The 144,179-nt window shown below is 42.2% G+C and overlaps 3 protein-coding genes across 4 annotated transcripts; 2 read left to right on the top strand and 1 right to left on the bottom strand.

The window, feature by feature from the left end:
• Window positions 1-46,288: 46,288 nt before the first annotated feature.
• Window positions 46,289-75,036, top strand: cdk18 (cyclin dependent kinase 18). Of its 2 annotated transcripts, XM_056273998.1 has the most exons (16): window positions 46,289-46,406; window positions 52,696-52,710; window positions 55,023-55,159; window positions 56,152-56,283; window positions 57,049-57,105; window positions 61,364-61,478; window positions 62,213-62,307; window positions 62,411-62,473; window positions 62,876-62,999; window positions 63,394-63,514; window positions 69,645-69,742; window positions 70,318-70,423; window positions 72,187-72,229; window positions 72,340-72,430; window positions 74,235-74,312; window positions 74,994-75,036. In XM_056273998.1, the coding sequence occupies exons 1-16, from the start codon at window positions 46,289-46,291 to the stop codon at window positions 75,026-75,028; spliced, it is 1,428 nt and encodes a 475-aa protein (XP_056129973.1). In that variant the 3' UTR covers window positions 75,029-75,036. The 2 variants fall into 2 exon arrangements, with proteins under 2 accessions (XP_056129973.1, XP_056129972.1); XM_056273997.1 differs by lacking the exon at window positions 52,696-52,710.
• Window positions 75,037-80,940: 5,904 nt separating this feature from the next.
• Window positions 80,941-107,790, top strand: mfsd4aa (major facilitator superfamily domain containing 4Aa). The gene is made up of 10 exons (XM_056275030.1): window positions 80,941-81,170; window positions 83,679-83,877; window positions 89,733-89,990; window positions 103,706-103,841; window positions 103,947-104,062; window positions 104,151-104,324; window positions 105,713-105,860; window positions 105,978-106,048; window positions 106,904-107,024; window positions 107,454-107,790. The coding sequence occupies exons 1-10, from the start codon at window positions 80,941-80,943 to the stop codon at window positions 107,504-107,506; spliced, it is 1,506 nt and encodes a 501-aa protein (XP_056131005.1). The 3' UTR covers window positions 107,507-107,790.
• A 4,884-nt stretch (window positions 107,791-112,674) lies between these two features.
• Window positions 112,675-143,835, bottom strand: elk4 (ETS transcription factor ELK4). The gene is made up of 6 exons (XM_056274287.1): window positions 143,750-143,835; window positions 135,794-136,008; window positions 133,901-134,653; window positions 132,843-133,079; window positions 113,378-113,497; window positions 112,675-113,271 (listed from the first exon to the last, which is right to left on the bottom strand). Exons 2-6 carry the CDS (start codon window positions 135,998-136,000, stop codon window positions 113,173-113,175), a joined length of 1,416 nt encoding a protein of 471 aa, XP_056130262.1. The 5' UTR covers window positions 136,001-136,008; window positions 143,750-143,835; the 3' UTR covers window positions 112,675-113,172.
• Window positions 143,836-144,179: the final 344 nt, after the last annotated feature.

Below are 144,179 nucleotides of genomic sequence, written 5' to 3'. Positions count from 1 at the left end.
ATTATTAATGCAACCCTCGACTTGTCTCCCCTCATTTGTTACTTCCCTTGAGCCAGGGTCGTAACAGATGCAACGAAAATATAGTAGAAACACATAGCCGGAGAAGGTACAAATCTGGTGTTCAACACCGCATAATCCACCAGCACTGAAAAATTACTGGCCCAGTCCAATGACTGGGCCAGTAAGTTTAGAGAGAATACTCAGGTCACGCTCGCTAAACTGAAAGCCATCCAGAACCTGGAGGAGTTTCTGCTGGTAAATAGAGTGAACGGTGAGCCGTCATTAAAATACAAGAGTAGTATAAGACAGTAGTAATCGTATTTCCATCAAATTTAAGAATACATTTCAAGTGAATCAAACGTTGCAAAAAAACAACACACACACACTTTGATTAGCATGATTAATTAGGCAAATAGATACAAATGATTAATCATTAATTGATTCATTAATGAATAACATTTTTAATCAAAATAAATAAATCGATAAAATTAACTAAGCAACTCAATTAAATTATTAATTAAGGGAATAAATCCCACAGGTGTCCAATGGGTCCAAAAACAATATGTCCATACTTCCACACTCATGAGAAGGGTGGACCAGTTAAGATTAATCCTTGGCCATTTGAACAGAACTATGAACCTTAAACTCGGTGAATGTTTACGCATATAGAAGTGTCTGTGGCAAAAATGTTAACTTCAAACCAACTGCAGTGGGTAAAACTAAATGGCTAATGACTTGGCATGGAATGTGTAAAACAATAATTTACAGAAGCAAAAGAAGGCTAAAAATCTTTAGATGGTAAAGTGGATTTTGAAGCGGGGTTAGGCTGTGTGTGAAAACTGAGAATTTAGTTGCAGAATGGTTTCATAGGAGTTATGATTTTTACATTTGGGGAATAACAAAGGGACTTGAATGAATGAATGAATTATTTCATCATACATTTGTGTTCATATGTGACAGACAGTAAAAAAAAAGAAAAAGAAAAACATCATCCTACATATTCGTTAAACCGAGGTCCTTGACTCACTGTGGTCATTAAAGATCCCATGGCACTTATCGCAAAGAGTAGGGGGTTCCCCGGTGTCCTGGCAAAAATTCTCAACCTGGATCTCTCCATCTGGCCACCTAATTATCCCCCCATGTAACTGGCTCAATGGTTCCTCCCTCTCCACCTCAAGCTGATGTGTGGTGAGCGTTCTGGCACAAAATGGCTGCCATGCATCACCCAGGTGGGTGCTACACATTAGTGGTGTTTAAAGTGACTTTCCCCCTTCAATGTGAAGCACTTTAGGTGTCTAGAAAAGTGCTATAAAAATGTAATGATTATTATTATTATTATAACAAAACTCAATCAATCAATGACCGAAAAAGGAATAGGCTGAAGCCCAAGGCTTATTGTTGCATATCCATACAGTCCTTAAGTTAACCTAGAATATCAGATTCATAAAAGGAGGGGAAAAAAATAAAAAAATTATACTAAGTTGTAATCCTTAATTATTTTACATTTTAAAGATTTTCTGAAACTCGACAGCGATTTCAACTCATTAAGACCACTCCATAGCTTGACTCCCAAAGCTGAAACACATATGTATTTGACATTGGTTCCCACTTTACATGTTTCAAAAATACACAACCCTGTTGAATTATAACTTCAACTTAATGGTCTTTATTTGATGCATCTGACCATGTGTGATGTTGGTATTTGTGATTCATTTGGTTCCGTTTTTCTAACCGTCACTTTTCACCCACATATTTTGATTTTATTAAATTTCAGACCTTGAGGGAAGGTGAGTGGATGAGTGGGAGAGGATTAAACGGAGAAAGGAGAGTTAGAAAATAGAGTGAAAAAGGTGGGCGGAGGTAAGCATAGATAGAGGGGTGTAGGGGGCTCTATCATTCCTTCTAAGAGAGAGCTGTTGTGATAATAAATGTAAACACTTACACTTGGTGTGTACATACATACAAACACACACATATAGAGTTGTTTTTCTTATTTTTGAAAAATAACAGGAAAAAAGTTTCTTGACTAAAAAGGAATTTGATGCTTTTAAGACGTGTCAGTGCTTTAGGGGTGTGAAATTACAAGTTAGATTTGGAGCATCAGAGAAGAAATTAAGTTAAAGAGGGCCATTGTCTCTATCTGTTTATCAAAGGGTTTGGCCTCCTTTGCCTCACACAGAATCTCTTTTAGGCAACTGTGAATAGCACTTATCAGATCTAGCTGTGAAAAGATGGAGTGTTTTTATAACATCACTTTTAGTAGACTAGTGCTTTTAAATAGGTGGTACATTGTTACATTAAAGTATTTGAATTGCTTGGCACATACATTTTCTCTGCATTCGTAATGCCCATTGGTATGGCCTTATTAAGACAACTGTATCCCCTATTTCTGTCTCCACTCATTCCACCTTTCCAGCCTCTTCCTCCTTGCCCTCCATCGTGGTGCCATTCCATTATTTACCCTCTCTCTCCTCACTGACCTCACCAACCCCTCTCTGTTACTTGTTCTCACATCAGGGAACCAAACTACATCTGTCTTGTAGGGGCCCAGGTCTAGGACGTAGCCCGCCAGACATCCAAAGAATTCTATTATACTGCAGTGGATGGTAGTAATTAGTGTCAGCTAGCCTAATTAATGTGAACTTCTCTAGACCAGATAGCCCTCAGGAAACCGCAAAGCCTGTGACTGCTGCACAGCCCTGCACCAAAACTAGCATATGGAAAGGTTTCTTCTGGTCTCAGGGTACACAAGTCAGTGGACAAAAACTGATGCAAAATTGAGTGTATCTCATGATCAGCACAAGCATAATGTAAAAGACCTGGATGGCACTGTGTGTGCATAGCCTGCTCACTGAAGCATGTCTAACATTGTTGCATAACAGCAAGACATGGCCAATATAAATTTGCAGCATGTTTTTCCATTTAATGCCTTGGCTACACAACACATCTGATTCAGTGTTGCATTCTAGCAGTTCCACATACAGTTGTTTACATCCACATCAAACAGCTTCAATCTGTAATTGTATGTTTGACTGTTGTGCCTTATTCCAGTGTAGTGTCATAGCTAGTTGTGTGTGAGAGCAAAAGAGAGAAAAAGTGAGAGCAGGAGAGGGGATACAAAGGCTAATTATATGTGCTGCATATACTGCCTGCCAGTGTGACGACCATGGAGGGGTTCTATAATAAACCTCAACTCACTTTCAAATCAGGGAGAACCACTGCAGCCCATCTGGCCTCTACCTGTCCCTGTTCGCTTTTCTCACCCTCCCATAAATGATATATCATTAAATAAAACACAACTATGTTTATGTTTTTTGTCATTTCAAAGTAATTAGCTCTGTGGATACACTGTAGTCCTCCAACCATAGCCACATAATACACATGGCTGCTTGGAAAATTTGTCTCTAGCTATCTTTTATTGTATGCCTTCCTTTTTACTTAAGCTACATTTCTGCTCAAACATCCACACCTTTGCATGCCTGTGTGTTGCATTGATGCTGAAGGCCGGGACTTGCCTCTACATAGGTAAACATAAATGTCTCTGCGAAGCATCACAGAGAAGTGGTTCCTGGGTGACCACGGCTTGCAAAGGCACACTGAGTTGTGCACATCTACATATGTGCACAGCTCCAAAATTTCAACAGAACATTGACCATGTCTGCAAGGTCACACATTATTTGAGCAAGGAAGGATATCTGGTGTAGCACGGCAGCATCACAAAACCAAAACAGTAGCGGGGACAAAGGAGCTTCCACCATATGCACACAGACACAACACAGAACCAAAGAATGTGCATATTGTGTCAGCTCCTGTCTGCTGTTGAGATGTTGAAGGAGTGCACATTTGTGTGTCTACGAGCCTTTGCAAGCCACCATGATGCCCCCCCCCCAAAAAAAAATGACTCACTTGTCCTGGCCTTTACCAACCTCAGTTTGTTTGTGCAGCATTCTGAGGATACACTCAGATGGCTTATTCAGTACCATCACCTCACAAACCCACTGTAAGAGGGTTATTAAAACTGCATTTATTTCAGCATTACAAATGGCTTTCTTTTTGCAATTCGCTTGCTGTTCTTTTGTTCTCCCACAGCCCGATTGAGCCCCCCCCCTTTCGGTACCCACTCCCCTTTCATCTTTGTGTTTCTAAAGCAGCTCTGGATTGCATTATTCAAAGGCCTGCTCAATGAAAGTTGAATAAGTGTCAATGGACAGGCTGTCTATAACACATACACAGGCTCTCTCTCTCTCTTTCACTCACTCGCTCACTCACTCACTCAAAGTCAAAGTGCTGATCTATTCACTCACTCACTCACTCACTCACTCTCTCTCATACACACACACATATACACACACACACACACACACACACACACACACACACACACACACACACAAAGTCACGAAATAGCACTGAATTTGAGAAAATGGAGAGGGTGACATTTGTCTTTTTTTATATAAATTAGTATAATTGAACGAGAGTAATGCTCCAGGTTTCTATTATTTGGACACTTCAAGCACGACTGAAATATCACATTTATAACAATATTTAAGCCTGTCAACTGTAGTTACATCATCTTTGAATTCGGTACCATTTGCCGTTGACAACTATTTGGTTAAATCCCCGTGATGTGCCATTAGCTATCAAGGCCCCCAGGCTCTGAAATGACCTGTCAGATGACCGTACATACAGTTTTATAATCGCTTTTTAAATCTTTTTTTACACTTACTGGGGCGATGTGAAATGTCTTTTATCCTTTTGTTCATTATACTGCTTTTACCCTCTAGTCTTATTATCTTTTTTATCTTTTGGTGCGGCATTGTTTTACGTGTATCAATGTGGTTTTGAGTATGTGCTTTGCTTTTTTACAGCTGTTAAGCACACACTGAACTTTTATTTTTCTAAATGCTGTGCAATGATTAAAGCATTTAAATTCATCATGTCTTAATAATATAATTACCAAGTATGTAGTCAAATACACAGTATGAATTTATCATTATTTACAATCAGTTTTTCCCCTCTTCTTCAGTCTGACTATTATCAGTCTTATCTTACTACTGTATTCCTGCTGTCTGCAGCAGTAGCCTGTTTGGCTATTGAGGCAGAATGGAGGTCTTTGGAGGGAGAAAGAGGGAGATGCATTTATTTTCCTGCCAAGACTCGTGCAACTTGGCAATGTTTTCATCTCTCCTGCGCTGCTTTATCAGAGAAACTCCCCCTCTGTTCCTTTGAGGAGAGAATCTAATTCATCTAAACCAGAGAACCTCAGAGCTCCTAGCCTGTGAGCTTCATGTGATGTTAGCCAGTGTGTGTGTGTGTGTGTTTGTGTGTGTGTGTGTGTGTGTGTGTGTGTGTGTTCTGTGTACACAAAGGGAGGGTAGTGTTATAATTTGTAGATGCAACTAAGTGAACTTTTGAACACACTGAACATGTACAGGATCAGTACACACTGTATGTATATAGCACCAAGGTGATGGGAATGCTCTGTTTTTGGGTGTTAATAACTGAAAGGCAAAATATGAATTTTCTGCCGCCTTGTCTTTGTGCATAATAATGAGTGGCTTTGTGCTCGTTGTAAACATGTACATGTTCTTGTGAGTGTCATCGTGTTGGTTTTCCCCCGGTAGAGTGCTGTGAGGACTTTGACCACGTGTTGCCATACTTTTTTTGGGCGGGGGGGGGGGGGGGTTGTATCCGGCCAATTACACCACTCTTCTGAGCCATCCCGGTCGCTGCTCCACCCCCTCTGCTGATCCGGGGAGGGCTGCAGACTACCATATGCCTCCTTCGATACATGTTGAGTCGCCCACCGCTTCTTTTTACCTGACAGTGAGGTTTGTACTTGCGCATTACAGTGCAAACATGTAATATCTGTTTGCTTTGAGGTTTCTTAAATAAAGCTATTCAGAGTAAATATATATATACTTACATCAGCACTAAGAATGTTTTTGTTTGGCTCACATTTCTCTGAAATATTCCCTATCACCGTCTGTGCATGTAAATGTTTTCCATACCTGTCACTGTAAAGAGTGACAAGTATGGAACAGTTGAGGGATTTAGGACAGCACCACAGAGAGAAAATGTGAAAAAAGGCCAGATCAGACAGAAAGACGGACAAAGTCACTCAGCTCTGTGTTTGCTGATCAAATATGAAACAGCTTCTTCGGTGTCAACAGCTGCCTGGAATAGATTCAGTTTCTGTAATACTACGAGTGAGAGTGTGTGTGTGTGTGTGTGTGTGTGTGTGTGTGTGTGTGTGTGTGTGTGTGTGTGTGTGTGTGTGTGTGTGTGTGTGTGTGTGTGTGTGTGTGTGTGTGTGTGTGTGAGTGAGTGAGTGAGTGAGTGAGTACTTACCCCAATGAAGGACAAGGACATTCTAATCATGCTGAAGAATGTTCCAGGCCAGGCTCCTGCCAAAGGGCCTTCCTAACTAACTGTTGTTCTGCATTAAGGGGTGCGAGAGAGAGAGAGACAGAGAAAGTGAGAGAGACAGAGAAAGTGAGAGAGAGAGAGAGAGAGAGAGAGAGAGAGAGAGAGAGAGAGAGAGAGAGAGAGAGAGACGGCATGAAATTACAGCATGTTATATTGTTATACTGTCATGGAAGCCACTTTATTTTGTCATGGTATTGTTACAACAAGTTTTATTCTTACAATGAATTTGTCTTCTGCATTTAAGCCATCATATTGTATAGGAGCAGTGGGCAGCTGCTGTGCTCGGGGACCAACTCCAGTTCTTCTTTCCATTGCCTTGGTCAGGGGCACAGGCAGGAGAATTAACCCTATCATGTATGTCTTTTTGATGGTGGGAGGAAATGAGAGCACCCAGAGAAAACCCACGCAGACACAGGGAGAACATGCAAATTCCACACAGAAAGGACCTGGGACAGCCTGGGGTTCGAACCCAGGACCTCCTTGCTGTGAGGCAACAGCGCTAACCACTGTGCCACCATGCCCATAATAAGCATTTAGAAAAAATATTTAGTAATTGGAGTAAATTCCTCCAACACACACATGCACACCATCATCATCATCATCGGCAGTCACTCGGGGTCGAGTATGACCATCCTCCTTCTTGGTGCTTGTGAGTCTTCAGGTGGGCAAAGAGGCCGATACTGGAGCTGCGTATTTTGGTGCAGTGTGGGCAGGGGTGGGTGGTGGTAGTCGCAGGATTGGTTTGGGACTTTTTGGAGGAAACTCCCTCCTTTCTGAGTCTGTGCTTGTCTTCTGCAGCACAGCAGAGATCGTTATTATATAGTGCAGCTCCTTCCCAGACAAGTTTTCTCCAGGTCGCCCTATCGGTTGCTGTGTCCTCCCAGGTCTTAGGGCCTATGTGGCATTTTTTAATGTTCGCTTTGATGTTATCCTTATACCTTTTCTTTTGACCTCCTGGGGCACGTTGTCCTGTGAGAAGCTGGGAGTATAGGACTTGTTTTGGAAGGCGAGAGTCAGGCATACGGATGACATGGCCAGTCCATCTGAGCTGGTGTTGGGCAATAGTGGCAGTGATAGCGGGAATGTTAGCCTCCTCCAGGACGCTGGTGTTGGTGCGTCTATCTTCCCAGGTGATCTTGAGGATTTTTCGGAGTCACCTCTGATGATGTGCCTCTAGTGCCTTCAGGTGCCTGCTGTATGTGGTCCAGGATTCTGATCCATATGGTAGGGTGGGCAACACTACCGCTCTGTAGACTAGAATTTTCGCCCTGGCCTGGAGGTCGCGGTTTTCAAAGACCCTTTTTCTCAGTCTTGAGAAAACCCCACTGGCACAACTGAGGCGGTGGTGTATTTTCTCATCAGTGTTAGCTTTGGAGGATAGGAGGCTTCCGAGATACGTAAAGAGGTCCACATTTTCCAGTTTGGTTTTGTCAACAGAGATAGTTGGGGGTGGAGCAGGGTTATTTGTGTTGGGTGGTGGCTGGTAGAGGATCTGGGTCTTTTTTATGTTAAGGGCCAGACCAAGCTGCTTGTATGCCTTGACAAAAGCATCCAGAATGCACTGTATGTCCTCTTCTGAATGGGCCATGAGGGCATTGTCATCAGCATACTGCAGCTCCATGATGGCTATGGTGGTGGTTCTGCTTTTAGCCCTGTATTTGTTGATGTTCAGGAGTTGCCCGTCGGTTCTGTTGGAGTTCATGTTGCCAACTCCTTCCTTCCCTATTGTGCCTCTCCATAGATTGTGGTTTTGTCCCACCCTGGCATTGAAATCTCCAAGCAGGATTAGTTTGACCTCCTTGGGGACTTTGGTTAAGATGTTGCCCAGGTCAGCATAGAAGGCCTCCTTCACTTCATCCTGTGCATCAAGTGTTGGAGCGTAGGCACTAACAACAGTGGCCTTTTGACCGCCTGCAAGCGTCAGGCGTATGGACATTAGACATTCATTGATGCCCACAGGGAATTCAGAGAGGTGGTTGATGAGGCTGTTCTTAATAGCAAAACCCACGCCATGAATCCTTGGCTCATCAGCAGGTTTTCCTTTCCAGAAGAAAGTGTATCCACCTTTTTCCTCCTTCAGCTGCCCTTCATCAGCCAGTCGGGTTTTGGAGAGTGCTGCAATATCAATCCGGAATCTCCTTAGCTCCCTGGCGATGATGGCAGTTCGACTTTCGGGTCGATCACTGTATTTATTGTCCATGAGGGTCCGCACGTTCCAGGTTCCAATATAAGTTTGCTTCCGTTTATGTTTCTGACCCCTTAGTGGTGATCCCTCTGGGTGTGGTAGCCCAGACAGGAGTTTTCGAAGAAGGCTATGTTTAGGGCACTTTTTCCAGCCCCTTCCCCTACTAGGATGAGCAGAATGGATCCTAAATAGGGCTGCTCAGTCGTGGGTGCAGCTGCTGAAAACCTCTTCCTGCCTCAGCCCAAGAGCTTAGCGACTGAATCAGAAACCCACCGTCACCACGTCCTGTTCGCCACAGGACTTTGTCCGGGATGTTAAACGGTGTGATTCCCTTTTGGGAGGACGCCTGTGCGTGGAATCTTTTAATGTGGGGAGGCTGGTGCACAGGCAGCCTCCACACAGTCCTTGGCATAGAAAGGCTGGGATCCAGTGGCGTGGAGACCAAGACAATTGACCTTTCGCAAAGTCCCGCCCCCCTTAGTTACTGTTGCTATGCCCGTCAAGCATTTCAGAACTATCCAGGAAGTAGCCGGAAAACACCAAAACATGAAAGAAGAAATCAGCGCATTGTGTGGGTAAAAGTAACAGTAATAATAAGTTAGCTGTATTAGCTATTAATAATAGCTAGTAGCAAGCTTAGCTTGGAGCAGACAGGTATTTTTGTTGATTTTGGATGGATTAAGCTGGCCATGGGGTCTGCTATACTGCGAAATCTATTGCCGACATTGCGCTTCTTGCGTTTTGGGTTTCGGGAAAGGAAAGAAAATTACACCCCCTCCAAACTTTTCAGATATCTAGTATCCGATTTGCAGATCCCATAGGCACACCGTTTCAGCATTTTGCTGTGTGTTTGAAAGCTTGACGGACCGTTGCTAAGGTAGGATTGTACAAGCACCGTTCTGGGATAGTACTTTGCGAAAAGTCAATTAGGGTCCCTTCTTTGCTGCAGCCTTCTTCCGCCTTTGCGGCCTTTGTGGTGCTCCTCTTAGCCACCATACACACACACACACACACACACACACACATATGCACATGCACATGCACACACACACAAACACACATTAAAGAGTATCTAAGGACATGAACTACACATTTCAGTAACATTTATTGTTAAACATATTGCTTGTTTAATGTACTGATATTGTACCTTGTGCTTAATTGCATATGGTAGTGTATGCATGGTATGTGTGTTAATGTATATTTGACAAATTATTTTCCCAAACAATGCTATTTCATAATAAGCCCCCTATTTTTGCCTTTAACCAGTGATAAGGACATTGAACAACTTCTGTTGATCATGTACTTATGAGTCACAAAATTATTTTGTGAGTTATGATAATAAGTTTGGGGGAAATGCTAGCCGAAAGTGGTTGAAAACTAAAGAGACATGAAGTAGATACAGTATGAACAAAACTGCCTTCCTCTGATGTAAATGGCAGCACGGTTGCCCAGTGGTTAGCACAGTCGCCTCACAGCAAGAAAGTCCTGGGTTCGAACCCCGGGATTGTCCAACCCAGGGGGTCATCCAAGGTCATCCTCTTTGTGGAGTTTGTATGTTCTCCCCATATCTGCGGTGGGTTTTCTCCAGGTGCTCCGGTTTCCTCCCACCATCAAAAAGACATGCATGTTAGGGTTAGTACTCCTGTCTGCCCCTGACCAAGGCAATGGGAAGAAGAACTGGAGTCGGTCCCCGGGCGCTGCACGGCAGCTGCCCACTGCTCGTAGATACACAGCTAGGATGGGTTAAATGCAGAGAAAGAATTGCCCCACATGGCTTAATAAAGCAGTAAAAATACAACAATAAATAAAGGAATAGTGAAGTTGTGGTTTGGCAACATAAAATAAGTGACATAGTAGAAGAAAGAAAATAGAGAAGTAAAGTAAGAAGGCAGAGGAAGAGAGGGGGGATAGAGGAGAGGAAATTCAGAAAACCTGGCTTAGCAGCAGCCAAAATGCCTCAGCCAGAGGAATCCTCCTAATTCTACTGTAAACCGGTTAACCCACTGAAAATAATTCAGGTTCACTGTTGACATACTTCCTCTTCCTTGTGTTGTTTCTAGGACCAGTTTGACTGCTGGCATCAGACAACATGGATTACATAAACATTTGATATTTTATTTTCGGCTGGTTTTTTTATTTTTATTTTTATCAAGCACCTTTCACTGACTGGGATAGGATCCAAAGATGGGTTGCAAGAAATTAAATGGTGCCTTTAAACATGCCACATGGTAGCTTGTGGAATAGATTTTGTAAGTATCTTGCAGCTCCTGCAAATCCAGTTTTGGGTTAAAAGGAAAATGATGTGGTCTTTCAGTGGAGAACCTCTCAGTGCTGTTGAGCTGGAAGGTTAATCAAGGTCATAAACAAAAACGATGTATTCTTCTACTTGTCATCCTCTGCAGCAAAAGGAAATTCTGCCTACAGACAGTAAACCACAAGGATCCATTTCTGAAGACTGAACTGTCTGTAAACAACTAGTTTTACTAGGGGAGACCTCACAATGTAGTTTTCGGAGAGATAATTCAGCAGTTTTAATCCAGTGTGGATCAACATTATAAAGAAGCCATCCTTACTGTGTGACATTTGGCTTGGAATAACATGCTCCTTCACACATTTTTGAGAAGAGGAGTGATTATCAAAAGTCATGCAGAATATTTATTGTCCACTGAAAGTACATCATGTCAAATAGACTTAAGTCAGATTTATTTGTTTACCCCTTAATCCCAGATATGTCCCAGAGGGCAGTCTGCAATCACATCACATTTCCAGCAGATGTAAATAGAATGAATGATAATGTAATCAGCCATGTTCCCCCACTATGCCTTACCCATCTGGATGGGGCTTTACACGGCCCTTAGCAAGGTCATCTCTGTGAGCGGGTTTAGATATTAAGTCTAGTTGACGATGGTGTTTGTGGCAGAAGAGTACAATAGGATCATGAGCCCTATCGGACCAGTGGCACAAACATCAGATGGCATGCAGAGGAACCACTCTGTTGGTCAATGGATGGCATCACTTGACAAGTAAGCCGTCACTGTGGGGCACCCTCTTTATCTACTGAGCCCGTTGCACTACAGTGTACTGCTTAGGAATGGGTTCTGAGGTCCAAAGAGACAGTTCAGCGGGGGCACGACACCGACTGTCTTAACTTCTGTGCAAGGCGTGATATGAGGAGAGCTCGATGGGAAAAGCACTTGCAAGGAGACAACATAGCTGTTCTCCCGTCTCTACTATACTCCGCTGAATGCGTGACCCTGTATCGCAAGCACAAAGCTGTATGCTGGTGAGCATACAGCTTCGTCTTCTGCAAAAGCTGCTGCGAATCAGATGGGAAGACAAGGTGCCCAACATGGAAGTATTGAGACGTGCTGGTACTGTCAGTGTTGAAGCGCTAATAACAGCCTCCCAGCTCAGATTGGCGAGCCATGTGACAAGAATGCCAGACAACCGCCTACCAAAAGAAGTTTTCTACAGGGAGCTGTGCCAAGGAAAAAGGAAGCAGGGAGGCCAGAAGCTACACTTCTAAGATGTGCTCAAGTGCCACATGAAGATCTGTGGCATAGATGACTCCAGCTGAGAGACAGTGGCCCTGGACAGACAGAGATGGCACTCCGCAGTATGGCAATCAAGAACAGCTGTTGAAAAAAAGAGACAAGAAGCCTATGATGAGGCCCACCATGCAAGACATAACAGACCAACTCAAACAACATTCGTCTGTGACAAATGTGGACGACGTTGTCGCTCTAATGCTGGCCTAATGGCCCATAGGCGTGCTTGCTGAGCTTAAACTGCATCACAGTCATCATCGTTTTGATGGACTGCTGAAGAAAACGAAGTTGACATGACATCTCAGGCCATCTTTTCTTTGCCAGCTGAATGCAGATTGGCCAGATTATTAACAGGACTTTTACTAAATTCCACTTCTGTGGCTGTTGCGTGTGTGGTGTGTGTGTGTGTGTGTGGGTGTGTGGGTGTGTGTGTGTGCGCGCGTGCTTAAAACCACAAGAGGCCTAAGGTCAGGGCCTATGGGTTCATGTTCTCAAGTAGAGTTGCCATTAATCATCATTTTGCTGCAGAGTTTCCTGCCACAACTTCTTTTACATAATCTTTCAAATACCTGATAATGGACTGTGATGGCTGTTGACACAACCACTGCCAAAATGGCTTTCCCACTCCTCCCATTCATTTCGTGTGTGTGTGTGTGTGTCTGTGTCTGTGTCTGTGTCTGTGTGTGTGACAGAGGAAGAAAGAAAGATTTAGTATGATACCATCAAAAAAGTAAAGAACTTGAAAACTAAAAACACCTGTCAAGCAAGATTTACACAGAAGTTGAATGACTTTGGTGAGAGAAAACTGAAAGGGAAATTATAAACAAAGAGGCTGACTGCAGGAAGACAGCACAAGAGTATGGAAGATTTTTGTGCATCTCATAGCTATGGAAATCATTGCACTTAACAACCGGTCAATCTGAAAAGCGATAACACGGATTCATTGCCCGTAAGCGCCGATTTAACTCTGTTTCCCATGCACTGCCGTTCCAGCGTTATCCTTAAGTATTATATCAATGACTCTGATGCCAGTTACACCAGTGATGCCCCACATTAGCAGTGACATACACAATGGTGTCAAAATAGACGTAAACACGGAGCTGAGGAAGATATGCTACTGTATTTTGATAAATGCAAAACCCTCCACAAAACAAACTCTCACGCACACACACACACACACACACACACACACACACACACACACACACACACACACACACACACACATGCAAATAACTAAGATACACACACCACTCACACACACGCTCTCACGGCTATTACTGCTTTGTGAGAATCAAGTCAACGCACCACAAACTGAGTGAGGAAGGGGGCGGGGTAGGGGGGGCACGTTTGTGTTATGCTTGGCCGCAATTGGTCGTTGCCATAACAATGAGGGCGGGAGCAAAGAAGGGGAGGAGACGCAGGTTGATTATAAAACCGTTCTGTTGAGCACTCACTCATCGCCTCCTCCTCTGTATATCTCACCCCTCCTCTCCGTCCTTTACTCAGCCGTGCTTTATTAACCTGCTCAGTGAAGCCATCGCGGGGGACAGTGGTGGAGTGGAGAGCTGTCAGACGGACCGATAGTGAGGCTGGCATCTTCTCCACGGCCGACCTGCCATCTCCAGCTTCTGTCCATCACAACGTCAAGTGGACGCAGCTGTGGATTATCTGGCTGAAACTCAGGAAGCCTAGGGACACCCTGGGCAAGAGCAGAGCGAGAGTGACAGACAAGGCAGAGAGAGAGAGAGACAGACAGACAGACAGACAGACTGGAGCCTGCCTCCCCTTGTTTGGATGACCTCTTCACTGCTGTAAGTAGCACCACTCACTGCCCCACATCGCTGTCTGTTGTTTGTTTTTTTTGTGAAGTTACATGGAAGACATTTGTCTACCTTGAAAAAGGAGGCTGCAAAGGGTGGCTGCTCTGGGAAATAACTTTGTTTTGAAGCTGTCTAGCTCACCTCGGTGTTTCATTTGTGTCATCGCTTTGTGGTTTGGAAAAAAATACATGTACTTTGGCTTTTAATATCCGTTTTATAGTCACACTGTGGTGTCAATAATATGTTGACATTTATAAGCCACCCACTCTGTCTCACTCTGTCTGTCTCTCTGATAAGCGTTACGCATCAGTGAAGGTGGGAAGGGCAAACTAACATGGCAGTCTGTCCACTACTATCCCCTAAGCACTGCTACCATATCAAGTCTTGAATGTAATGTATCTGTCTACTTGTGTGTGTGTGTGTGCGCGCGCGTGCACGCATGCACGCGTGTGCATGTACTAGCATATTTTGACATATGCCTGTTTAGTGAAATATTAGGTGGTTTATAGACTGTGACGTTTTCTCAGTAAAGCAGTGTACTCACTAAAGTGTATTGAGGAGAACAGTAAATGCAGGAAAAAAGTGTTACCTTTTTATGAACCATCCTATATTGATTGTCCAACAGTTTAATCATTCGGTCTTAGTTCAGCCTTATCCTTGTTTAGGGCCATCACAGAGGCTCCTGTGAGAGCACATTAGTAACAAATAACAGTTGCACCAAGGACATCAAACACACAACACATTGGTAATGTGCCAGCGATTCAGAACTATGTATGACGTGTAAATCTAATGAAGTTAGACGGCAAACAAAACTAACAAAAATTTGCTTTCGATGTTGCTCAGGGTGGTAGCTGTTATATTTTCAAATCTACTGTAGCATTTGCTGAGCTCCTTCCTTGCTCTATTTAAATGAGCTGGTTTTGTCACGTTTAGGCCGCTCTCATACTAACACTCGCATAATGGCTGCAACACCAACAGAAAATGTTCACATAAGCAGCTTATTATTGGCCCCTTGATTAATTGAACAACCCAAAAACCCACTCAGCCATAGTAATGTGAAATACAGCAGTGGGCACATTGAGCAACAATAACCCGGGCACTTGTACCGAACATCACCCCACACACACACACACACAATTGTTTGGTCACGAACACTCCAAATGGACAGCACTTTGGTTTTCGCACTCTGCACCAGGCCAACCCACCAACCAACTCCAGTGTGCACACATGAGAGTGTGTGTGTATTTGTTTGTGTACACGTGCAGGCTTACCCGAGGGCTTTCTAGAGAGGAGCTTGAGTCGAATGTCTAAATTGTAACTGTGAACTTGTGTGTGTGTGTGTGTGTGTGTGTTTGATATGTGGCGACTGTGTACACTTGTCTGACAAAGTGGAGGTCACCTGCCTATTGATCAACTTAAAAATACAACTTTCAGCCTTCTTAATAAATCCTAATAGACAGCACCTATTAAATTCAAGCTTTCATGTTGGGCCAGTGGACAACCATCATCATTGTTCTGAATCTACCTTTTGTATAAAAACCTAGCTAATCTGTGTACTGCTAAAGGAATCATGTCAACACTTGTTCCTTCTGTCACTCTTGTTTTTCTCCAGGTACTTCTGTCTAAATCACAAACGCATCAAATAATGTTTAAAATCCATTTGTAAGGGCATCCAGGTATCGTAGCCATCTATTCCGTTGCCCACCAACACGGGAATCACCAGTTCGAATCCCCGTGTTACCTCCGGCTTGGTCAGGCGTCCCTACAGACACAATTGGCTGTGTCTGCGGGTGGGAAGCCAGATGTGGGTATATGTCCTGGTCACTGGTCTAGCGCCTCCTCTGGTCAGTCAGGGCGCCTGTTCAGGAGGAAGGGGAAACTGGGGGGAAAAGCATGATCCTCCCACGCGCTATGTCCCCCTGGCGAAACTCCTCACTGTCAGGTGAAAGAAGCGGCTGGCAACTCCACATGTATCAGAGGATGCATGTGGTAGTCTGCAGCCCTACCCGGATCAGCAGAGGGGGTGGAGCAGCAATGGGTTGGCTCAGAAGGGTGGGGTAATTGGCCAAGTGCAATTGGGGAGAAAAAGGGGGGAAAATCAACAACAACAAAAATCCCATTTGTAAGTTTAGTTTTCAATAGTCTTATTCCACGGAAGGAGTCTAGCTATACAAAAAACTGCTAGAGCGCCATGAAAATGTCTTCATTTACATGGTGTCTATAAACATTATGTGGGCAAATGCAATGTGTAAAAAGCACTCAAGAAAACACTCATTGCACTCTTACATTGCTTAATAATGCACGTTTCCTGCTGTTTTTTGTTTTTTTCTAGAGTTATGTTGTGACTCATGGGGCTCTGATTGAATATATGTGCTGATGTGTTATACAAAGTACTTGCACTGCGTTGTTGCTCCTTGGCAAGTGAATGAAGAATGAATGAAGATTTTAAGGCGGTATCAATACTGCTTCATGCACTCTGTTAATGTAGAGTATTGCACAATATCCAAGCGTTGTTGTTTTTCATAGAATGACGTTTTAACATCTGTCGGGGAAAAAAATGTTAATGCACGTGTGGCTTTACAACAATGCCCATCACAGAATACAATGCTGTCATGTCTCCCTACTCATTCACACAATCGGCTTCAAAAGATCTATTCAAGTGGGCAGCGTGTGCACTCCCAATTATTCTATCTACCTTATCTGAAGAGTAGTGTGACACAGCCCATGCATTTTTAAACCGCTATCTTGGTTTGTTTGAACCCTTTGCAAACACAAATGCAGTGACAGGGTGACGTGACTGTGATATGGAGGGTCGTGGACGTGGACTCAGAGGTTTTCCAAGGTTGCTGTGTATTTACATCTAAGTGCTAGGTTAAGGAATATGTGGAGGTGCTTTAAATAATTGCTGGCTTCTCTCTCCCTAGAAGCCACTCTGCTGTGATAGCTTATTAGAGACTGGATGCCAGACTGAGGGAGAAGGTGTGGGTGTGTGGGGGGGGGGCTAAGCTGTAAGCCACTAAATTGTTCTGATTGAGAACACGACAGTAGGCTGAAATCAGGAGAAAATTCCCAAGGTGCATGCAAGATGACATATTGACGCATACATACTACTATTTTCAGCTGCTCCCGTTAGGGGTCGCCACAGCAGACCATCTATTTCCATTTCTTCCTGTCCTCTGCATCTTCTTCGGTCACACCAGCCACTTGCATGTCCTTCCTCACCACATCCCTAAACCTCCTCTTTGGCCCTTCTTCTTTTCCTCTTCCCTGGCAGCTCCATATTCAGCATCCTTCTCCCAATATACCCAGCATCTCTCCTCCACACATGTCCAAGCCATCTCAATCTTGCCTCTCTTGCTTTCTCTCCAAACCGTCCAACTTGAGCAGTCCCTCTAATATAATAATTCCTTATCCTGTTCTTCTTCGTCACTCCCAGTGAAAGTCTTAACATCTTCAACTCTGCCACCTCCAGCTCTGCCTCCTGTCTTTTCGTCAGTGCCACTGTCTCCAAACCATATAACATAGCGGATCTCACAACCATCTTGTAAACCTTCCCTTTATCTCTTGCTGGCACCCTTCTGTCGCAAATCACTCCTGACACACCTCTCCACCCACTCCACCCTGCCTGCACTCTGTTTTTCACCTCTCTTCTGCACTCCCCGTTACTTTGGACAGTTGACCCCAAGTATTTAAACTCATACGCCTTCATCACCTCTACTCCTTCTATCCTTACCATTCCACTGTCCTCCCTCTCATTCACATATAGGTATTTCGTCTTGCTCCTACTGACTTTCATTCCTCTTCTCTGAAGTGCATACCTTCACCTCTCCAAGCTCTCCTCAACCTGCACCCTACTCTTGCTACAGATCACAATGTCATCCGCAAACATCATAGTCCACGGAGACTCCTGCTTGATCTCGTGCATCAACCTGTCCATCACCATTGCAAACAAGAAAGGGCTCAGAGCCGATCCTTGATGTAATCCCACCTCCACCTTGAACCCATCTGTCATTCCAACTGCACACCTCATCACTGTCACACTTCCCTCATACATATCCTGTACCACTCTTACATACTTTTCTGCAACTCCCGATTTCCTCATACAATACCACATCTTCTCTCTCGGCACCCTGTCATATGCTTTCTCTCAATCCGAAAGGACACAATATAACTCCTTCTGGCCTTCTCTGTACTTCTCAGTCAACATTCTCAAAGCAAACATTGCATCTGTAGTGCTCTTTCGTGACATAAAACCTTATTGCTGTTTGCTAATCGTCACCTCTCCTCTTAACCTAGCTTCTATTACTCTTTCCCATATCTTCATGCTGTGGCTGGTAAACTGTGTACCTGTGTAGTTTCTGCAGTTCTGCACATCACCCTTGTTCTTGAAAATTGGTACCAGTTTGCTTCTTCTTCACTCCTCAGGCATCCTCTCACTTTCCAAGGTTGTGTTAAACAATCTAGTTAAAAACTCCACTGCCATCTCTCCTAAACATCTCCATGCCTCCACAGGTATGTCATCAGGACCAACTGCCTTTCCACTCTTCATCCTCTTCATAGCTGTCCTCACTTCCTCCTTGCCAATCCACTGCACTTCCTGATTCACTATCCCCACATCATCCAGCCTTCTCTCTCTCTCATTTTCTTCATTCATCAGCTCCTGAAAGTGCTCCTTCCACCTTCTCAGCACACTCTCCTCGCTTGTCAGCACATTTCCATCTCTATCCTTGATCGCTCTAACCTGCTGCACATCCTTCCCAACTCAGTCCCTCTGTCTAGCCAATTGGTACAAGTCCTTTTCTCCTTCCTTAGTGTCTAACATCTCATACAACTCACCATACCCCTTTTCCTTTGCCTTTGCAACCTCTCTCTTCGCTTTATGCTGCATCTCCTTGTACTCTTGTCTACTTTCTTCATCTCTCTGATTATTCCACTTCTTGTTTGCCAACCTATTCCCCTGTATGCTTTGCTGTACTTCCTCATCCCACCACCAAGTCTCGTTTTCTTCCGTCCTCTGTCCTGAGACACGCCAAGTACCTTCCTAGCTGTCTCCCTCACTATTTTTGCAGTGCTTGTCCATTCACCCAGCAACTTTTCACTACCACCCAGTGCCCGTCTTAACTCCTCCCTGAACTCCACACAACAGTCTTCTTTCTTCAACTTCCTCCATTTGATCTTTGGCTCTGCTTTCACTCGCTCCCTCTTCTTGGTCTCCAAAGTCAGCTCTGTTCTCTTCACCAACATGCCCACTGAAGTCCACTCCAATCACCTCTCTCCTCCTTGGGTACACTCTCCACCACTTCATCCAACTCGCTCCACAATTATTCTTTCTTTTCCACCTCACACCCAACTTGTAGGGTATATGTGCTGATGACATTCATCAATACACCTTCGATTTCCAGCTTCACACTCCTCACTCTGTCTGACATTCTCTCCACCTCCAGCACGCTCTTGACATACTGTTCCCTCATGATTACTCCTACACCATTTCTCCTCCCATTCACACCATGGTAGAAGAGTTTGAAACCACCTCCAAATGCTCCTGGCCTTACTCCCCTTCCACCTGGTCTCTTGCACACACAGTATACCTACCTTTTTTCTTTCCATCATATCAGCCAGGTCTCTTCCTTTACCAGTCATAGTGCCAACATTCAAAGTTCCGACTCTCACCTCCACACTCCTACCCTTCCTCCTCTCTCGCTGCCTCTGGGCATGCCTACCCCCCTCTCCTTCTCCTTTGCCCAACAGTAGCATAGTTTCCACTGGCACCCAGCTGGCTAACAGTACTGGCACCGGTCGTTGGTAACCCTGGCCTCGACCGATCTGATATAGAAATCTTATTTATGTTTCGCATATTTGATTTGGTAAAGATTTTACGCAGGATGCCCCTCCTGACACAACCCTTCCCATTTATCCAGGCTTGGGACCGACACTAAGAATGCACTGGCCTGTGCATCCTCGGTGGCAGAAGCGTACATCCATACTACCATGGCACAATTTGTACTGATGGGTATTAACATCTAATTTTGCCATTATACCAGAACACATGTACATCTTCACCGTATAATTAACCAGCTTAATAAGTGTACACTTTTTGTTTAGCCTGTGTTGCTGAAATATAACCGATGCAAGTACCAAAATAAGATTGCCAAGACAGTAGATGAAGTTCTACTGAACTACCTAATATGCCTGATTCTGAACTATCACTAATATGCCTTATGAAAAAGAAAGAACAGGTGCTGAAATAAGATTGACATATGCATGTGAGAAATGCATACCCTGCACGCTCACAGGTCACTTTATTCAGTACAACTAGCACCAGGTGGCATTCCCTACTGGCTTATTAGTGCTGGAAAAAAATTGTCACTTAATTGAATATTCAGTTGACAGCAAATTAATCAGTTTGAGTTTTGGTAATCAGTAAACTGTTTTTAGTTATTTATGAAGTAGAAATACCAAAAATGTAGTACTTACAGCGTCATGATTTGTTTGCCTTATGTACTTCAGATTCATATTGGAAAATTAACACTTCATGTGTTATTAAGTAAACAGTTTTAAGACATCATTTTGGACTCTGGGAACTTGTGATGGGCATTTGCCACTATTTTCACCATAGACTATGTAATTAATCAATTGATTAGAAATAATGGAGAGATTAATTGATAATGAAAATCACTGGTAGCTTCAGCCCTACTTCTTAATTAACTCTATTTTTTGAAGCATGGACATGGTTGCATCTGATCTTACTCCATGTTGACTTGACGAGCCATTGGAGTTAACTATGGCAACTGGAAAGGTTCGAACTAACTTCACTATCATGACTTTCTGAAACCATAATGGAGATAATGGATTGTCTCTCTAGATGTCCTGTCCATGTGCTCTCAATGGCACACTGTCTGTATTGGCCAAGCGCTCCAGTATGTTGCTAAACTAAGCCTAAGCAAAGTAAAAGGCCTCCTTTGATAAGGACTACAGCACTAAGTCAAGCTGTTGCACCTAACCTCTCTTTCTGTGATTTATTCTTTTACTTTCACTGACGATCAACAATCTGTACAGTGTAGCATAGCACTTATATATATGTGTGTGTGTATGTATGTATGTGTATATATATATAAATTGTGTGTGTGTGTGTACATACAAGAGGGTTTACAAAACTACCAACTTCACCTCTTGACTGCAAAAATTTGCAGTCAACCGTTTGCTCTCCACTTTACATCTTTATATGTGATGTATTTTTTCAATTTCTGACTGCTTGTTCAGGGTGTCCTTTTCAACAGAGCCTATGGTTGAGTTCAGAAACAATGCTGAACTTTAAAATATCTATTTCGTATATAGATATGCTCTACATTCAATGCAGTTAGATTAGAAGTATGTGTCAAAATGTGGTCTCTGGCATCATCAAAATGCAGATCAAGATAGTTTCCCCAGATACATGCCCATGGTATTTCTGGCACATCCCATGTTATTTGCATTTGTGTGCACATCACCCTCTCTTCCCTATGGAGATATAAAGAGTAAGTGACTCGACATCACCAGTGCCAGACATCTAAAAATGTACATTGTACATTATGATATAAAGAGATGTCATTGCCATATGAGCAATCTGGGCATGTGCTCAGGAGCTTCTGAATGCAAAAGGGCCATCCATGATGGGAGAAAAAAAATGTATGCATTATTTATTTATTCATTTATTTTATGTTGAGTTCTGCAGAAATATGACACGAAGCTTGACCCATTCTCTTGAACTTGATATCCAATCATAATGAAATAAAAGTTGTATCCAAGCAAATTAAGTCTCCTAATCATGATTTTTTTTGTTGGTGAGATGGCTGAGCAAATGGCGACTGGTGAGCAAGCGGCACTGCACTGTATAGATTGGCTAATGGTCAGGGTGGGCATAGAGAGCAGGTGCCTAACATTGCAATGATTCAGGATCAGTTTTTCTCAAGCCAAGTCAAGGTTAAAACTGGAATTAAATTTTACTTGACCCACTATCAGTTAGGTTGTATCAGTGAGAAGTGTGTGAGAACATTTGCCAAGCAGCAGAAAATGGACGGCGTTAACCAAAAGCCCAACGGGGCTGCCAAAAGAAAGAAAAGGAAGTGAAAGCAGCAGCCACAATTAAAAAGTGTCCCACTAATAAGTAGTTTTTTCAAAAAAGCTAAACAAAGTAAAGAAAAGGGCATTCCGGTGGAAGACATCAAGCTAGCAAGCAGTAACGATAGCCTGGAAGTGTCTACCATCAGTTGCAGTAATTAACATCTGGGTTTTGAGAACTTGATCACAGAGTTTGCAAAGAAGAACTTACGAAGGTAAGAACCATTTGATTATGCTGTCTGTGCATTGAGCATTATTATCTGTCGTGATTGTGTGTTTCTGTATATTTTGTGGATGAGTGTATTTGATATGCCATTTGCACAACGCGTATTGCATCACTGGGGTGTGATGCTATATTGTATTGGATTCGGTTTATCAAGTTGTCTGTGAATGTTCTCATTCATCCAGGTCATGGTTATCCAAAGGAGTTGAATCAAGTGCAATTGGACTTGGTATATATCCGTGAAGATGTTTCGACTCTGATCCAAGAGGCTTCCTCAGTTCGTGCCTTTCTGACTAGACCAAGCTAGTCTGACTGGCTGGTGATGAGACTCAGAATGTATCCTCTAGGAGTCGTTGTCAGAGCTATTGATATGCGTGGCTCTTTGTGATCCGATGTTTACCAACCTCCGTCGCTAACAGAGCCATAGATATGACTGGCTCTTTTGTGTACCGATGTTATGGCCGCGCCCATCGTTATCAAGTTAACTATATGTTTGCTTTTGCAGTTCTGTGTGAGGTTGCCTAGCTCACTTAGTGAGCCTTATTTTGAGTCCTGCATTCAGCTGTGCTGTGTGATTACCTTACCAGCAACCTTACGTTGTTGTAAGCCTATTCCTAGTCAGTCACATTATTATGTATTGGCAATAACTGGTGTGTTGTTTGCCTGGGTTGGTTTTCAGTGAACAAAAATATTGCCATAGTCTAGAGTCATACAGTGCCTTGGGGTGATTTAATCTGTTGTTTCCTTGTCTTGTGATTTGTGAGTGAAATGTCATACTTGGTCTTTTGAGCTGTATAGACATACCTGCTCAGCTGGACTGGTTGGTTGTTCAGCCTTTGACCAATAGGTGTGATTATGTTCTGGTGGATTTTACATAACAGCTTGAGTGGAAGCTCAAAATATTTAAGATGGGGTTTAATGGCTGTGGTGTTAGAGGTGTGTGTGTTGGGGGCGGGGCTATGAGCTTCAGTGCTCAGGGGCCCTTGGGATCACTAATCCAGCCTTGTTGAAAACGCTTGCATTAACAGCTCAGGCAGATCACAGAATAACGGCATCAACCTGTGGAGGGTTGCATGTTGTATCTGTATGCTGCGGTTTCTCCTAAATGCAGAAAGCTTGCAACTCTAATTGCAGTGTGTCCTCTTTGATTTTGAGACATTTGATGCTTTCAGTCACAACAAATGGGCAGACCTCAGACCGTGCCTGTCTAAGGCTGATAACATTTCGGTTGCTCCTAATTCCCCAAAAAGTCTCTCTTTCTCTCCTACTGCTCCTCTATGGTCTTTATCTGTTTCATTCTCTCTCCCACTCTTTTCCACTAAATTATCCCTCTTCCTTATCCCCAGATGAACATTTTAGTGTTTTTAGGGCTGAGTCATCAATGGTGACATTTCTAATTGGAGATGTGCAGCTCACAAAATTATATCCTACTGTGCACGACCTCGTTATCTTCTTGTATCACACTGGATAGCGTCTAACCACTAACTTTTTCTGACGGTTTGCTTATTTGGCTGCGCTTATGTCTCTGTGTGTATTTGCTTTAGGGGAGAGATATATAAGACACCGAGAGAGAAAGAAAGAGGCGATTAGGTAGGCAGACAAGCAGTGAAAGGTGTCTGTGTTCATTAAAGTGGAAGTAGGCAAATTTTCAACCTTCTCCCCCCAGCATTTCCAAGGGGTGTTATTGTTGGTGCCGCTACTGAAAAGACAATCCACTGTCACAAACAAAATCGATTCCGGTTTTCCTTAAAGCCTAGCAACTTCCAACAAAGGACACATGTGCACTGACACTGTGAGATCCCCTTAGGTCTGTGTGATGATAAACGCAGCAGAAAGACGACAATAAAACACATGATCCGGTGGCAGGGAGACAACAGCCAACTGATCTCCTCATTACTTTGTCCCTACCTCCAGGACATTCTGAATACCTTTGCCAAGGCATACAGAGCCCTGTGTCTAGCATTAAACATCAAGAAGACCCACTTCCTATATCAACCTCCACCCAACCAGCCATACACCCAGTCTGCCATAAAAGTGGACAACAAAATTCTTGAAAATGTTGATCACTTCCCCTACCTCAGCAGCCTTTTCTCCTCAAAAGCTGCCATCAACTCTGAGGTCAACCATTGCCTGAGTTGTGCCAGTGGCTCTTATGCCAGACTCAGTGTTACGGCCACGGGTGTGTCCGTATAGTTTTGTGTTGCCTCCTGTATCAATCTGACTCTACATTCAGGTATCTGCCAGGTGCTCCTCATCACCTAATCAACCGGTCAACAATCATCCAATTTTCATCAGCTGTGTAGTCTCCCATTTAAACCCCCACATGTGTTCAGTTCACCGGCCAGCTAGTTTAGTTTGTGTGTTGTAGCTACTTTGTGTTTGTAACGTCTGGCCCGTTTTTGGTTTAGTTTGCATTTTGACTATTTTGAGTTATGTTTAGTTGTTTAACTCTTTTGGGCAAGGGGATCAAGGTAAGATGCCCATGGGCAAACACCCCATCACGTAGCTTACCTCTGTTAGACACACTAGGTTAGCAGCAGTTGCCACTTTTTGTCTTTAGGTTTGGTGCTTTTCAGCACTGTCAAGGGTGGGTTACTTTTGTTAATAGTTTGTTTTGGCAACCGTTCGGTTCCCTTGTCCTGTCATTGTTAATAAATATATTTATTTTATTATATCTATACATTTATGTCTCACTGTGTTGCACCCTCACCTCACTGTTACTCAGTACACTAATAGTTGCACCCTCTCCAGACCGAGGGTCGTAACACTCAGGAAAAGCGTCTTGGAAGGCCGAGACCTAAAGGCCCAAACAAAACGCCTGGTCTACAGGTTCTCCCCACCCTGCTGTATGGCGCAGAGTCATGGACCATTTGAAGACCGAGACCTAAAGGCCCAAACAAAACGCCTGGTCTACAGGTTCTCCCCACCCTGCTGTATGGCGCAGAGTCATGGACCACCTATAGCAGGTACCTGAGAGCCCTGGAACAATACCATCAAAGATCCTTACAAAAGATCCTGAGGATCAGCTGGAAGGACAGAGCACCAACATCAGCGTTCTGGAAGAAGCCAACATGATTAGCATCACCACCACAATAATGCGGTACCAACTCTGATGGACAGGCCATGTCATCCACATGTCCAACACGTCTCCCCAAACAGATCCTCTACTCCCAGCTGAATGAAGGTCAGTGAGCTCCCTGTGGGCAAAAGAAACATTTCAAGGACAATATCAAGATCTGTCTGAAGAAATTCAGCATCACAACGAGCAACTAGGAACACATTGCACTGGATATGCGCTCCTGGAAGAAATCCGTGCAGGAAGGAACGGCACGTCACAAAATGGAACTTCACTGTGCCGCAGAGAAAAAGCAACAGCAAAGCAAGGAGAGAGAGAAAAAGGCTCAACCACCACCACCTGTCCACACTGCACCAAAGTATGTGGATCGCGGATTGGCCTCGGCAGCCTTCTGAAGATCCACAAGTAGGCAACCCAACAGAGAGGACAGTCATACTCGCTTCAAGTGACTGATGATGATGATGACTTTTTCCCTAAATGAGTAATATAATTGTTATATCAATACAATAGGGATTTTATAATTTACCATGCTCAATAAAAAAAGGAAACGTAAATCTGAAAAATTGAAATTTGGACTCTGTTGAAAAGGCCTAAATAAAACATAGTTTTTTAAACGATGTGTTTAAAAGTAGTTCACAATTTGCACGTTATGATTTCTTCTCTACTATATGAATCTCTTGCTTTAACATCCGTTCGTCACACTCATACAACACAGTGGTAGAGAATTGAAGATGACATTTTGAAATTATCATTGGACCAACGTGATGTCAATATTGCATCTGGTTGTTGATTGGTTAGGTAGGAGTCCTCTTTTGGAGCATCATTTTACGTATTTTGACCAATAACAGATGAACCCGTCCCTCAAACTCTGATTGGGTGTTCACCAACGCTGCCAGCTCCGCTGATTGATTCACTAATGTTAGGCACTAAATCCAGATCCTCCAGCAAAACCCGCCTAAAGGGAGGTTCATCTTCCCTTACTGCCATTCACCCCCATGTTAAAAGCCAGAACTCATGAGCCTCTGGGGTAACAACCATTTATAATGGACATCAATGGGAGGTTTGGGGAGGTCAGACCTCTGTACAGTTATTTTCAATTGCGGTAGCGGGTGCTGTTGGTATTTTGACATGGGGAGACAGATTTTGTGACTTCAAAAGTGTTGAAATAGTAATATCAGCATTTTAGTCTGTTAAATTTACTTGCATTTATTTTTATGTTTGAAGTTTATTGTTCTCTGAAATTTTAGGGAGGATGGTCCTCCCTTTCCTCAATGGACAAGCCTCCTGTGCACCAATGTACACACATTAGCAAACACAAAATGCATGTGACCAAGCACATGGAAATAAGAGCAAGTGTGCAAATCAAAAGGCTGTAAATGTATCTGGTATTATAATTTTTAAAGAAAAATCAAAATCTCCAAACAAGAACACAACCATGACATGAATGGCTTATTACATAAAGTAGCATGACCCGGAAGACAATAGGCCAGTCTTGCTGTGCATCCAACAGTGTGAGATGTTTGGTATTGGCTCAAGGCCTGTGGTTTACAGTACTATGGGTCTACTGTTTACACACATGGATGGGCAAGAGAGAGAGAGAGAGGGGGGGTTCTTTCATTCATTGTTCATACCGTTAACATAAATGTTGACTGTGCTTTGGCAATACAAATATATAATTTTTATCACCAACAAAGCTAATAAAATTGAATTGAAATCTAGAGAGATAGGGAGATAGAGGGAGAAAATAAGGCAAAGAAAAATTGCTGTTAACATTGGTATAAACATTGCTACTGTCAGCTTTTAAAATGGGACTATCATTACATTTTGTTATCAAGACATCCTGATAAAACAGTCTGTTTTATCAGGATGGAAAAAAGGCAAAGGACAGAGAGAGTCAAACCACGTCAGAAAAAGAGAAAAAGAAAACGCAATGACAGACTCAGACAGTGAAAGAAAGAGAGATTAAGTCTGATGTACAGCCATATATCTGAGCAAAGAAAGCAGTGTTTGTTGTCTCACAAAACATCTCTCCACAGCTGGAATGGCAGAAAACAAAAGGCCATCTTCACAGCTGTAGTCCAGAGACAGGGAGGGTGGTGTTGACTGATGAGGGAGGGAGATGAGTCCAAAATACAGCATCATGCGTTTAAGCCCATCGCCTGCATGGGGGTGTCAATCTATTTCTTTATTTCAGATCCCCATTAATCACTGCCTCAGCAGCAACTATTCTTCCTGGGGTCTAACAGTTAATTTAAAAGTCAAGCATAAAACAGAACATATGTCAATATAACAGCAATAACCAGAAACTTCATACAGAACTAAACTTATCAAACAGCTTTGAGCACTACACAAAATTCTATATACCCATCATATCCAATTAGACAACAACAAAAACAATTACCATAAATGAGAAAAAAGATTAATTAATTAAAATAAATCAGACGTAACTCATAACAGAATACAGTAAACAGATGTAAAAATAGACCTAATCGAAAACAATCTCTTTCTGCATTACATATTCTCTCAGCCACTTCTTAAATCCAGCTCTGCTGGTAATTGAAACCAAATGTTGCGGAAGTCCGTTCCAGTAGGTAAATTGCCCTGTACATTACAGTCTTTTTTAAGGCATCAGTTCTGGGTTTAGGCAAGGTGAAATGACCCCTCAAGGCATGTCTAGTGCCATAGTTATGACTATCGCTAGTGAGCAACAGCTGAGAGGAGAGGCAAGCAGGTTTACATAGCGTATAAATGTTTTTCATAAATAGAATCAGGCTATAAGCTAGTCTCTCATTGACTCTCATCCATGACAATTCTTAATGCATTTTTTAAACACTTTTTCTAATTGAGCAATGCAGAGTGAGTCTCACAGTTCTATTTTGGGTAAACTGGATTTTATTTAGTTATTGTTTAGATGCATTTGACCAGATTGCTGGGCAGTAGTCAAGATATGACAAGACTGGATTGTATGACTTGCTTAGTAGTTGTGTTAGTTAGAAAGTAGGCACTCCTTCTAATAAATACCTCCTCATTTTTGTTACAATATTATTAATGTGAGTAGCGCAAGAGAGTGTTTCATCCATTGTAACCCCCAGCAGTCTGGCCTCCTTAACTTGTTCAATATCAGCACCTTGCAAAGAAATGCATAGTATGTATTCTTATCTTTTAGCATGCTTTGAGCAAATAATGAGACATTTCATTTTGGCTATATTCAGTTTCAGCTTATTTTCAGTGACCCAATTAGAAATCTGCATTAACTCATCTTGAAGTAGACTGCTTATGTCTGTGGCATTCTTTGCAGAAGCATATATTGTAGTGTCATCTGTGTAAATTGCCATGTGAGCATTTTTTAAAATATGTGGCATATTGTTTACAAATATTGAGTATAGTAGAAGTCCAAGACAACTTCCTTGAGTAATGCCACATTGTAGTTTCTTAATACTTGACAAAGTTCCATTAAACATGACACATTGTTGTCTGTTGGATAGGTAGTTTTCCTCCAGTCAATAGCTGAGGATTTAAAGCCATAAGCTGCTAGTTTTATAAGTAGCAGTTCATGTTCGATGATATCAAAAGCTGTGCTAAAATTCACAGCACTGTTCCAACTAATAATTGACTGTCAATTTGTTTTAGCCAATCATCTGTCAATTGTGTAGGAGCTGTGCATGTTGAATAGCCAGTTTTATAAGCATGTTGAAGGTCAGAACTGATGTCATTAATAGAGAAGTAATTTTGAATTTGCTTAAATATTATTGTTTCCATAAGTTTACTCAATACAGGCAAAAAACTGTTTGGTCTAGTGAATGATTCTTTTCCATTTTTCGGTAGAGGAGTGACCTTAGCTACCTTCCATACTTGAGGATAAGTTCCTTCATTAAAACTCAAATTGAAATGAAAATATGACATATAGGACTAGCCACAATTCCAACTGACAGCTTAAAGAGTCTACTGTCTAGATTGTTATGACCACAGGGTTTGTCACATTTTATTTCAGACAATAGCTTTTCAATTTCCAAGATATTGGTGGCCAAAAATTCAAATTCACATTCTTTGTCCTGCATGATGTTTTTTTTTTTAATAATTGAAACAGATAATTTACCATTTACCTTTTTGTCATCATTATACTATTTAGGTGAACGTGTATACTAGTATGAACATATGACCATTCAAAAAAAACAAATCAGATTATGTCAGCACGGTGGCTCAGTGGTTAACATTGTTGCCTCACAGCAAGAATGTCTTGGGTTCGAACCCCAGGCCGTCCCAGGTTCTGTGTGGAGTTTGCATGTTCTCCCTGTGTCTGCGTGGGTTTCCTCCGGGTGCTCCAGTTTCCTCCCACCATCAAAAAGACATGCATGTTAGAGTTAATACTCCTGTCTGTGCCCCTGAGCAAGGCAATGGAAAGAAAAACTGGAGTTGATCCCCAGGCCCTGCAGCTGCCCACTGCTGCTATACAATAGGATGGCTTAAATGCAGAGAACAAATTCGTTGTAACAAAATAAAGTGGCTTTATTTCTTTCTTTCTTTCTTTCTTTCTTTCTTTCTTTCTTTCTTTCTTATCATGATACTGCCATGCTGTAGATTAGTTACCTCTGTTGTGGACACTTTTTTGAGAGCAGAAGGGGAAAACCAAATCTTATGTGGTATTTCTGACCCATTAGAGGAACAAATAAGCACATTGTGGGAGATGTTTATTTTCCAGAGCTTTAAAATGGTGCATTGCATACTTTTATGTTCAGTTAGAAGTTATTGCATGAAAAAGTGGCTTTTAATTGGAGTTTGTGAACTAAAGTGGATGTCGCATATTTAATGAGAATAGGTTTTTGACACATTTTTTCATATTTCTGTTTATTTTATATAACATACTTTGTACAAAATGGTATCTATTGTGCCCGTATAATGAGGCCGTATGAATTTAAGCCCTGTTTTTTGTTTTTTGTTTTTGTTTTTTTGTAAAAAAAAAAATATGTTGTATTACTTTATTGATCCCCGTGGGGAAATTCTTCCTCTGCATTTAACCCATCCTGGCTGTGTAGCTGGGAGCAGTGTTTTCTGTTTATACCAGGTGCTGCAAATACACAGAATGTGATGTAACAATCCTTTGCGTTGTAATCCAAAAGAGCCATTTTTGAGCCTTATAATGAAGGTAAAACAGCCTATTAAGTCTAAATTAGCCTATCAACATTACTAATAGGTCTAAATGAGTATTCATCAATGTTTTTTTAACCACCTGTGGCTACTCTGCAGTGGGTTATTTATGATTATTTGGTACTTTAACGTTGCATTTCCATTACTATAATGTCATGTTTTATTGCATTTATGAAATTATAGAACTAAAATAAAGAAAACAGTTTACATTTTTTTGTTATTTTTATTGGGGGATGCTATTGCCAACAAAACACAAAACTGAACAAAAATCCAGTTCAGTGCGAGGTAATCGTCTTCTGTTTTCCTCAGCCACGTATCAACCCTCGGGCCTGAGCATAAAACACAACAGCTAAGAGTTATTCAATTCACTGACAAATCAGAACTTGCTAAAACAGATACTTTGTTGGAAAATAATAGCATATTAAAGTATAGTGTTCTCACTCGATTAATGCTATTTCTGGTTCTGAACGTCACTGCAGGTCTTCTCTATATCAGGCTGTCCTGCAGCCTCTCATCTGTGAGGCGGGAGCCATTTTCGATTATGCAGTTCATGCTTGAGGTAGGGAAACAAGACAGGCAACCGCTATTGAGGTTCAGCAAAATTTAGAGGGAAAGGCACCAGGCCATAGATGTAAGCTATGACGCACATTTTAGTTGACGAAACAAAACTGCTTTTGTTTTTTATTCGGTGTATAGGCTACACATTTTTACAATTGGAGAATGTAAGAATCACTTTAGGCCTACAATGATGATTAATGAAAATTAAATGTTAAAAAGTAACCGTTATTGCATCCGGGTGGTATAGCGCTCTACTCCGTTGCCTACCAACACAGGGATCGCTAGTTCAAATCCCTGTGTTACCTCTGGCTTGGTCAGGCGTTCCTACAAACACAACTGGCTATGTATGCAGGTGGGAAGCCGGGTGTAGGTATGTGCCCTGGTCGCTGCACTAGCGCCTCCTCTGGTCTGTCGAGGTGCCTGTTCAGGGGGAAGGGGGAACTGGGGGGATAACGTGATCCTCCCATGCATTATGTCCCCCTGGCAAAACTCCTCACTGTCAGGTGAAAAGAAGTGGCTGGTGACTCCACATGTATCGGTGGAAGCATGTGGTAGTCTGCAGCCCTGGATCGGCAGAGGGTGTGGCGCAGCAACCAGCACGGCTCGGAAGAGTAGGGTAATTGGCCAAGTACAATTGGGGAGAAAAAGGGTGGGGAAAAAAAAAACCATTATTCATTTCCATATAATTTTTGGTTGAAGCTACCGGAGAGGGGCGTAAGAGCCGCAGGTTGCCGACCCCCAATCTAGCTGAGCATTTCCCTAGGAGCTTCAGTCAGATGTTAAAATCCAGCCACCTGCAAATGGTTACCGTGGAAAGACATCAGGCAACATAATATACATACAAATTGTGTTGTGAAAACAAATCAAATGTAGTCAACCATTTAAGAGGAAAGCCGGTGCCACATGCTTACCACCTAATCAGGAGGTTGAAATGATAAATCTGTGAATGTGAACATGTTAGAGTAATTGCATAACAACCTTCCTTCAATGATGTTTTATTGAGTTAGTGTCGGCCCATGGCTTAAGAATGTTCAGTGGCCATTTCTGGTGTGCCAGCACTGCCGCTCTCAAAGCTCATCAGAAAACTATTTACCCAAACAATAATTTTCCTTAAGATATGTTTTCAGTTAGTACACAATATGATGTCCATTTATTCTTAACTTTGAGCTCATCGGCAAGAGGCTAATAGGATACCTGACTTAGCTAGCTAAAAAAATGTTGCACAGCAGCTCAGACACCATTTCGTACCAGCAATCACAGCTGATTCTTCTTGTTGGAAAGGTCACACCGAAGATCTGAAACTGTATTGTGTCAACAAACCGTAAGGTGACTTAAGAACGTGAACTTGAACCTTTTTGTTCATTGTTGTGTAATGTGTGCCCGTATTCTATTTTAGGTAAGCACAAAACTCTAATACATACTACACTGACGCAAAGGCTCCTAGTATTCTTGGTTGCATTAGTGTATTGTCTGGCAGATAATGGGGGGCCAAGGCTGCATTAGTGCGGTGAAAACCAAACACCAGCTATTTAACATTTATTATTTTACTCATTCTGCTATCTCCAAAGCCCACGATGTCACTATAACTTATACAAAAAGGGTGTGTGTGTGTGCACAAGTGTATGGTTCTGTAGACATCACTTGAATGAGCAGTGTTTCAGTGCATGCAAACTATTGGGGCAAACAGTAATGTGACCACAGCGCAAGGGTTGCGTTGATTGCACATGACCCCCTCTCATCTACATACACACACACACAGATGCATGCATGCACATATACAGATGTGCTTGTCACTCATTCTTTCCCTCTGGAGAAAGAAATGTGCTCTTTAGAAAACAGTTAAAGAAAACCGAACGGACAAGCCAGGTACTAGAATGGTAGCTCTTTGTTCTTCACAGCTTCTTGTTTCTCCAGTAGTGAACAAATGTATTTTAATGCAGAACTGTTGCCAAAGCACCTTTAGTAGACCCAGTGCAGCTGAAGGAGTTTTCGTCTGTGCAAGGCATTTGTTAGGAGGTTTGAATTTACAGAAGTGGACTTGTTATAAATGACTCCTCAGTGACTGTACACATTTACCCTGTGCCAAAACCAAACGGGTTGTCCAAACCCACAGTTCTAAGCCTTACCCAGTTGTTAAGCTGTTCCCGAAACAAGCTATGGGAGGCTTAACGTAAAACAAGTATGAGTCTGGCCACTACAAAAAGTGGAGATGGGGACATCCTTTTTCCCAGTTATTGAATATATTATGTACAAGGCCTAAGAAAAATCTAGGACTGTATCCTTGGTCTTATATTTGCTGTTTTATACTTTTAAAATTATGTCTTTAAATCATGTGCTCTGTAACACCTTTTTTATTATTATTTCTATACGGCTGCAATGCATGATGGACTGAGCACTATTTTTATTTTTTTATTTTTTTTCCCCCTTTTTCTCACCAGTTGAATCTGGACAATTACCCCACTCTTCCAAGCTGTCCCGATCGCTGCTCCACCCCCTCTGCTGATCAGGGAGGGCTGCAGACTACCACATGCCTCCTCCGATACATGTGGAGTCACCAGCCACTTCTTTTCACCTGACAGTGACAAGTTTCGCCAGGGGGGCGTAGCGTGTGGGAGGATCACTCTATTCCCTCCAGTTCCCCCTCCCACCTAAAAAGGCACCTCAACCAAGAGGAGGTGCGAGTGCAGCGACCAGGACACATACCACATCCGGCTTCCCATCTTCAGACACAGCCAATTGTGTCTGTAGGGACACCCAACTAAGCCGGAGGCAACACAGGGATTTGAACTGGCGATCCTCTTGTTGATAGGCAACGGAATAGACCAGTATGCTACCCGGATACCTGAGCACGACTTTTTTTTTATCAATGTGGCCCATTAGCTGTATAATTGGCTGCTGCCTGTCCATTGCTGCTGTCTCCTGAATGACCCTCCCTGTGATCACAGTTTATGTTGGCAGCCCTGCTTCCAGTGAGAGGTACTCATGTCAGATTTCACAATACAAACATTGCAGTCACATGAAGCCAAAGTCCCAACAGTTAGTGTGCTAATGGACTGTCCTGCCACTCCGCCTGAAACACTTTTCACTAGCTTTTTGGGGTCATCCATTCATTCAATTGCAATAAACACTAAAGGAGAGAGTGGGCAAGCAAGTGAGAGAGGGAGAGAGAGGTAGCCCAAGGGTTGAAGTGTGTGTGTGTGTGTGTGTGTGTGTCCACACACATGCCACCATCTGTATGTGTGTGCTGCTGCATGTGTATTAGGATAATATGATGAATATATGTGTCCTATTTCTTATGATCCCTCCTACTAGCCAGCGTAAAGCCAGAAGCCCAACTAAACAAGTCCCACTTTTTTTCTTCTTTTTTTTCCCCCATCATCTGGCCAGTTTCTGAATACACATGCACACATGAGGACAGTGGCTCATTCATGTTTCTGGAGCTGTCGTAGGTCACTAGAAAACCAAAAATATTGAAGGAAAACTACAAAAAAACTGGAAACTTAGTCTCATTGAAAGATATATCAATGAATGAATGTACACCTACAAGCTCGTGCACACTGAAAGTGGTAATTGATGCGTCATTCGACCCGCCATATTTGACATTTCTATGGTACTGCAGGCCTCCAAACTGTTCATTAATGGCAGCGGAAACCCACCAAAGGTGGGTTTGGCGACATAGTGGCGCAGTGGTTGGCATTGTCGCCTCACAGCAAGAAGGTCCTGAGTTTGAACCCCGGGGTTGTCCAACCTTGGGGGTAATTTCCCTCTGGGTATCATTAAATTGTATAAAAAAAACACCTGTGATTTGGTCATTGGGTCCTCTCTTGAAGCTTCGCACATGTAAAGAACTTAACACGTTTAAAACAGTTGGTGCACTTCAAAAGTTGTGCAACAGATGATTCCAATGTGTTTTTGCCTTTAGAGAGAGGAAGGGAAAAAAAACAACAAGGAGGCTGCTCATCATTTCTCCCAACCTTGAAATCTCTTGAAATGCGACAAAAACACCTATCCAAAACTACAAGAACTTAAAGAACACACATACTAACACATATATGCAAACTACAAAAATAAAAAAGTCACTGTCCAAGGGAATGAATGCCAGCCAAGATGACTGTCAGAACTGCCAGTCTGCATGGGCTAATAGTTACCTTAGCCTGCCCCGCCTCTGCGTCGTGTCAGACCGCCTTCGGTGCTTCCTTCTTGGGCACAGCTCCAGGCAAGGGCCTGGTCCTTGGGCCTACCGGACACAGCAGACCAGGCTCCCCCTACCGATCCAATGCCAGCTCTCCCAGCCAGACACTCTCGACACACCTCCCCGCACTCCACACAATGACACCAAAAACACCACAGTCAATGCCAGGCGAGGCCGCTGCCAGACCACCCTCGGTGTTATCGGAACTGCCAGTCTGCATGGGCTAGCAGTTAGCTTAGCCTGCCCTGCTTCCGCGTCCTGCCAGACCACCCTCAGTGTTACCCCCTCGGTCACAGCTCCAGGCAGGGCCATTGTCCCTGGGCCCACAGGACACAGCAGACCAAGCTCTCCCAGCCAATCCAGAGCTAGCTCTCCCAGCTATCAAACAAAGACAAAATTAAATGCAGATGTGGACAAAGACCCTGCATGGATGGTTCATGGACAGCATAAGACCATTCAGTACACTAAGTCCTAGATACAGTGATAAGACAACATTCAAACATTGTTGACATTATGCTGGCCCAATCTCCTCCAAACACCCTGGAACCTTGCGCAATAGTCTCAAATGTGTCTCTGTTCATCCAACTTGACATCATGCTTTTGCAGCTTATCAGTTGCCAATGCTAACAAAGGACCCATGTTGCAAACACAAAGCCTGTAGCCGAGGTGACCCAGAAAAGCAGAATCTCAGCATGTGTGCAACTTATGTATGGAAAATGTGAGAATGCAAACATCTATGAGTCATATTCACACTCAATAGCTTCAATAGATCCAAGCAAACACTCTCCTCCAACATTACCAGTACTGAGACAGAGCCAGTGAGTGGCCAACCATACAGAATTTAAGTGTTGCCTATTAATGTGATATGGTCCATCCAACCTGTATTGTCTCTGAGAGTTTCTGTAAATAATGTGTTTTGTTTTTTTGGATTTTTTCTCCCCAATTGTATCCGTCCAATTACCAACTCTTCCGAGCCATCCTGGTCACTGCTCCACCCCCTCTGCCCATCCAGGGAGGGCTGCAGACTACCACGTGCATCCTCCGATACATGTGGAGTCGCCAGCTGTGTCTTTTCACCTGACAGTGAGGAGTTTTGCCAGGGGGACATAGCGCTTGGGAGGATCACACTATTCCCCCCAGTTCTCCCTCCCCCCCAAACAGGCACCCTGACCGACCAAAGGAGGCACTAGTGCAGCGACCAGGACACATACCCACATCCAGCTTCCCACCTGCAGTAGGGACACCCGACCAAGCCAGAGGTAACGCGGGGATTCGAACCGGCAAGCCCCATGTTTGTAGGCCACGGAATAGTCCGCCACACCACCCAGATGCCCCTATGTGTTTTTTTTTCTTAATTAAGATAAGCTTGATTCAACTAACTGACTTTAACAAAAAGGGTGGGGCTTCTGAAACCAATTGAACAACCACCCATCCATCCATTATCCAAGCCGCTTATCCCAACCAGGGTCGCAGGATGCTGGAGCCTATCCCAGCAGTCATTGGACGGCAGGCAGGGGGACACCCTGTACTGCCAGTCCGTCACAGGGCTCACACACACACACACACACACACACACACACACACACACACACACACACACACACACACACTTAGGGACAATTTTTAGTATGGCCGATTCACCTGACCTGCATGTCTTTGGACTGTGAGAGGAAACCGGAGCACCCAAAGGAAACCCACGCAGACATGGGGAAAACATGCAAACTCCACACAGAGGACGATCCTCAAGGTTGGACTACCCCAGCGCTCGAACCCAGGACCTTCTTGCTGTGAGGCAACCACGTTAACCACTGTGCCACCGTGCCGCCCCGAATTGAACATGTGAAAATAAATTAATGAAAACAATTCTTATGAACTTAATGAAAATAGAAATATGCACATTATGGCATGTCCAAGATATATCTGAAAAAAGTAGAGAGGACTGTGAGATGAAAAAGCAACAAAGTAAAGAGGTTGCCGGCGCAATATTAAGTTTATTTTTTTCAAGAGAAGATCATACAGTCGGGCAAACAGAACAGGTTGCTGTGTGTGTGTGTGTGTGTGTGTGTGTGTGTGTGTGTGTGTGTGTGTGTGTGTGTGTGTGTGTGTGTGTGTGTGTGAAAGCATGTATTTATGTGTTGTATATATTTAGTAAGTTTCATACAATCGAAGGCCAACCTCTGACTGACAACAGAGAGGAGCAGAGTTTAACCAAAAGCTTCTGACTGGCTGGAAGCATCAAGGCTTAAGAATGTACCCATATACGAACAGAGAAGTCTGTTGTCTGTAAACAGGATGAATGGAGCGCACTGCTATTAGAAGAATATATACACACATGCACGCACACATGCACACGCACTAAAGTAATTAATTTATGATAGAGGGCAAATGATTGAGCAGAGTGAATAAAGAGATGATCTCAATCAAAGCCCTTATGGATTCAGTGCATTCTTCCCTGTTCTATTTAGGGAGTGTTGTTGAAATGAATTCAGACACCATTCCAAGCTCAAGGGTAGCGCAATGAGGAAGAGAAGAGATGAGGATGTCATGGAGAAGCAGAACTCTGAGTGGAATGCAGTCAAAATTTCCAAATCCACTTTTTCAGTCCCTTGTGAATGAGAAACACTGCATGTGTTGCAGCTTTACAACAACATATAGCTGCTACTATTAGTTTAACAGAGTACTGATGTTCAGCTATTTGAAAAGCAGAGGGACAAATCAATAACAGAAAAAAAACAAAGAGGAGAGCTTAAACCAAAGCCAAACTAGAAGAAATGTCCATACATTGAATGTTGCCCAGCCCTAGCTGTGTGGTATTTAAGTACTGTCTGAGAAATGCAATTTTTGTTCATTAGAATACTTTAACATATGTTTTGGGCCAAAACCATATGGTAAGCACACTACTTGCTGAGCCACCATGCTACCCCAATGTAAAGCAAATTTTATCTGATTAGCATCCCCTAACATTAAGTCATTTGTGAAAATGTACTTTTTTTTTTTTTTTGCTTAAAAACCACAAGCACCATAACCTTATTCACTTTAAAACCTCCCAAGCAGGCATGTTAAGGAGTGTGGTAAGAACAGTCAGAGAGAAATCTGGTAAGCTGCAAATGTTGCGAAGAGCATCTATTGGTCAAGTGTGACAAGGGCAGTGGAAAGGTTATATCTGATAAAGACTTGAGAGAGAAGCTGTGCTAATGCTTTCAAAGCCTCTGACAGCAAGAAGTGAGCCCAAACAAGACTGAGTCGCCTTTAAATCGGACAGTTTGGTGGAGTCCCACAGGCTCTTCCACAAAACATAATTAACAAGCCCATGAGTTGCAAGACTAAATGTGAGAAATACTGTCCTTTAGAAATATCCACTTGAGGGTGTTTGGGTAGGGTAGTGGTCTATTCCATTGCCTACCAATATGGGGGATCGCTGGTTTGAATCCCTGTGTTAGCTCCGGCTTGCTCGGGCATCCCTACAGACACAATTGGCCATGTCTGCGGGTGGGAAGCTGGATGTGGGTATGTGTCCTGGTCGCTGCATTAGCGCCCCCTCTAGTAGGTTGGGGTGCCTGTTCGGGCTGGGGGGAATAACGTGATCCTCGTACATGCTATGTCCCCCTGGCGAAACGTCTCACTGTCAGGTGAAAAGAAGCAGCTGGCGACTCCACATGTATCAGAGGAGGCATGTGGTAGTCTGCAGCCCTCCCTGGATCGACAGAGGAGTTGGAGCAGTGACCGGGACGGCTTGGAAGAGTGGGGTAATTGGACGGATACAGTTGAGGGGAAAAAGAGAGAAATATGTCCACTTGAGAGTGAATGGCAGACAGTCTGAGATCAGGGGATGGGTGTAGCTCAGCAGTGTCAAGGGTAGGGGAGGTGGAGAGAAGATGGCCTTGTTTTAGAAAAGTGCTATATAAATAAAATTATTATTATTATATGAGAGTCTTGTTGGGAAGGTTGTGTTATTATGAGAGAGGAAAGAGATGAAGACAGAATGATGTGAGTATGGTTGTAGTACTCGTGTATGGGCTTTGTCTCAAGTCTGGTCTCAAGTCTGTATTTTGAAGGACTACCTCAACTTCAAAGCACAATGACTTGGATTTGATTTGTTTTCAGACAGACTGGTCAAGTATAAGACTTTAATTGGAAAATTGGAATTTCAGTTATTACTTGCTTAGCAAAAGAAGAAAAGCATAAATAAATATCAGTGTAGTAAAATGTCAACTCTACTATGATAGTAGAGTACTACAGAGCAGAGCAGTCATGATGTTTAATTGGACTTCTACCATTCTGGTGCCAGTCTTTACATAAGTTTTGGTGTCATTGGTTTTAAATTGGACTTGCCGCATAAAATTTTGGACTTGACTCAAGCTAAACAAGCTTCAGTCTCAAAACTGACTCGGACTCACCCCTCTAAAGACTTCAGCTGGACTTGGTCTTGCCTTAGGTGGTCTTGGCTACAAGGCTAGATGTGAGCTTATTGGAGATGGTACTGAGCAGAGCCACCCCAAAGTTGGGTTTGAGTTGATGTAGCAGAAGCCCTTGTCAATAACTTCATAAAGGTTAAGAAAGGCTATACTATTTCAAATCATGCAAGGCGTGTACAAGTTAAGGCCAGTGCACGCCACTGAAGAAACAAAGTGGTGAGTCACGTGACTCAAATCAAATGCCACCTTTGGCACACACTGGAAGTGCCAGGCGAGACTTGTCCAATATGAAAATCTTTGTGGCACTGCTCTGCAAAACCAGCAAAAACCTCCCCCCCCCCCCCCATTGAAAAATACAAGTTTGTAGGAACGTCCACATCAGGGAGCAGAACAGTGTTGTGAAAATTTGCAGCTCATCAAGTAGATGCATGTCAACTTGGCTAAATGCCACTGGTTTGGGGGTTTTATACTGAAATGAATACAAGTGTTAATCTTAACTCTCATCAGCCAGCGCCAATGCACAATTGCCTTCAATGGGGGGGATTTATGCAGAAAGACATGAACAAATCAACCAACGCACGGTAGTTTGACAATGGTTTATACTGCCAGTTGACATTTTTATCAGAGTCCAAGCATTGAAGCCAGAGCAGCCCTATTGCAGTTGTTCAGATTATTACTCTTCATTATTTCCCCCCCAAAAAGCCTAAAGGCTGTGTTGTGAATGAAAGCGGTAACATCGCAGGGAAGCGCATGTAAAGGGTCACATCTGTCTGACGAAAGACACTTTCACTTGGAGCAAGCAAGCCAATCACAAGACTCCGCTGATGACGTATTTGAATCCGCAATGGTTGCCTTGCCTCGCCTTGATAACTGCAATACAAGTTATTTTTTTCAAGAATGGCTGGAAACTGGGCAGATTCAGAACTAAGGGGGCTCCTTTCAGACAGTGCAGAGGATGAAATTGATATCCATAAGTGTTGCATCTCTTTTAAAAACTCATTAAAAATGGCTTTTAATCAGTTTTTTTTTCTTTTTGTATTATGCTTTTATTCATTTTTTCTCAAGATTTTTATTTCATTGTCTTATATATGTTTCTATTTCTTGATTGCATCGTGTATTTTCTGTTTTTATGTCTGTGATGCACTTTGTAAACTTGTTTTTGAAAAGTGCTATACAAATCGGGCGGCACGGTGACCCAGTGGTTAGCGCTTACGCCTCACAGCAAGAAGGTCTTAGGTTCGAACCCTGGGATTGTCCAACCTTGGGGGTTGTCATCCTTTGTGTGGAGTTTGCATGTTCTCCCCGTGTCTGTGATGGGTTTTCTCTGGGTGCTTCGGTTTCCTCCCACCATCAAAAAGACATGCATGTTAGGGTTAGTACTCCTGTCTGTGCCCCTGACCAAGGCAATGGAAAGACGAACTGGAGTTGGTCCCCAGGTGCTGCAGCTGCCCACTGCTTCTAGCAACACAGATCACAGCTAGGATGGGTTGATTTGCAGTAAATGAATTTTCCCAAGGGCCTTAATAAAGGAAACTTAAATATATGAAATGTATTTATTATTATTATTATCTGCTGGACTGTCCCTTGCCCCATCTATTCCGGCATTGCCATGGCATGTGTGAAAAGGCACAAGATGGAAATGTTCCTAAATGTAGCTGCATGTGTGAATATTGAAAATCACTAGTAGTGCCTTTAAGGTTATTCCCGTAATTTACCGGGAACTATGTGTGAAAAGCACTGTGGAGAAGTTGATGACAACTAGTGAACACCATGGCCAGTTCAACGCACAACACAACATGAAAACCCCTTTACTCACAAATAAAGCTTCAAATTACACAAGAAAAATGACTTTATCCTCAATGTCCAAAGTTCTGAAATGATTGTGATTTGTGGTATGGTGATGAACACGGGTACCCCACAAGGATGTTTCCTTAGCCCCATGCTCTACACACTATTCAACTATGACTGTGTCACCTAACACAAGGACAATACTCCCCTGAAATTTGCTGATGACACCACAGTCATTGGTCTGATCACTGGGGGTGACGAAACGGTCAGGAGAGAGGTGGCAAGTCTGGTGACATGGTGTGACAACAACAACCTCTCTCTCAACATAGATAAGCTCAAGGAGATGATAGTGGACATGAGGAAGGAGAAGAGACCTCATCAGCTACTGACAATCTGTGAGGCTGAGGTGGAGAAGGGCCAGCAGCCATAAATTATTGGACATCTACATCAATGATGACCTCACTTGGTCACGTAACATCATCCAGGTGGCCAAGAAATCTCAACGGTGGCTGTACTTTCTAAGGAGACTGGGTAAATTATACATGTCAGCGAAGAGTCTCAGTAGCCTCTGAGAACATCTCAACCAGCTGCATCACTGTGTGGTATGGGAACAGCACCGTTACGGACCGCAAACACCTGCATAGAGTGATTAAGAATGCTGAGAAGATTGTCAGGGTGCCCTACCATCTTTACAGGACGTCTACCACCAGAGAGTCCATGGAAGAGCCTGCAGCATAATCAAACTCTCCACCCACCCTTAACACAGGTTTTTCACACTTATGCCCCTGGCAGGAGGTACAGAAGTGTGACATGCAGAACCTCTAGGCTGAGGGACAACTTTTATCCTCAGACTGAGCAACAGATCCAATCTGTTATCCCTGCCCCCACCCTAACCCACCGCACCAAACGGGTGGCTTCACTCACTCCCCACCCACATACACACATGCACCTACACACAGATGCACACGCACAATTCATATTGCACATTCAAGACATTTACTCGCTCTGTATATAGAATTTAATGTGTCTGTTTATATGCTGTCTGTACATAGAATTTTGCACAAATGCAGATCTTGCACAGATACAATATATCACCGTCGTGTATTGTGTATGATGTTACACGGTATTCTTTGGATAGTTTATTTATTTTTGCTTTTCATCTCTGCTGATATTTATTTGTTTTTCTTTTTTATATTTTTTTTCTATTCTTTTTTTTATAACAGCATGAAGAGTGGAAGATAAAGGAAGAATTTCATTGTACAGGGGAGCTTGTTTTTAACTGTGCATATGACAATAAATGCTTTGACTTGACTTGATATAAAATTTTGGCCATATTGGGGCATCCAGGTAGTATAGCAGTGTATTCCGTTGACTGTCAATCCAAGGATCGCCAGATCGAATCCCCATGTTACATCCAGCTTGGTCAGGCGTGTCTACAGACACAATTGGCCATGTCTCTGGGTGGGAAGCCGGATGTGGGTGTGTGTCCTAGTCGCTGCACTAGCACCGCCTCTAGTCAGTCGGGGTGCCTGTTCGGGGGGGGAGGGGAACTGGGGGGAATAGCGTGATCCTCCCACGCGCTAGGTCCCCCTGGTGAAACTCCTCACTGTCAGGTAAAAAGAAGTGGCTGGTGACCCCACATGTATCAGAGGAGGCATGTGGTAGTCTGCAGCCCTCCCTGATCAGCAGAGGGGGTGGAGCAGCAATCGGGACAGCTTGGAAGAGTAGGGTAATTGTCCAGATGCAATTAGGGAGGAAAAGGGGGGGGGGTAAAAAAAAAAAATAAACAGAATGTTGGCCATATTGTAAAATGTGGCTCATCCTTTTTTCATTGGTGCAATTTCAATTTCATCATTCAGTTGTCAAATCACATAAAACACAACACAACAGGACAGGACAACAAAACACCCAGCAAGCTCCCACAATACCATATTGTAGCTGACACATCCAGCACATGAAAGTTTTTCAGCTACTGTTTTTTTTCATAGAGCGTATGATAGATGTGAGCAGCTTTAGACTTTGTTTTTGGGTTTTTTAACTTTTATGTTTTCCCCAGTCTTGCTATAGGTACCTCAAGAGGCACCATTGCTAAGGAAGTGGTACACTGCACCTTCTTTATAGTCATCGCACACCATCAATACCTCCATTAGTCAGGAACTCAGACAGAGCTGTAGACAAATGTGCCTTGTTCTCCATACACTTAACCTACTCACCTTCACTCCTGAATCTGTGGCTTTTGCCTTCTGCCATCTTTCTGAGCCTTTGATGGCCTTGTGCCGTAGCTTAAAATAGCTTTGTCGATGTAGATTCCCCTGTCTGATGACAACACATCACAATCTTGCATACTTGAAACTGATACTACTACCTTGGCCTGCCAAGCCATGGTGACCTAAGCAGGGTGGGTGCCTTCTTATCAGCTGTACTTCCTTGCTTCAATATGGACTCTTCGTAGTTTTTAAGCTCCCCTGTTCATAGCAGCCACGTTACAAAATGAAATAGTTATCAATACACTAGAGTTAATGTAACTGACCATACCTTGATGTTTTTGTGTGGGACTGGGTTTTGAAGTTAAGGAAGACATGCTGCATCATGGGGATGGACACATCATTCATGTAGACAAATGAGAGAGAGAATGGCTTCTTAATAGAGAAGTTACACCAGTGCGAAGCTTCATATAAAATTCCTTTACACTGGATGGAAAAGTGTCTGTGATGATACCCAGGGGGAATTTGCGGAGGGAACTCGTACATTTTTTATACCGTATTACTCAAGCACTGTCATGAATGGATTTATTTAAAGCGCAACTATAAACTTTGTACCTTCATATTTTCAACAAATTATGATCCTATTTTTGTCATCACCATGGCAGCTCCAGGCATTGCTGATAATATTGGAAGATAAGTGCATTTATTTTCTTTTTTTCATGGTTTATAACTTTCTCGCTCTTCCTAGAAAGTCAAGGTGCCTATTTGGATGTATACTTTGTCTGAAGTAATTTTTTACCTGTCTGATCATTTCTCAGCGCAGAGAAAGGGGGCAAAAAACAAGGATGTTAACAGAAATCAAGGATAGATTAGAAGAAGAGAAAGCACATGCCCTCCATATGGTCTTAGAAGATTTCTAGGTACAGTATATTCCTCCGGGGTGGATTGATGGTATTGTTCTGAAAAACTGATTTCAGTCTTTTTTTCTGCAATTGCCCTATCATTGGTGTTGAATGGTCTACATGTAGTACATCTTAAAGGTATGTAATGTAGGGGGTGTCCGGGTAGTGTAGCAGTCTATTAAGTTGCCTACCAACATGGGGGTCGCTGGTTCGAATCCCCGTGTTACCTCCAGACACAATTGACCTTGTCTGCGGGTGGGAAGCCAGATGTGGGTATGTGTCCTGGTCACTGCACTAGCGCCTCCTCTGGTCGGTCGGGGGAACTGCGGGGGGGGAGCGCGATCCTCCCATGCGCTCCGTCCCCCTGGCGAAATCCCTCACTGTCAGGTAAAAAAAAGCGGCTGGCAACACCACATATATCGGAGGATGCATGTGATAGTCTACAGCCCTCCCGGGATCACCAGAGGGGTTGGAGCTGTGACTGGGACAGCTCGGAAGAGTGAGGTAATTGGCCGAATACAGTTGGGGCGAAAAATCCCAAAAAAACTCCAAAAGGTATATAATGTAGAATGCTGTTATCTATGACAGCAAACATTAGATAGAATATTTATGCAGGGAGGTACAGTAAAAATGTACAACTGCAAAGATGCCACTGCGTCGATCGTATGATCTACACACACTCAGGACCTAGTATATCTGTAATGAGTGTGTGTTTGTGTGTGCTTTCGTGTGTATGTGTGCCACTGTGGACATCTGTGTCAGAGCCTAAATTACACATGAATGGACAGCAGCCAGCCATCCGTGGTGGGGCAGGTGCTGCAACCAGGTAGAGTAATAGACCGAAGTGCGGTGATTGCTCAGAGACATAGCGCAGTAATATCCTGACGAGTTAATAAGACATGAAGGACTCTGGAGCGTCGCTGCAACCGAGGCACACCAGCGGATGGACTAAGGTCTCTGTTATCAAACTAATGAGCACACACACACACACACACACAAAACACTGTCAGACACAAAATCTGCAGTAGCAAAAGAAAACGGCACAGCAAAACCACACCATCGGCTGCAATAGCTAATAGACCAGAGGGCAGAAAGAGCAGAACAGAGGGGAGTTGGGGAAAAGCAGGCAAAAATGATTAAAGTAGCTCCTAGTAGGTCTGACTTTGGTTATGTAATCTATTCAGCAAACAGTGGCACAGCAAAGGGATGGGGGGTATTGATCTGCCGCTGCCCGCTGTTCCGAGTCTCATTATCAGATGCCAGAGAAAACTAAAACGATACAGACCCCATGCTGCAACTCAGATCTGTCTCTCATCCACCTCCACAGAAAAAAAAAAAAGCATGTCCCCGCTGCATAACATCACTCTGTAGTCATGTCACTGGAGGGCAGGCGTGTTTAGTTTGTGGTTTATGATCTAGGTTGAATTTTATTTCAGGGAGATTTTCTGTTTTGTTGTACAGCAGACCTGATTGTCATCCATGATGACTGTACTTGTTTCCATACAGCTATACGTGAAGCACACAAAGGTGGATGGATGTAGATGTAGATATAGATGTAGATGCATATGTACATGTGACCACAAGCCCTCTAGAAAGACTATATCTTAGATTCTCCCTCTCTCTCTCTCTCTCTCTCTCTCTCTCTCTCTCTCTCTCTCTCTCTCTCTCTCTCTCTCTCTGGCCAGACTTGGCTCCACAGCACCATGAACAAGATGAAGAACTTTAAGAGGCGTTTCTCTCTATCCGTTCCTCGCACCGAGACCATTGAAGAGAACGAGTTCACAGAGCAGATTAACCAGCTCAACATCAGACACACTCAGGGTAAAAGAGCCCTCCTCTGTCCTCTATCCCTGCATGCTGTCTCAGCCCTCTGAACTGATTGTACCTGTTTAAAGGTCACTAAAAGACCATGGATCACTATAAAACTCAAAAAAAAGAAAAAATTATCAAAAGCCAAGTCAAAATCAATGATTCGCAATTTTTTTTGCTGTTGCCAGTTTCCTAAAGTATAGTAAAAGCTTAAAAATATCAGTGCAGACAGTATGAATACATCAAAGATATGTGTTGTTTAATCTTGCAGCATTCATGATGTGAATCATATTTTACAGTTCTTTTAGATTAATTTCTAATTGAAATCAAGGACAAAGTCTATGAAGAATGTAATGGAGGCCCATGTAGTAGTAAAAGACTTGTTTGCATGAATTTCATTTCCTGAAGTGTAACTTCTGTCACAGCCCTATTTCCTATAGACTATATATTTCCTTTGTTTAATGCTGTTTGTTTCTTTTGGACATAGGGGGATAAATCCATTATTGCAGTACTTGGTTGTGTGCAGGTAACCTGGCGGTTAAATTAACTACCTGATAACCAAGTTTACACAGTTAAATTTGGAAAATGCCAAGTCCTGACCCCTGTGCTCTTTTATTCCACTCCATCTGTTGAGTGCTGGGTGAATAATTAACCCATTTCTTTTAGCAGATCACTAATCACCTAATTAAAAATCATTTTTGGCAAAAAGCCTTCCTTCCGTGTCGATCGCCGACCTGCAGAGATTAACCGGGGCTCTCCGTCTAGAGCTGGCTCCACCAGTCTGTGGCATTGGTGCACAGGGGCGTAAGCTGCCTTCAAAGGGAAATGAGGAGGGGTTCATGGGGGGAAAGAACTGGGTAATGCAAAGAAGCTGAAATATATTCAAAATTCATTACCGGTGATGTTTCTGCTCCAGTGCAGAAAGATCGACCATACAAAAAACAGGAAGAGAGGGGATGAGATGGAGCAATTACATGAAGGTTGTAGACAGATACAAAACACCAAAATGTAATTATAAGATACTGGACCATTGCTCATATTATGACCAGGATCGCATTTCTTACAGTTTTGTATTTTTTAATCATTCTACATTGTCGTCGAAAGTTTTTCTGGGTCGTCTATGCTGTGGGAATGTGAGGATGAGAAGCAGCGATGGCGTTGTGAGAGTGTGATACGGCCTGAGAGAAGCAGCTGGCTATGTGGTTTAACCCCCCAGAGTACCCCTGTCTGCCCCTCTGTCTGCTTCTGAAGGTCAGCAGAGAGAGAGAGAGAGACGAGGGGGCAAAGGGAAGGGAAGCGAGGGAGAAAAGTGAGATGAGATGAGTCGAGGGCACAGAGAAAGAGATCGACAAGGTAGTGAGAATGAGAGAGAAAAAACAGCTGGGAGAAGGGAAAGAGAGAGTGGGGGGAGAATATATGAGATGGCTAGTGGACAGTGGGAGGGAAATTGTCAACAAGGTAGTGAGAGAGGGAGAACGAGAGAGAGAGAGAGAGACCATTTGTTCCAAATTCAGCAGCTGTCTGATGGTGACCGTCCTTTTAATCCGTGCATAGACCCTCTGCATTTCTCTCTTTCCATCTTTTACATACACGAGGGGTTATGTCGGTTCTCTCATGTCATTCACAAGCCATAACTGCAGTTTTGATGGAGGACATCATTTGACATTTTTCTTGGCATTTGCTCACAACACTCCAAAGTTGTTCCCATTCCTTTCATTATCTAGTGTTTTTGGGTTTACTTTGCTTGTAAAATAAACAAAATACAAATTATTTACAAATTTCTTTTTTCTTTTTTTTATGGTAATGTCATTATAATTTGTTGAATTTGAAGATCAGTTCTAAAGATCACTACCAACTGAAAAGAGGGGTAGACCATAAAGACAGAGACAAAAGAAGAGAGGCTGGAGAGACTAAAGCACACCTTGCCAAAATAGAAACAACATCCTCAGGCAAGGTGAAGTCTGTGAACATTATCAGATTGGGACCCCCCCCCCTCCCCAATGTCATAGCGTCTCCTCAAACCTGTGAAAAGCTGGTGCTCACACATAATCAGTGGTAAAACCGCTCTGCGCTGGCTGTGCCATTGTTTGCCTATGGGGAGAGCGGTGGTGCTCAACTAGGCGGAAGTGCTACCCTTGGTGTAGTGCACTGCCCAAAATTGCCAGCGAGTGCTGCGATCAAAGCAAGGCTGAATTCAAGGTCCAATCCCTATTTCCCCCAACCGGCGCTACCCCTATTTTTGGAGTGCCCTCTACTGGGTAGTGGCCCTTCAGAACAGAGCTACAAGGGGTAGGGTTTGAAATCTTTACCTAGGAAATGGGACACCACTCATTACTTCATCACCATCATTGTTATGTCTGCTGCTCAGAATTTCATTAGTTGCCTGATTTGCTGAGGACACGGTTGCAACATTACAACATCCATCCATTATCATTAACATCCATCCGTCATCCATTATCCAAACCACTTATTCTGCTCTCAGGGTCATGGGGATGCTGGATCCTATCCCAGCAGTCATTGGGTGGCAGGTGGGGAGACACCCTGGACAAGCTACCAGGCCATCATAGGGCTCTCTCTCTCTCTCTCACACACACACACACACACCTAGGGACAATTTAGTATTCATGATTCATCTGACCTACATGTCTTTGGACTGTGGAAGGAAGCCGAAGCACCCAGAGGAAACCCACGTAGACATGGGGAGAACATGCAAACTCCACACAGAGGATGACCCAGAACGACTCCCAAGGTTGGACTACCCCAGGGATCGAACCCAGGACATTCTTGCTGTGAAGCGACCGCACTAACAACTGCACCGCCATGCCGCCCTAGTACTACACATTTTATATTAAAGCCTGTTGCTTGCTATCATTATCAGCTATTATAGTGACAAATCTGACCAAATTTGCAGGACAGAACAAGACAGATTAATCTATTGACAATTGCCAGGAAGCATGCTGCCCTGTGTCACACAACATGAAGGGATCTTTATGAGTTATTGTCTTTATTTAAACTTGAAAAATCTTTGAGGTCTGGCCCTAATTTACAATGATCGAGTAGCAGTAAAAGTTACTTAGAAAGATACAAAAATAAAAGATGTTATAGTTACAATGTTACAATGTCATTTAGCAGACACTTTTATCCAAAGCAACATACATCTGAGAGTTAATATAACACAAGCAAGGATCTAATCAGGAGACACAGGGCAAGTAAGTGCCAAAAAACTATGTTCAAGTCTGATAGGACATAGGTGTCAACAGGCAGTGCACAAAGACAATGCATAGGGTGCATAGAAGAGTTTGTTTTTTTTTTTTTTTTAGTTTTATTGATACCATCAGGTGTGGAGGTGTTCGTGAAAGAGCTGGGTCTTTAGCATCTTCTTAAAGATGGAGTGCGGATCAGCAGATCAAATGGAGTTTGGTAACTCATTCTACCACCGGGGAACTATAGAAGAGAAGAGTCTGGCTAGTGACTTAGGGCCCCATCATGGCGGAAGAGCCAGGCACTTTTCATTGGCAGAGTGTAGTGGGAGGGAGTAGTGGGAGTGTAGACCTGAATGAGGGAGTTGAGGTTGGCGGGAGACATTTTAGTTGCAGCTTTGTAAACGAGCATCAATTCACAGATATATACCAAGTCCAGTTGTACTTGATTCAACTCCTTTGGATAACCATGACCTGGATGAATGAGAACATTCACAGACGAGCATCAAGGTTTTGAATTTGATGCAGGCGGCAACTGGGAGCCAATTTAGGGATATGAACAGTGGAATGATGTGCTGTTTTGGGTTGGTTGAAGACCAGACACACCACCGCATTCCAGGTCATTTGCAGAAGTTTGAAAGTGCATGCAGGGAAACCTGCCAGTAAGGAGTTGCGGTAATCGATGTGTGATATTACAAGAGTCTGGACCAGGAGTTGTGCTGCATGCTCAGACAGGTAAGGTCTAATTTTCCTAATGTTGTACAGGGCAAATCAGCACAACCTAGCAATTGAGGCCACGTGAACCTTAAAGGTTAGTTGGTCATCAATCATGACACTCAGGTTTCAGGCAGACTTTGTGGGCATGAATTGGGTTGATCCGAGCTGGATAATGATCTGTTGTTGTATGGATGGACTGGCTGGGATAAGGAGCTCAGTCTTAGATAGGTTAAGCTGGCGGTGGCATTCTTTCATCCATGCAGAGATATCAGCAAGGCATGATGATATCCATGCCAAAACTGTGAGGTCATCTGGCGGGAATGATAGGAAGAGATGGGTATCATCAGCATAGCAATGGTTATGAGAAACCATGGAAGCAGATGATTGCACCAAGTGAGATGGTGTATATTGAGAAGAGAAGGGGACCAAGCACTGACCCTTGAGGCACCCCTGTGGATAAGCCATGCAGTTTGGACACTTCTCCCCTCCAGGATATTCTAAAAGATCTCCCTGAGAGGTAGGACATGAACCAGCGGAGGGCAGATTCTGAGATACCAAGCTCAGTGATTGTGGAGAGGAGGATTTGGTGGTTAACCATGTCAAAGGCAGCTGACAGATCTAGCAGCAATAAAGCTGGGGACTTACCAGATGGAAGATAAAAGAATACAATCAATTAAACAAGTATGTAAGTACAGATACAAGATACAAAAAACATCAATTTAAGAGGGTACGAACAAGTTTAACCCGTGACCCTGAGAGCAGGATAAGTGGTTCGGATAATGGATGGATGGAAACAAGCTTAATGGTTTGTAATTATAGATTTAAATTAACCAAGGGTTGCCAAAGTATTAATTTTTAGGGTGCATTGTAAAGAGTTCCAGGTGGCGGCATCCGGGTAGTATAGCAGTCTATTCCATTGCCTACCAACATGGGGATCGCCAGTTCGAATCCCCGTGTTACCTCCAGCTTGATTGGGCATCCCTACAGGCACAATTGGCCGTGTCTGCGGGTGGGAAGCCGGATGTGGGTATGTGTCCTGGTGGCTGCACCACCTAGCGCCTCCTGTGGTTGGTCGGGATGCCTGTTGAGGGAGGAGGGGGAACTGAGGGGAATAGCATGATCCTCCCACGCGCTACGTCCCCCTTATGAAACTCACTGTCAGTTGAAAAGAAGCGGCTAGTGACTCCACATGTGTCGGAGGAAGCATGTGGTCATCTGCAGCCTTCCCTGGCTCGGCAGAGGGAGTGGAGCAATGATCGGGATGGCTCGGAAGAGTGGGGTAATTGGCCGGATACAACTGGGGAGAAAAAGGGGAGGGGGAAAAAAAGAGTTCCAGGTGTTCAGACCAAGGAAACCAAAAGAAGATCTTCCAAGCTCAGTACAAACTCTAGGGACTTGCAGTGAAAGCCAGGCCAGGGGATGTGGTCCAAATGATGTGGTGATAAGACCAAGTGATGTGGTCCACTAGCATAAATGAGAATGTTTATGACTGTTGTCATTAAGTGTCATTCGGTCAATTGTGTCATTTTTAATGCAAAATTGATATTGTTTGAGATGTCTATGGTGTAGCAACCTGGTTGAGACCAAGCCGGAAATGCTTGTTATAACAATCCAATTACATATTCCTTTGCATCCACATAAAACTAAGATATTTCAACGGATTTTAAAAATTTTGCTTGATTATTTGTGAAAATATACACATTTATGGGCTTCTTTCCCCACACCGGTGACCATGTTCCATGTCATGCTGCCTAAGTTCGCAAAGCATTCTGGGAATTCTTCTACCACTTCATTTAGAGTCTAAATCTGAAAACGCTCTGTTATCGCTCAAACATTTCCACAGCAACGAGCGAAACAGACTTGAGGCCTCTCTTATCAGTAGCTTTCATAGCCTTGCAGTCTCACGCCCTCGCAGACTTGAGGAAAAGTAATGCATGGCGAAATATCACCAGTCAGATGGGGCGTCCAGGTTTGGCAATAGGCATATAGTTTACTTCGCTAAATCCAATGCTAAAGTTAGCTTAGCTTTGCTGACATATATCTGTGCTGCGCGTTGCCTCTGCACCAAGTGTCTGCACTGTGGGCAATCTTATCCAGAAAGGGCCAATGTGGGTGCAGGTTTTTGTTCCAACCAAGCAGTTACACACCCAATCCCACTAATCAACAAGTAAAGTCTTTGCTGAGGAACTTGATTAGGAGACACAGGTGTGTAACTGCTTGGTTGGAACAAAGACCTGCACCCACACCAGCCCTTTCTGGATAAGATTGCTCACCCCTGCATGCCCTACCTTGCTGTGAGCAAAGAGCAAATTTCTTATCATCTGAATGCGCCTTCAAGGGCGGAGAAAGTGGATCAGTTTCATCTCACTAGGTGAATGTATTAGCTGTCATACATGCAAGTGTGTGTATGACAAGCTCTGCTGCACAGACACACACACACACACACATATGTGTATATATATATATATATATATATATATAGAGAGAGAGAGAGAGAGAGAGAGAGAGAGAGAGAGAGAGAGAGAGAGACAGAGAGAGAGAGACAGAGAGAGAGAGTAATGCTTTAGTAATGCTAATCAAGTGAGATGAGACAACTTATATCAAATTTAGACTTGCACAAGCCAAAACAATAACACTACCACATGTGTGTGTGCGTGTGTGCGTACATGTGCATGTGTATTAATTCTGCTTGTCTAGTTGCTACTATTGTATATTAAGTAATGTGCTTGTTTACCTCTAACATATCAGTCAATTAAAGCTCATTTTAATCATTGCCTGACAGTGCAACACGAAAATACGAATGCAATATTTAAATTAATCTCAAAAACCACCACAATGCCTACATCCTGTGGTGAGGATCTCTTGCCATTACAACCACACAAAAAAACAAAAAAAGATCTAGCTGTATGCACTATCCAAGGGCAACTTGTGAAGGAATAAGAGGGAATTTACCATGACACCAAGAGAAATGTCAGCTACAGCACATACCTTTCTTCATCGCTCTCTCTCCCTCTCTGTCGCTCACTCGCTCTACCACTCTCTCTCTGTTATGCTCTCTCCCAGGTTGCATTGGATGGTAACACAAAATGATTCTTTATTGAATTGCCCTTTTCCAAACAGACTATCTAGCAGTTTTCATTCCTTAACTTATTTTATTCACATTATGTCACAGATAGAGTGTGTCTGCATCTATGTGTGTGGATATGAGGATGCCTGATTGCAAGTGTGGCTTTTATTTGATGACTCGGTGTAACATTGCGTGATCAAAGGAACACTGCAGCTGCGATGTTCCAGCGATGATCAAACAGGTTGTCGCACCTCTCTGTCCCCCTTGTTGGCTGCTTTAGTAACTCCCAGAAAGTGGTTTCTTATCCGCCTCTCACTTTCTCTGTAAAGTCCACTGTGATGTTTAACTATGACCAGTCTTTTGCAGAGTAGGAGGATCTGCAGCATCTCTCTCAGTCTGTCTTCTTGCCTCATCCTTTGGTTGCCACACTGTAAAATCTACAGCTCACTACGTTTACTGGTCATACACCCAAGGGTGTTTCACTGTGTGTGTGTGTGTGTGTGTGTGTGTGTGTGTGTGTGTGTGTGTGTGTGTGTGTGTGTGTGTGTGTGTGTGTGTGTGTGTGTGTGTGTGTGTGTGTGTGTGTGTGTGTGTGTGTGAGTGAGTGAGTGAGATCACCTTTGTGCTTCAGAGACACAACAGTATTGAATATCCTGTAATAAGAGAGATAAGAGAGGGGTCATAGGTCCTTAGAATGTATATTAATGACTGTATATGTATGTATATATGTTTGTGTGCGTGTGTGTGCGTGTGCCAAGTGGGTTGGGCGTTTATTGTGAGCGAAAGAGGTGTGCAACCACCAATACTTAGGATAGCAGGCTAATTACCCCCATTAGCTGTAGTCCCCATGGAAACCAGGAGTTTAAGAGCTCACTTCAGAGAAGGGGTGAAACACACACACACACACGCACACACACACACACTGGGAGCTGCTGATAAAACAAAGGCAGGGGTCCACTTCAAGCCCACAATCACTCTACCGGTGCACCACTTAAGTCTTTCCATTCAAACGGGCAATCAAACCACCACAGCTTAAACGGTACACCATCAAACACAACAGGACAACATGCAACACCAACATTCAAGTCCACTTTATTTAAGTCCACTTTATTCTCCCATGCGGTCTCATAGCCTTGGCTAGGCCCTTGCCCTGATTGAGACATTGCTGTGCTGTTCATAGACTAATTGTGTGTTCACAGACTCATTGTCCACACTTCAGCAGGCATAACTAATCCCCTGAGTAGCCACGATGAGCTGAAGCAGGGAAAAAATAAGCAAGGAGAACATTTTCTGTTTGGCTGCAGCAGTTAGCAGTGAGCTGACTACAATGTTTTTCTCTGTTTGGGGCCCTTCTGCATTGTGTGTGTGTGTGTGTGTGTGTGTGTGTGTGTGTGTGTGTGTGTGTGTGTGTGTGTGTGTGTGTGCGCGTGTGTGTGTGTGTGTGTGTTCATCCTGCTAGGACTTAATGTAGCAAATGAAGGTCTTCGCATGTATAAAAAAGAGTTTATGTACGGAGAATGAAAAAGAAGGGAGTGCGAGATGACATTTCTTTGTATATTAGTGTAGCATAACATGTATGTGTAACTAAAATGCTCTGTGTTTAAGGCATCCAAACTGACAAAAGATAAATCCTGTGATCTTAAGGCCTGGCTCCAGACAGTCTAGTTCCCCAGTCTGAGGATGTCAGTCCAGTGAGCCCTGAGCCAGCCACACCAGGAGACCAGTCGCCCTCTCAGCTTCACTACCGCAACAAGGCCCAGCACAGACGCTTCTCCATGGAGGTGAGGGGGCAATAGAGAGTCTCGGGTCAATAGGTTGGATATTGGATAAAGAGCAACCACTTACAAATGTCAAGTTTTTGTTACCAGTCTTAGTGCAAACAAAACATCAATTTACATAACAGGGCCCCTGAAGTTAAGAAGTGGAAAAGGTGCCCAGAGCTAGACTCAAGTGAGATTCTAATTCCAAATATTCACTGGTTTTGACAATGACGTGAGATCTAAAAAAGAAAAAGGTACATCACCTAGTTGGCATTGGCACTGTTAGGATATTGTCTAATATATATATACTCACCAACTTCAACTTTCCATTTCCACCTCCGCCATCTGAATGATTTGAGTCACTCTGGAGGCTTTCCGTCGCCTTGCCCCCCCCCCCCCGTTTTCTCCCTCCCTCCATCACCAGGCTTTTTCATTTGCAGTTTGAGTGCATTCACTGTTCCACCTTCTCGAGTCCCTGTGGAACGAGTGAATCACTGTGACTCTTATACACCATGTGGTCCACGCCAGACAAGACAAGTGGATCAATCATAAGGGGGAAGTGTTGCCGAGTCATTCAGGAAAAACATGGGGCTATGAGGACAGAGCTGTCCATTGTCAAGACCTTACTAGGCCATTGGGTTTATGCAATGAGAATTAGAGTCAACAAGTTCAATACATAACAGGAATATGGCTTGATGACATTGGTGCAGAGACCTTTTATGAACATACTGCCCTCACATACAGCTAGCTCAAAGGAAGAGGAGGACGTTGCAGAACAGCACAAACATCAAAATATTGATGCCGTTCAGCACATTTGAGCACAACACCAAACAATGTTGAGATCCCAATGAGAAATCCCTCAGATATTCCAGTCCTAAAAACTCTGTACAACCAAGGACATGTTATTTTCCTTGATATATGTTCTATGATTTGGTGCCATTGCACTAACTATGTATTATTAGTTGAATTGGTAGTAGAATCTTGCCTTTACATTGACTGTTGGTTGCCTGCAGGATGTCAGCAAACGCATGTCTCTGCCAATGGACATCCGCCTGCCTCCAGAGTTCCTCAAGAAACTGCAGCTGGAGAATGAAAACTCACCGCCCTGCAAGCCTCTCAGTCGCATGTCTCGACGCGCCTCACTGGTCAGCAACCTACAAACCACACTCCAACTCTTACATAATTCAACATAAATATTTTATGATCCGTGTTTCTCCCATCCCATGACAAGACCCTAGCTTATATTATGGACTTTAAAAACTCTCCAAGAACTCCCTGTTTCATCTCACATCGAAGTGTTTCTGTTCACATCAGTCCCATTCTAGCTAAACTGCATCGGCTCCCAGCTGATCTTGACATCAATTTTAAGGCGTAGTTACTCATACAAATATGAGTATATTAATTAATATTCAAACAAATAAATGGGCTGCAGCTGTGTTTACACAGCTCATCGACAAAAGAACATTCTGAGCTCTGCAAACTTTTGACTGCTTTTAATAGGCTAGATTATAGACGGAAGATATTGTCCAGGCCTCAATACCTTGCAACAACCTGCCATAGTTAATACAGCAGGTCTTGTGATCATTGATGAAGAAATTCTATTTTTATGAATTTTCATTTGAGGACTTGTTTTGTTTTGGTTTTTTTGTCATTTTGCAATCAAGTTAATGTCAGTTTGTTGCAAGTCCAATTACAATATGGTGTTTGAATTTGTCTGAGTCAACCTTAGAATAGCCTTAATTCACACAAACACCTTACGTTTGGTAAAGCTTATGGGTGTATGTTGATCAGTATTGTGATTTATCCTATCCTAAGTGCTGCAGAGGGAATATTTCAACATAATGCTCAGTCATATAACATAATGATAAATCCAGTTGATTAGATTCCAATCTCTTTCTTTTCGACTCCAGTCTGACATAGGCTTTGGAAAACTGGAGACCTACGTGAAATTGGGCAAACTGGGTGAGGTAGGTGTCTAGCAGTTTCACAGCCTTACAACTTTAAATTCATCTCTTTTCCAGATGGTCGATCGATAGCATATTACTCCATGCAGGTTATGGTAGTTCAGTGTTATGTGTACAGCTACAACACATTTTACAACCACCAATCTTTGAATTACAGCTGGAGTAGGTCGGCAACCTATGGCACCCGTGCCCACCGTCGCACGTGAGGCCATTAACATGGGCACGCGAAGCAATTCAATTAAAAACAATGTTTTTCATGTCCTGTTTTTATGAAACATATGTTTAATGGAAAATATAGCTTAATGGTGAACTAAATGAACAATTTGGTTTAAAATAATACTGAAATAATTAATTAGTCTCAATATACGCCATTGTTATTGATCGCAAGAGAGCGCACATCCCCCTCCTCCCCCTCCCTCTGATCTGCCCAGAGCGCAGCGTTAAAATGTAGCATAGCTAGCTAGCTTTCTGTTTTTCTTTGTCAAGAACAGCGAACAATGGCGGAGGCAAAATAAAAGTAGGTTGTCTAATATTCGCCTCTTTCAGCTGTCTTGGCCAAACGAATTCCGGTTTATTTCACGACAGGACCGAGTTGTGTGCACTCTGCTGCGAACATGTTGTGTATCGAACTTCAAGTGTGAAAAGTCATTCTGAAACAAGGCACGAGAAAAGCTTAAAAGATAAGGCTGATAAACTGAATCAGTCCAGAGGGCAGTGGCCCAGTACGGGAAGCAAAGCAGCATGTTTACAACCCGGTGTGCCACCCAAAACCCAAGCTACAGAGGGCAGCTATAAAGCCACACAGTGCATTGCTTAACACGTGACGCCATTCGCCGATGGAGATATAAAGGAGGCTTTACTCAGCAGTTCGCAGGTCATATTTAGTGGGTTACCAAACAAAGACACGATGAGCAACAGGATCAAATAAATTCCCGTTTCTGCGAAAACTGTAGAGAGACGCATCGCAGACATGGTTCGTAACGTAAGGCACCAGCAAACTCTTGCATTGCATTGAAAGATGCATCGTTATTCAGTGTAGCTCTTGACGAGTTTGGATGTAAATGACGTTAAGTCTAGCAGTGGTTACCAGATATTGCGACAAAGAAATTGGTAAGACTAAATTGGTAAGATTAAATTAATTTTCTTTTGTATCCTAATAATTTTCATACATTTGCACAAATGTGTGTGTGTGTGTGGAGCGTAGATCTTTTGGCATGCGGAATCCAGACGGGGAGACAGGCAGTAGCAGTAAATAAATAAATGGATAAATTCTCATTGTGAAAATGAACTGGTATTCGGGTCTGTGATTATATTTTTTTTAAACTTTGTGAAGTGGCACGGGACATCCAAAAGGTTGCTGACCCCTGTTTTAAAGTTTAGTGTATATATTGACCACATTTAGTTTTCATTTGAACTTACAGAGGTCAGAGTCTACCCTCTCTGGGGATCTTGGAATCTGTCAAAATAAGTATTAGCACACACAACATGGATTTAGACTCGATCCATAAATTAGCCTGTAGATGTATACCGATGTGTCAACCCTCGCTCATTATGCTAAATTTACACTTGCACATGTTGAACGAGTTGTATAATAATGCTGCAAAGCTCCTTGGATAAAGATCCCTTTTACCAAGACAGCGTTGATTACATGGTCCAATATCCATGATATAGAGATAACTAACCCCTACCATTTTATTCATCTGAAAGCATTCATAGGCCCAATCCCCCCCCCACGCCCTACCCCTGGTTTTGGAGTGCCCTCTACTGGGTCGTGGCCCTTCAGAACAAAGCTACAAGGGGTAGGGTTTGAAACCTAGGAAATGGTACACCACTCGTTACATCATCACCATCATTGTTATGTCTGCTGCTCAAAATTTCATTTGTTGCCTGGTTTGCTCAGGAGTCCCTGTAATGTTACAACATGGTTATAACATTATCGTACCATACATTTTATATTAAAGCCTGTTGCTTGCTATCATTATCAGCTATTATAGTGACAAATCTGGCCAAATTTGCAGGACAGAACAAGACAGATTAATCTATTGACAATAGCCGGCAAGCATCACACATTGCCTATTTCAGTGTAGTCCTGCCCATAGAAATTTCTGCCCTGCACTGATATTAGATGAGCAGGGGAAATGCAGAAAATTGCTGCTTGACCACTTTTCAAGCTTCAACCACAGGACATGGAAATAGCTGTAGTCACAAATCATCATTTACAAAAGGTTCTATTGAAATCATGAATAGTGATTTTTCCTAAATGCTTGTTATAACAACCCAACTACATATTGCAGGGTTCGTACGGTCATGAAAAACCTGGAAAAGTCATGGAATTTTAAAATGCAATTTCCAGGCCCTGGAAAAGTTATGGAAAATAATATTTTTTCAGAAGTTTTGGAAAAGTAATGGAAATATATCTAAAGTTTCATCAATTAATCCAAACAAAATCGATGTGTCATAATAAAATGTAAATTGCCACGGACCGTCGTGATATTTTGTTGGTGTGAAAAGTTTCTTCAGTCTGGCTCAGTCTGTTACTGGGCATGCGGCGTGCAAGCGTCTAGGAACTGCAGGCACACCCACTAGCCTGCAGTTGCTTCTGCTAGCAAACGGACGATTTCGACAAAATGCCAGGGATTATGGCTGGCAAAAGACACTGACCCAAGACGTGCTAAATGCAAACTGTGCTGTAAAACATTTGACATTTCGAATATGGGCAAGGCAGCGCTCGTTAGCCTCTTGAAGGGGGAAAAGCACGAGACTGTAGCCGCAGTTGCTAGCAGCACAATACCCATAGGTGAGTTTATGAACGCGGACACTGTGAGGACATCCAGCAACACTACTACAGTTTCCACAGCAACAAAGCAGACATCTTTGGACGTTTCTGCAAAAAATTAAGTCCTCAAAGCGGAGATACTGTGGGCACTAAAAATCATGAATTCACACTACTCATTCAAGTCACCCGAGGACACGACCCGTGTTTTGGCCGCCATGTTCCCGGACAGCCAGATTGCAGCGAAATTTACCTGTGGTGAGAACAAGTGTGCCTATGTCTGTACTTTTGGGCTTGCTCCGCCGCACTTTAAAAGACTCTTACTGTCAGAAGTGTCCCAACAAATTGCATATGTAGTGCTGTTTGACGAAAGCCTAAACCACCATTTGCAGTCCAAACAAATGGATTTACATGTGAGGCTGTGGGATGGAGCAGAAGTAAAGACTAAAGACTACACATTGAGTTCCAGACTTTGCATATTCCGTCTCTAGTTTTAGGAGTGGAAGTTAATTTTGGAAGATTTATTTAATTTATTTATGTTATGTCTTTTTTTATATTGACAACTCATGTACTGATTACTGAGTAATCAGTAGTTAGCACTGGCATTCCTACCCCAATGCACTATTTCTCTCTGTTTATCTCTGACAGAAAATGTGATGGCATTTTTGTCTTTTGAGACATTGACAAAAATGTTAAACCGTTGGAATTAATATATGAGAAAATGTATCTAAGTGTGCCTGTCTGGTGTTTTTTTTGTTTTAGAGAGGCACCATACATTTCAGATGTAAACCTAATTTTACTTAGTGTTACGATAATTAGTTTTCGGTGGTCCCATTGAGATAAAATAATTTCTTTGGGTCATGGAAATTCAGTAAAAGGTTTTGGAGAAGTCATGGAGAAGTCATGGAAAATCATTGGTGAAAAAGTGTAAGAACCCTGATATTGCTTTGCATCTACATTAAAGTAATATATTCCAGTGGATTTTTTTTAAATTGCATGATTATTTGCAAAGATATACATATTTATGGGTTTCTTTCCCCACATCGGTAACCATGTTCTGTGTTACGCTGCCTCAGTTCACAAGGCATTCTGGGAATTTTCTTGTACCACTCCACTGGGAGTCTGCATCTGAAAATGCTCCGTTCAGAGGGCCATTTGGAGAGCTAGATGACCACTTCTCCTCGATTCCCAGAAGAAACTGGACACCCTACCCTATGCGGCCGTGTGCAAAATGGGGGGGGGGCAAGTAGCAGGGCTAAGGGGGAGAATCGGGATTGGGCCATAGTCTTTAGGGACTGAATGAGTCATGAAATTGATTGCCTGAATTAGTTTTAGACACAAGGTTTAGCACCAGTGGCAGAGGAGATGATGACTATTAAAGGAGTGGCTTTTTACATAAACTACATGTATACAGAAAGATTAAACTACGTGTATACAGAAATATTAACGTGTGTGTGTGTGTGTGTGTGTGTGTGTGTGTGTGTGTAGGGGACATATGCCACAGTGTTTAAGGGGCGGAGCAAACTAACAGAAAACCTGGTGGCTCTGAAGGAAATCCGGCTGGAGCACGAGGAGGGAGCACCTTGCACGGCTATCAGAGAGGGTACACAAAAGAATACACACAGTTGCATGTATCAAACCTCTATTTTCACACATGGGATTTACTCACCTGCTCACTGAACAGTGTGACAAGAATGGCTATCGCATCAGAGGAAATGGATGTTCGTTGGAAAATGTAGTAACAAAGTGCAGTTGAGTTCGAGCTGATGTCCAATGAGTGACCCAGTAGACATCCTTTAGGAGACGGCACGTCGTTATTCATTAGCTAAAAGAGAAAATCCCCGGTGAAGACAGTTGTAGGCACATTTACAGTGAACGAGGTGATGGAAAGCTGCTCAAAAAACATTTTGTGTCTTAGATTTTCCAAAACAAAAAACAACTACTCTAAATTTGTGTATGAATAGGACAATGAGGGAGATGAATGTGAATATGATGATGAAGGCCTGCAGGGAAATAGTGAGAAAGTGACAATATGTGTGCAAAAGTTGATTTCATGATTTAGTTTACAGTTATTTGGTGGTTTAAAAAGTGTGTTCTTTAATGCATTTTAAGTTTTTTTTTTACATTTAGTCAGTTGCAGTCATTTTTAAAAAAAATTTTTAGGATAAAGCAGTCTAAGGCTGTGTTGGCCACAGACTTCAGGCCCTAAAACTTGATCGCTTAGCTCAGTGTGGTATTTTGATAAAATAAAACTCCCGTTGCAAGTGGTAATGCTGACTGTGGGAACACCCTGCTGGGCAATCCTATAATTCAGTCTTTCTCTCTCTGTCAACATAGTGTCTCTACTTAAAAACCTGAAACATGCAAACATTGTCACGCTGCATGATATCATCCACACGGACCGCTCCCTCACTCTGGTGTTTGAGTACTTGGTAAGTGGATCCATACACGTGCTGCTGACAAGTGTGAAGTTTGATTACATGAGAGGAATACGCATGAAACTGACTGTTAACACTTAAAGATTGCATCTCTTAGGACAGTGACCTTAAGCAGTACTTGGACAACTGCGGCAACCTAATGAGCATTCACAACATCAAGGTAAGTCCCATTAATCAAGATTAGTTCCACATGTCAGCCATCAAAAGTCAGATGCCCCATTCCCTATGTCCATCAAACATATAGAAAATTGTATTTGGTTCATATCTTTTTGTACACATATTGACACCGTGACAACAACAGATATTACAAACTACATATTCTGAAACGTTATACACAAAATTTGAATAAGATCATCATTTAAAGTGTGTATCTATTTCTCTAAAGTACAGAAGATCCAGCTGTGTTAACTAAGGACTTTAAGTTAAACTTAAGTTTGTTGTTTTTTATATAGGTGTTCATATATATATTCACTATAGAACACCATCATCATAACCACCACACAATGGATGGATGGATGGATTATTTCTCCATTTATCTCTTTGATTCTACTTCCATCTACAGATCTTCATGTTCCAGTTGCTGCGTGGTCTGTCCTACTGTCATAAGAGGAAGATCCTCCACAGAGACCTCAAGCCTCAAAACCTTCTGATAAATGACAAGGGAGAGCTCAAACTGGCTGACTTTGGTACGAAAAGAAACACGCACTGCAGAGATGTATCAGTACACAGACACATAGACACAAAACTCAGTTATTCACAGTTGGTCTTTCATAAACGGATACTCTGAAATATGATAGCATGCATCTTGCCAAGGTTGTATTCCTATTCTATTTTATTGCCCCTTGTGGATCGTCTGTCCCCGATGACTTAAACACCCTTCATACTGTAACCTAGCAACAATTCCCCTCTCTTGAGTTTTATCTTTTTTTTCTGCTGAATATTGATAGATAACCCCACCGTTATACTCTGAATATTCCTAGCTAGCTTTAAACAAACCAAGGAGGTGATTTGATACTGCTGTGATAAGAATATTCGTCTTTCATCCCGCAAACTTCGCCCTGAACATATTTTGTTGACAAGGTCTGGCAAGGGCCAAGTCTGTTCCCACCAAGACCTTCTCCAACGAGGTGGTGACACTATGGTACCGACCCCCTGATGTGCTCCTGGGCTCCACAGAGTACTCCACACCCATCGATATGTGGTAGGTAACACGTCATGGATCCATGACACAGTCCAACTTCAAGATAAACGCTTTGTCTGACTTTACCTTTCATCTTACATTGTGCTATTGAGGGAGCCTGATATTCAACCAGCCATACTATAAAAGTTGCACATAGATGAGGAAGACTCCATTTAGGCTCAAGGGTTGCCCTTTTCAAGTATGGGGGAGTGAGAAAAAGGCTCACAACTCTTGTCAAACTTATGAGAAAGTTGCGGTTTTTGTTGACATGGTATGACACTGTGGAAAAAAGCTATTGTGTTTCACAGAAGATCTTCATTCACTCTCTGGTATGTCAGGCATTTCTTTTGAAGAGAAGGGTGACATATATAGTGGTGTTTTGGAAAAACAGCTGTACGTATAATTCAGTGGCTATAAAAAGTCTACACACCCCTGTTAAAATGGCAGGTTTTTGTGATGTAAAAGGAATTAGATCAGCCCCAACTTCAGTGGGACGTTTCATTTGACGAATTTAACATCATTATCAACACGGCGATGAACATTTCTAACAGAGAGCACGGCTATATCAGGTCAATTTTATTTGTATAGCCCGATATCACAAATTGCAAATTTGCAAATTTGCCTCAGGGGGCTTTACAGCAACACAACACCTCAGACTCTCATATCGGATAAGGAACAACTCCCTAAAAAAAACCTTTAACAGGGAGAAAAAATAGGGAGACACCTCAGGGAGGGCAACAGAGATGGACAACATGTAATGGATGTTGTGTTTAAACAATTTACAGAATACAACATTGAAAGAGGATAACAGAATTATAATGGAATTATAAAATATATGAAGAATATGATGAGGAGGATGCCAAACAGTGTCCAGATGCCACCGGATTAGCCCAGGACCTTAGCCACATGACCAGCATCACCATGTAGACAAAAAAAAAAAAACACACATTAGTCATGTGTCTGAGTGAGAGTAGAATATAGCATTGAAACATGATAACAAAATTATATGGATTTATAAGATATATAAAAAGAAAATGTGATGGGGGGGGGGACCAGCAGTCTTCAGGTGATGACCACCATCACCTTGGAGACCTGGGAGAAGGACAGACTGCAAGTACACACAAGGGGGACTCACAACAAACCATTCACACACAGAAGAGAAAGGAGAAGACATCATTCAGAGAGAGAGAAAATACATGTAAGAGACGAGAACAGTTTGCAATACTCAATACAATATTATCTCGTCGGCAGAACAGTGCTTGGTAAATTCACTAAGACAGAAACCAACCTGCCATGCAGTACAGGTTGTGAAGCACTCAAATTAAAGGCAACTAATTGTAGGCTAAGGCAAAAAGATGAGTTTTAAGTCTGGATTTAAAGGACTCAACGGATTGTGATTGTCTGATGGCAGCAGGCAGGTTATTCCACAAGAGCAGGGCCTGATAGGAAAAGGCCCTGCCACTAGCTGACTTCTTTTTAACTTTGGGCACACACATGAGCCCTGTATTTTGAGAGCGGAGAGCTTGAGATGGAATATATGGTTCAAGGAGATCATACAGGTAAGATGGGGCAAGCCCATTTATGATTTTATAAGTCAGCAGAATCACTTTGAAGTCTGATCTAATATGGATAGGAAGCCAATGAAGGGAGGTAAGAATGAGTGTAATATGATCAAATTTTCTAGTTTCAGTTAGGATTCTAGCTGCAGCATTCTGAACCATCTGAAGACTTTTAGGACTAGCATGTGGCAGACTTGTAAACAGCACATTACAATAATCAATTCTGGATTAAACATGCATGTATTAGAGTCTCTGCGTCAGCCATGGACAGGAAAGACTGAATTTTATTTTTGTTACATAAGTGGAAAAAAGGCAGTCTTGGGGATTTCTTTAATGTGCTTATCAAAGGAAAGGCTAGAATCAAGCATAACACCCAAGATTTTTGGCTGCCACATGTTGTGAAATCACAGAGTTGTCGATTGTTATTGTTAGTTAATCAAATTGGTGTCTGTGTCTAGCAGAGCCAATGACCAGCATCTCTGTTTTATCCAAATTTAAAAGCAGAAAATTTAGTGACATCCAAATTTACACAGCAGCTAAGCAGGCCTCTAAATTAGCCATTTGGGTAGGATCATCAGCCATGATAGGCACATACAGCTGGGTATCATCAGCATAGAAAAGGAAATTCATTCCATGACTGCGTATAATTTGGCCAAGAGGTGAAATATAAAGAGAGAAAAGCAGAGGGCCAAGAACTGAGCCCTGAGGTACACCATATTTAACATCAGAGAATTTTGATGTAATATTATTATAGCAGACACAATGTGTTCTTCTAGATAAGTAGGACTTAAGTCAAGAGAGAGCTAAGCCAGAGACATCAAAATTACAATTTATTCTGTCTAATAGTATACAATGATCAGTGGTGTCAAAGGCTGCACTGAGGTCCAGTAGTAGAAGCACAGAAGTGGAATCAGAGTCGATAGCTAGTAGAAGATCGTTCACCACTCTGGTCAGAGCAGTTTCAGTGGAGTGACATGCTCTGAAAGCCTATTGAAAAGGTTCATATAGATCAAAGGTGGGCAATCTTATCCAGAAAGGGCCAGTGTTGGTGAAGGTTTTTGTTCCAACCAAGCAATTACACACCTGTGTCTCCTAATCAAATTCCTCAGCAAAGACTCTTCTGGTTGATTAGTGGGATCAAGTGTGTAACTGCTTGGTTGGAACAAAAACCTTCACCCACACTGGCTCTTTCTGGATAAGATTGCCCACCCCTGATATAGATAGGTTTTTTTTTCTATATGGTCGAACATTGTTGATACACAACTCTCTCTAGTACTTTGGAAAAGAATGGATGATTAGAGACTAGTTGATAGTTATTAAGAGACCCTAGATCAGGGATAGGCAACATGGTCCAGAAAGGTCTGGTGTGGGTGCATGTCTTTGTTCCAACCAAGCAGTTACACACCTGATTCTACAGATCAACCAATAGTCTTTGTTCCGACCGAGCAGTTACACACCTGATTCTATTAGTCAACCAATCGTCTTTGCTAAGGACCTTGATTTGTAGACTCAGGTGTGTAGCTGCTTGTTGGAACGAAGACCTGCACCCACACCAGACATTTCTGGACCATGTTGCCTATCCCTGCCCTAGATCGAGGTGCATTTATTTTTAAGTAGATGTTTAACCACAGCTGTCTTAAAACTGCTGGGAACAGTGCCAGTACTAAGTGATAAATTAACAATGTCTTACATTGTAGGTCCCAAGAAAGTCCAGAGGCCTTTCAAAGTTTTGCTGGAAAAGGGTCAAGTAGGCAAGCAGTTGGTTTAGAAGCTGACATTAGGTTAGTCAAAGTACCAAGAGAGATAGTCTCAAAAGCTCTAATAGCAGGGACTATCAGTGAGTTCTTGTATAGATATGAATTTGGTAAGACAGGATCTGCAGGAGTAACTGGAGTTGAAGAACTAATTTTGTCTATGATCTCATCAACCTTGATGCAGAAAAAGCCTAGAAACTCATGGGCCATGAATTGTGAGCAGCTAATAAACAGCTGCTTTTTCAAAGATTAAAAACTGTTTAACTGCATGAGAAGATGCATGAAGAGGCAGTGTGGTAAAATGAACAAGAAAACAGTTGCACATAAATATTGGTGCCAAACAAATCACAGGAAAATGCACTGATGAGTCATAGCCACATCACTGTTTAAATTTTTGGTTTGAACGTTTTAAAATCGGAAATGGACATTTTCAAGTCGGAGGTTCTGATTTCTGATTTGTCTCGAATGCAGCATTAACCCACCTGTTGAACACTCATGTTGAAACACCATATCCATGCGCTCTGACTGATCTGCAAAAATCTGAAGCAACTCCTTTGGAAAGCTAAATGAGCTGAATGGAGGGTAGATGCAAGTGGCACGGTGGTTAGTGCTGTTGCCTCACAGCAAGAAGGTCCTGGATTCGAGCCCCGGGGTAGTCCAACCTGGGGTTCGTCCCGGGTCGTCCTCTGTGTGGGGTTTGCATAACCTCCCTGTGTCTGCGTGGGTTTCCTCAGGGTGCTCCAGTTTCCTCCCACAGTCTATGCAGATCAGGTGAGTTGGCTGTACTAAATTGTCCCTAGGTGTGTGTGTGTGTGTGTGTGTTGGCCCTGTGATGACCTGGCGGCCTGTCCAGGGTGTCTCCCTGCCTGCCGCCCAATGAATGCTGGGATAGGCTCCAGCATCCCCGCGACCCTGAGAGCAGGATAAGCGGTTTGGATAATGGATGAATGGGTAGATGCCTACTGTTTTGGTGCGTAACCCATTTTTGAGGCATTTGCATTTGCAACTCCTACAAACGGAATAACAGTGCCAAAAGTCACGTGATCCACAAATCACGTGTTGCTGTGTACTTGTCAAAAAGATGTGCTGTATTGAGCTGATGACACAGACATGCAAAATGTTGATTATTTATTTGCATTCCTTCTCTACATTTGTGGAATCTGTCCAGCTTTTGTTTACAACTAGCATTTGTATTTGCAAAACACATTGCATTTTTATAGCCGTTTTTTATTTGCAAAGCACGTGCCTGTTTGAAAGGTGTGTGTTATATTTTAATACTAGAACGACCGGGATTTCACTCCTACCTAAAACGACCATGGGCGGTCAAAATGACCGCCGGTTTTTAAACTCTATTTTATCAAGATAATACCCAATTGAGATGCATTGCATATGTTAGTATGTCTGTTAGGAAACGACTGACACCAAAATTAACATTTCAACAACTATAATACTATTTTTAAACACTTTAAACTTCAGAGAGACATGGTCGAACTTGAATAGCAAAATTGAAAAAGTGAAATTATGACCTGAAAAACAAAACGGAAAACACATATTGCTAATCTAACAAACGTAACAAGGCCTATGAAATGTAAAATGTAAAAAAAGAACTGAAAATAAATATTAAAACAGTCCCAAACAACGACCGGAATTTAAAAACTACTAGAAGGACCACGGGCAGTCATTTTGACTGCCACGGTTTTTAAACACTATATTCTGTCAAGATAAATACCCAGTTGCGATATTAATGCATTACATATGTTAGTATGTCTGTTAAGAATCTAACTGACACCAAGATTAACATTTTAAATACTATTTTTCAAACAATTTAAAATGGCCACTGTCCGACGCCCATAAATACCGCAACACGTTGGTGGTAGTCATGGTGCTTATATTGGCAATAATCAAAATCAAATTTAGACTAATTCTCTGTACCGCAGAATGCTAGTTTTTTTTTTCCTAGGGCAGAGCAATGAACTTTGCGAAGGAAACGATGCAACCAAAGCCCGTCATAAATTGTAACATGATGCGCACGATCACGCGCAAATTACGAGCTGTCATTTTGACTGCTCATGGTCATTTTAGGTAGATCTTATCATAACCATTTTGTGCAAGTGATCTAAAACTCATTTTAAATGCAAATATATGCAATTTTAGGAGAATGTAGAGAGAGGCAGGTCTGTATCTTTTTTTCTTTTGTTTTTTTACAAAGTTATTAAACTTTGCAAATCAGAAACGGTCATAACGTCTTGGTTGTTAAAGCATGGTTTGCATATTTGGAAATCGTGGGGCCGTTATAAATCACATTTTGTTTGCAAATCATGGGCATATAGTACATAGAACATATTCAGTGTGTTGTGATATTTTGGCAGCTTTCTAGGTCTATATTCAGTGCTATGACTCACTACTCATCTGATAAATATGACTTGTTTGTGTTCACTTCGCGCATAGGTTTTGTGCTCATTAGTAATTTGCCACGGCAAGAAAATCTGTGAAGGACTAATTAACCATGAAAGGGAAAATATGGCCATCCTCGGCTCAGAACACAATGGCAGCCTTTGTACTGCTCGTCTAACTGCAAAAACCAGGTGTGCAAGGCTCCGGCGTGGTCACTCAGCCCATATACGGCTGTGCTTGTGATCATCCTTCTTTGAAGCTTTTGTGTGTGTGTGTGTGTGTGTGTGTGTGTGTGTGTGTGTGATTGGCAGGCATTTGTGTGTATCATTTTAAAATGGAAATGAGAATATTTAACAAAAGCATACAAGTTTTATATCATATCTAATGACCCTGTGAACTCGGTGAGAAGCTTATTTCATCGTCACTCTCTCTGTCCTGTTAAAGGGGTGTGGGCTGTATCCTTTATGAGATGATGACAGGCCGTCCCATGTTTCCTGGAGCCACTGTAAAAGAGGAGCTACAGTTGGTCTTCAGACTCATGGGTAAGGAACCGCTGTCTATTTGTTGGCAACCTCTCCAAGTGAATACACTGTTTTATGTTTTGTACTACTGTATGTCATTCTGTTTGTAATTAGGGTGGCACGGTGGCCCAGAGGTTAGCACTGTTGCCTCACAGCAAGAAGGTCCTGGGTTCGAACCCCAGACCGTTCCATGTGGAGTTTGCATGTTTTCCCCGTGTCTGCGTGGGTTTCCTCCAGGTGCTCCGGTTTCCTCCCACTATCAAAAAGACATGCATGTTAGGGTTAATACTATAATAATGTGACCCTGACCAAGGCCATGGAAAGAAGAACTGGAGTTGGTCCCTGAGTGCTGCAGTTGCCCACTGCTGCTGTACAATAGGATGGGTTTCATGCAGAAGACAAATTCAACGCAACTGAACAACTACAAAATAAAGTGTCTTTCTTTCTTTTCTTGTACATTGTGTGCAATCATGGACTGTTATTACGAGGGGTCAGTAATCCCTGAATAACACTCCTACTGTATTCACAGAAGGTAATGCTATATAACAAAATACAATAATATAAACAAATGTTTCTTTCTTTCTTTTTTCTTTCAGGGACTCCGACAGAAGAAACTTGGCCAGGGATCGGCACTAATGAAGAGTTTAGGTTTTATCTTTTCCCTCAGTACAAATGTCAGCCCCTTATCAACCATGTGCCCAGGTGAGACAGGACCATTGTGAAAGCACAACATAGTCTCTCTCCACTTTAAATGCACAATACCACTTTTGTATGCCTGCCGAGAAGACAGGAAAGTACTGAATAGACTCCGCGAGATGCTTTGTAATGCAGCACCAAATATAGCGCTTTAACCACCATCCAGCACTTTAACCACCTTCGGCCATGCTCCCAGATTTTACAGCAGAAAGACGAAGCATTGCTTGGTAAGATAAATGCATGTTGATGTGATACAGCAACAGAGCTTAAAAGAGCTACTGTTTCCGTTTGATTTTTAGTGAAATGAAATTCATCCTCCCATTGATTGTGCGAAAGAGATTGTTTCCATGCTTCCAGTTTATCTCCATTGTCTGTTTGGTTGAAAGAGTAATGTAATACCAGGTTTCAGCTTATCTCCGCTGAGCACATACATCTGAAAAATGCCAACTTGTGGGGTGGAGAGTCGGGTGCACGTGGAAATGCACCTCGGACTGACAGTTTATGATTTCAATAAATTTTGTCAAATTATGTCAGAATGCCTTGAAATCTCCATTACTACATTAAAAATTAAATGATAGCTCAAGAGGCCAACCAGTTCATATTTACTTTTGTGTAGCCTGTAACCATCCATCTATCCATTTTCCAAGCCGCTTACCCCAGTCGGGGTCGCAGGATGCTGTGGCCTATCCCAGCAGTCATTGGGTGGCAGGCAGGGAGACACCCTGGACAGGCCGCCGGGCCATCACAGGGCTGACATATTCACACCTAGGGACAATTTAGTACAGCCGATTCACGTGACATACATGTCTTTGGACTGTGGGAGGAAACCGGAGCACCCAGAGGAAACCCACACAGACACGGGGAGAACATGCAAACTCCACACAGATGACAACCTGGGATGACCCCCAAGGTTGGATAACCCCGCGGTTCAAACCCAGGACCTCCTTGCTGTGAGGCGACCACGCTAACCACTGCACCACTATGCCACCTAACCTGTAACCAAGCAGTTTTATATTTCAATATATGGGTAAAAGGATGGCAAACATCAGTAATCTTGTCTGCTCTCTTGATCTGTTTTCTTTGCTGCTCATCACCCCTCCCCCCCAACATCACTATGCCTTTAAAACTGTGATGGCATGATCTACAATGAAGTTGCAGAGTTTCTTGTGGAGTCTCTTTCTTGCAGATGGCTACAAGCACGCTGTGAGAGAGCCTCCTGCCAGTATTTCTGGGTTCTTTTAAATTATCTGCAGTTTAAATTACCTCTCCACCAATAATTGTGGCTGGGTGTATGTTGGGCTTTCCTTTCCTAATTAAATGATGTCCTCTGCGGATATTAATCGGCCTGTAATTGATTTCCTTCTCTTCAAGGAGTGCACACATTTTACAACATAGTGGGTTATCTGCAGGATGTCCACAGATATGGTCAATATGTTTTTTTTTCGATGTTCATCTTAACAGTATGTTGTCCACTCACAACCACTGAGGTCTTGTATGATTATACAAAATTAAAGTGTAAAACGATGCTAAGGTGGATGGATAAAAGCAACTGCTAAAATGCAGTTATCTTCACAAGACATCTCAAAATCTCAACAGAAAAAAAGGAGTAAGATCTATGGTCACTCATGTTTAATTTCTAATGTGGTACATGTGGTTACTCGTGTACTAGAATAGATTCACCAACCTAACAGGTGATATCAGCATTGGTGCATTAACAATTGAATCCTCTTCCTATATGTAAGCCGAACTTGGTGTTGTGTTTCCATCAGGTTGGACACGGAGGGGATCGACCTGCTGTCTGCTCTACTGTTGGTATGTGACAAAAAGTGCTGTCCTCACCTCACTGGTAGTTGGATTTTATGAAGTTGTATGTTATTACTGTAGCAACTTTGTAATCAGCTGCTGTTGACTTGTGATTTCAGTATGACACCAGGGGCAGAATCTCTTCCGAAGCTTCGCTACATCATCCTTACTTCCTGAGCCTGGGGGAGAGCATCCACAGTTTGGCAGACAGTAAGGCATATACATGAAAACATGACTAACACAAGATATAGAGTGTTGCCCCAACTTCTCGGGTTCTAAGCAAAATGGTAAATGGACAGCATTTATATCGCACTTTTCTGCTCTACAGAGCACTCGAAGCACTTTACAGCCACACCTCACATTCACCCGTTCACACCACACATTCACACACATACCGATGGCACAGGCTGTCATGCAAGGTGTCAAGTCAGATATGTATGCATTTTTATTAACTTTACCTATGATTTGATTAAACTGTTTTTTTTTTGTTTTGTTTTTTGTTTTGTTTTTTAACAATATATTGTAAATCAGTCATTCCCGGAGACTGGGTCAAATATTTTTTGCAAAATTTCTTCCATCCATCCATCCATTATCCAAGCCGCTTATCCGAAATTGGGTCACGGGATGCTGGAGCTTATCCCAGCAGTCACTGGGCGACAGGTGGAGAGACATCCTGGACAGGCCACGAGACCATCACAGGGCCGATACATTCACACCTAGGGACAATTCAGTATGGCTGATTCACCTGACCGACATGTCTTTGGACTGTGGGAGGAAACCAGAGCCCCCCAGAGGAAACCCACACAGACACGGGGAGAACACGCAAACTCCACAAAGAGGTTGACCTGGGATGACCCCCCAAGGTTGGACAACCCAGGACCTTCTTGCTGTGAGGCAGCCGCGCTAACCACTGCGCCGCCCTACCAATGTGCCACCATGCCGCCCCAAAATTTCTTCCATTGTCTTTTATTTAAGATTTATATCTGCAGTACACCTTTGAGCCACATGAGAGAGCTCATTGGTATTTCTACCACACTCACGGTTTCTGCCAGAAATAGACTGAATGCTGCGTTGTACTCTCCACTTGTACACCAAACTGGAATGCAATAGTAAGATGCAAGCAGGACCACCTATCACATTAGCAAGGTGTAAGTAAAATTAGTATACACAATTGGATATTTGGAGTAGGCCTAAAAGGATCATATTAAGGATAAGTAAATAGCACATGATGGGCCTAATGAGATTTGACATGGAATCGACCTGATGTGGTTAACAAGTTGATTGTTGACTGTTCGAATTGATTGATTCACTGTTGATAACAGTAACTGCACTTGGGCATGAGCTTTTCAAAATACGTTCAACAAGAAGCATGTCTTTGATAATACTGAATGTCTGTATTGTTCTGATAATTGTACTTATAACATTGAATCTAATATGAAAAGCTAGTGTACATTCTGTTTGTTTTACTGATGAGAGGAAATAAAAATAAGATAATGAATTGAGATAGCCTATTAACCCCGCCTAAATGCATTTATTTGGTCTCATTTATAACGTAATTAAAATGTGTATATGTGTTCAGTAATGTGCATAAAATGAAGTTGGGATTTATCAAACATATTTCTTGAAAATGGCTGGTTTACCTATTTAAGATTATAAAAGATGATGCGGAAATGGCAGTAAAAATGTTCAGGGATATTTATACACAGATTCGCTCCTCTCACGATTTATAGATAAGGTCAATTGTGATTTGGGTTGCAATGGTTTGTCATTTTTTCAAAAAGTGGGTCCCCAGGAAAAAAGTTTGGGAAACTATTATAAATTGTATATGACTAAACTAAGGATATGAGTTGAAAACTAGTGATAACTATGATCTGCATGCAGAACATCAGTACTTGATTTTGCTTGTTAAACCAGCTGAAGGGATACCATGTTTATTTGCATTATTGAAATAAATAGATAAAGATAGATAAATAAATCAGTACATAATAAGGTGACTTTTCTCTGTCTCTCCTAGCTGCCTCAGTGTTTTCTCTCAGGGAGATCCAGCTCCAAAAGGATCCAGGCCACCGCAGCTCAGTTTTCCAGCCTCCAGGTATACGCTGCATGATTGCAACATGTAATCACTTCACAATTATTGTAAGAACTGTGGTATTGTAACTTATAATTATCTAAATAAGGTTATTTCACTTTCATTTGTATTCAAAAATACAAAGTTAAAACACCTGTTTGTAAATAAGGGAGCATTCCTTTACAGCTATTTAATTCAAGATTAGTTGTATGACCGCTTTTATGAAAAAGGCTGTCTTGGTTTTTTTTTTATTCAAAAAATGAATAAGAGCAAAATACAGTAAAATAAGTTCTGATATGATAAAGTAACTTGGAGTTTATTTCTAAGAAGCTGATAGCAGCAGGCTAATTTTGCTCAGTTGCCTACTACATTGGTATAGTACTAGGAAAAGGGAGTTGAAATGGGGGGGGGGGAGTACAAAATACGATTAGGTGCCAGCAATCATCTTCCAAATATCCTCTTGTAAATATGTTTCAGTAACAGGTAATGCATATGCAGTGACTCCTAGGCAAGAACTGTGGTCATTATGGAGCCATTATCATAGGCTTGTTATGGTTCTTCATGAAACAAATAAGAATCTGGCCAATTGTGACTAAAATTGATATATTATGTATATGTTTATAATACTTGATTATACTTTACCATTATTATTAATAATTGTTGATAAACACAATAGATGTTAACCCAAATTTCTCTCTAATTTAGGTCGAGGGAAGAACCGAAGACAAAGCATCTTCTAGAAAGCCGGAGACACTGAAATCATACTCTGACAGATAAAGAGAGCAGAGGAACTGCCTGTTAAGACCGTAGCACAGAAGCCAACACAGCTCAGAAGCTCACTTCTCACACGCATGTATTCATTAACAGATATGTACATTTACCCATTTTAAAAGAAACTTACAACTTAGAAGATGTTTTAAATGGACTTGCTTTGCACTTGAAATGATCGTTAGCTGGGTTAGAAACATGGACACGTGCACATAGATACACGTTCGCACATACACACTCATCACCAACTATATTGACACACATCTTGCCAAACTGTAATCATACACAATGCAAACCTGTTACTACTCTGCTTCAGCAACACACACTGGGTTATTTGTACTTCCAGGATAGACAAAAGTGGTGAGTAAAACTACTTTACCACTGTTAACATTACTTACTGGTGTTTGCCAAGTCTATCTGGCATAATAACCACATCATCTCCACCCACGCCCTCCAGTGAACCCTCTATAGCAGTGTGTGGACACACAAACAGCACACAAGACATTATAAATGTAGCCTCACATTGTTCATGCATCTCTACTCGCACAAATCTCCACGAAACAAACAATAAACCGACCAAATATCTGACTGTGAACTGCAGTGTTTCAACTTAATGTGCGGTTTCTCTCAATACAGAGTTACAACTAATTTTGACTTTCAACTTTGTGAAGTTGCCTTAGTAAAATCTGCATGATGTGTGGATTGTGTTAAGACCCTATGATATTCTGAGAATTTGTGTAGCCTGTGTTAGGAGGCGTTTTTGTTGTGTCTGTAAATAACTCAATATGAGTGTGGGTATTTCTTAGTTTCCAATTTGCACAAACCAGAAGTGTCCTCTGAAACTGGCCCCCATCCCTTTGCTTCCCACCTTATCCAGGCTAATTTCCCGAACACACCCCAGCGGCTTCACAGAGCCCTTTCCCTTCCAATAATTGCAGAGCAGTGAATGGGGATGGTATAGCTAATCAAATGAGAAAGTCATTCCACAGCAGCAGATTCTGATTAGGGGGAACCTCCACTACACCTTGTGTGGCCGTACCGGCCAGCAAAGCTGAGCTGGGGAGAAGTTCTTAGAACTTGAAAACAAGCGCTCACATTTGTTAAAGACTACTTTTCTGCTACATTTAAATTTCAGAGAGTAAGAATTTCTGTTCCTCCCTGTGTAGTGTCCCTCTCAGCTCCCTATCTGATGATTGGAAATAAGCACAGAAGTCATCCTAGAAGAGGGAAGTGACTTTCACAAGTCCTTCAGATCTGCACACGCTTAAGGAATGGGGCCTGTGAGTAAGCTACACTCTCCTGTGTACACACTGTACCTCTCTTTTCCTGACTAACTCTCTAAGAGACATACTAGGTGATAAGGTGTTCAATGTTTTGGGGCTGGGATGCTGTACCAGTCACTTGTGAGGTATGATTGAGGGTGACAGTTCGATTAACACTGCATGATGAAAGATAACGCTGACAAAATGCGTGTGTAATTCACTTGTGGTTTTCCTTTTTGTGTCACCTTCCTCCAGTGACTGAAGTTAGCTGTGCTTTCAGATTGAGAACTGCAAATGAAGCGCAATGGACATGAGCTCATTAAGCAATGGGCACCAACCTTGCCTTGCAAGGGATTTTTTGACTGCTTGGACAAGGAGTAGCAGGTTAGCCTAGAGCACTGAAACTCAATTATGTGCCATACCAGAGATGTGTGTATGCAGGTTTTCTTTCCAACCCAATATCACAGCATCTAGTTCAACCAGACAAGGGAGGGCTACTTTTTGAAGTCAGTTTAGTGTTGGGTTGAAATGAAAACCTACATACACATTGCTCTCCAGGGCACCTGGTTGACTATCACTACCCAAGAGGTAGAGCAGCCATCCTAGTGACATGAGGGTGGCTGTTAAATCTGTGGTATCCAAGATGATTGCTGAAGTTCCCTATAGCAAAACGCTAAACCCCTAACTACTGCTTGGTTGCTGCACTATGGATAACTCTGCAGTCAGGCATGTATGCATGCATCTGTGTCGGTAGCTATGTGTGTGTATGTTTGCACAAAAAGACCGTTGGTGCAATGAGTAATATTTTTCACCTAATATGGGATGAAACTGGTTGGAGGCATTGTGGTGAGCCCGCTTGTACACATTTGACTCATGTTGGTAAAAGTAAGTTAAGTAAAGAGGAGAGTAAATCAAAGTCCAAACTGCTGGGAGATGAGGGATGTAGCCAGCTATGTACATTGCACTTCCATCTGCCCCCCCCCCCCGTCCTCAGTGGCAGAAGTATTATTGTACGTGTATGTGGTAAATGAAACTATTTTAAATACTATAATGAAAAGAAATTATATATATATATATATATATATATGTATGTATTTTAACAGATGTTTTCATCTTTCTCAGTGAATTTTATGCCAGAGAAACAAGAGAAGACTGTATTTGAAAAATGAAAAACTATAGATCATGTCTAAATGTTTTATAAAAAGCTCAAAAGTTTAAATTTTGTATCGGATGTGATATTAAATATTAAATATTTTGTGTGATTGTCTATCCTGTTGTTGAAATAGAGAAACTGAATGTACTGTGGCTGCCTAAAAGGCAAACTTGATTGAACTATGATCTAAGTAATAAACTATTGAACTTGTGGAACATTCACTTATTCGATATATCTCATATACTTACTGTACGTGTAGCATACAAACTGAAACGTATTGATTACCAGCAGATGGCGCCATTGTCCTACTTGCACAATTGGGCTCAGTGAGGCTTGACGCTGGAGGGCCTACATTGTCCAGCTCAGAAAAAAATATTTACCCAATGGAGTTTGTGTTTGATCCCATTATCTCACCACATATAAAAGTTAACACTGCATTAGCAGTTTTGGAATTTTGAACAAACTGGTTCTAGGAACAAATATTAATGCATACACACACAAATTGTCTAGTTTTTCCTCTAGCTACAAATTTAATGTTTTATGAAGCTGAATGACAGAATTGTCTCGGGAATTCTGGGCTTTGAAATATTGTCCTAAAAAAATGCAGCTGTTATGGAAACCTAAGCTTTTATTCTTTTAGGACCCTGCGTTTAACCTTAGCATGCATTGCTCAATGCACTAAACACAGAAGGAATCCCATCGTGTATGGGTTGGGGCTTTGTCCAGGAATATTACCCCAGATTTTGTTATCGTTGGCTGAATTCTGTTATGATTTTTTTACAGACGCCCCCTCGATTGCATCAGCGGACGCCTGGTTTGGGTGATTAGTTATCAAGCTCCTTCAGCGACAGATAAACATGTCTCATTTGTTATGATTAACAAAGTTGTGTAAGCTACATATACAAATTAGGGTGTTTTCTTTTTCTGAAAAGTTTTTTTAAAGAACATTTTGACCCCACGTTTGAAGACCACTAAATGCTTGTGGCTCAAAGAACTCATTTTCATTCACTTATGAGCGCAAATAGCCTGGTATGACGGCTCTTAAAGTGACCTCTAACCTTACTACGAATCATGTTGATGCACCAATCAAAATATAGATAATAATAATGATGACGGGTGAAAGTGACAGCTTTATTTTCAAACCTTATTTTCATGTCGCACTTGGCAGCTTTGAAATAAGTAAATACATACTTTTCGAACTAGATTTTAATACCTAGCTTTATTTATGTTTCTTTTTTTATTGTTTTTACAATCACACAATCAATTTGTAATATATAGCCATTATCCATCCATGCATCCATCTATCTATCTATCCACAGTTAAGGTCAAAATTATTAGCCCCCAAGGAACTGTGGCACATTTCCCTAAAATTCTGCCCCATGTTTGCATCATTCATAAAACTTTACATAGTAAAACATTTATCAATGTTAAGGCCCCTATTTGGTACATTTTGGAATGTAAAATAAATCTTCAGGCTTGCTTTATACCAAATGTAATGAAAATTGAGGTGGTTAAAATTGTTAGCGCCCATGTGATTTTTTGCTTTCAAAACACACCTGAGCAATCAATCAGCTTTCAAACTACACCTGAGCAATCAATCAGTATTGAACTTTACTTAAGGGACTCCAATGAACAGGGCTAGTGGCATTTGAACACTGGCTTGAGAGGGACTACTCTTAAATTCTTGGTAAGAGGTGATTTCATCATGCCAAAAGGTAAAGAAATCAGTCTGGAACTCAGAAAGAAGATAGTGGATGCTCATCTTAAGGGGGAAGGCTACACTGCCATTTCCAAGCATTTCTCGCTGTCTAGAACAGCTATGCGTTGCATCATTGCAAAGCACAAGGAGACAAATTCTGTTAGAAACAAACCTGGGCATGGTCGAAAGTGCAATATTTCAAAAACTTTGGAGAGGAAAATAGTCAGAGATGTCAACAACAATCCCCGGATCTCTGTCAAGATGATTGTTGCTGAACTGGCCTCTTCTGGACTTGATGTTTCAAGGAAGACTGTTGTGAGGGCTCTTCGTCGTGGTGGGCTTTGAGGTCATCATCCAAGAAAAACTCCATTGCTCACACAGCGGCACATCAGAGCCAGACTGAAGTTTGCCCGTGAACATTTGAAACATGGGCATGAGTTTTGGAAGTCTGTCCTTTGGTCTGATGAGACTAAACTTGAGCTGTTTGGGCACATGGATGTTGCTTTTGTTTGGTGAAGGAAGGGAGAGGCCTTCAACCCTAAAAACACAGTTGCCACAGTTAAACATGGTGGTGGGAGCATAATGCTGTGGGGGTGTTTTGCTGTTTTAGGCACAGGGAACCTTGTTCGGGTACATGGTATCATGAAGAAAGCGGATTATGTTGACATTTTGAAGGATAATGTAAAGAAATCTGCTGCCAGTCTAGCTTTAGGTCGCTGCTGGGTCTTCCAGCAAGACAATGACCCGAGGCATACATCCAAGTTGGTCCAAAACTTTTTGAAGGACACCAAAATCAAGGTCCTGGAGTGGCCCTCCCAGAGCCCAGATCTCAATCCTATTGAGAATCTGGGACAGGAGCTCAATGCTTGAAAATCACGCAATTTGGATAAGCTGAAACAATTTGCCATGGAAGAACGGGCTAAGATCCCTCAAGAGACATGTGCCAACCTAGTTAGGAACCACCGTAAGAGGTTGTGAGTCAGAAAAGTTACACTATTGACTATTGTCAGAGGACTAATAATTTTGGCCTTGTCATTTTTGTTTTTTTCTTGTTTCAATTCAGCGCATCAGTAAAATATCTTAAGCTTCGTGGAGATTTTGTCTTTGTTGTTTTGGAAGCAATTAAACTATAAACACTTTTGTTTACGGTCATTTCCATGGAAAAGTTAAGGGTTTTGTTTGATTTCATAAAGGGGGCTAATAATTTTGACCTTAACTGTAGCGATCTATCCAAAATATTCTGCCATATTGTGCTGCCGGTGTTTCACCAACATCTACGACCGTCGACAAACTGTGACTGTGTAGTTGTCACAGAAAAGTTGGATAAGTTCATCCGGACACGACGTTTATTGAGATAACCGTTTCGTCAGTGAACGTGTAGTTGTGGTCGTGAACGCACGGAGAGCGCCGTTTACGTCACTAGACGGCGGTAACCACACCCATACCTACACGTAGCCAGGAGGATGTAGGCGTGAGGACCGCCAAACCTGCTGCAGAACGTTCCTCTGCAGACTGCTCCGCCTACCAAGCCCGGGAGTGAGTGACAGCGGAAAGGGGGCGGTACCCGGAGCGACAATCAGCAGGACGTCCGTCTAAAAGTCAATTAACCTGGGAACTCGAGCAATAGCGAAGTAACTTCACAATGTTGGGATCGCTGACTACCCACTTCAGGGTTTTATTTCTCACTCTTAACGTGCCACGTCTCTTCCAATGAAGATTGGTGGCAGAGGGCTTATTATTTCTCAGCTTTTTCTGACGGCTATCGACGTGATGCTGGTGGACGAGCGGCTCTGGGCGCTCTTCAAGCGTCACTGGCGGTATACTCTGACATACTGGAGCGTGTTCTTCAGTTTCGGTCTGTGTATCGCCTTCCTCGGTCCGACTATCCTGGACCTGAGGTGTCAGACCCAGTCCACATTGCAGCAGATCACATGGGTCTTCTTCTCCCAGCAGTTCTTCCTTTTACTGGGCAGCACCTTAGGAGGACTCTTCAAGAGAACGTGAGTTTGCCACGATGCTCAACGACTCTTTCTTCAAACATATAACATCAGTGTGTTTGTCTCTATTGCATGGCTGGCAAATAATGATCATATTAACAATAATAGTAACAACAGTAATAATGGTGATGATGATGATGATAATCATGATAATGTAATGTATGTGCACAACACTTCAAAGCAGGAATTACAAAGTGCTTTACATAACAGTAATTTAAAAAGTAAAATGAATTAAAATGAAACTAAACACAAATACAGAGGCACATTGTAGCAATGCAAAAAATAAACAAGAAGACAGGAAGAAATTAAACAAGATGAAATTATGAAGAGCATCAGATATATATTCAGAGCACAAGCTGACCTCTATTTTGTCAAGTGTTTCTCTGCACATGACAGTCTGCAAGTCTCTCTGTGCATATGCTTGCCCCTTTCTTTTTGTCATGGAAGAAGAGCCCACGGGTTTGAAACTGCATGTGATTGTAATTGATTAAATAAATTGATCGGAAGCATCTATGTACAGTGTGTGTGTGAGACGTTGCCTTTGTGCATGTAATAATGTCGAGGTGGTTGTCTTTCTTTAAAAGTTCCTGTTGTCAGAAGATAGTTTGTTTTATGGGTGAACCGTGACCTGAACCATATAGTCCTGCATGTGTTTGTCTGATGCAGAAGGTGAAGGAGGTAGGAAAGGGAAGGTGCAGGGTTGGCTGCACATTCTCATCCAACACCACCTGTGTGTGCTTCTGATGAGTTTTTTCTCTGTTATATTAACACTCCTTTTTTCACAGCCGTGGCCACACAATGCACAACGTTTCCAAACAAAGACACATACTGTAATACCCATGCCCACTGCAGGAGAATATATCTCCCTGTGCCCTTGTCACCAAACATGCAGCATTATATGAGGTGAAAATTTCTTTCCCCAGATAACGGCTACAAGCTGCACAGCATATCTGGCTCTTGAAAAACTTCATCAGTCGTCATCATGACACTATGACGTACATCCGGCACATGACACAGCCGCACACCTGTTCAAGATTGCAACGTGTGCGTTTGACCGACTCCGTCCTATAGAGACTCGCATGATACAAGAGCACGTGGTGTAAAAACAAACCCAAACATTCACTTGCGTGCCCACATGTTCATGCACGAAAGTAGTTGGACTACTAACGATTACACAAAGTAAGAGCAATACTAGGGATGGAGAAGATTTTTTCATAACTCAACACAGCTTACCTGTCAACTTACCTGAAACGGGTGCCCATCACAAAATTAAATGACTAAACATTTAAAAAGCTGATTTACAATGCGCATAACATCATACTTACACACAGAACCCTCATACAAGGACTCGGATTTTGCCCTTTTTTCAAATTAGGACTATTCGTTCAGTTTTGAATAGGCTACAGTCAAGGAGGGTTGTACTGTGAGTCAGATGCCACTTCAATCCAGTAAAAGGCAGGAGGTATTTAAGTTGAAGGTGCAGAGAAAGTGGAAAGTTGGCAGGAGAGTCAGCGAGATCAGAGTGACGATAATGAGGTGCTGGAGGGCTCTGATAAACTGACTGGGTAAATATGATCCTCTGAACCTGCACCCTGTCAAGGTGACTTTACTGGAGCACAGTTTGGAACAAGTTAATGGAAAGTCCCCCTGTATGAAGCAGCTGTGCACCGATGTACAGGAAGCCCTCTTTAATAAGAAACTATCAAAACACAGTAGTTATTCGAGGTTCACACGCTTCCGCTGCTCATCCCATTCTGTCTCACAAGACAGTGCATCAGGCTTCCTCATGTACAGTATAGGACAGCACATTTCCACAACGAGAACAGGTTTCATGCATACAAAATATTGCAATGTAAAGATATTCTTTATTACACTTTTATAACCCAAAATTGTCACAGCTAATCCATCTTTGATGAAATATATTTCAATCAATTAATTACTATGTTTCATACATTCATCCAACAAAAGAAATTAAGTTATTGGTTATCAATTGAACATAATTGTATGACTATCAGGGCAGCACGTTGGCACAGTGGTTAGCATGGTCGCCTCACAGTAAGAAGGTCCTTGGTTCGAGCCCCGGGGTAGTCCAACCTTGGGGGTCATCCCAGGTTGTTCTCTGTGTGGAGTTTGCATGTTCTCCCTGTGTCTGTGTGGGTTTCCTCCGGGTGCTCCGGTTTCCTCCCACAGTCCAAAGACATGTAGGTCAGGTGAATCGGCCATACTAAATTGTCCCTAAGCGACCTGTCCACGTTGTCTCCCAACTTGCCGCCCAATGACTGCTGGGATAGGCTCCAGCATCCCCATGACCCTGAGAGCAGGATAAGCTGTTTGGATAATGGATGGATGGGTGTAGGAATATCATTATGAGATGATTAAAGCCGCCAGTGCAATATGTTAAAATAAATACAAATTTTAGATGTGCAAGTTATGATGATGATTTTGATGATTAGGTATTACTATAGTATTGTTAATATTCTTGTCCTTCATCTGAATCCCCCTCTCCATCAGGCTCTCAAGCTCCCTCTCAGTCCTCTGTTGCTGCACCCTCATCATCTCTTTGGTGTTTGCCATCATACCACTATGTCACCATGTGGTACTGTTGTCTGTTGCCCTGGCGCTAACTGGCACAGCAATGGGGTTGATTGACACCATTGCCAACCAACAGCTGGTGAAGCTGTACCAGAAGGACTCTGCTGTTTTCCTACAGGTGAGGGTGGCGGGGAGCGGGAGGGAATTCTGTAGTACCATATATATTCATGTTAAAACTGAGAGACTAGATACAGTGGAGAAAGAGTGAAACTACTAAAATGGAATAGTAAACCGTTCATACTTTGGGCAATGTCCGGGTATCAAACTCCCTCAAAAGTGAGTTTACGACATCCGGGTGGCGTGGCGGTCTATTCCATTGCCCACCAACACAGTGATCACTGGTTCGAAACCCCGTGTTACCTCCGGCTTGGTTGGGCATCCCTTCAGACACAATTGGCAGTGTCTGCAGGTGGGAAGCCAGATGTGGGTATGTGTCCTGGTCGCTGCACTAGCACCTCATCTGGTTGGTCGGAGTGCCTGTTCAGGGATGAGGGGGAACTAGGGGAATAGCGTGATCCTCCCATGTGCTACGTCCCCCTGGTGAAACTCATCACTGTCAGGTGAAAAGAAGCAGCTGGCGACTGACTCCACATGTATTGGAGGAGGCATGTAGTAGTCGGCAGCCCTCCCCAGATCGGCAGAGGGGGTGGAGCAGTAACCAGAATGGCTCGGAAGAGTGGGGTAATTGGCCAAAAAATTCGATTGGGGAGAAAAAAAAAGGGGGGGTGAGTTTACACAAATGCCAAAGAGGAGAATTTACAGAGTGCATCTATAAAGTATCAATCAGAATGAATCCACTGGACTCCAGTAATTGAACCCAATACTGCATCCCTGTGCAGTGCCCAAAAAAATTGCATTCAGATTTTTTTTCCTGTATTACTCTGGATTTGCCACGTATGCAAAGTTGACACACAGTCCTTCACTCATCTCCAATGACAATGAGTAACATTTGGCAGGATGCCAACACTTTGTAGGCCTACATCATAAATTAGCTTTTAAACTGAAAGTTTAGCCTTTATTTTTGTCATTTACAGAAAAAGATCTTGCCAGGAGTCATTGTCCTGTAAGGTCAAGTCGAGTCAGTTTTATTTGTGCAGCCCTAAATCACAATTTAGTCCCAAAGGACTTTACAGTCACAGTTAACAATAAGTACAATGTACCTGTTCTTAGACCTTCCATTTGCATGAGGAACAACTCCACAGAGAGAGAAAAAAACCCTTTTCAGGAAAAGAAAATGGGAGAAACCTTAGGAAGAACAACAGAGTAAAGATCCCTCTCCCAGGACAGATAGACACACAATAACAGAGTAAAAATAACCACTAAATAGGCAAAAAAAATTGATTACACAAAGCAAAAAGGTGCAAATAGCATACAATTAATACATAAGTAATAGCAAAACAAGTGAAAATGTAATGATCATATAAGTTATAGGGAAACATTGCAAATTATGTATCATGAAGAGTCCAGGCTCCTCCCCAGGAGCACGTCATGCATCCTGCACAGATGCGACCACAGAGCAGGTGTGGCCCCATGCGTCACCACCAGTTTAGTTGCACAGAGCCCTGGAGAAAGGAGAGCTCTCATACACACAGGAGGAAAACAGGCACAAAACTCACACAGATGGAGAGAAAACTGCAGAGGGAGAGTGATGCATAGTCATAACCAATACAAATGGTACAGAATTTGTCACGAACAAATGCAAAACAAGCAGAAGTCTCCAGGAGGCTGAGGGCCTTGGTCAGTGGGAAACAGGAGGCAACGGAGATAGAAGCCTTGATCCCATAGTCACTGCACAGTCCATAGCAGAAGAACCTCAAATCCTGAAATGAATGAGAGAGAGAGAGAGAGAGAGAGAGAGAGAGAGAGAGAGAGAGAGAGAGAGAGAGAGAGAGAGAGAGAGAGAGGTACACAACAGCCATGCTCATATAACAGAAGGTTACAAAGCTTCTCTCCCCGAGGCCGTAAATGTACTAAGAAAATCCTCTCCCACTGTGGTGTCGAGCGGCAATCTGTAAAATAAATCTACTGCAACCTCCTCCTGTGCTCCTGATTCATCATCTATTCCCCCTGAACTTCCCGATGACCTCAACTCACCGATGGAAACAATGCAGAACTTTATTGGATCACTCAGCTGCATTGACTCCTGCCTCAACATCCTTGAAAATGCTGGTGCCACAATAGCAACTACTGCCCTGTTACCACAGTCTTTCGCTCTGTACGTGGCCCACTGATCTCCCGCTGGCTATTGTCACTGCTGGAAATCCATTACCCCAGTCTTGTATTCCACTGGCAGCCAATATTTCCCCCAAGCTGAGAACTGAACTACTGAAAATGATAGTATGCGTCTGCCCTGTTTAATCATGTTTTGACTGTGAAGATGTGGGACATTCTGCTGCGTTGTGCCCCAGGTTCCCATTACAGTACAGCCTCTTTGCCCCTTGGCCCCCACCGCCCCCTCCTCTCAGGCTACCCCTTCATCTACACTGATCTTCGTGGTCATCATGACCGTCAGGTGTTTTTTCTTAATAAGCCCATACACAATAATTACAATTACTTCAATTACAGTGTACGCAATTACCCAAGTTGCATTTATCTCTACAAATGCAGTGGGGACTATTAATCAGCTATTAATCTTTGGTGGTGGTGCTATATGTTAAGTTCTGCTTGCTAATTATTCCGCCTATCAAGCATTTCAGCCTTTATTCCGAGTTGGCACTTGACAATGCTCTGAAGAATGTGTGTGCATGTGGTCAACTGGCCTTACATCAGCCAATTGATAATACTGAACCGATATCATTCAACTAGTTAGCACTAGGTAATATGTGCAGATAGCTTTTGCTGCAAGTTCATGACACAAACATTTGCTTTCTTTTTGGGGGATTTCCCTTTAGCTATTCCTGAGGTTCCTCATAACCCATGAACGAGTCACCAATTCATTTGGAGTCATCGGCAAAATGTTAATTTGTCACTTTAAATTAAGGGTTTTTTTATGTATATCTTTTTAATCCATATCCTGGTTTCTTCTGATTGAACTGCAAGTTAGGTGATTTGGAATCTTCAGTCACCAATAGGTAGGTGTGTGTGTGTGTGTGTGTGTGTGTGTGTGTGTGTGGGAGAGAGAGAGAGAGACCTGTGATGAACTGGAGGACTGGAAACCTTGCCCAGGGTGTCTCGCTGCTTTTCGCTGGGATAGGCTTCAGCCCACCCATGACCCTGAATTGGATTACGCTCGATTTGAGGCTAATGCTAAGGCAAGCATTGACCCGACTGTCAGCACGATCAGTGCCAGGACCTCACTGGGAGTGGAGAAAGAAACTCATTTTATCAGAGCACAAGATCAGGAGGGCACTGAAGCAGGTCAACACCAGAAAGCAGCCATTCCAGATGGCATCTCCGGGAGGGTTTTCAAGTCCTGCACTGACGTCCTGGCAACTGTGTTCACAACTATCTTCAACCTTTCTCTGGCCCAGTCCGTGGTCCCCACATGCTTCAAACAGTCCATTATTGTCCCTGTGCCAAAGATTACTTCCCCTGCCTGCCTGAATGACAACTGCCCAGTTGCCCTCACCTCAGTAGTCATGAAGTGCTTTGAGAGGTTAGTAAAAGATTACATCTGCTCCTCTCTACCAAGCACCATAGATCTCCTGCAATTTGCTTACCATCCAAACCGATCCACGGATGACCCCATCTCCCAGGTACTGCACACCACAATCTCTGACAACAAGAGAGAGGACTATGTTAGATTGCTATTTATAGACTTTAGCTCACCGTTTAATGCTATTGTCCCTTCCAGGCTGTAAACTGTAAACTGACTAACCTGGGTCTAAACATCTCTGTGTGCACCTGGATCCTGGATTTTCTTACCATCACATCTCAGGTGGTCAGGGTAGGTGGACACACCTCCAACCCTCTCATCCTCAGCACTGGGGCCCCCCAAGGATGTGTGCTGAGCCCTCTACTGTTCTTCTTGTACACACGACTGCATGTCCAAACACAGTTCCAACACCATCACAAAGTTTACTGACGCCACAGTCATGGTGGGCTGGATCTTGAACGATGAGGAAGCGGCCTATCTGAAGGAGGTGGCAGGTCTGTCGCAAGTGGTGTTGGGCCAACCACCTCTCCCTGAATGTCAGGAAAACTAAAGAGCTGATTGTGGACTATGCCAGGAAGCGTCAGAGGTCTTACACCCCAGTGGAAATTGGTGGGACTCAAGTGGAGAGGGTGAGTAGCTTTAAGTACCTCGGTGTGCACATTACAGATGCATTAACATGAGCTACACATATTGACACTGTCGTCGCAAAGGAAAGACAGCAACTCTATAACCTCAGACAGCTGAGAAAATGTAAAATCTCACAGAAAGTCCTGCTATCCTCTATTCTGCTGCAGTGCAGAGCATCCTGATGGGAGCTTAACCACCTGGTATGGGAACAGCTCCTGTCAGGACAGGATGGCCCTGCAGAGGATTATGTGATTGGCTGAGTGCACTATAGGTATTGTGCTCCCCTCCCTGCAGAGCCTATATACAATAGGAAGTCTGTAGCAGAGCTAGGAGGCAAGTAAAGGACCCCCATCACACCAGCAATGGATCGTTTGTGCGGCTGCAATCAGGCAAGTGCCTGTGCTGCCACAAATTACACACTGAGAGACTGAGGAAGCGTTTCTCCCCACAGGCTATCAGAGCCTTGAACAATGAAAAATAAACAATAAACTCTACTACTACTACTACTACTACTACTACTACTACTACTACTTAGGCTGCTCCCATTATGGGTCGCCACAAGGATCATTGGTTTCCATTTCTTCCTGTCCTCTGCATCTTCCTCTGTCACACCAGCCACCTGCATGTCCTCCCTCACCACATCCATAAACCTCCTCTTTGGCCTTCCTCTTTTCCTCTACCCTGGCAGCTCCATATTCAGCATCCTTCTCCCAATATATCCAGCATCTCTTTTCCACACATGCCTCTCTTGCTTTGTCTCCAAACCATCCAACCTGACAACGATAAACTCTAAAGGACAATATACATGTAAGTATACAAGTACTTCTGTCACTTTTTTTTGCACTGTTCTTTTTACCATGTTTACTTTCTTTGTATATTCTGTATACTTATTGTATATATCTTTGCTTATTTTTGTGATGCTCTGGGAAATATGCTGCTGGGAAATATGCTGCTGGGAAACATTGGATCCTGGCATTCATGTGGATGTTACTTTGACACGCACCACCGACCTAAACATTGTTACAGACCAAGTACTACCTATTTATATTCTCTGCACCATTGCACTTGATCACCTCTTATTTTACTTGTATAAGTCAATCCTTGTGTATATATCTGAAGAGTGTTGTGTTGTAGTGTTGTTAAGTACTATGTTAAGTACACCGAGAGAACCAAAAAACCGGAGTCAAATTCCATGTATGTGTAAACCTACATGGTCAATAAACATGATTCTGATTCTGAACCCCTTCATGGCAACACTATTCCCTGATGGCAGTGGCCTCCGGTGGTTTTAATGTTTTGGCTGATGAGTGAATATTTGAAATTATCTTTGCACTGCATTTGTCTTTGGGCCATAATATAAGAGGACTGTCCCATCACTAGTTCATGTTTGAACCTTGTCATTTCTGAAAGCATTTGAGCTAAAAAAAAAAAAAAACCAAAGAAAAAACAAAAACAAAATTGCATCCTTTCATGAATTACCATGGGAAACATAGCCTTGAGTTAGCTTGACTGATAAGCTTCCAGCTGCTCTCTATTTTGGCTCAAGGGGTGGTTCAGGTTTTGGGTTGTGTTTTTGTGTGTAGTATTGTGTGTTTGGTTTTGTGCATGAGTGTTTATGTATGTATTTGATGTTCTGTAATTTTCAAAAAGTACAAGAAATTTTAATCAAAATAAAAAAGTAAATAAATAGACGTGTTTTTAAAGTGCCATCCCAAACTTTTCACCCCCCTGTCTGTGTCCCCACTCCCCAGGCGTTACATTTCTTCATAGGCCTTGGGGCACTAGTCAGTCCACTGGTAGCGGACCCTTTCCTGGCAGAGGATAGCTGTGTTCTGAATGGCAACTGGACCACCAATTCCTCCTCTTCCTCCCCAGACTTACAGCACCTTCGCAATACCATGGCTGGAAAGGGAACGGTGCCTCACAACATTTCCCACTACCCTCTCCACACAGAGGGTATCATCACCACTAAGGTCTCCTTCGCTTTCTGGATTATGGCTCTTATTAACGTGAGTGTTTGGAAGTCGGGGTAAGGTAAAATGGAAAGTGGGTAGGATAAAAATGTGGGCAACAGAGAGTGGTGACAGAAGAGAAAAGGGAAGAGAAAAAAATACATTGTTTACGTCCTGGTTTGCAGGCTACATAGCAAGCCTGCTGTATTTGTGTGATTTGAATAGTTCAGATAAACCCTGAGATAACACAGACGTAAGCCCAGAACTGTTTTTTTCTCTGACTAGTGCAGATCCACTTCCTGCTCTGCATGTATGATTGCAAGTATGTGCATGTCCATGCATGTGTGTATGTGTGTGCGCGAGTGTGTGAGTGTTTTTTTTGTGTGTGATGGGGTTGTATTGGTGTGTGTATCATGTGACAAAGAACATGCATTATTTCATTATATAAAGGTTTAAATGATATCGTATTTCCAAATGAGCTTTAGAGTTTTCCAACCGGTTTACAGTCTTGGCTCCACCAATGGCCACATGTGACATGGCTTTTATCACTAACAACCAAGTTGGTATCCTCCCACCTGTTCAAGTGGCGGATCTGATCAGGCACTGTGTAACTTTGACTGAGTTTACACAGTGGGCCTTAAAGCTCAGTTCAAAATTTTGACACTGATCCATCCAACTGTTTTTGTCCCACTGTTAACGTCCAATTTTGAAAGTGACCCATATCTGATATCAGTGTGAGCGGACCTTGTCCTGAAATGACTCACATGCACAAACGAACAACAGTAAATGATGCATTGTGACCGCTCCCAGCCATTTCACTTATAACTTGATTAGTGTATGTGCCCTCGAGTTAAAGTTGAACCATCATCTCCCAAAACAGATACAAACTGACTGACAGACTGACTTTGTTGTCTCTCTCTATTGACTTCCATCAGCTTTTTTTTTTATTTCCAACTAACTTCTTTCATAACCACAGCTCCACCCGTGCCCCACATGTGACACACTGTTTCATTTTAATAAAAAAAAAATCCCAATTAGGTCAGATTTAAAGTGCCGCCTGGACATAGTGTATGTGATCCAATGGTGCTGGTGTGAAGAGGGTCACCATTTAATTTGATAAGGAGGAGATCCAGTGATTCCATATGTTAAGAATAAACCTTGTCTGCGTGTGACAAGTTAAAAGGCTAATACACTAAGGGTCTGTTATAAGTTTAAAAAGACAGTAAACTCATGGTCTGTAATAAGATTAAGATTCTGAGAAATGGTGGAAGAGATCATATGTGTAATGTGTTGGCATTGAGATAGCAGTATTGGTGCTCCCTCTACAGGTGCTGGGTGTGTGCTCTGCTGTGTTGTAGGCCTGCGCTGTTGAGTGTATATGGGTTAAAGAACTGCAGGGCATACACTGTTGTCTTAGTCTCCATAATGTATCTTAAATAAGGCGTTATCCCAGTAGTATATTACAATTTGGCGACGAGGATGGGATGAGAAAAATCTAACAAAGAGATACAACTTTGCGGAAAGTAAATCACAGGCCAGAACTTTGTAGCTCTAATAAATCATGGAATGTCCAGTCAAACGGAGCAGGTTAAGTGTCTACTTTATTCAGCTAATAGGTCAGTTCACATGTATGCAACACGACTTTCACACATAAAGTCTACTGTCGTAAAACCCCTTTTATGTACAGCCACATCTCACAGTTTCTGTCACTGTCGTGCACATTACCGTATTAACTGTAATACTATGACATCTCCCTCTTTCAGTTTTTCTTTCACCTTTTAAAGTAAACAGATATAACATTATGTTAAACATTATGTAAACAATGCTATTCTTCCGTAGCATCAATAAAACACTTACCACACTGAGAGCAACAATAAGGCTTCAACATTCAGTTTAACATTTCACAACCTATTACACTCTGAAACTCTTTTCACATTTCCAAATAACTCCTTAGTTATATAGTTTACCATCTGGAACCCTTTTTTCCCCTCCTTTTTTCCCCCCTATTTTCATAAACGTATATCCCCCCAAAGGCCATGAGATGTGAGAACACAGTCACTCACAAGTCCAGTCTAACAACTGGTTTAATGACCCGTCCAGACCTGGTCTGTGACAGTTTCTCTGTACCAGCATGTATGCTGACACTGGGGGTGTGTGGACTAGTCCCATGTCCAACTGTGTCGTAGGGCTCTTGACTAGCTTCCTTGCAAACAGGTGAGACAGGCATTATGCTCCCAGCTGTCTCTGGAGCAGGAGCAGGCATCGCCTGGAGATGGCGACGGTTATGCCGGAACGTTCCACCCTGCTGTGTCTCGATGAAGTAAGACCATGGTGTGACACTCTCACTGGTCACTACTGCAGGAGTTGTCCAGGATTTCTGGTGGTCCAGCTTGGTGAGAACATGACCACGTGGCTGCAGTGGAGGTAGGGATCTCACCCCGTGACGTTGGTTATAATAGAAGGTTTGCTTCTTCTTTTCGGCCTTGTCCTTCTGCTTGATCCGTTGCAAATTAGGCCATCTAGGTTGCAGGTTTCTCTCGTTCTCCATGTGACGCACAGGGCTCCTTGACAGTGTGTGTGCCACAACGAGTGTCTTTCCAGGTGCATACTCAGCTACGGGTTTAAACCTCATGAGCCGCAAAAGAAGTCTCTGGCACCATAGTGGAACATTGTCTAAGTCCTTGCTGTTCATTAGTGGGACCAAGGGCTTGTGGTCTGTCACTAGTTTGAAACTCTTGAGGCCATAGAGGTATTTTTCAAACCGCTCGCAGAACCAGACACACGCCAAACACTCTTTGTCGATCTGCGCATATCTGGTTTCTGTGTCAGTCAGTCTCTTGGAGCAGTATGCTACTGGCTTCCAGTCTTCCCCATGGAGCTGCAGTAATACGCCACCAATCCCATAGCTACTTGCATCAGCTGAGACTGCGGTGGGTTTGCTGACGTCATAGAATGTCAACACAGGCGATGTCACCAGGAGCTCTTTAAGCCTCTCAAATGCTGTCTGTTGTGCTGGCCCCCAGGTCCATCGTGTCTTGGACCTTAGCAGCTCATACAGTGGCTGGCCCACTGTGGATAGGTTTGGCACGTATTTACCGAGACAGTTCACCATGCCAAGGACTCGTTTCAGGTCCTGCACATTCACTGGTGTGGTAAGCTTTCAGATAGCCTCCACTTTGGCTGGATCTAGTCGCACGCCAGTGGCATCAATCACGTCCCAGAAAGTGAAGCTGTTTCTGCCTCAGCACACACTTTTTCTTGTTGAGCTTAAGTCAAGTGGACTCGAATCTCTCCAGGACATTCTGAAGCCAAAGGTCGTGTTCTTCCATGTCCCTTCCGTACACGACTATGTCATCCATACACACAGCTGCCCCCTGTAGGCCATACAGTGTCTCTGTCATTTTTCTTTGAAATATCTCTGGTGCACTCATTATTCCAAATGGTAAGCGTCGGAAACAGTACCTGGCGAATAGAGTGATGAACGTCGTCAGCCTGGTACTGTCACTATGCAAAGGGAACTGGAAAAATCCCGAGGCTGCATCGAGGCCGGAGAACACCATTGCTCTGCTCAGCTTGGCTATGATCCCCTCCGGTGTAGGTAAGATGAATCTCTCTCTCTTAACCCGTTCATTCAGTTTCTTTAGATCCATGCATATTCGCACTTTTCCAGACCTTTTCAGGACGGGCACCATAGGGGCACACCAATCTGCCGGCTCTGTTACCTCCTCTATAATGCTGTTCTCCTCCATCCAGCACAGCTCTTCTCTAACCTTGTGCATTAGCGGTATTGGGACCCTGTGCGCTGTGTGCACTAAATATGGTGCGGCACTGTCTTTTAACTGTATCTTTACAGGCTCTATCTTTAGATTGCCATGCTCTCCAAATGCATTATGGACCTCCTCAACTCGCTTCACAAGGCCCATCTCTGCTGCAGTGGAACGGCTGAGTAAGTTGTTGACACGCTGCCCTCTGGTAACATACACTGGGAATGAGTATGACTTGCACTTGTACATGGTGCATGCTTGAAATTGCCCTTGACAATTCAATTGACCCCTTGGACTGCATAGTGAAATGCTGGTCTGCTTTAGTTCTCTCTCTGGAATTAGCATATTGAAAGTCTCTTCACACATAACACTAGTGTCTGCTCCAGTATCAATCTTAAACTCCACTGGTGTTGCACCAATGAAAAGCTGCACTGTCCATTTTCATCAGTCAATTTTGCATTCACTAATCCCAAAAATTATGCATTCTGCTCATCAGTCTTTGTAACTTCACTCACCGATTTGCTCTTACGCATTCTCTCCCAATGTCAATTTTTGTTGCACTTGTTGCATGCTGATTTGAATGCTGGGCATCTTCCCTGGTTTTTGTGTTGCATTTTTCCACATCTGCCGCACTTTCCTCAGCGCTCCGTGTTTCTGGAGTCTTTGTCTCCTTTCTGCTTAGCGTTACGTTGCCATTTTGGGTTTTTCTTCCACGCGCCCTGTGCATGCACCTCTTGCACAGTTGCTGCAGCGCTTGTAGCTTCCCCTTGCTTGCTAATTTGAATACTAACAGACTCTGACTGACGCACTGACTGTACTGTTTGTGCTAGCGTGAGATCCTTCATGAGTTGCAACTTACGAGACTGCTCTTTATCTAGAATCCCTACCACGATCCGGTCACAAATATTCTCATCCCTATTTATCCCGAACTCGCAGTGCTCTGATAGCTCATAAAGGGCTCTGATAAAGGCCTCTGCTTTCTCACCTGGTTGTTGCACCCACAGATGGAAAATGGCTCGCTCGTGGATTATATTCTGTTTAGGGAAAAAGTACTCATTGTATTTATACAGGACTATATTGTAATAATTCTCGTGTGCTGCTTCAGCAAAAGTGAAAGGCTTGAAAATATTCTCTGCTTCACTCCCCATCGCATATATTAGAGAACTAACTTGTACTTCACCATCTTCCTTGTGGAGCTTGGTCACCATTCTGAATCTCTCGAAGCGTCTTTTCCAGTCAGTCCATTCCGTCGGTTTATCAAAGCAAAAGTTTTCTGGTGGGCTAAACTTCACCATAATTCACTATCTTTGTGAATATATGCCTCACTTCTGACACCATGTAATAAATCATGGAATGTCCAGTCAAACAGAGCAGGTTAAGTGTCTACTTTATTCAGCTAATAGGTCAGCTCACATGTATGCAACACGATTTTCACGCATAAAGTCTACCATCGTAAAACCCCTTTTATGTACAGCCACATCTCACAGTTTCCGTCACTGTGTTGTGTTGCTAAGGGACCACTCGAAGACACACGTCTGTTAGCATACGCTTCTTTACTTGACAACCCCCATCACACTCCTCCCCTCTTACAGTCACTTACATCCTATCTTGTCCTCTAGCTCCCCTACTGTGTCCTCCAACTGCATCAACTCAAGACATCACACATTGCCGTGCACATTACCGTATTAACTGTAATACTATAAAAGTAGCGTTAAGAAACGGCTAACAAAAGTGGTATGCTAACGAGAGCTAGCTAGCAAGCTAACCTACGGCTACGTGACTGCTGAAGCTGGCAAGATGGCGACATTTCAGACTGGAGCGTTAGCGGAGTTCAACAAGGGAAATTAAGATTTTGAATCTTAACTGGAAAGATTGGGACAGTGGATGATCACTAACAATGTGGATGATGGAAAAAGGTCAGTGTGTTCCTGTCAGTGATTGGAGCGGATGCCTACCGATTTTTGAAAAATTTGATGAGTCCTGATAAGCCTAGCGCACAAAACCTATGATGTGCTAAGCAAGGCCCTGAGTGACCATTACAAACCGAAGCCTGTGTTCATCGCTGAACAGTTTCTTTTCCAGAAAAGTAACCAGCAAGAGGGTGAGTCTATTCTGATTATGTAGTAGCACTGAAGCAGCTGGCGACTCACTGTGATTTCAGCACACACCTTAATGATGCACTCCATCACCGTTTTGTTAGCGGCTTAAAGACCGAGGCAATTGAAAGAAAACTGTTATCAGACCCAGCGCTAACAAGAAGTGAAGTAGCATTAGTGATGGAGATGGCATTACGGAACACGGTAATGTAAATAAAGTGCATTATCAGAAAACAAAAAAACAAAAGGGCATGGAAAAAACATCAAGGCTCACACAATGTAAAGAAAACCTACCATCAGAGGAATGATGACAGCAAACAGCAGCAGCCACAGCCATGCTACCGATGTGGGGGTAAGCACAGCGTGCAGGTATGCAGGTTTAAGAAAGACGCCATCACTGCTCCAAGGTAGGCCATATTGAAAAAATGTGCAGAAACAAGAAAACAGTATGTGCAGGTAGCAAAGAAGATGAAACCAATAATGAAAACGAACCATTTGGAGTATACACTGCATATAAAGCTTCCCATGGGAAACAGGGCATTACTGTCGATGTGAGATTGGAAGGGAAGGGAGCTGACATGCTATTAGACACCGGAACTGCGGTGACTTTAGTGTCAGAGATAGTCCACAGAGAGGCACTGTCCCGCCTACCCCTTGAATCATGCCACATGCAACAGTCCACATTTTCAGGAGAAAGGATACTGTTGTTAGGGCAGGTGACCATGTAAGCTAAATTTGAACAACAAACAGCAGAGTTACCACTGGTGACTGTGAAAGGAGATTGACCAGCCCTGCTAGGCCGAAACTGGCTGAGCAAAATCAAGCTAAACTGGAGCAACATATTCTCTGTTGGAGCCGTAGGTGACACAGTGATGCTGACGTGGAGGCTGTGCTACAGAAACACAAGGCTGTGTTCGAAGAGGGCTCCAGAACCAGCTGGGAGTTCAAGGCATCCATCAAGGTAAAGCCACACATCCAGCCTATCTTCAGGAAAGCCAGACCCATACCATACGCACTGAAAGAGTCAGTGGAGAAAGAGTTGGATAGACTCGAGGGCATGGGCATCATAACGAAAGTGGACAGAAGTGAGTGGGCGTCACCCATTATCATTGTGCCAAAATCAGATAAATCCATCAGAATCTGTGGCGACTACAAGGTGATGGTGAACCAAAGTGTGGCAGAGGAGACGTACCCACTGCCCAACGCTCAGAATTTGTTTGCAACATTGGCTGGAGGCCAGTTCACAAAATTGGACTTGTCACACACGTATCAACAACTCAAGCTGGATAAAGATAAAGCACTATAACACAAAAAAACAGGCGAGGCTAGCCTGTGATGCTAGTCCTTACGGAGTCGGAGCTTTTATTTCCCACATAATGGAAAATGGGGAGGAAAAGCCAATAGCATTTGCATCATGCGCTCTGTTGAGGGCAGAGGGTAAATATGCACAAATAGAGCAGGAAACTCTTGCCGTCATTTTTGGAGTGGAGAAGTTCCACAAATACCTCTACAGGAGAAAATTCAGACTCACCAATGATTACAAGATGCTCTTGGCTATCCTGGGTTCAAAGTCAGCCATCCCCACCTTAGCTGCCCTCTGAATGCAACAATGGGCACTAACACTCATGGCGTACAGTTAAGACATCAAGTATCACAAGTCAGCAGACCATGCAAACGCAGACGCACTCTTCAGGCTGCCGCAACCAGGCAAAGACAAAGTGGGTGAATAAAACAGCATTTCCTACTTCTCATTCATTGGCAACCTTCCTGTGCATGCCAATGACATAGCCCAAAGCACACGGAATGACCCAGTGCTGAGCCGAGTGAGGGGGATCACGTTGAATGGATGGCCAAATCAGATCAAAGGTGAGAGTCTCAGACTGTTCTTCATCTGTTAAACAGAACTATCTAAAGAGCAAGGTTGCATGCTATGTGGCATGAGGGTCATTGTTCCCTCAGCACACAGAGCAAGGCTACTAAGCAACCTACACACAGGACACCCATCCATATGTCGCATGAAGGCTTTATCGAGATCCTATGTGTGGTGGCCCAACATGGATCAAGAGATTGAGAGAACAGTTCAGAACTGCGGTGCCTGCCAGTCAGAAAGAAAACTGCCAGCAGTAGCCCCACTACACTGCTGGAAGTGGCCAACCCATGTATGGCAGAGAATATGCATAGACTTCTGTGAAAAGGCGAACAGTGTTTTTTAGTACGCATCGACGGCCATTCGAAATGGTTAGAGGTGGTTCCCATGACAACCACAACTTCAGCAAAGACCATTGATGTCCTCCGCAACATCTTCGCATCTCATGGTCTACCAGAAGAACTTGTTTCCGACAATGGACCTCAGTTCACTTCCAGTGAATTCAAGCAATTCCTGAGGAGTAATGGAATCAAGCAGACACTTGTGCCAGCATACAATCCTGCATGAAACGGTGCTGCAGAGAGATCGGTTCAGACAGTCAAAGCAGCACTGATGAAGCAAGTTCTGGGTGAAGAGAAAAGGCAGATGACAGCATCACTACAACACCATCTCGCCAACTTCCTGCTGATGTACAGGTATACACCACACACTGTGCATTCCCACTTCCAAGAAAGGAGTGCCACAGATCTTTACAAGCAACTAGCCTTGGAAGCACAGAACAGCAAAGAAACCCCTCAGAGTTTCCTCATGCAAGTTTTAGATTTGAGGCAGAAAGTACTGTTTGCTTCCCAAGAGTCAGAATCAGGGCTTAAGTATGATCCAGCTTTTGTCCAGTGCACGTGTCTACACACATAACTGACTGGTCTCCAGAATGATAGTATTGGGATAGACATGCAGCCTCAATATGGACCTATCAGTGCACCAACTGCTCTGTCCATGCTCCACGGAGATGTTTTGCCTGCCAGCAAACAGGAGCGAATGAACGCTGTATGCACTGCTACCAATGTGGAAGTGGAGAACATTTTCAAGCTGGATGTAAAATTAAAGCAATCAGACCATCTCTAGAGGCTCCTTTAAACAGGGAATGGTTACCACCATGGGACGGGTGTTGACCATAACTAGCAAAGAGTCCCAGAAATTTGCAAATTGCAGCAATGTGGACTCACCTGTCAAACTGAAACAAAACGCATCCTGTAAAGAGACCCTATATTGTTCCAAAACATGTCAAAACCAAAACTGGGCTAAACATAAGAGAAAATGCACTCACCTGTTAAGTACCAGTGAAAAGTTTTCCTTTAAAAAGAAAAACACTCCGTCCTCCCTAGCTTGAGTTGACCACTCCCACAAAGTCAACTCGCTAGTTGGCAGGCAGTGTCTTGTTGAATGTTACCTGAATGGCCATCAACTGCAAACTCTATGGGACACAGGTTCTCAGGTATCGATAATCGATGAAAGATGGAAAGATAAATATTTACCAACCACAAGGCTGAGGGACATTTCAAAGATCCTTGACCCACCTGATGATTTGACATTGACTGCTACAAACGGAACGGAAATGCTGTACTTAGGATGGATTGAAACGACTTCCCGGCTAGCCCCTAAAACTAACTAAGCAGAAGGCCTGATCATTTCAGTCCTTGTAATGAAAGGCTGGCACTTGTTTCATCCCATCATAGGCTTCAATGTTATCGAGCACATCCTGACAAAGACTGAAAAACCTAAACAGTACGGAGCAGTGTGGAAAGCTTTCCCAAGTCTCAAAAGATACAAGTTGAGAGCTTTTATACAGGCTGTTGGCGCAGAGTAAGCAGATGGTATGCAGTAAAAACAAAAAAAGAGGTTACAATTTTAAAGCCCAGTAGCATCCAAATTAGCTATCGTGTAGCTGTGCAGCCCTTTAAAGAGATATGACCATGCTATTTCAGCCAGACCTGAACCCGCAGTGGCCAGATGACCTTGAGCTGTATGACACACTAGTCAGAATCAGGAAAGGTGTATTCCCAGTCATCACAATTGATGTTTCTAACGCAACTGACCATGACATTGTTTTGCTAAGGCACACTTAAATTGGCACAGTACAAACCATTATGACAGTCCTGCCCGCTCAGATTTTTACAAACGTTTCAACACAAGCCACAGTGAATCACACCAGCATGAAACTGACAAGTAATGCCAGTGAACAGTGGGACCCCTCCTGTAGATTTAAGTCATCTTAGTGAAGATCAGAGACAAGTAGTGAAACAGATGCTTAGAGAAGAGTGTCATTCCTTCCCAAGGTCAGACAATGATATTGGCTCTATTGAAAAGTTGCATATGACCATTCCCCTCAAATACACTGAACCAGTCAAATGCACATATACAGTGCATCCGGAAAGTATATTCACACCCCTTCACTTTCCCCACATTTTGTTATGTTACAGCCTTATTCCAAAATGGATTAAATTCCTTTTTTTCTCATCAATCTACATACAATACCTCATAATGACAAAGCGAAAAAGGTTTTGTAGAAATTTTTGCAAATTTATCAAAAATAAAAAACTGAAATATTGCATGTACATAAGTATTCACATCCTTTACTCAGTACTTGGTTGAAGCACCCTTGGCAGTGATTACAGCCTTGAGTCTTCTTGGGTTTGAAGCTACAAGCTTGGCACACCTATATTTGGGGTATTTCTCCCATTCTTCTCTGCAGATCCTCTCAAGCTCTGTAAGGTTAGATGGGGAGCGTCGCTGCACAGCTATTTTCAGGTCTTTCCAGAGATGTTCAATGGGGTTCAAGTCTGGGCTCTGGCTGGGCCACTCAAGGACATTCACAGACTTGTCCCGAAGCCACTACTTCGTTGTCTTGGCTGTGTGCTTAGGGTCGTTGTTGTGTTGAAAGGTAAACCTTCGCCCCAGTCTGAGGTCCTGAGTGCTCTGGAGCAGGTTTTCATCAAGGATCTCTCTGTACTTGGCTCCATTCATCTTTCCCTCGATCCTGACTAGTCTCCCAGTTCCTGCTGCTAAAACACATCCCCACAGCATGATGCTGCCACCACCATGCTTCACTGTAAGGATGGTATTAGCAAGGTGATGAGAGGTGCCTGGTTTCATCCAGATGTGACGTTTGGCATTCAGGCCAAAGAGTTCAATCTTGGTTTCATCAGACCAGAGAATCTTGTTTCTCATGGTCTGAGAGTCCTTTAGGTGCTTTCTGGCAAACTCCAAGCGGGCTGTCATGTGCCTTTTACTGAGCAGAGGCTGCCGTCTGGCCACTCTACCATAAAGGCCTGATTGGTGGAGTGCTGCAGAGATGGTTGTCCTTCTGGAAGGTTCTACCATCTCCACAGAGGAACGCTGGAGCTCTGTCAGAGTGACCATCAGGTTCTTGGTCACCTCCCTGACCAAGGCCCTTCTCCCCTGATTGCTCAGTTTGGCTGGGCGGCCAGGTCTAGAAAGAGTCCTGGTGGATCCAAACTTCTTCCATTTACGAATGATGGAGACCACTGTGCTCTTCGGGACCTTCAAAGCTGTAGAAAAATTTTTTGTACCCTTTCCCAGATCTGTGCCTCGATACAATCCTGTCTCGGAGGTCCACAGACAATTCCTTTGACTTCATGGCTTGGTTTCTGCTCTAACATGCAATGTCAACAGTGGGACCTTATATAGACAAGTGTGTACCTTTCCAAATCATGTCCAATCCATTGAATTTACTAGAGGTGGACTCCAATCAAGATGTAGAAACATCGCAAGGATGATCAGTGGAAACAGGATGAACCTGAGCTCAATTTTGAGTGTCATAGCAAAGGGTGTGAATACTTATGTACATGCAATATTGCAGTTTTTTATTTTTAATAAATTTACAAAAATTTCTACAAAACGTTTTTCACTTTGTTATTATGGGGTATTGTGTGTAGATTGATCAGGAAAAAAAAGAATTTAATCCATATTGGAATAAGGCTGTAACATAACAAAATGTGGGGAAAGTGAAGGGGTGTGAATATACTTTCCGGATGCACTGTATATCAGTGCCTAGCTCCCTGTACCAGGAAATGAAGGGTTACCTCCATGACCGAATAACAGAGGACTAGGTCAGGAAGTCATACTCCTCACCTGTTGCGTGTGTTAGAAAAAAAGATGGCACTCTACGGTTGTGCATAGATTATAGAGACCTGAACAGGAAGACCCATCCTGACCATCAGCCTATCTCTTGTGTCCAAGACATCATGGACAGTCTAGGGGGTAAATCCTGGTTTTCTCTCCTAGATCAGGGGAAAGCGTACCCCCACGGATTAATGTTGGAAAAAGGCAGACCACTGACAGCTTTTGTTACACCATGGGGGCTTTGAGTGGATTCACATCCTCTTTGGCCTCATGAACACCCTTGTGGCCTTCCAACATTGTATGGAGGAATGTTTGGAAGGGTTTCAGGATAACGTCTGAATTCCTTATCTGAACAACACTGGCTTTCATTAAAACCTTCGACAATCATGTGAATGATGTACAGAGAGTGCTGCAATGCCTCAGAGAGTACGGCATCAAACTCAAGCCAAGTAAGTGTGATCTATTCAAATCTGAGGTCCGCTATCTGGGCAGAATAGTCTCTGCAGAGGGCAGTAGAGTTGATTCAACTGACATCGAAGCTATTAGAGCACTAAAAGACCTCAGACTGTGGGCCAACTCAGAAAAATACTTGGTCTACTCACCTACTACAGACAGGCAGTATATCAGACTTTTCACGAAAAGCCAGCTGTCTGTATGAGCTCCTAAAAGCAGACTTGGATGAAGCTCCTGACAACAACAGAAAAACAAGCTTAAAGAAAGTGAGCCATGTTGTGCCCTCAAACAAGCCGATCATGTGGACAGACCAGCACCAACAGGTACTTGAACAGTTGATTGACTGTCTGCTCCATCCACTAGTGTCAGGTTTCCCTGATTTCACTCAGCCATTCATTGTACACACTGATGCGTTACACCAAGGCTTGGGAGCAGTACTCTATCAAAAACAATATGGCAAGCTTACAATGACTCGGGAAGGACTCAGCCAGACATTTCTCTGTTCACGGCTGAGATGGACAGCATAGCGGTGCAACACGTCTTTCGGTTTATTTAAATACATCAATTGTTAAGGAATCTGTTCAACAGTATTGTTGTTTGTGTTGTTATTTGTTAATAAAAAAACATTTTCCAAAAGGTTTGGTTTATTGGATGCATGTTTGTAATCCTGAGGGATTTGGTTGAACGAGGTCCTATTATACACTTCTTGTGACATAATAAAAGCTTGTGTCATTTTTTTTTATTATGGATAAATTATAGCCCTAGATAAATAAATGCTAATAGGCTCCAAATCTGAAACAATGCCCAGCAAAGTGCTATGAAACGGAAGCACAGAAACAGCATACTAGCACAAATAAATTTAAGATTTATATTTAGGAGATTTATATTTATTTATAATTTCTTTATTGTCATTTCTCAGGACTCGCAATTTTTTTCTTCTGCATTTAACCCTTCCTATACACTGGGTAGCACAGTGGCCCAGTGGTTAGCGCTGTTGCCTCACAGCAAGAAAGTCTTGGGTTCGAACCCCAGGGTTGTCCAACCTTGGGGTCATCCTCTGTGTGGAGTTTGTATGTTCTCCCCATGTCTGCAGTGGGTTTTCTCCAGGTACTTGCCTTGGTCAGGTACCCCTGACCAAGGCAAGTATATATATACATATATACACATATATACATATATATATATATATACGAACCCAAAAATGGAAAACCGAATACCTACCCAACGACCGAATATCTGGATAGCCGGAATTTGGGTCCAGCCCTAGTCTCCACCCACATGATCATCATTCGAGTAAAAGGTTCTCACTGAGGAAACATTACCCTATTACTCTCGTGATTATTTCTCCCCATTTTCAGAGGTGTAACGTGTGTGTGTGTGTGTGTGTGTGTGTGTGTGTGTGTGTGTGTGTGTGTGTGTGTGTGTGTGTGTGTGTGTGTGTGTCACCAGCTTCCTATCCCGCTGGCAGTGTTTATATTGATGTACCATGAGAGACTGCTGCCCTGCTTCAGCCCGAGTCCTCCTCTGTTATCCAGAGACTCTCTGTCCTCCACGACCACCACAGCATCAGAGAAGAGCGAACAGGGTAGGATTCTTTGTCTGTGTTTAATTCTTTTCTTTTCCAGTTGAGTAAGATGGGAATCAAGCCCATCTGTGCAAAAAAAAAAAAAAAACATCCCTGTCTTCTCAGGTCATGGGGTTACGTTTGCCTGCTTCAACCCTGAGAAACTGCGTGGTCGCCCTCCCTCTTTCTTCCTTCTCCATTTTCTGGGCGGAGCCATCCTCTTCATTACAGATGGCATCATTGTGAGGTTTTACAGTCACGTTTCAGAATAAGCATATGAGTAGGCATACAAATGCTGTGATGAGTAATATCCTGCTGTGTGTAATCCAGGGTTCCTACGCAGGCTTTGTCTACACCTATGCTGTGAGCCCTCCCTTGTCTATGGGTTATAAGACGGCAGGCTGCCTGGACAGTGTGTTCTGGGCCTCCATCACAGCAGGCAGGCTGGCTTTCATCTACCTGTCCTACAGATATACAGCCACCAGGCTACTCGTCTTCAGTCTGGTATATCAAAAACACATTCACATTAATCATAACCATTCACAGAAAATTGAATCAGTTCATCTGGACACAACGTTTATTGGAAGAAACGTTTCATCACTCATCTAAGTGACTTCTTCGGTCTCAGCGGACTGCAGGTATCCCCTAACCTTATAAACAGCACGGTTGCATAACAACCAAACCAACTTTTAGTTTCATATACAAATTGCTGTGACCATTAATTAGAGTTACAATGGCCATATGTACTATTCACGGAGGATTAGGGAATAGTCGCAATCACAGCATTGTAAAATGGTGACAGATGTACTCTTAGACCCCCCCCCCCCCACACACACACACACACATACCCACATCAATGGTTCAGGGATGGTTGTTCCCTCTTCACACGACCTCTTTGACTTCCCGTTCAAACCAGCGTTCCTCCCTATCAAGGATGTGCGCATCTTTATCCTTGAAAGAGATCGAACATGCATCAAGACATTACTATTCACATTTCCACATCCACGATCAAGTCACTACCACCTCAAAATAGATTGATATGCTCATTGGTTTATTGGGAACACATTGAAATAGGTAACTAAAACAAAAATGTATGTCATTTAGGGCATCCAGGTAGTGTAGCAGTCTATTCGCCTACCAACATGGGGATCGCCAGTTCAAATCCCCATGTTACCTCTGGCTTGGTCGGGCATCTCTACAGACAAAATTGGCCGTGTCTACTGGTGGGAAGCTGGATGTGGGTATGTGTCCTGGTCTCTGCACTAGTGCCCCATCTGGTCAGTCGGGGCGCCTGTTCGGGGGGGAGGAGGAACTGGGGGAATAGTGTGATCCTCCCACATGCTACATCCCCCTGGCGAAACTCCTCACTGTCAGGTGAAAAGAAGGAGCTGGTGACTCCAAATGTATCGGAAGAGGCATGTGGTAGTCTGCATCCCTCCCCGGCTCAGCAGAGGGGGTGGAGCAGTGACCCGGACGGCTCGGAAAAGTGGGGTAATTGGCCAGATACAACTGGGGAGAAAAAGGGGATTTTTATAAGTATATCATTTAAATACAGTAGCAAAGCAAACTTGGTTCAAGATTTCCAAACTTGATGACAAATGCTGTTAAGATATTTTTCAAGTTCAATCATTTTCACTTGTTTTTATTTAATTGGCCCCAGCCCAGTATTGGCGCTGGTGAAGATTGCTGAACCCAAACTAAATAATTGCTTTCTCACATTGCCCACCTATGGAACCTGTGATGCAGACTCTAAATCTCAAAAAGTGTGTTAAAACTAATTTTGGCATTGTTCCATCAGCCTTTGTATTTCTCATTGTATCTGTTGCCCTCTCCCCTCTTCCAACTTCCTGACTGTCTGTTATTCTGTCTGCCTCTTTGTCTCCCGCATTAAGGTTGGCGTGATACTAGTGCAGTGCATGATACTGTTGCTTTACTATAGTCAAGTATTTATCTTCATCGGTACGTGTTTGTTGGGACTTTGCATCAGCAGTGTGTTCCCCTGTCTGCTGGCCTATACAGAGGACATACTAAACTATAAAGGTAATCTAAGCATGTATAACCTTACCTTCATGTAAGCGTACATAAGCATGCACGCACACACTCACACAAAGTGTAGAAATTGCTTTTGAATTTCTAATTCTTTGTCTGCATCGAAAGGTTGTGCAACTACTGTTCTGGTGACCAGTGCCGGCACAGGAGAAATGGTAATGCAGGTGGCTGTAGGATCGGTAAGAAATCCTCTGAATATTTGTGTATGTATTGTGGCTGTGCATGTTTGTATCCAAGTCCATTACAGCCCCTTTCTCTGTGATACTGTTCAAAATAACCCCAGTAAATCTCAATCATGAAACCTATGCTGCAGCTTTCTTCATCACCAGGGTTTACCAGTGTGCCCAGACTGAAAAAAATGACTCCATGCTTTTGGGAAGAAACCTCCCTCCATTTGTATCCAATAGCACAATGATGCAATCTGATTAGACTGTGCATTTTAATGGCATCCAAATCTCTGCATGTGATTATGCTGGTGTGTACATGTGAGGCCTTGATATGTGTTGGTGTGTGCTCTAGTAAAATTATGCAAACTTGTTGGAAAAAAGTAATTGAAAGTCGGCGTTTGGGTGGCGTGGTGGTCTATTCCGTTGCCTACCAACATGGGGCTCGCCGGTTCAAATTCCCATGTTACCTCTGGCTTGGTCGGGCATCTCTTCTGACACAATTGGCCGTGTCTGCGGGTGGGAAGCCGGATGTGGGTATGTGTCCTGGTTGCTACACTAGTGCCTCCTCTGGTTGGTCGGGGCACCTGTTTGGGGGGGAGGGGGAACTGGGGGGAATAGCGTGATCCTCCCTTGTGCTATGTCCCCCTGGCGAAACTCCTCACTGTCAGGTGAAAAGAAGCGGCTGGTGACTCCACATGTATTGGAGGAGGCATGTGGTAGTCTGCATCCCTCCCCGGTCAGCAGAGGGGGTGGAGCAGTGACTGGGACGGCTCAGAAGAGTGGGGTAATTGGCTGGATACAATTGGGGAGAAAAAAAATAGTAATTGAAAGCAGAAAGACAATGAATCTGTGCATGTCTCACTGTAGGTGATCCACAGTCAGGGCAGCTATACCTTTCTGTTGAGTGGAGTGATTGCATCTTTCATCGGCTTCTCCTTATTTCTGTTCCTCCTCTATGTCCAGCGCATACACAGAAACTGCCAGCCAGGTAAAACATATGATAAACACGATATAACATATACAGCTCTAGGGTAGAGCAGTTTTGGCCAATATGTCAAATTGATAGTAAAGTGAAGTACATTTCACAGTAGCTTGGCCATATTTCAGCCAAATCAAAATTTGGATAGTGTTTCTTGCTGGTGATTACTTTTGTCATTTTGAGGTGGGACTACTGCAACTCCAGACTTTGTTTTGGTCTTGAGAACCAGGAAGGGTTTTACATTTTATTTTATATTTTTGATCAGTTCATTTTGGGTTTAGCTGATGTACTTTGCATAACAAAAGGAAACTTGCATCCGTTGCACAACTTGCACCTCTTGATGTGGCAAACTCAAACATATGATACCTAAAGCCACATTTGCACTCTTTTGCATCAACCTTTATGTTCTGACGAAGATTAACGTTGTTTACTTTTCAGAGTCTCCTAAGGACATAGACATGACGGAGAAGCCAATGTCTGGAGACCAGTGAGGCAAAGACACCCAAGATCTGGCCAGAAACAACAGTTTTTTTCTGATGATACAAAGGGAATATGAGAAGAAAATCTGATAAAGCTTGTCTCCCCACTGGGCATTTAAAATCTGCCATATTTGCCAAAGAAATGATGAAGGTACACTTGAGTGATAAACCTTCATCCTGGCCGCCATCTCACAACAAAAATGAACTGTAACCTAGAGTGCCTTCCTCTACAAGCCATCCGATCAAGTTAAAATTCAATGGAAACTCGACTTCATTTACTGTGGAATGGCATCAAGGTCCTCACCAATTTGTCTGATTTCAAAACAATGGTATAAATGAATTTGTATTTCCTTTTCTGTTTGCTGGTAACTTGTTGCAGCCCATAGCTGTAGTGTTCACAAAAGTCAGTTCTCGTAAAATTAATGTCAACCCTTTGTTAAAATTCTGCAGCATATTTGATTGTCATTGACTGATTGTTTATCATGACATTCTGATATACAGGAATGGATTAATAACCTTGTAAATTTTTCGGCCACTATAGCCCCCCGGCTGGCAAGGACAAATCCTAAGGAACAGAGACATCTGGTTAGAGAGCTCAGGATTTTATTGTTTGTTTTGTTTTTTATTGGTCTTATCCACATCCTGAGATATAAGTGCTTCCTTAATATCTCTCACACATTGATGTGCCACTTGAGACAAGTAGCTTGTAAACATCTGAAAAGCATCATAGAAAGAACTGAACAGAACAAAGCGAGAACTCTAGAACCAAAGTCAGTCTGTATCATTCAATGACTAATGCAAAAATATTACATTGCAAGGAAAGTTCAAGAAATAAAAGGACAAAACAAATCAAATACAGGATATCTGATCCAATACAATTCAGGGAAACTTAAAAAGGCATTGTAATCATGTAATTACTATTTGATAGTATTTGTGTAAACTACTGCAAAAATACAATATTATATACCAATTACTGTAGAAAGGGCACCTTTTTGTAGAGCGTAAATAAACATTTCATTAAAAATCTATGTAATTGATGTATAAAAGTTTAACTTTAATTCTTTGATTTGCAGTATAAAGTACTTAGTGCATAACTCTATCCTCCCTTTGATTGGGATATTGTACATTAGTCATTCATATGCTAATGTAAACATGGCATCTTTACAGAGGACAGGAAATCTGAGGCTTAGAAAAGTGATAAAATCCAATACTACAGGAACCCCCAAAATTTTAAGTGCAAACGTTCCACCACAACATCTGCATATACAAAAGCGACAATATCAAAACTCTCTACATACAAACATGGATTTAGGCTTTACCCCATAAGGCCTTGATTCCCCAAATAGCTAATACAACTGTGGGATAGCCATCTCCCAAACACAGAGGGAAAAAAAAAAAAAACAGAAACATGCTCAAATTTTAGCTAACAACAGAAACCCAAAATAGCAAACGGTTCACTATCTCTAGTCATTACAAAAATAAAAATGTATGGATGTTACAGGAAACTAACAGGAGATTAAACACAGAAAATACAGGCAATCTAAACAGGGATTACTTTAAGTGCACACATACTTTCATTTTTTTCTGGTTCTTCAATGCCTCAAGGCACAGAAGAAAAAAAAATCAATTTAAATTCAAAATCAGATTTCTTTTTTCAGCTGTCATTTGGCTGTAGCAACTAGCAAAATCAGGATAAAGGCAAAAGACTACCTCTTGTGTATTACAATCAAATGCCTCCATGGTAGGGTCTGGCCACTCTGCATAGAACAACCATTTCAGAAGTTCTCCATACTTTATAGAATATATACACTACCGTTCAAAAGTTTGGGATCACCCAAACAATTTCGTGTTTTCCATGAAAAGTCACACTTATTCACCACCATATGTTGTGAAATGAATAGAAAATAGAGTCAAGACATTGACAGGGTTAGAAATAATGATTTGTATTTGAAATAAGATTTTTTTTACATCAAACTTTGCTTTCGTCAAAGAATCCTCCATTTGCAGCAATTACAGCATTGCAGACCTTTGGCATTCTAGCTGTTAATTTGTTGAGGTAATCTGGAGAAATTGCACCCCACGCTTCCAGAAGCAGCTCCCACAAGTTGGATTGGTTGGATGGGCACTTCTTTGAGCAGATTGAGTTTCTGGAGCATCACATTTGTGGGGTCAATTAAACGCTCAAAATGGCCAGAAAAAGAGAACTTTCATCTGAAACTCGACAGTCTATTCTTGTTCTTAGAAATGAAGGCTATTCCATGCGAGAAATTGCTAAGAAATTGAAGATTTCCTACACCGGTGTGTACTACTCCCTTCAGAGGACAGCACAAACAGGCTCTAACAGGTACTATTTAATGAAGATGCCAGTTGGGGACCTGTGAGGCGTCTGTTTCTCAAACTAGAGACTCTAATGTACTTATCTTCTTGCTCAGTTGTGCAACGCGGCCTCCCACTTCTTTTTCTACTCTGGTTAGAGCCTGTTTGTGCTGTCCTCTGAAGGGAGTAGTACACACCGGTGGAGGAAATCTTCAATTTCTTAGCAATTTCTCGCATGGAATAGCCTTCATTTCTAAGAACAAGAATAGACTGTCGAGTTTCAGATGAAAGTTCTCTTTTTCTGGCCATTTTGAGCGTTTAATTGACCCCACAAATGTGATGCTCCAGAAACTCAATCTGCTCAAAGAAGTGCCCATCCAACCAATCCAACTTGTGGGAGCTGCTTCTGGAAGCGTGGGGTGCAATTTCTCCAGATTACCTCAACAAATTAACAGCTAGAATGCCAAAGGTCTGCAATGCTGTAATTGCTGCAAATGGAGGATTCTTTGACGAAAGCAAAGTTTGATGTAAAAAAAATCTTATTTCAAATACAAATCATTATTTCTAACCTTGTCAATGTCTTGACTCTATTTTCTATTCATTTCACAACATATGGTGGTGAATAAGTGTGACTTTTCATGGAAAACACAAAATTGTTTGGGTGATCCCAAACTTTTGAACGGTAGTGTGTATATATATATATATATATATATATATATATATATATATATATATATATATATATATATATACATACATACACCTTGTTTTTTTTTTCAAGCTAGTAGAAAAAATTAATCCAGAACCAAGAGTCCTTTACCTACACCGAAATAACGCTTCGTGTTCACTATGGTGTTTGGTGTTTCATTCTCTTCAGAGAAATGTGCGCTATTCAGGAAGATTAACAAAATTCTTCACAGCGAGATAATATGGGGAAAGTAGTTGAATCTTTCACAAGTTCAAGTTGGAAAAGAGGTCCCCCCCCCCCAACATGAAAACCAATGCTAGCTGAATTAACCAGGCTGAGGAAAAAAAGGAGGCGCAGTATTCTTAAATGATGCAGTCAGAGTCCAGACGTCAATCCTGTAGAAAACCTATGGGCAGACCATAAAGAGGAGTGTGCACAGGATGTCCGCTTGTAATGTCATGGAGCTTGGACTCTTGGTGAGGTGAAAATGTATAAACAATAAAAGAAATCCTTAGTATAAATATGTTAAATTGGTAGAAAGCTATCCAGACTTGCTACTGTTAAGTGATAAAGACACGAGTCTTGTAAGAGTTAATTAAAAGGTGGGCGCACTAAGGCTCAGTGTTAAAGGCTATCCAATCCTATGTGGCCATATGTGCTTCTCTTTTGACTGCTGGTTACGACGTAAATCAAAGTGAAAAGAGTCTGGTTAAATTAGTTGTTTTTTTAGGCCTCAGGCCCATAAGAACTAGAAAAATGAAAACTGTGTACACCTTAAATATCCACTGTATATGCTTTTGAGTAGATTTGCCATCATAACCATCTAAGCAGATTTGAAAATTAGGGTCTACAGTTGGGGATACATTGTTGGTTTATGGACATGTGCCATTGGCACATCTTGGTTTGTGTAAAATATGTCCTTGCAAAGCTTCCTTACTGTACACAGATGCAGTGTTGCCAACTGAATAGTAATAGATCCTCTAACAAACCTGCAATGTGAAGGTACTGACAACATGAATAAATGATCCCTCTGAAGTGCTAATACGGACTTCTAGGGCTTTCATTTGGTCTAAGCACAAATATGGCATAGAAAACAACAGTAAACCTACACAAGTGTATAACAAATATTGCAAACTACTACCCCATACTACCTATTCAATTACAAGACTCCACTTAAGCAAGTTAAAACTCTGACATGGGCTTGGTTGTGGTAAGGCACAGTATACAAACAACTGATTTTAGACTATAGGGGTGGGTGTCTTATTTGAGTAAAGATCAAATTTCCCACTGGACATTAGTTGGTCATCCATCCCTTGGCTGGAGCAACACAATGGTAAATAAACACTTCGGCACTGTGATTATTTATCCAAGTGTCACATGTAAACAAGTTCGATTTAATAGTCCACGCTAGAAAGCATAGAGATATGTAATTTAGCTCTTGAATCTGTCTCTCACATTTATGGCTTTTATGTTATTTCAATAAAGGGGTGTATAGCTTTCAAGCCTCAAGTACCACAAAAAAGTGTCAGTTGGCAGGAAAGATGCTGAAACCCTGAAGGACTGCTTTCTACAGTCCACAGTAAGGGTTCAAAGTCAATGGGATAAAGATGGCTAAGGCTAAGTTAAGGTAAACGCTAGGCTGGTTAGTCTCTAGCCTCCGGGAGACGGAGGTATGGTTTGGATTAACGTTGGAGTTATGGCTTTACTGACTTGTCAAGAACCCAAAAGCCAACTGGCTGGAGACAGACACACCAGGCAATGCTAGCTCCTAGGGCTTATCTACTGTTCATACAGTAGGTGCTGGGCACATTTACATTACAACTGATAAAAAGGAGGTATTGTTCAAGGTTCAGTGAGAATATGGCCACATGTCATAGTAAGACAATTAAAGTAAGAATTCTAGCTATGACTACTGTTCGCCAACACCTTCCACAAAGCTAGCACTGTACACACAGGCATGTTTAGTAACCTCTGACATTTTACTTCAGAATGGTGTAAAGATAAGAATTTTAAGTAAACAAGCAAATCAGGTTAAAGCGCGGCCCTTCAACATGAACAAAAGGGGAAATTAAGCAGGAGAGCCTGTTCAAATGTAAAAGTCCTCAAAGCAAAGTGGGTAGGAATTGCTACGGGTTTGTTTGTTTGTTTTTTTTTGTTTCATAAAGTAGTTTGACAAATAAACAGGAACAGAATCCAATAGCCAATTCCATCATTCTAAGCATTTATGTGAATTTCTGGCTGCTCAGTGTGTAATCCACATGCAGTGAGAGCTGTGATGGAAACTGTTTCTTCTACCCAACAGATAAACGATCCCAAAAAGACAGCAAAAAAGAAAAAACTGTAAGGAATTAATGATGTGTCTGTTCAATAGCATCCTTGGGGCACAAATACTTAATCAGAACTGCATGAAACGAACTGTTACTGTTTAACTGTGTTACGTAGTCAATCAGCCTGGACTCAGTACAAAATCTATCACAACCTTTCATCCACAATTCTGATTGTAGTGTCACTTCTGTGGCAGTGAACTAGTAGCTCTGAACAAAATTACAAGCGCCAACGTGGCGGGGAATGACAGGGACCCTCCCCAATCCCAAATTAGTGTCCTTTATTTAGGAATTGGGGAGCAGAGGTCAAAAAGGTCTGGGTGTCTACGGTCAAGGAGGGGGATTTACCCCTATGTCTTCTGGGGGTCTGGAGAAATGGGCCCTGGTGTGTTGGTTCCATCCAGATTGTGAACTGGGATCTGGAATTGAGGGGTGAGCACTGATGGAAACTAGAACAGAGCAAAGCAGAACAACATGTCAGGTCAGATTGGGAAGACAGGCTGCAAAAACTGAAGAGATGCTAGCTGCAGAGAAAGGTGTGAATAATGTACTGACTTGGAACAGATGTGCGCCCTGGCGACGTGTGGCAGGACTGAGGGGGGCAACTGGACTGAGCGTACTCCAGAAGTGGATGTTGGACAGCAGAGGACTGGGAGTCAACAACAGAGTGGGAGTCTGAGGAACAGAGACAGACACAAAGATTGAGTGGGACAGATTTATGCTTGAGTTACACTTACTTTAGCTTATAGTCAACATTACTTTTAAGAGACATCTGATCCTAAAGGTCAGTTTAAAGAGATGACATCACTGTATATTCAAACAGTCCCCTGTGGCTGCCCTAATCTAGCTTTTTCTCTCTTCATCTCTTTACACTGCTTGTTTGCATATTGTAGATGGACTGCACCCAGACTGTAAAGAAGTCTAATCACAATGCAAGCATAACCACTCCCTTACCTAGTTTGTAAAACCAGAAATAGAGACAGACACCATGGACCTGCTAGTGATTCAAAGAGCTTAGATGCAGATCGTGCATTTTTAACATTGGTTTGAAGCCAGCTGACTCTTATTTCACCCCCCATTACTCTCACTTCTGTGCAGCACAAATGCTATAACTTAATCATTCAGGGGAAAAAAACAGAAAGCAGATGAAGCGAAGCGCCTGTTGACAACAGCCAAGACAATCCAGTGGCCCAAGATAAAAGCCCAGCCTTACGAGGCCAGTGGTCTCATGACCACAGAGTAATGAAGCTGACAGTTTCGGGAGAAGCAGAATAACAAGAGAATTTTCTGCCCAGATTTAAGAGTCCTGACAGCCACACAGAAGCACACACGGTCATGAGGTCTTAAAAAAAGGGGGGGGGCAGCTAATAACAAACATCACAACAACAAGATGCCAACACCATTGAGCAAGGCCTCATTGCTGCTACACTGCTACCACCTTGTGGACACAAGTAATTCTCTAGGTGTGTGGTCCTGGTCTAATGTGAAGTCTGGAAACCTGAGCAGGGAGCAGATCTGCCCAATTTTTATGGAGTGAGAAGTGACTTTTAGAAAGTAAAGGCCCAACTATTGCTCCACTTTCATTTTGGGTATGTTTCCTGTCCACACAGTGAAAACAATTTTACATCAAGCAGGCAATAGCTGGTGATTGTGTTCACCTGTAGCCTGACACCCAAGGGTCCGACACAACTGATGGCTCAGGGCCAGAATCAGAGTCATGGGTAAGTCCCTTTAAATATGGTCTTTCCCACCCTTGTATCATTCATCCATCATACTCACTGTCATACTTACCCGTGCTCAAAAAAAAAAAGCTTACGAAAGAAACATACGAGGCTACAAAAAGAGGGTTTTTCTACTTTTGTGGAGGCAACAATACTCCTGGGTGGAAAACAGTGACTGTGGTATGTTTTGTACAGTTTGCTGGCGATTCCCTGCAAATGCTGATCGAGGGGGTTCATTTTTTAAAGTGACTGACAATTATCGAAAACATGCTCTCAACGCGCACAACAAAAGTAGAAACCATTTGCAGTGTATGCTAGCTAAGGGGATGGCGGACAACCCGTCATTAGGCTCTCTTAACATCTGATCAATATGGGCAAACACTGGAACACGTGCATACAAACAAATGTTATAAAAATAATGTTAAAATGTTGTAAAAATTAATCAGTTGTAGATAAGAATCAATTGTATTTTACTTGACACACTATATGAGGAAACAATCAGATGTATAGTGTTTTATACAATCAATCTACTACTACTACTACTACTACTACTTTTGGTTGCTCCCGTTAGGGGTCGCCACAGCAAATCATCCATTTTCCATCTCTTCTTGTCCTCTGCAACTTCCTCTGTCACGCATGACCTGCATGTCCTCCCTCGTCACATCCATAAACCTCTTTGGCCTTCCTCTTTTCTTCTCCCCTGGCAGCTCCATATTCAGCATCCTTCTCCCAATATACCCAGCATCTCTCCTCTCCTCTGTCCAAACCATTACAATCTTGCCTTTCTTGCTTTGTCTCCAAGCTGTCTAACCTGAGCTGTTCCTCTAATATACTACTCGTTCCTAATCCTGTCCTCCTTCGTCACTCCCAACGAAAATCTTAGCGCCTTCAGCTATGCCACCTCCAGCACCACCTCCTGTCTTTTCATCGGTGCCACCATCTGCAAAACCATACAACATGTCTGGTCTCACTACCATCTTGTAAACCTTCCCTTTAATTCTTGTCGGTACCCTTCTGTTGCAAATAACTCTTGATACTCTTCTCCACCCACTCCACCCTGCTTAGACTTTTTTCTTCAGTGATATGGTTCCCCCTTCGCTGAAGTTTGCCATCAGACCAACTCTGAAAAATAATAATTTAGATTCTAGTGACCAAAACAACTACCGGCCTATTTTCCAATTTACCATTCATGTCCAAAATCATTGAGAGGGTAGCTGCATCTCAACTCCAGATCTACCTTGATAACAATAATGTCTTTGAACAATTCCAATCTAGCTTTCGCCCCAAACATAGCACAGAAACAGCCCTGGTTAAGATCACTAATGACCTCCTTCGTGCAGCTGACTCCGGTCTACTCTCTATCCTCATCCTCCTTGACCTCACTGCAGCCTTTGATACTAAATGCCGCCAGCTCCTCATGGATCGTCTGTCTTGCACTGGAGTTGGGACCAGTGTATCAGTGGTTTGTTTCCTTCCTTACAGACAGGACACATTTTGTACAAATTAAGAATTACCAGTCAGAAAGTCTGACAGTTCCTCGTGGAGTTCCACAGGGTTCAGTGTTGGGGCCACTCCTATTTATTATTTACCTCCTCCCTCTTGGCAACATCTTCCAGCACTATGATATCCATTTCCACTGCTATGCTGATGATACACAGCTTTATTTGTCCACTAAGCGCACTTCCACTCTCCCCTCCAGTACCTCACTGTGTGTCTCCATGATATAAAAATATGGATGACTAACAATTATCTGAAATTCAGCACTAGTAAAACTAAGCTACTCCTCATTCACACTAAATCTACACTCAAAAACTAATATTTGCTCACTCCCCATTGATGTAGCCACCATACCTGTCTCCGCTTAGGCGAAGAGCCTTGGTGTTATGCTAGATAGTACCCTTTCCTTTTCCAGTCATATAAACAATGTCTCCCGGATTGTCTTTTCCCATCTGTGAAACTTCTGTTTTAACACAACACCCTACAGAAGTCTTAGTCAATGTTTTGGTCATATCACGCACTTATTACTGCAATGCGATGCTGGCAGGCATCACCAACAAACTTATTCACCGACTGCAACTCATCCAGAATTCTGCAGCACGGATTATAACATATTCAAAGTCCACTGACCATGTCTCTCCCCTGCTGATACAATTACGCTGGCTTCCTGTGTCACGGTGGATTAATTTTAGAATTTTATCATTAACATTAAAAGTTCTTCATATTCTATCCCCTGCTTATCTCACAGACCTCCTTCAGACTTAACACTCCATAACACTCCATCTCGCTCCCTGCAGTCTTCACCAGCAGGTCTATTGGCACTACCAACTATCAATCTCCGCACAGTAAGTGCCAGGGCTTTCTCCTGTGCTGCACCCAAACTCTGGAACTCCATTCCCCGCCACATCCGCTTACTAGACTAGAATTCAAAACTGCTCTTAAAACCGACCTTTTTAAACAAGCATACTCACTTTAACAGCATCAAATTCTTTTTTTTAACTCCTGCTGATGTATGCTCTATTGCTTATTGTGTGTTTTACTGTTGATTGCACTAATGTTTTTACTACTTTGTTTTATTGTATTTGATGTAAGGTGACCTTAAGTGTCATGAAAGGCAACTTTAAATAAAATGTTTATTATTATTATTCTCACTACAGATCACAATGTCATCCGCGAACATCACAGTCCACGGAGACTCCTGCCTGATCTCGTCTGTCAACCTGTCCATCACCTCTGCAAACAAGATCCTTGATGTAATCCCACCTCCACCTTGAACCCATCTGTCATTCCTACTGCACACCTCACCACTGTCACACTGCCCTCACACACATCCTGCACCATTCTTACATACTTCTCTGCCACTCCTGAATTCCTCATACAATTCCACATCTCCTCTCTCAGCACCCTGTCATATGCTTTCTCTAAATTCACATACACAATGTAACTCTTTCTGACCTTCTCTATACTTCTCCATCAACATTCTCAAAGCAAACATAATATATGTAGTGCTCTTTTCTGGCATGAAACCATACTATTGCTCGCTAATCATCACCTCTCCTCTTAACGTGGTTTCCACTACTCTTTCCCATATCTTCATGTTGTGGCTGATCAACTTTATACCTCTGTAGTTACTACAGCTCTGCATATCACCCTTATTCTTGAAAACTAGTATGCTTCTCCACTACTCAGGCATCCTCTCACTTTCAAAGATTGTGTTAATCTAGTTAAAAACTCCACTGCCATCTGTCCCACACATCTCCATGCCTCCACAAGTATGTCATCTGGACCAACTGCCTTTCCACTCTTCATCCTCTTCATAGCTACCCACATTTCCTCCTTGCTAATCCACCACACTTCCTGGTTCAATATCCCCACATCATACAGCTCTCTCTCTCTCTCTCCATCAGCCCCTCAAAGTACTCCTTCCTCCTTCTCAACAAACTCTTCTTGCTTGTCAGCACATTTCAATCTTAATCCTTCATCGCCCTAACCTTTTATACCATTTTATACAATGCACCACATCTGATGCATCCAGTCGCTGTGTTTCTTTGTATCTGCTTCACGTCTCCCGGCTTTTGGATCGTCTTTGCCTTAAACAACTGCTTTTGGGTTTCGTTTCTTGGGTTACCTAATTGTTATATTTTGGCTTTGACCTACGCCTGGATTGAGACAACGAGTTAAGAACACAGACTTCAAATAGAGAAACGGCAAACCGGCAAGCTAGCTAAACCTAGCTAGTTTAGCTATCGAGGCTAGCTTGGTCCGTTTCTGGCTAGCATTGGTGCGGTGAGATAACCCAGACTTGGTAGTGTTACAATTAACTATCGATTTCCACACTGAGGCACAAGATGGGACCAAAGAAGGCAAGTACAATTACAGACGAGGAAGCTGAAGACATAAAGAAATCTCTAAACTTTATGTCAGAAGAGATCGCAAAAATCTCTAAAGAGCAGAAACTGATAATGGACTTGATAGGAGAAATAAAAGACCTGAGAAGACAAAATGATGACAAAGATAAAAAAAAAATTTTTTTAAAAACATACTGAAGGGCCATGTGGCAGACCTGGAACAATACTCCAGGATGAATGACCTGATTATTAGCGGCTTGGAAATCCGGCCCCGGTCCTACGCCAGGGCTGCAGCAAAGGATCCAGAGCCCACCGAGCCTGACCTGGTCTCCCTCGAGCAGCAAGTGATCACCTTCTTCAACAGTAAGGGGATAAAAGTGGACCGCAGAGACATCGAGGCGTGTCATCCTCTTCCCCAAAAATATAAAAATGTGAAATCAGCCATAATAATTCACTTTGTGAGCAGAAAACAAAAAAGCACTGCTCAAGCAGGGAAGAAAGCTGAAAGGCACCGATGTGTATCTCAACGAGCACTTGATGAAGAAAAATGCAGACATCGCCAGACAAGCACACATCTTGAAGAAGCGAAACAGGATTCAATCAACATGGACAACAAACTAAAGTGTTCATAAAACTGAATGGATGTCCAGAGGAAGCTAAAGTACTGGCCATCAAGGACACTGCAGAGCTGGACAAGTGTCAGAGATGACAACCCTTGGAGAACAGCAAAGGTAATAATTCTGATACCCATGACAATTACAACCCATGACAAGCCTCCTTGACACGTCATTCATCTCCAACTGGAGATATTAATCAACAAGTACTGATCTCAGAATATGAAACAGTAGGACTGAAAACCTTTGAATTCACCGAACATAAAGGACATGATATGGAGAATGATACTGATCCTGAGAACAATTTCTACATCAACACACACAACCACTGCGAATACTATACTGAGGAACAGTTTAACAGAAATTCAGAAATGAATGGAGTAACATCAATTATACATTTCAATAGTAGGAGCCTGAATTCAAACCTTTCAAAGATCCAACACTGTTTAAGACAGCTGAAGAACCAATTCAATGCAATAGCAATCGCTGAAACCTGGTTTAATGAGGAACAAACGGCTATGGTCGACATTGAGGGACATGAGATGTATTCTATGAATAGGAATCCAAAAAAAAGGGGTGGAGGAGTTGCTTTATACATTGACAAAAACTATAATTGTAAATCTATAAAAGTATGTCACAAGTAGTAGACAATATCATGGAATGTATTACCGTAGAAACAGAACTAGAAAAATAAAAAAAATACTAATAAGCTGTATATACAGAACTCCAGGATCATGTATTGATACATTTAGGGAAACATTATTGGAGATGTATGAGAACATAAATAATAAGAAAATGGTTTTTGTTTGTGGGGACTTCAATATTGATTTGTTAAACCCACTTACGATACCACTACAGAATTCATTAATTCAATGTACAGTATGAGCCTGTATCCCTCAATCACACACCCGACCAGAATAACAACTAACAGTGCTACACTAATTGATAATATATTCACTATTGTAACTGATAGGAAAGTAATAAGTGGGTTAATAATAAATGACACAAGCGACCATCTGCCAGTGTTTGCAGTCATTCAGAGCTGTACAGGGGCAAATAAGGATGTTACAACACACAAAATAATTAGACAAAAAACAGAAGGGACAATTTTTTTTTAAACGATCTGATGGTACAACACTGGAATAAAGTATATGTGGAAGATGTAGACAAAGCCTATGACACATTTTTGTTGATAACAACGGCTCTTTATGAAAAAAAACTGTCCTCTAGTTAAGAAATAAGTAAAACAGAAAATTACTGAAAAGCCATGGTTAACTAAGGGATTATTAAACTCATGTAAGAAGGAAAATGTATTATATAGACTTTTTAAAGAAGATAACAAAATAATCAGAACACAAATACAAGACATATAAAAACAAACTGACAAAAATTATGAGAAACAGCAGAAGGGATTACTACAGCAAATTATTAGAGGACAATAAAAACAACATAAAAAATACATGGATGATATTGAATGATATTATTAAAAATAAAAAGGGGAAAACTGGATATCCAAATTGCTTCCTAACCAAAAATAATAAAACTATTAACGATATGGCCTTAATTGTTAATGAATTCAATGATTTTTTTTTGTTGGTGTTGGCCCCGGTTTGGCTGGGGAGATTGCAAGCACTGGCTGTAGAACTGACATGGCAAGTAAAGATGTACAGCTAAAATAATCTTTGTTTTTAAAGGGAACAGATGAAAAAGAAATCACTGACATTGTCAAAAGATTTAAGAGTAAGAAGTCAACAGACTGCAATGGTATATGGTATTGAAATGTCACTAGTTAAAGATATTATTGAGTGTGGTGAAACCTCTTATATATATTTGCAATCAATCTCTGAAAACTGGTGTTTTTCCATGTAAAATTAAAACAGCTTAAGTTATACCCATATACAAGGCTGGAGATAGACACACTAAAATTACAGACCTGTTTCTTTGCTTTCACAATTCTCTAAAATACTGGAAAAATATTCAACTCAAGGTTGGATGACTTTATCACAAAACATAATGTACTGTGTTAACAACAATATGGATTTAGAACCAATAGGACTACATCATCTGCACGCATTGATTTTGTAGAAGAGATACCAAGTGCTATAGAAAAGAAAGAATATGCTGTAGGAGTACTCTTAGATCTAAAAAAAAAAAGCATTTGATATGGCTGACTATGACTTATTATTAATAAAACTACAAAAATATGGAATCAGAGGAGTAGCTCTTTCTTGGCTATCCAGTTACCTAAATAACAGGAACAATATGTGCAAATTAATAATTATACATCACAATTAATGAAGGTTAAGTGTGGAGTTCCTCAAGGCTTAGTGTTGGGGCCACTGTTGTTTATTTTGTACATTAATAATATATGTGGGGTTTCAAAAACACTAAAAATAATTTCATTTGCAGATGACACAAACCTACTTTGCAGTAGGGACAACTTGGAACAACTTTTGGATACAGTAGGAAATGAACTGAAGAAACTAAAGAGTTGGTTTGATTCAAATAAACTACCACTAAATCTAAGCAAAACAAAATTCATAATATCTGGAAATCGGTCAACAAACTCAAACAAGAAGCTCGCGATAAATGATGCAGAAATCAAAAAAGTGTCAGAAATCAAATTTCTTGGAGTAATAATAAGACAATAAATTATGTTGGAAACCACATAAATAAAGTATATTAAAGCAAAAATATCAAAGTCAATTGCAATACTATATAAAGTCAAAGATCTCCTGCATCAACCAGCACTACACACCTTGTACTGCTCCTTCATACTTCCATACATCACCTACTGTGTGGAAGTGTGGGTAAACACATACAAAACAAACACAGATCCAATTTTCATCCTTCAAAAAATAGCCATAAGAATTGTAAACAAAACCACTTACAGAGAGCCTACAAACCTACTCTTTATCAAACTGAAAGCACTAAAATTTAAGGATTTGGTTGACTTCAAAACAATTCAAATCATGTACAGAGTAAAAAATCAGCAGTTACCAAACAGTGTTCAAAAGTTGTTCCAAAGGAGGGAAAGTAAAAACAATCTCAGACGAATATGTATATTCAAAAAACAACTAGTGAGGACAAATGCAAAACTTCATTGTATATCCATCAAAGGAGTCAATCTATGGAAAAACTGTAAAAAATAAATGAAGATGTGAACATCAATAAGTAAGTTTAAACAACTCTTTAAAAATAACATATTGAATAGATATAGGATGGATGAACAAAGAGGTGGACTGGAATAACATGACATGATACATGACGTGTAAGGTGCCTTGTTTGACTTGTACTGTTTTGTTTATTTTGATCTCTATGCATTGGCATTTCTTTTCTTTTTTTCCACTTTTGTTTTGTCTTGAAAGCTTTGTTTTGGTTTGATTTGATTGATAAAGTATAAGAAAGGGGTAGGACCAGAAAAGTTCTTTACTTCATCCTATGCACTTTTCGAACACGGGCCAGTTATTACTTGTGTTGTTACAGAGAGTTTGCAAAATATGTTTACTATTATTTCCATTTGTTCTTGTATTCCTGCCTGTGTGTTTCATTTTGTTATTTTGGCATTTTCGAGATAAAATCAATCTGAAACTGAATAAATCACCAAAATTATGGGGGGGGGGGGGTATTTTCATTTTTTGGCTGCCAAGCCTGTGAAAATATACAAGGGGCCAGTAAAACTCTGATCTAATGGCCAAGTGGGCCAGTGGGGAAAAAATTTTACGTTGGACACTGCTGTCACTATTCCCATACATTTGAAAATCCAAGAATGCCCAGATGTTAAAAAATCCAAAATCAAAATAGTTCAATATAAAGTTAGTCAAATTTTACTATTGAGCATACACATTTTGCAAGATTTCTCTTATTCTTCAGCGGGAAACGTTCCTAAAGCAGAGAATAGAAAAGCCAGTCGAGCAGGAAGTGTGAGGAGTGGAAGTAACAAAAATAATAAATTAAACACTGAATTCATTAAATAGCTATACAACTAAATGGTGGGTAAAATGCAAACATATCAAATATTACATCAAATCGAATCAATATAATTGTATGGATGAATGAAAAAAATGCAATTACATACAAAACAAATTACAAAATAATTTTTGATTTTCTATTTGATTACCTTGCCATTAATTCATTGACATGCAATTTAACGATTCAATTTATTGCAATTCCAGTCCTCACTACTTCTTTAAATTCATTGATGCTTTCACTACCATGTTTAAAAAGTATACAATGACATTTTTGACATCTAGTGATGCTACAGAGCACAGTAAGAAAAGCGGGTCGCTGTATTGTTTGCAGCACACGTTCTTATAGCATGCACACAAAGACGCACATGTACACCAACAGCATGGGGATGGTATATTATCACATTTCTGAGGTTATGAAAGCTCAAATAAGTAAATGTAAAAGTTGTAGAGAAAGAAGAAGAAATGCCAACAGATGAATGTTTCGTTTGGATTCATCGATCAAGACAGGAATTAAAGTTTTCTTTTATCAATTCAACTATAATGGAAATCGCTTGCAGTGATCACATTTGTCCAAGCCGATATGACCACTATGAATCATTGTCAATCTCTTTGAGCGGCTGTCTTTTTTTCTTTTTTTTTTTTTACTATTATGACCATTTAATTGATGTGTACACATACAGTGCTGCTTGAAAGTTTGTGAACCCTCCAGACAGAGTCACTGTTTTTGTAAAAAAACTTAAAAATAAGCTTATTACACATACATCCAAATCCCAATTTGTAAAGCACACCTTCCAAATAATGGACACACATACAAAAAGCGATATATTTTCATTATTTAATTCAACAAAGGTGGTTTATTTCACAAAAACTGAAAATTTAACATGTGCAAAAGTATGTGAACCCTTGTATTAGTAGCTTGTGGCTCCTCCTTTTGCAGCCATTACTTCAACCAAACGTCTTCTGTAACCACTAACCAGTCACTCGCATTTGCTTATGGGGATTTTTGCCCACTCCTCCTTGCAGAACTCAGCCAGTTGAGAGAGGTTGGAGGGACATCTGGTATGTGCCAACTTCTTCAGGTCTCGCCACAACATTTCAATTGGATTAAGGTCTGGACTTTGACTGGGCCTATCCAGAGTACGAATCCTCTTTCTCTGAAGCCATTCCTTTGTAGTTTTGCTGGAATGCTTTGGGTCATTGGCTTGTTGCACAATCCATTTTCGTCCCAGCTTCAACTCCATGGCTGATGGCAGGAGATTCTGGTCAAGAATTTGTTGATATGCCGGAGAATTCATGGTTCCTTGGATAATATGGAGTCGTCCAGGTCCAGAAGCAGAAAAGCAGCCCCAGACCTTCACATTTCCACCACCATGCTTCACTGTTGGGAGGAGGTTCTTTTCTTCATATGCAGTGTTGGCTTTTCTCCAAACATGTTGGTTTTGATTGTGACCAAATAATTCTATTTTGGACTCGTCTGTTCAGAGAATGGACTTCCAGAAGGCCTCTGGTTTGTCCAAGTGCTCTCTGGCAAAGTTGAAATGGGCAGCTTTGTTCTTTTTTGAGAGCAGAGGCTTCCTTCTAGCAACCCTCCCATGAATGTCATGGCTATTCAATTTTCGTCTGATTGTAGATGTATGCACATTTGTCCCAGATGCTATCAGAGAGGTCTGCAACTCTCTAGAGGTGATGTGTGGGTTGGCCTTTACCTGATGTATTATTTTTCTGGTGCTTCTGGGTGATATTTTTGATGGGCGTCCACTTCTAGGCAGAGTTGCTGTCATGTTGAAGGCCGTCCATTTGTAAATTATATGTCTTACATGGGATGGATAGAGCTGGAATCTTTTGCAGATGGTCTTATAGCCCTCCCCAGACTGATGGGCTGTCACTACCCTCTTCTTCATGTCCTCGGATATCACCTTTGCTCTCGGCATTGTTGATTTGTATGGGACCACAGTGGTTTGGTTGGTTTCCTCTCTCTTTTAATTAGTGTAGGCCAAACCCTTTCCCAAGGATGTCTCATTTCATTGGTCTGCTGAAATTATTAATTAAGCACCCAAATGTGTTTCACCTAAGTCTGTTACCTGCTTGACTTAACCAATGCAGCTGGGGGTTCACTTACTTTTGCACATACCCTAATTCCATGTTTCATGTAGTTTTTGGGCTACTTAAACAAGTCCCACTAAACAAGTAGATGCAATTGATAAACATATATCTGACATTTCATATATAAAAACTGGTGATGATAAAATAAGAAAATCATGGTAAAACAACAGAAACATCTAAACTGCTCAAGGGGTTCACATACTTTCAAGCAGCACTGTATATACACTGAAGAGCCAAAAATTATGGCCACTCACAGGTAAACCGAATAACACTGATCCTCTCCAAACAAGGGTACATGTTAAGGTCTGGATAGATTAGATGGTAAGCAAACAGTTTCCATAGTCAACATGTTGGATGCAGGAGAAATGGGCAGGAGTGAAGACCTGAGTGACTTTGACAAGGGCCAAACTGTAATGGCCAGACGATTGGGCCAGAGCATCTCTGAAACAGCAAGGCTTGTGGGGTGCTCCCAGTCAGCAGTGGTGAGTACCTACCAACAGCCGTCTGAAGAGGGACAAACCACAACGTGGTGACAGGGTGCTGGGTGCCAAAGGCTCATCGATGCACAAGGGCAATGAAGGCTATCCGCGTGATTTTTTTTTTCGTACCCGTTTTCCGGGAACTCTGCCTCTGATTGGCTAGTACTCATTGCCTCCGTTGATTAGGTTGGTTAAGGTTAGGGTGGGGTTAGGGATAGGGTTAGCCAATCAGAGATAGAGTAGGGGCGGGTCTTCCCGGAATCCAGGTGAACGCTCTCTCAACAAGTACTAGCCAATCAGAGGCAGAGTTCCCGGAAAACGGGTACGAAAAAAAAAACACGCAGGCTATCCCATCTGGTCCGAAACGACAGAAGGACTACTGTGGCACAAGTCACAGAAAAATTTAATTATGATTATGGGAGGAATGTGTCACAGCACAGTGCATCACACCCCGCTGCGTATGGGACTGTGTAGCCGAAGACTGGTCAGAGTGCCCATGATGACCCCTGTCCACTGTCAAAAGCCCCTACAATGGGCACGCAAGCGTCGGAACTGGACCTTGGAGCAGTAGAAGAAGGTCGGCTGGTCCAATGAGTTCTGTTTTCTTTTAGATCACGTGGATGGTAGTGTACGTGTGCATTGTTTACCTGGGGAAATCATGGCACCAGAATGCACTATGGGACAATAACAAACCAGTGTAGGGATTGTGATGGTTTGGGCAATATTTTGCTGGGAAACCCTGGGTCTGGCCATTCATGAGGATGTCAGTTTGACATGTGCCACCTAGCTAAACATCAGACCAGGTTGCAGACCAGGTACATCCCTTCATGGCAATGGTATTCCCTGATGGAAGTGGCCTCTTTCAGCAGGATAATGCACCCTGCCACACTGCACACATTGTTCGGGAATGGTTTGAGGAACATGATGAAGTGTTCAAGGTGTTGCCTTGGCCTCCTAATTCTCCAGATCTCAATTTGGTTGAATATCTGTGGGATGTGCTGATTTTTGCTCCTCAGCTTGTTGAGCACTTTGAAACCGAGATGGAACAAGTAAATTTCGGCTACTCGACAAAGAACATATCAGCACCAATGCAGAGAGACTACTTGAAGTGCCTTATTTCAAAAACCAAGAGGTTTATAAGAGTGGTAAGATGGAGAGCTTTTTTCCTTTCTAAATCCAGATGATAAACCAATTAACAAGCAAAATTATGGATTCAAATCTTCAAAATCACCGCCGCCCATCCCAAATTGAAACTCTTTGAAGATGGCATGCTCGAAATGATTAAAAACATCAAATTTCAACCACCAACTAAACATTCCAGAACAAATTACACAATGATTCAAAAAAGATAAGAAGATGATATGCTCCTCATTGCAGCCGACAAAACCACTAACTTTCACAAATTAAAACCCGAGCAATATGGCAGCCTCCTAGAAAATAATGTCACAAAATCATACAAGAGGGCCGCAGAGACCGCCGAAAGAAAAGTAACGATGAAAGGAAGGGGGGAAAAAAATCGCCTCGGACCTAAAATTAGACAACTGCATTGATGTCACTGCCCAGAACCAAGCCTTTGTCACCCTGAAGGACCACAAACTTAACTTTTTAAACAAGCCAACATGCAAACTGATCAACCCCACCAAACCGGAAATCGGAAAGATAAGTAAAAAAATCATCAAAAACATGAACGATCAAATCTTGAAAAAAGTCCCCGTAAACCAATGGAAAAACATGGACCATGTATTAGAATAGTTTAGGAACATAGATGACAAGAAGAAGTGCAAATTCATATGTTTTGATATCTGTGAGTTCTACACCTCCATAAGCAGAGTTACTATCCGAAAACATTGATTTTGCTGCAAAACACACAGTGATATCTGAGCAAGACAGAGACATAATATACCAGGTGAAGGAATCACTTTTGTACCACAATGGAAACCCATAGTATAAAAAAGGTAGTAGTAAGTCTGATATAACCATGGGCAGCTTCGACGGGGCGGAAACTTGTGAACTAATTGAAATGTATTTGATGTATCAACTACAGGACCTAGACATCAATGTGGACTCTATAGGGATGATGGGCTAGCAATTTGTAGCAAAACACCAAGAGAGGTCGAGCAAATTAAGAAAACAATCTGCAAAATATTCTCAAACAATGGGCTAAAAATCACTATTGAAGCAAACAAAAAACAAATTGACTTTCTGGACACCTCAATGGACCTTAGGAATCGCACATACAAGCCATACATTAAGCCCAACAACACACTGCAGTATGTCCATAAAGAAAGTAACTACCCACCCATCATCTTGAAGAACATCCCAGAAAGCATTAATAGAAGAGTCTCAAAATTATCATCTGATGAGTCCATATTCAACAAAGCTACACCCCCATACCAAGATGCATTACAAAAGAGCAGCTACAATTCTAATCTTAAGTACATCCCACCATTATATACTGACTGCCAGCAAATCAACAAACGTAGCAGAAAACGAAACAGCCAGCAAATCAACAAACGTAGCAGAAAACAAAACATCACCTGGTACAACCCACCCTACATTGATACCGTGGCCACAAACATCAGTAAGCAGTTTTTTGAACTTTTGGATAAGTGCTTTACCCCGGACCATCAACTGAGGAAGATATTCAATAAGAACACCACCAAAATTGGGTCCTGGACTGTTCCACTGGCATCTGGATACTGCTTGGCATGCTGTGCATCATGTTCTTCATAAATTTTATGTCCATTATAATTCTGTTATCCTCTTTCAATGTTGTATTATGTAAATTGCGTGAACACAACATCCATTGCACACTGTCCGTCTTGAGAGAGAGATCCCTCCTCTGTTGCTCTCCCTGAGGTTTCTTCCTATTTTTTCTCCCTGTTAAAGGTTTTTTTTTTTTAGGGAGTTGTTCCTTATCCGATGAGAGGGTCTAAGGACAGGATGTTGTGTTAATGTTAAGTCCACTGAGGCAAATTTGTAATTTGTGACATTGGGCTATATAAATAAATGATTTTGAAATGATTTGAAAATTATTTACAGCTGCATGCCTAATATTCAGCAACTGCCGTGTGAATGACTCATGCCCCCTCAAAGGAAAATACCAGATGAAGGGAGTTCTCTACCAAGCTACAGTGACGAGAGACGACAACGGCAAAATAGAGACATACATCGATCTAACAGAGGGAACATTCAAAAAGAGGTTTAATGCACACATGTGTAGCTTTAGAAACAACAGTTTAAAGAATGTAACATCTTTAAGGTGTTATATTTGGTCATTGGCGGACAGAAACTTTAATTATTCAACCACCTGGAAAATCCTCTCAAAGAACAGGGCATATTCAACCAGTAGTAAAATGTTCAACCCATGTCTAAGTGAAAAATATTTTATCATTTGCAAACCAGAAATGTCTACATTGAATAACAGGAATGAACTGACCAGCAGTTGCAGACAGATATAAGCACCTATTTTGCAGTTATAAGTAAATAATGACCATAGACAAATACCAAGGGCCGTTAGCGATCACGTGTTTTTGAATTTTTAATGTCGCACCTCCGTTAGCGATCACGTTTTTGAATTTTTGTATGTCGCACCTCTCCCTTCCCCATTGGACAATGTGCACGTGCTGTGCATGATGAGGCAGTAAATGGTATGTCCTTTCCTCGAGTAACTTTATTGACAGCTGGTAATTGCTTATGGTATGAAACAAGCTTGTACCATCTCAAAGAATTTACTTGACTCACTGGATTATTTTTCTCCTTATTTGTTGCGCACTTGCCTCACCATTGAGTGTTTCTTTTAACATAGTTGTATGTATATATATATATATATATATATATATATATATATATATATATATATAGCTTTTTTTCCCCCGGAAATCATCAATGGTGTTGATAAAAGTGCTCAACAAATGAGGAGCGGACTGTCAATATAGATGTAGGAAAAAAACTCTTTTTATAGCAGTACAAACTTGTTTCGTGCATCGCGCACTCATCAGCTGCTAATGTCTTGCAGCTCTATCTATTAAAAGTTTTTTTCTACACAAGACATTAGCAGCTGATGAGTGTGTGACACACGAAATAAGCTTGTACTGCTATGTATTAAAAGTTTTTTCTACACATCTATATATAGTATATGTATATACACTGCTCAAAAAAATAAAGGGAACACCTAAAAACACAATATAGACCTCGATGAATGAAATATTTCAGCTGAAAATCTTTATTTATTAGACAGAGGAATGCGTTTAGAGCAAAAATAACCTAAGAATGATCAATGGAAATCAAAATCATTAGCCCATTAAGGTCTGGATTCAGAATCATACTCAAAATCAAAGTGGAAAATGAGAACATAGGCTGATCCAACTTCTGTGGAAATTCTTCAAGACGATTCAAAATGAGGCTCAGTAGTGTGTGTGGCCTCCACGTGCCTGTATGCACTCCCTACAACGTCTGGGCATGCTCCTGATGAGACGACGGATGGTCTCCTGAGGGATCTCCTCCCAGACCTGGATCAGGGCATCGGTCAACTCCTGGACAGTCTGTGGTGCGGCATCGCGTTGGCGGATGGTACGAGACATGATGTCCCAGAGGTGCTCGATTGGATTCAGGTCTGGGGAACGTGCAGGCCAGTCCATAGCATCAATGCCCTCGACATACAGGAACTGCTGACACACTCTGGCCACATGAGGACAAGCATTGTCATGCATGAGCAGGAACCCAGGGCCCACTGCACCAGCATATGGTCTGACAATGGGTCTGAGGATCTCATCCCGGTACCTAATGGCAGTCATGGTACCTCTGGCTAGCACGTAGAGGTCTGTGCGGCCCTCCAAGGATATGCCTCCCCAGATCGTCACTGACCCACCGCCAAACCGGTGATGCTGGAGGATGTTGCAGGCAGCAGAACGTTCTCCACAGCGTCTCCAGACTCTCTCACGTCTGTCACATGTGTTCAGTGTGAACCTGCTCTCATTTGTGAAGAGCACAGGGCGCCAATTGCGAATCTGCCAACCAAGATGTTCTCTGGCAAAGGTCAATCGGGCTGCACGGTGTTGGGCTGTGAGCACAGGCCCCAATTGTGGACGTCGGGCCCTCATACCATCCTCATGCATTCTGTTTCTCACTGTTTGAGCAGAAACCTGCACATTAGTGGCCTGTTGAAGGTCGTTTTGTAGGGCTCCTCCTGTTCCTCCTTGCACAAAGGACCAGATAGCGGTCCTGCTGCGGGGTTGTTGTCCTCCTGCGGCCCCCTCCACGTCTCCTGGTGTACTGGCCTGTCTCCTGGTACCTCCTCCATGCTCTGGACACTGTGCTGGGAGACATATCAAATCTTCTTGCCACAGCACGCATTGATGTGCCATCCTGGATGAGCTGCACTACCTGAGCAACTTCTGTAGGTTGCAGATACCGCCTCATGCCACCTCTAGTGGTGAGGGCACTAGCAAAATTAAAAACTAACCAAAGATCGGCCAGAAAAGATGAGGACAGGCAAATGGTCTGTGGCCACCACCTGCAAATCCATTCCTTTTATAGGGGTTGTCTTGCAAATTGTCTAATTTCCACCTGGTGGAAATTAGACAATTTACCAACAGGTGAAATTGATTCACAAATCAGTGTTGCTTCCTAACTGGACAGGTTGATATCTCAAAAGTGTGATTGACTTGGAGCTACATTGCATTGCTTATGTGTTCCCTTTATTTTTTTGAGCAGTGTATATATCAATTTTTATATTATATATATGTAATATAAAAATGGTATAAAAAGCAGAAAATAGAATGAAAAGGAGAGTGGGGCAGCCCTTTTGTGAAATTATACTTTGCTATCCAGAAAATGCAGCATTTACCAATAGCTGCTTCAGTACTATTAATTGTGCATCTTTTTAATATCAACAGCAGCTTGATGAACGTATCAGTTTGTTGATCACAGCCTGTTTGTGTTTTAAATATAAAAAGGTAAGTTATCAAATGCCAGGAATGCCATGTCAGATATGGAAATCTTATGCAAATGTTTGACTAAAAATACTAATAAATTTAGACATAAAAATAGTTGCCAGATGTTTACACATATAGATAAATGTCTTCTTGCCGGCGCTAGCCGTACTTGGTTTGTTTAACTAGTTTGGAGGGCAGGACAATTTCGCTATGTGAATTGAGGGCAAGCCCCTCCGAAAAGTCTGCAGAAATGCAGGCTAAGAGAAAGGCCGTATATGGGTGTCAAAAAGTCCACATCAGAGCTCTCCTGCGCTTGCTGTTTTTTTTTTTTAACTGGGACACCTCCAAACCCTTGCAGACATGGTGGGAATGCATCTCAAAGTCAATAAGGCTGTAAGTGTGGACACTGGAATTCAGCCCTACATGTCAAACCTGTCAAGTGCAGTCAATTGTAGAGTGCATAGATCATAAATGTACGTACGTTGGTGGGCAGGATAGAACCAGTCGACTGACACAAATTGGAACCACTATTGAATAAGATAAAGTGGTGTTGAAAGCGGCATGGAATTAACTTGGCAGTGAAAGCAGCATTGAATTAAATGACCCAGAGATGATTGGAATTGCAGCAAATTGAATGGTTTAAATGACTTGTGATTAAATAAATGTCAAGGCAATCAAATAGAATGAGAAAATGATTTGTAAATAATTTAATTTTACCACTGTGCAATAATTACATTTGGCAGTATTTTAACACTTCAACATTTAATATAACTGGATTTTATCTGACATGACATTTTATTGTACTGATTTTAGTTGATGCAGCATTTAATATTATAGGATTTCATTCAATCCACCATTTAATTTGATAGCTTATGTCATCATTTCAATCAATCTGTGCACATGCTTGGAAACAACCCTCCTCTCTCGCTCTCTCTCTCTCTCTCTCTCTCTCTCTCTCTCTCTCTCTCTCTCTCTCTCTCTCTCTCTCTCTCTCCCCCCCCCTCTCTCTCTCCAAGTCAAACAAAATTGATAAGCCAAGCATTTCTCTGCAATAAACTATCTGAGATTGGTAAATTGAGAGTATCCTAATATGTGCATCTCGTTACCATTGGCTGATACAAATTATTGGTTTATTAGATTAATGCTATAAATGGAACAAGAAAAGAATAAAAAATCCTTCATACATTTTAACTTTAACATGCACATTTTTCATAATATTGACTTTGTTAAGACTCTTTTGTCTGAACTTGCTGTAATCAAGTGAAAGAAAACATTACACCACACTGCAAAAACAGCTTGTAAAGGCATTAAGCCAATTTACAGCTGAATAAACATGCAGCTGAGCTCTGACCTGTAGCATTGCTGGTGTGAGAGAGGCAGTGGGTAGGGAAGGGCTGCAGATGTTCATCGGTGAGAAATCGGAGGTGGTGACCAGCAGAGTCGGGGTGCTCAGCTCCAGGACTTTAGGGGGCTTTCGTGTCTTGCCTGAGCTCTGAATGCTCATTGTGGCGCTGAGGGTTGATGGAGATGCACTGGTTTCTGCCTCCCCAACCACTGCCTCACCTCCAAATAATGAGTTACTTTCCCCCTAACAGGCAAACAGACATGGAGAAAGACGGATTAATAATTGAAGGATACTGGTACGGGCATTAAAGATTGAAGCGAAAGATATGCAAGGACCCTTACTTTTACTATGTACTACTCATTAAACCAATGGTGGGTTGGGATAAAAATTTCAGGGTAAAAAAGCCTCCTCCGTTATTTTACCTTTTGCTTGGAAAGGTTTTAGGGAAACACCAAACTAAAGACAGTTTAAGGGATGCCCATTTTTTTTCTGTTCACATCAAACAAATCCATCCATCCATTCATTCATCCAATAAACACGTTTCATGTTGTAAAAAATCCCCTGTGGTTTTGACTGAAATATGATGGGTGACACCTTTTGTCAGTTCAAGGCAAGGTTTTATCAAGTTATTTAGTATTAATGTTGTATTAATGTAATGTAGTATCTATACATACTTTAACTGACTAAACATGCTTCCTAAAGTGAGTTGAGCCAAATTAAATGAATATTTTTCATAGTTTTTGTAGCAGTGTTGGTGGTTTAACATTATGGCTTCCAACTGAATGACTAGAGTCAACAAAGTAACAAAAGTTCCGTTAATTTTAGGATCATTTGACCTATAATCACATTGAACGAATGCCACAAAAGGGGGCAAGTGCCATAAATGTAAAAAAAAAATTATTGAAGTGAACAAAGTAACATACAAACTTAGAATGTCCAGGTTTCCAGCACTGTAACCATGTTTTGGTTTTTTTTTTTTTTTTAACTATAAAAAATTCAGTATTTCACATGTGATGTCGTCAAACCGGACCTTTTCATGTGTGAGTATTGCTATATTTACTTGCCTTTATTTCCTCAGTCTGACAGTCTGTGGGCTGTGAGGTTATGGACTCGATGTCACTGTCAATCACCAGCTCCTGAGAAGTATCAGGCACTATATTTGGGGAGGGGCTTGGTGAGGTCAGCTCTGAAAGGTTGAATTGTGGTTCTGAAAGGCGGATGACTTCAAAGGAACACACAGGGTGGGACATGAGCGAGGACTGTGTGGTGATGTCATTGGCCTTCGGAGGTGGAGCTTGGGGCAGATACAAAGTTTGGCTAGATGCCTGGGGTTGCTCAATGGTGACCTGAGAAGGTGGAAGTGTTTGCTTCACAGGGCTGTTTCCAAACTTAATGACGGATGGGGATACGGTAGGCTGCGGTGGCTGAGGAGACGGCTCCTGGCTCTGTGTTGTGACACTGGTCCCCCTCTTGTCTACCATTTTCTCTGCTGGGTTCTCTACCTTGATAGACTTAAAGAGCTGGCGTCCATTCTGTAGTGAGTTGAGCGTGAAAGAGGTGTACAGGCCAGAGTGGATGTAGTCATTACGATTGGACTGCTTGGTGTTAGAACCTTGTCCCCCTGTATTGCCTCCTGCCTTAACCTTGTCCCCAGACTCTCCCTCTTGTAAAGCATTGTCACCCCTCTCTGACAGCAACTGGGTGCCCCCAGAGACATCGCAGCCCTCCGTCCGCGTAGCCAGGTCTCCTTTCAATATATCTGGGTAGGATACGAAGCGATAGACAAACTTCTGACCGCTCACCTTCTTTATGATATTCTATTGAAAGACAGGGGAAGAAAAATTATTAATCTAGGACATACATAGTCAGTTGGTGCATGAAGTGAAACATTTTTCTAAATGGCTCTAAAACATCACATTATCCTCACCGTATTCAGTAAAAATGTTAAAGAAAACAAAATATATGCACAAAAAAGACAAACTAACTTATTAGGCTTCTATCAAGAAGGCAATAAGTGTCAAGAGATGGAGAGGGAGGGTAAAAATATAGACGGCTGAAGCCACACAAAAACACTGTGCGTGGGACAGCCCCATTCTTCCTGTCTACACCAAGCAAGCAGCCAATTATACTGCAGCCCAACATACCAAGCTGCCATGCCCAGAACTCCCACAGGGTCAGGCTGTGTTTAGGCAGAACCACAAGCTGAGTGGGAGACAGAGCTCCCCGATACGGACTTCAGAGATAAAGTCCTGTCTTGCCTTGGCATGCTTTGCAAGGGCCTGAGAAGTAAAAAAACACCCAGAGAGCTTAGCTTAAGATGTGGTTATGGTTTACAATGACTGACAGCTCGGTGATCTGTCCTTAGGTCTGTCATTGGGCTTTACTTCCACCCACAAGAAGATAAATAAAACCTTAAATTATTGTTTTCCACTTAAAAGATGAGGCTATGGGGGTTTTCAAGAAGTATGGATGCATGTAAATGGCAAACTACATTTTCAGTTAAGTACTGCGTTTGTAACGAGACCCATGATGGGCATGGCCTTTTCTGAATTTCCTTTTCCGACACCATATTTTCAGGCAAAAGTAGGCTGGAGGATGAATTGGTGATGCCTTTTCTGAAATCTTTTTTTTTTCCCCAATTTTACATTTTATTTCTATTTTGCGTACTATGAATTCTACAAAATTCCATGTCAGCTTGGTTATGTTCCAACAGATTGCTGCTTCTTGTGATTCGAGCATTTAGTTCTTAACTCTGATTTTTCCCAAATAGGACTTGATTCATCATTACACCAAAAACATCACCAACAACAACAATAAAAATGCACTAAAGGGGTACTTGATCACAAAAATTCCTGTAGATCGGGATCTTATAATGCTCCGACAGCTACATTGATACTAGGAAGGGAATGCACTGCCACGTCCCTTGTAGATGAGATGAGCTGATATGACTGACTTACCTTGTCGTAGTAATATCTGAGAGCCCTGCTGAGTTTATCATAGTTCATGTTGGGCTTGTTCTTCCTGGCACCCCACAGCCTGGCCACCTTCTCGGCCTGCAGCAGTTTGAACTCCCCTTCCTCGTTAGTCCAGCAGATCAGCTGCTCATTAGTTGAGTCCAACAGGAGCTGGAGAAGGAACTGCCACAATGTGACAGAGCTATCCATGTCGCTCACTGAGTAAAGGAGACAAAGATGATTGTAGCAGAGATTGTCAGATATATTTAGGTTAGATGAATGGTGCAGCTCAGGTATGATGCATGATGCTGACAGCCCAGCAATGTCAAGCATCCTAAACATTATACATAGTATATAATGTGAAACTCAATTACCTAAAAGCTATACATAGTACACTATGTCACACTTTCCCCACCCCCACATTCACACACAGGTCCAGGTGAATTAGATCTTGTCTAAAGGGTGCAAACCTCATGAGAACCTAGATAAGTATTATGCAACTCCATTACACCTGCACCAAAAGTAAACACTGCACTTAGCAATCAATCAAATGCTATGATTATAACTCAAAATGTATGAGTAAGAAAGGGCCAAAGAAAGACAGATTGTGACTGTTGTGGATATTTTTTTTCTTCCTTTGTCTCCCAAATTGTATCCGACCAATTACTCCACTTTTCCAAGCCGTCCCAATCGCTGCTCCACCCCCTCTGCTGAGCCGGGGAGGGCTGCAGACTACCACATGCCTCCTCCGATACATGTGGAGTCACCAGCCGCTTCATTTCACCTGACAGTGAGGAGTTTTGCCAGGGGGACGTAGCGTGTGGGAGGATCACACTATTACCCCAGTTCATCGTCCCCCCCGAACAGGCGCCCCAACCGACCAGAGGAGGCGCTAGTGCAGTGACTTCCCATCCGCAGACACAGCCAATTGTGTCTGTAGGAACACCCGACCAAGCCGGAGGTAACACGGGGATTCAATCAGGCAATCCTCGTGTTGGTAGGCAACGGAATAGACCGCCACGCTACCCGGACGCCCACTGTTGTGGATATCTTTCAGCTAAAAGTAAATGTAAAAACCTTCACACTGCAGGGACATATCCTAGTGATTGCACATGTCCATACTGACCATAGGGATGGATAGATCAGTTGTCCGAGCACCCAGAAAGACCAGTTTTCAATCCTGGGAAACCAAACCTCAGCAACATAAAACTTGGCAGACAACTAGAAATGTTTGCCTTGATTCTTATCTAGCGCTAAGCTCAGTTATTTGAAAATGAACGATGGTGCTCCCAAACTGAAATACTCTTGGTTGCAAATGTATTTCTATCAGCTTCCTCTTTAGTAGGTGGGAATTATTTTTTCCTCTTGAAAACACCCTTGCCTTCTGCATGACACAGAATAAATATACTAGCAAAGTCACTTTAATAAAATGTATGCAAAATGTGTAACGGGTAAAACAATCCAAGAACTAACTCAATTGCAAACAAACTCTTATAAAAGCCAAGAAATCAAGAGTTAACAAATGTAGAGTTCACGATTTGGACAGTAAATCACCTTTCTCCATGTTACAAACATTTCAGTAATGATGAAGCATATTTAAGCGTGAATAAAAAATTAATAAATTTTTTTGGACAATTAAAATGCTGGCATGTGAAAATGGTAGTGAAAACTATTAATCGTGGTCAGAAATTCCACATTGATCAGAGTACAATATGCATCCTTTTTATGAAAATAACTACAATTTGGTATTAATATTTGATGAATGGCAAACTATTAATCGACTACCAAAATTGTAATAGACTAATTTACTATTAATTTACCAATGGATTATTCAACTAATCGTTTCAGCGCTAATATGAAACCTTTCAAATTCCATATGCACTGGGTTTGGTGATATGAGGGCCGAGTAGCCTTTCACATCAAGTACAAAGAAATCAGAGTAAATTTGAGACCCCTGACCCTAATCAATCAGGAACAAATTTCCATCCGCTTCTTTTCAAACTTAAAAAGGGAAACTTTGTCATTTTTAAACTGTATCTGTTCACTATAGGACGACATCAATTTATTTATTTATTTAAACCCCCCCCCCCTTTTTTTTCTCCCCAACTGTACCCAGCAATGATCCCACTCTTCCGAGCTGTCCCGGTCTCTGCTCCACCCCCTCTGCCAATCCGGGGAGGGCTGCAGACTACCACATGCCTCCTCCGATACATGTGAAGTTGCCAGCCGCTTCTTTTCACCTGGCAGCGAAGAGTTTTGCCAGGGGGATGTAGCCCATGGGAGGATCACGCTATTCCCCCCAGTAACCCCCTCCCCGAACAGGCGCCCCGACCGACCAGGGGAGGTGCTAGTGCAGCCACCAGGATACATACCCACATCCAGCTTCCCACCCGCAGACACGGCCAATTGTGTCTGTAGGGACACCCGACCAAGCCGGAGGTAACACAGGGATTTGAATTGGCAATCCCTGTGTTGGTAGGCAACAGAATAGACCGCCACGCCACCCGGACACCCCAGGACTACAACATTTCTGTCTACTCGCTCTGTCACTGGGGAGCACAGTGGGTAGGGTAGGCTTTGCTCATACATCTTCAGGGAGAGAGAACAAGGCACTGTGGGCAAGAGTCCATCTTCATCAGGAAGAATTACCAAGATGCACAATTGCCTTCAGACTCCATTTAGATAGTGGTAATTTTAAAAAGTAAAGTATGATAAGTAGAAATGGCCAGCCGAGATGTAGAGGACATGATGGATGAGGGTATATTTTGTGACATTTTAATGGAAAGGCGACGTCACAACTGTACTTTCATGAGTTGGAGTACAATGAAGACAAACAACTGCCGGCAACAGCAATATTTCCTGCCCAACAAGGAGCTAGAGCAGTGGCTAACAATGACTGGTGGTGTATCTGTAATAATTGGACACCGATGTCTACTGAAATAAGTCCCTCCCCATGTTGCCACAAATTTCATCGAGGGCAATATCTGTTGGATGAACAAGAAAACTCAGAGGGGCTGCCCGCATGTTTGACAAATCATGATAGCTTTAGTTTCCATTTGGATAGAGGAGTTTTGTGAGATTTTTTTTTCTCAAAGATTCCCAGAGTGTCCAAGATGGCATATGACTGTCGAGTAAGTGCTACATGACGTTAGCTAGATATGTGATTACTTTATTGAACATCCAGCAAGCTGTTGTGATTATACTGTGAAACTAAACAATTGTTGACAATTTTATTACAATGAAGAAAAAGGTCTAGAGCACATGGTTAATAGTAATGACATCTTAATTTGTTATTTGTTTGGCCGCAGATATTCTAAAGCTTTGATAGACATTGTGTCTTTTTAACTTTGACGAAGACACTATTTATTAACTCTTTCCTGTCCATGTGAAGCACTGTTTTTTTTAGTCAGCTGCTGCATTTTTTTTTTTCTTTAATTTGATTACTGTTGAAAACTGAATCACTAACGTCAGCTGTCAGCTTGCTTTACACTCAGCTTTTTTCTTTTATGTTCAGTCTTATCAACTGAGGAATTGTGCTTTAATGTAAGTATCAATGGGAAATGTGATTAGTTTGTAATGTTATGCCATCAATTACTTGATCATTGTAACAATGGTAACAGTTGCTGGGTGGTGTCTTGGCTCTGCCGGGGGTTAGATCTCTGACTGCAGTGTTCAACATATAAATTCTGAGTATTATAGAAATGGCTGAATCTAGTCGGAACTTGGCTGTAAGCAGAAAATGGCATTTTCTTTTCAAATATTGACTGCATTTGAATTTTTTTTTATATATCAAGTATGATTCAAATTTGAAATAACATCAACAATAATGACAGTGAAATGTATCTTTAACTTGTTGGAAACAGCTGACTCTGCATTGATTTTGTCAGTCTTTTTGTCTAATCTTTCTTTTAAGAAATATGGTCCAGCCAAGTTTTTGTTTAGAGTGGCCAACCAACCTCATTATAAGACCTGACATAAAACCATTAAATGCACAGATAATTACACTGTCAAAGAAAGTTGAATCAATTCATTTGGGGCCCAGACACACCAAACTGACATCAGAGAACTAGCAGTGATGAAGGACGACTGTTGCATGCCTCACATCGCCTGCGCCTGGGCCAAAAAGTAGCACTTGAACACACTGCAAAGACTACAGCCAACGGCCAACTAGCATGTACGTTCTGCGCCTGCGTGAGAGGCAATAACTCTCCATACCAGCATGGGGCAGTAGTCTATATTCGTCATTCAAAATTTGAACCCGGAAGACCCAGGACTGCGCATGTTTCACTCAATAAACGTTGTGTCCAGATGAACTGATTCACCTTTCTTTGATTTTCTTACCTGGATTATTGAGCATGCATTAAGACATAATTACACTGTGTTTGCCTATTTACCTTCTAGCCTTCCTGCACATTGTAGCTACCCTATAGATATTATCTCTGTGGCTACTTTGAGCCTATTTTATGAAGGGACACTTAAACTTGGGCTAATATTTTCTCAATAGTGAAATGATAGATGAAGTTTGCCTTGTACGATTCTAATTTATACCCGGCAACATTTTCATGAGTTCAAAAGTGAAAAAAGTTAACTTACTCTCTAAGTGGGAAAACAAATGGAAGAGGTGGCAAGCTTGATTAATAAGGAAAATAAAGCAATTTGAAAGAGCTCTAATTCACAGAACTCCCAGTCATAAGATAAATATTTCAAGTTTAATACTGCAGCCTTAAGAAACAAAACAGCCCTTCATTTTGTAAGGCAGAAAATTAAGGTCCCACAAAAATCCCTTTAAAAGACTAGGATTAAGGTCAAGTAATTCATAGAACATGACACTGCAAACTATGCAGCCTTTCTTCGGGAGTTTATTTTTTAATCTGTCAAATCAAAAGTATAAAAGATTAGATGGTGCAAAAAACATTAGAATGATAGACTCATTCACCATGTTTGATTTTCAGCACCGAGGTCACAGTGACACAGAGCATCTCTATTGGTCAAACGTGTTAATGTTATATGAATTCACCAGTCAAAGTTCATCAAGTTTGAATTTTGGTATGGAGCGAAGAGACAAAAATTCCTCACAGACAGATGAAAATACCTTTTCCCATTCTCTGCATGTGCTTGAATTGATGTCAATGGAATACAAAAGTGTAGTGTACCATCCCTTGAGGCTGCACAATTTCAAAACTCATGACCTTGCAATATTTTGCTAGTATGTGGCTCCAATTACAAGAACTGATGATTTGAAGAGCACAGCCATTTTACTGTGTTTTGTATCTCATAAGCATTTTATACGTTTTTAACTACAGCAGGGGTCCTAGTTTAGATGAATCGTTAGTTTGAACCAAAATGCTTATGTTCTTTAAAATTAAATGTGTACGTTAAAACTGTGGTATATGATTAAACACAGTGAAATGTGCAGCCCATCCCAGGTCACTTGTGAGAGTCAGCTCCAGATAGTAATGTTTGTTGGATATTGCCTTTCCTTATGCTAAATGTGGAAAAAGAGGTACACAAGCAACATGATGGTAAATTCTAGAGGTGGCTGACAATTTTATTTCCTTTACCAGCCTCTGTGGCAGGTCGATATCCATAATTTCAAAGTAATTTTCTTTCTAAAAACCACCAAAGTTTCTCGTGAGTTATGGAATGTATTGGATATGTTGAACAATGGATAAAAGAGTTGGTTTCTAAACTGGTTTATGAACTAGATAACTGTAATTGTTATCCTTGCCTCTTGAGCAAACCTACCTATATTTATTTTTGGCTTGCTTATTTAACTTTTCAGCAGATCAACAGTGTTATTCAAGATCAAGGATCTTTACAGACCAGGACAGAGATACCATTTGAGTAAAGGCTCTTTTTTACTTCATATGGACATACATGAATCTATTTAAGCCAACTCATTCAGTTAGTGTACTTTCTTTCATTTCAGTAAAATTATCCAAACACTTTAGCAATGGGCCAGACTTTAAATTTGCTGAGTACTGGATGTTTTCTTCTCATATTTTGATCTTGGAAGTCATATTAACAGGGAATTGGCCTATAGTTCTCTAAATTAAAACATTTGACTACTTATTTGCTTATTTGAGAGGGGTGTCTCTAGCATAAAAACACATAATATCATTTGGTAGTCAGCATCAAGATTGCACCAACTTAAAGTGGTAAATCATGTCTCGTAACAAGCACTTATCCATTTGATTTTAGACATTTTAGGGATCAATGGAATACTAAAAAAAAGACATGTCAACATGTAGGTTAATCAATTTCATTAAGCTGAGCTATCTAAAATCTTTATGGCTGAAACAAAACAAATCAAGTTACTTTGTGTGTAACATTTAATTCAAACCTGACATAAGCCGAGTGTCTGATATTAACTTTAGTATTGTTGTGCCCTGTTTTGTTGGGTCTCAAACATTTAACCAAACCACTGCTCACCAACCAGCCTATAAACCTGAAATAGCGCACGTCCATTTGTGGATTAGCGCAATAATAAATCATCAGGTGAAATTATTTTAACCAGTTGGGCTTCCTACAGACAGCTCAACTGGTTTGTCTAAGCAGAGTGAGAACAAAACCAAGGACAGGGACAAATGTATTGACCTATAGCAGTGGTAGTCAACATGTGGCCCGGGGGGGGGGGGGGGGCACACGATGCAGGTTCTCTTTCTAATCAAACACGCCACCATCTGGTTTCTCTTGTTGTTCCTTCCCTGTTCAGCTCTACACGGCACCATCTCAACGTCACAATATAAAGAAAAGCAAATGTCACACTGCAAAGGATAAAAGTAAGCCAAAATGGGCACATTAATCATGTTGGGCTAACACTTGCTTGATAGAAAATGAATCCAGCATGCTCCACTTTTTTGACGACTCTTGAAGAAAATTATTCTAGCACACTTAACACATAATATGATTAGGCTAATTTAAATACTTCTTGGACAACTATCTTATTTCCCTGCCTAAACAAGTCAGAAGAAAAGTCAAAAGCTTACATTAACATTAAAGCTGCATATGCGCTGAATTCGTGTAACTCTTTTGTTCTTTAATATTACAGCACATATTGCAAAGAACAAAAATATCACAATGTTAATTTTTATTTCAATATCATTCAGCCTTAGCGTAGTGCTGAGGTTGAAAGAAAGCCTGCATACTCTCCATGGGACATGGCTGAATACCACTGCTCTGCAGAAGACAACGATAATCCAGTTCCATCATGCTACTCACTGCAACTGAGATTGCAGCTGATGCATGCTGTGGTTGAGCAAAGCAATATAACCAACAACGCTACAGTTTGAACTTTTGACGTGTGCTCTCTCCCCCAGAGACAGAGTGTGTAAGCTTCTTATGGAGAGCAAATCTGCCCTGACTCATCCGGACCACTTGTTTTGGAGACACACCCCCACGCACAATCTGTCCCAATTTGACAGCATTAAATCAGGTGAAATCGGGGGGGGGGGCAGTTTTAATATGTGCTGCCAAAAACTGAGATTACCACAGAACGGACAGGTAGTGTCATTATGTAATGTCTGGACATTTGCGACTAAATCTACAATAAAGGCAAAAGAAGTTGCAACGCGGGCTTGGTTCAGAAAGCAAACAATGACGTGTATATACACAGAGTTAACTAGGTTCAATAACTCATTTAACACGGGCTTTACAGATAATTTGATTCTAACATAACAGATGACAGGGTTCCACAAATTCAATAGACACCGAAAGTGCCCCAGAGCGCCAAAACCAAATACTACTACAACTCTGCGATGACGAACGGGCTTTACACATGCCAGGTTCACGCAGTTTCAAATGTGAGATCATGTGACTTTAATAAACGTTTGCTGTCGTTTTCAACCCCACTGTGCAAACGCGCCGCTACAAAACAAGCAAGCGTTCGCAAACGCCGCACATGAACCGCAGTCGGCTAACTTCAATAGCTAGCATATGCAGCTCGGGCGCTAACGTTACCTCACACGTAGAGCTCCGCCGATGTTTCAAGTCGTCCGACCGTGCCGACGCATTCCCGAAACATTGTTACAAATCTTCCGGTCGGCCGTGCGTCAATAAAGGAGCACAAAGACCACGAAGTAAATATCTGTACAGAAGAATAAAAAAAAAAAATCCTACACTGCCATTGCTTCTTCTGACGACAGAACGCTCGAACAGGAAATTTCAACCCGTTGCTGAGATCACTTCCTGTTGCGTTGCAGACAGCAGCTTCAAAGCGTGGTCGTGTTGTTTTTTTTTATTGTTTTTTTTTTGTGGTGTCGGTTTTGTTACTTTTCTGCTAACTTTCTACGTGGGAATCTATACATAGATTTATACATTAATATACATATTTATATACATATATTTACATATACATACACTACCGTTCAAAAGTTTGGGATCACCCAAA

The sequence above is a fragment of the Lampris incognitus genome, chromosome 2, assembly GCF_029633865.1.
Source record: "Lampris incognitus isolate fLamInc1 chromosome 2, fLamInc1.hap2, whole genome shotgun sequence".
Taxonomy (NCBI): Eukaryota; Metazoa; Chordata; class Actinopteri; order Lampriformes; family Lampridae; genus Lampris; species Lampris incognitus.
This window is presented reverse-complemented; position numbering and strand designations above follow the sequence as displayed.

What these genes read in the sequence shown, in the direction of transcription:
- cdk18 (XM_056273998.1), top strand. Translation starts at nt 46,289, where the DNA reads ATGAACAAGATGAAGAACTTTAAGAGGCGTTTCTCTCTATCCGTTCCT. An exon ending in AATTGGGCAAACTGGGTGAG is followed by an intron (nt 57,106 to 61,363) that starts GTAGGTGTCTAG and finishes GTGTGTGTGTAG; the next exon opens with GGGACATATGCCACAGTGTT. An exon ending in CTCTGGTGTTTGAGTACTTG is followed by an intron (nt 62,308 to 62,410) that starts GTAAGTGGATCC and finishes TGCATCTCTTAG; the next exon opens with GACAGTGACCTTAAGCAGTA.
- elk4 (XM_056274287.1), bottom strand. Translation starts at nt 136,000, where the DNA reads ATGGATAGCTCTGTCACATTGTGGCAGTTCCTTCTCCAGCTCCTGTTG. An exon ending in TCAGATATTACTACGACAAG is followed by an intron (nt 134,654 to 135,793) that starts GTAAGTCAGTCA and finishes GTCTTTCAATAG; the next exon opens with AATATCATAAAGAAGGTGAG. An exon ending in TCACACCAGCAATGCTACAG is followed by an intron (nt 113,498 to 132,842) that starts GTCAGAGCTCAG and finishes TCTGTTCCTCAG; the next exon opens with ACTCCCACTCTGTTGTTGAC.
- mfsd4aa (XM_056275030.1), top strand. Translation starts at nt 80,941, where the DNA reads ATGCTGGTGGACGAGCGGCTCTGGGCGCTCTTCAAGCGTCACTGGCGG. An exon ending in ACTCTGCTGTTTTCCTACAG is followed by an intron (nt 83,878 to 89,732) that starts GTGAGGGTGGCG and finishes CCCACTCCCCAG; the next exon opens with GCGTTACATTTCTTCATAGG. An exon ending in ACACAGAAACTGCCAGCCAG is followed by an intron (nt 107,025 to 107,453) that starts GTAAAACATATG and finishes TTTACTTTTCAG; the next exon opens with AGTCTCCTAAGGACATAGAC.